The sequence below is a fragment of the Zootoca vivipara genome, chromosome 2, assembly GCF_965207765.1.
Source record: "Zootoca vivipara chromosome 2, rZooViv2.hap1.1, whole genome shotgun sequence".
Taxonomy (NCBI): Eukaryota; Metazoa; Chordata; class Lepidosauria; order Squamata; family Lacertidae; genus Zootoca; species Zootoca vivipara.
Genome location: NC_142584.1, coordinates 3627411 through 3728986, shown reverse-complemented (window position 1 = coordinate 3728986; position 101576 = coordinate 3627411). Strand labels below are relative to the sequence as shown.

General features: G+C 46.5%; 2 protein-coding genes across 7 annotated transcripts; one reads left to right on the top strand and one right to left on the bottom strand.

Moving 5' to 3' along the window:
- Window positions 1-3425: 3425 nt before the first annotated feature.
- On the top strand, window positions 3426-7210 carry SPMIP11 (sperm microtubule inner protein 11). Its single transcript, XM_035101168.3, has 4 exons — window positions 3426-3570; window positions 4366-4503; window positions 5886-6030; window positions 7038-7210. The coding sequence occupies exons 1-4, from the start codon at window positions 3486-3488 to the stop codon at window positions 7084-7086; spliced, it is 417 nt and encodes a 138-aa protein (XP_034957059.1). The 5' UTR covers window positions 3426-3485; the 3' UTR covers window positions 7087-7210.
- Window positions 7211-18384: 11174 nt separating this feature from the next.
- ADCY6 (adenylate cyclase 6) lies at window positions 18385-66740 on the bottom strand. Of its 6 annotated transcripts, none has more exons than XM_060272144.2 (24): window positions 66602-66740; window positions 62017-62120; window positions 60829-61651; window positions 54607-54756; window positions 54158-54279; window positions 53739-53850; window positions 53186-53313; window positions 51047-51205; window positions 48289-48430; window positions 47436-47564; window positions 40075-40100; window positions 39714-39861; window positions 39478-39575; window positions 38750-38905; window positions 37888-37975; window positions 37041-37157; window positions 36407-36568; window positions 35707-35882; window positions 33263-33298; window positions 31946-32075; window positions 26839-27102; window positions 25183-25387; window positions 24926-25050; window positions 18385-21439 (listed from the first exon to the last, which is right to left on the bottom strand). In XM_060272144.2, exons 3-24 carry the CDS (start codon window positions 61648-61650, stop codon window positions 21314-21316), a joined length of 3621 nt encoding a protein of 1206 aa, XP_060128127.1. In that variant the 5' UTR covers window position 61651; window positions 62017-62120; window positions 66602-66740; the 3' UTR covers window positions 18385-21313. The 6 variants fall into 6 exon arrangements, with proteins under 6 accessions (XP_060128127.1, XP_060128126.1, XP_060128130.1 ...); XM_060272143.2 differs by lacking the exon at window positions 66602-66740 and adding an exon at window positions 65716-66254; XM_060272147.2 differs by lacking the exon at window positions 66602-66740 and adding an exon at window positions 64983-65024.
- Window positions 66741-101576: the final 34836 nt, after the last annotated feature.

The window sequence follows — 101576 nt, the reverse complement described above, 5'->3', positions numbered from 1 at the left end:
TATATCTCAGTCCACTTAAAATGAGCTGTCTTTTTAAATTCTTCCTCTGGTGTCACTATTTCAAGTCACAATCGGTCTTAAGCTCTCTCTTAAATCACTTCTCCTTGTCTTTAATCTCCCCCTACTTCCGGCTTCTTCTCTCAGCTTTTTTGCTCAATCATCTTTTCAGTGAGGCATCCGCCATCTTAATATGCAATCCCTCTTGCTGTTCAGTCTCTCTCTCCACTCACACTGTAGCCTGTCAGAATCCCACACTTTCTCAGACGTTGTCTTCCCTTTTATCCTTCCAATCGCTCAACTCTCAAGCAGTTATCTCTCTCCTGACCCTTTCTTTTCAGGCGCAGTTCAGTTGCATGCATTTATTTTATCTCAACATATGGAAGACTTCATTAGTAAACTTCTTAAAATTTAAAATCTTTGTCTTAATTCAATTTTAATCCGGCAGCGTTCCTTGGATATTTGGCACTGCTTTCCCCTCGCGTTCCTTCGTCTCCCTCTCACCCCCTCCTTGGTGCCTTCAATTTTTGCCTTAAACACCGTCTTTGTTTTAAACTCAGTCCATTGGGGGGAGGGAATCCTCCTTACAGTTCCTTATCAATCCCACGCTCCGGTGCAAGGTAAGAAGAGAAAAAAGAAATTTTGCCGTCCTGGTCGCGTCGCTCTTGCAGGCTTTGTACTAGAGAAGTTGATCTCTGCGCCTCCATGCCCAGGTCTCCCCCTCTCCTCAGCCTTCTGGCGAGGGATGCCAAGAGCTCCTTTTAGGCACAACTGGCTCCTTCAGTTGGGGATCACCTCCCCAACCTTACTTTGGGGAGCGGATTGCCGCTGTCTCCCCCTTTTACCTAGTTAAATATTACCGAGGCTGCGGAGCTCTCGGCAAGAGCGTGTTGCGCGTCCCGTGGTAAAACAGGAAGTCTATTTATTTATTTAGAAGTGGACCAAGGGCTCCTCGAGGGAGAACTAGAGGATAGTGTTGCTCTCCTAGTGAGAGAGGGAAGACAATGTACACTTTGGGAAAGTGGAGGGTAGATGGAGGACGTTGGGGAACAGGTGGAAAAGGGAAGAAACAGCAAAGCTGTCTTTAAAAAGTCAGATTTCAGGAAAGGGTAGGAGTGGGTTAAAACATTTAAATGCTTGATGTTAGGATGGATTGATTGGAAAGGTCCAATACTGGAATGAATTACGGAATTTGCTGAGCTACCTGGGAAACCTAGATCCAGAAGAGGGGGGATGAAATTGTTTTTAGTTTGTTTAAAGGTATTATGAGAGAAGTTGTAATATTATAAATTGTGAATCATTGTTGGTAAAAATTATAAGCTAAGGGGAGAAATAATAGCAAGATTAGATATTGGAAATTTTTTTAGAGATATAAATTGTTTGAATGTTAATAATATAAATTGTGGGTTTATAGATTGATATTGAATTGAAAGGTATAGAGAGAATTGTAATAAGAGGTTTAAAATAATGTGAAAACTGCTTAAAGGCTAATTTTAATAGGGACCCAATGAGGGGAGATCTGAGGAAGTCCATAATGTAATGAAAAAGTTAAGAGTAATATTTTTTTTCCTTTTCCTTTTGTCTTTTTTGTATTTTTGCTGTTGTTGTTTGTTTTTGTGCTTTTGTATGTGTTGGTGAACTATTTTGTATGGGTGGATTATTAATGTGAATTGATTGCTTTTGTTCCTTTTATAAAATTAATTTCAAAATAAATAAATAAATCCAAGGTGCTAGTGCTGGTGAATAAAGCTCTGTACAGTTTGGGACTAGGACAGCTAAACTTAATCTCCTCTCTCATACACACCAAACTAGTCACTGCATGCTGTAGGAGAGGGCATCCAGCACATCGTTGCCCAGTTGGGAGGTTTGGTCTACACAATGTCAGAATTTAGTGTGGAGACATCTGCTATTTGGAACTTGTGTTAAATAACAGGTGCTGTCTGTATTCTGTATCTTTAATAGGCTTTTCTTTTCCAACAAGTCATTTAAGTGGATAGCGTGGTGCTGTAGTCTAAGCCACTGAACCTCTTGGGTTTGCCAATCAGAATGTTGGCGGTTTGAATCCCTGCGATGGGGTGAGCTCCCGTTGCTCTGTCCCAGCTCCTGTCAACTTAGCAGTTCAAAAGTATGCCAGTGCAAGTAGATACCGCTGTGGGCGGGAAGCTAAACGGTTGTTTCTGTGCGCTCTGGTTTCCATTATGGTGTTCCATTGAGCCAGAAGCAGTTTAGTCATGCTGGCCACATGACCCAGAAAGCTGTCTGTGGACAAATGCCACCTCCCTCGGCCTGAAAGTGAGATGAGCGCCGCAACCCCTTAGTCGCCTTTGACTGGACTTAACCGTCCAGGGATTCTTTACCTTTAAGTGGGTAATTCTTTTATTCCAGACTGTACTAGATTGGAAATTGCTTTTAAATATGCTTTTGTTGTTGATGTTTTTTATTGTTAAATTGCTTCAGTGTGTTTTATGCAGAAAGATACATAAATTGAATGAAAAAAAATCTGTATATAAACTTATTTTTAATTGTTCTGCTGTCTGAATGTTTTACTTGTTAGAATTGCAGTGCAGGTCAGGAGAGCGTTGTTGTGACAATGTATTGCACCAATAAAATGTTGGTTCAACTGGAAATAATAAACACAACAAACTAAAATAAAATAGCTGAGAGTAGATTATAAAACTAACTTCAGACAGACTATACCTCTTCAGTACAAAAGCTTAGCAAAAAAGGTAGCTTCTTCACCTTCTGCCTAAAATAGTATAAGATGAGATAAGAAACACCTCAGTGGGACGATCATGCCTGAGTTTTGGAGGTGCCAAATATTTGCCTATTAGAGTCAGAAACAAGGCTGACACACAGCACACAGTATCTGAAGAAGTGTGCATGCACACGAAAGCTCATACCTATGACAAACTTAGTTGGTCTCTAAGGTGCTACTGGAAGGAATTTTTTTTTTGTTTCGACTACGTCAGACCAACACGGCTACCTACCAACACAGCACACACTTATGTATCTTTACTCAGAACACTCTACTCAGTGAACCACTCTTCGTGGCTGGCATTTCAAGAAGGCTGTTTGGCTCACATCTACTAGAGACAATGCTAAAAGCTGCTGTGAGTGCCAGATCTCCCTAGAGGAGAAAATACAGCCATCTGGTTAAATACTTATTTCACCACTGGCAATCACATGCAAATAAATACAAGTTAATGAAGTCATAAAGCTGGGAAAAAAAACGCAAGGTGAAGGGTCACTTCTCCCCTTTTCCTTTCTAGATACCTCCTCAATCCAAACCTCAGTACATTTTTCTCAAGGTATCACAATTGCCCTTTCACACACTCAAGATTTCATTGCTTCAGAAACTCCCCTGAGACAGGGCCGAGCTGTGCATCTCCATGGCAACATAGCAAACATGCTTTAGAAGGCTGAAGGCAGAAGGCTGCAGTTGGGAAATTGTGGAGTCAGTTGAACCTACAGCAAATTAGGTGCAGGAAATGTCTTTCTTTGGATTAACTTTTATGGGATATCAAGACCCCTTTCGGGACAGAAAACTAGAATTACTCAAGTATGAAGTGCCAGGTAAGGAAACTATCCAAGAACACTTCACTGGAAAACAAAGCTCTTCCTGGGATTCACCAGTGGGGATTGCTCTGTACGGGTCCCGACACACAACAGTCTTAACTGTCATTCCCTCATCTCAGAACCCTGGGAACTGCAGTGCTCTGAGGAAGGCTGTGGATCTGTAATGGAATTCCCACCACTGTTACTAAATTACTATTGCCAGGATTCCTGCAGGGAAACCATGATTGAAGATGGTAGAAAACTGATACAGAGCAGTTGCATAGATATGTTCTTTGTGTGCTGTTCACACACATCAACCCTACTGTACAGGAGGTTCCTGGTTTTGTCTAATCAATCCCCTTCTGAAATTGAAGGGTTGATAGCCATCCCACAGTCTTTCAAAGGAGGGAATCATGCACTGGTCCACATCAGGGAGAAGCGTTTAAGCCTTTCTCCCTCAGTGTGCTATATGCCTAGACACTGTGTGCATATTAGTGAGAGAGTTTTCAACCATGTTGTCTGCCAGCTGCAATCTGAAGTGGTACACCTGGGATCTTGATTGGACTTAATTCCCTGGACATGAAATTATCCTGTCTCCAACAATTTGTCCCTAATTTCATTACTTCTTTACAGCTTGACTGAGGCCCAATTGCTCAACACATTTCAAGCAGCACCATGCCACTTTAAACAGTCATTGCTTCACCCAAATAATTTTGGGAACTCTATTCCTCTAATCCTCTTGTTCCAATTGATTTCCATTTTGCTATATTTCAGAATTGCATTAGTTTTCTTTCTTCTTCTGTCCATCTTCAGTGGGAACACCAACCCCTAAACTGGAACATTTCTACCCAAAGCTGCCACCCATAGGACCAAGTGGGTATGATGGTACAGTACACAGGGGAAGCTGCAGGAAATATCAAGAGGCTATCAGACAGATGAAGCTCAAAAAATGTAGGTACATAATTACCAGAGGCAGGGTTTAAATTGTGGTTTCAGCAAAAGCACAAGGAGCCTTTAGGATTCTGTAGAGGGACATCCATACTCAACGAGTCAGAGCACTGGGACCAGGACTAGGAGCAATGACCTCTGGGTTAGCAGAAGCGGTGTGTGTGCATACACAATGCATACACAATGCTAAATCTAAGAGCGTTCTGGAGGCAGGTTTGGAGGAAGGAGGAGGATTGAAGGCCCCTGGGTTCTTTGAAGAGGACGCTGATGTCATGTCCTTGCAGGATTTCCTGTACATATCTGGTTGGCCAGTCTGAGGACTGGATCCTGGTCTAGCTGGCCCTTTGGTCTGATGCAGCAGAGCTCTGCTTATTCTTACGATATTGGGCTCCAGGCAGGTGCACCACCTTCATACTCACTGCACCAGCATGACAGCTGGCCCTTCCAGACAGCAGGGAAAGACAGGGAGGAAACCTTTGGCCACATAAAAAGGAAGTTTGTTGTTAAGAAATTTTAGTGAACATGCAAACCAATTTGCAATACTGTACTGTGTATACAACCAGGTGGAAATGTGATGTTCAAGAATGCTCGAGGAAGAACAGTAATTTGAAATGTGTTGGGATTAATTATCAAAAGCAATTTTTCTTGTGTACCTGGGGTTTTGATCTTTTTTCTCTGATTTCTTTCCTCCTCCTGGACAGCAGGCAGCTCTAGGCAACTGATAATGAGGAACCAGTCACCTCCCACTGCCTCCTAAAAGGCTCACAACATCTTGGGAAGCCACTTGTCTCCTAAGTGCCTGTGTCAGCTGTCATTGGAGCTTGGTTTCCAGCTTCTCTTGCCTGCTTCTCTGTGAGCACATTTTGTGCTGACCTAGGGTTGTGGCCCTCCAGGTGTTGTTGGACTTATAACTCCATTCATCCCTAGCCAGCAAGCCCAATAGTTGAGGATGTAATCTGAAGTCCAACAACATCTAGACCTGCATTGCTGAAACCAGGACACCAAGCAGATTCAGGAGCATTAAGGACACAGTAGTTATTGGTTCTCTGGGGAAGGGAGGAAAAGACAAGGAGGAAATATGATGATTCTAGAAGGGAAGGGGCCATAGGTCAAAAGTAGCAGATCCCATCTTTGTTTAGGGCTGATGCATGTATGGGGACATGACCGTTGAGCTTCTGAACTCAAAATGTACAGCGGTAATTTAAACCCACAGATTATTAGCTTTCTTCTCAAGCCTCCATTGTTGCTCAAGCTCCTGCTCAAGTCAGTGGATTTTTAGCAAGTGTTGATGGCCAGCCCAAAGCCAAGATCCTTCTCTTCCACACCTCCAGACAGCTTTTGGTTTCTCCTATCTAACAGCCCAAGCTCTTTGTCTCTTTTTCTAGACCCAAATGAAGAGTACAGGGAACCAATGACCTGTGCACAAGAGATTGGCTGGTGGCTGCCGAAGAATCGGTCAGTCAAGCCAGAAGATGCCATCCCTTGGATAAGGGTGCAAAGGCATCCCCAGCTACGGAGCTCTATGACCAAGTGAGCCTACAATGGGAAGCACCACTTTACCTAGACAGGGATGGAGGATCTAACTCTCGTCATTTAATTGTTGTTGGTACAGCAGACATCATGGCCAAATCCACCCAATACAAATTACATTTAAGCACATAGCTTCACCCAAAGAATCGGCAGAACTGTAATGCTCAGCACCTTAACAAACTACAGTTCCCAGGGTTCTTTGGAGAAAGTCACGTGCTTTAAATGCATGGTCTGGATATGCACCAAGAGAGTTGTAGGATTGCTGCCGCCTTCCAAAAGCAGCCGCCCAACATCTCCTTTTACTCGCAAAAGACAATGCCATTGCAGTTGGGAGTTTCCCCAGCACCATTTCATTGACTGCTGTTTGTGGAGGGGTTTTGTGTGTGTGTGTTTAGGGGTGGGGTGGGGTGTAATTCTGAATGCCATGACACAACAGCTTGCACCTCCTCCCTGTAGAGAGAAGATGCTGGGAGGCTGCTTTAACTGGATCCATGTCTATAAGAGATCCATGCTCTTGCTTGCCTGGAGGGCAGATAGAGGGAGGGCTGTGGGTGTGTGGCTGGAATATAGGCTACTGTACAAAGGTTAAGAGTCATATGTGTTGCTGTGCCAGCTTTGCCTGTTACCCATTCACTCTGCCCACCGGCCCCCCCATAAGGCAATGTGGCCCCTGGCTGGAAAAAGGTCCTCCCTGAACCTTTCTCCCCAAGGAACTGGGTGCTGTTTGCTCCCCACAGAGTTACAGTTTCCAGAACCCTTAACAAAGGACATTTCCTGGGATTCCTCTGTGTGTGCTTTGAAGACCTTCCTCTTTCAACAAGCCTTTTAAAGTTGAGGTCTGCACCTATTTCGAAATGGCTTTCAAGATGTTTGTTTTTATAGCTTTGTCAATTTGGGAGGAAGGGTAGGGATATAAATTTTACAATAGATAAGGTCCTGGCAGCTGAAACAGTACCCCTATGAGACAATGGAACAGCAATGAAAAATGTTTTATTTGTTTATTGTAGATTTGTTGACAGCATGATAGCGAGCGACCGCCTCTTCAGCATGTTTTGAGAACCGCTTGGAACTGAGGCGCATGGCAGCACCACTGTCTCAATGACAGCTCATTGGCAAGAACCGGCTCCCATGTTTAAGACCTAGCACACTTGTTCTACAAATAAATAGGAAATCAGTACAACCATCTGTTTGGGGGTTTCTTTGCCCGCAAAAGAATGGGAAAAGAAAGTGGGTGGATATAAATTACAAGTGAGATACCTGTGAGTTAATATATTCAATGGTCAAGGATGATGTGAGTCGCGGTCCAGAACATCTGCGAAGTCCACAGCTGGTGAAGGCTGGTCTATGGCCTTTTATCTTGTACCACATCTATGCACTTCCTGCTTCTTCTTTTAAGAATTATTACAGGAATAAGGATTGTTCCTGACATTTCAATAACAAGGCTCGCTGTGATTTAAGTAGATGCTGGCAAATGTGTGCACCTGAGCATGTGTTATGTCTATGTTTGACCAATACATGTTTCATCCAGGGACAAATGGATGACATGTCATACAGGCATGGGCAAACTCGGCCCTCCAGATGTTTTGGGACTGCAACTCCCATCATCCCTAGCTAACAGGACCAGTGGTCAGGGATGATGGGAATTGTAGTCCCAAAACATCTGGAGGGTTGAGTTTGCCCATGCCTGATGTTCTAAAGCAGAAAAAATGCTTATGGGCAGCATTATTGAACTTCAAAATAAATTATCTCCACCCCATTTTCCCACATGCAGACCCCTTGCATTTTCCATTACAATAATGTTGACCTGTCACTATAGCAGTGCTTCAAGAAAGGGAAGGAAGATCAATGCTAGAAGAACCCAAATTGATAAAGGCAGGGCCTGCAGGCAGACTAGTGCTGTACTCTCAAACCACCACCTTAACAGAGAAATGGAACAACTCTGTTTTTTGTAAATTTCCTGCTTCCCAATCCACTTCCCTCTAGGAAACTTAAAAGCAGGCTTTACATATGCTTGCACACAACCACCAAACCAATCCATCTTTCTGTGCTCAAGCAAGGGACTAAGCCTTCAGGTTTTACTACAGGTTTTACTTACTTGTCCAACTCTATGATTCTATGAGGAAGAACTTCCTGACAGTAAGAGCTGTTCGACAGCGGAATTTGCTGCCAAGAAGTGTGGTGGAGTCTCCTTCTTTGGAGGTCTTTAAGCAGAGGCGTGACAGCCATCTGTCAGGAATGCTTTGCTGCTGTTTCCTGCTTGGCAGGGGGTTGGACTGCATGGCCCTTGTGGTCTCTTCCAACTCTATGATTCTATTCTATGATTCTGCTGTTTGACAGTGTTAGCTTAAAGTTTCAATCAAGTATTATTAGTACAAAAAGAAAACAATAAGAGAACCATATACAGATGCTGACACAGAAGCCAAAACCAAAGGTCAAGCAGATAGCATATACAAATAAATACCGAAAGGCAAACCAGTCTTTATGGTCTTTGAGGCTGTGTAGCGGTCAGCAAAGTGGCAGCAGGTCGAATGAAGTGTCAATAATAGACAGGCTGCCGGCATTTTTCACCTGTTTCGCCCATATGACGGGCTTCTTCAGTAGTTTCTCCTTCTGCTTTCTGTTATGTTTAATACATTCAAATTCGTATGAAACCACTTATCTTGGCTTAGGCCTCAATGCTCAAGTTCTTATTTCAAAAGGTTCTCTCATGCAGCTTTGATACATTTACATATTCAATTTCTTATGTTCAGAGTTTTCTTAGTTTGAGCATGTATTGATTGGCTTAGTCAGTTTTTGTTTTCACTTTTCTATAACGGCTTGTTGTTTAGTCATTCAGTCGTGTCCGACTCTTCGTGACCCCCTGGACCATAGCACACCAGGCACTCCTGTCTTCCACTGCCTCCTGCAGTTTGGACAGACTCACGTTGGTGGCTTCGAGAATACTGTCCAACCATCTGGTCCTCTGTCGTCCCCTTCTCCTAGTGCCCTCCATCTTTCCCAACATCAGGGTCTTTTCCAGGGAGTCTTCTCTTCTCATGAGGTGGCCAAAGTCTTGGAGCCTCAGCTTCAGGATCTGTCCTTCTAGTGAGCACTCAGGGCTGATTTCCTTCAGAATGGATAGGTTTGATCTTCTTGCAGTCCATGGGACTCTCAAGAGTCTCCTCCAGCACCATAATTCAAAAGCATCAATTCTTCGGCGATCAGCCTTCTTTATGGTCCAGCTCTCACTTCTATACATCACTACTGGGAAAACCATAGCTTTAACTATACGGACCTTTGTCGGCAAGGTGATGTCTCTGCTTTTTAAGATGCTGTCTAGGTTTGTCATTGTTTTTCTCCCAAGAAGCAGGCGTCTTTTAATTTCGTGACTGCTGTCACCATCTGCAGTGATCAAGGAGCCCAAGAAAGTAAAATCTCTCACTGCCTCCATTTCTTCCCCTTTTATTTGCCAGGAGGTGATGGGACCAGTGATCTTAGTTTTTTTGATGTTAAGCTTCAGACCATATTGGGGGTTGTGCGCATGCTCTAGCTCGAGCCGGTCATCTGCCTCGGAACTCCCCTGCCACGCTAAACAATTTATGGCCTAAAGGAATGTAAGATAAACCGAAAAAAAGAAAATAAAGATTAAAGAAAAAGTGTGAAGCCTTGGAGAATCTGGGGGCGCCAAATTCAGGGCTGCAAACTTAGTAAGCAAGTTACTAAATTAGCTTTAAGCTTAACGGACGCCCAGCAGCTCCCTCCTACCTATGGCCTTACTTAACAGTTTAAAGATGGCTAAATCAATCAAAGATTTGTCTGCTCAGCTAGCAACTTTTCAGGACTTAATGCTCACCTCCCAAAACAACATTAGAGACGATATTAAGTTGGTGAAGGAGGATGTCCTACAGATAGCAGTCGAAATCAAGGGGGTGTAGCAATTAGCAATTCAAGCTAAAGAGCTAGCCCAGGAAAATGAAAAAAAGAAGTAACTACTCTAACCAGACAGGTGGCAGAATTGTCGGATCGCTAGAGAAGAGCTAATATGATTCTGTGTGGAATCCCGGAGGAAATACTGGCTAAAGAATTGGAAGAAACATTGAGAACCTGGTTAGGCACCCAAGGAGTTAGTTTGAAGCCAGAAGATGTGGAACGTGCGAGGGCCCAAGGGGAGAAAATCCCCCAGGGATGTAATAATCAAATTTTCAAGAGAGAAGTTGCAACAGCAGGCCTTCCAAACCTTGAAGAAAATTAAAGAGTTGAGCTTCCAAGGAAAAAAGAGTATGGGTGAAGTGAGACTTCTGCCAGGCTACTTTAAGGCAAAAAAGCCCAGGGCCGGCCCTACGTATAGGCTGGGTGGCGCAGGGCACCATGGCGCCGGCCTGCCAGGAGGGCGCCGCGAGCTGCGCCCGCCCGCTGGCCGGCCGGTCCGCCGCGCAGCTGCACACTGCGCCCACCCGCCCACCGCGCTGGGAAACGGGGCGGGAGGGTGCCGGAGAGATCGCGCTGTGCCTGCCCACCCGCCGTTCAGCGCCCACCCGCCCACCGCGCTGGGAAACGGGGCAGGAGGGCGCCAGAGAGATCGCGCTGTGCCTGCCCGCCCGCTCACCGCGCTGGTAAACGGGGCGGGAGGGCGCAGGAGAGATCCGGCACACCACAGCGCGAGGGGCGCTTAAGACGGCCCTGAAAAAGCCAAATGAAACCTTATGCACAAAAACTGCATAATAACGAAATAAGGTTTACCTGGGTATAACCTGCCTCTATACTGATTTTTAAAGATGGAAAGAGGCTTATAGCTAAGAACCCAACAGAGGCTGGGACTTTGCTGACTCAGCTGGGAATCAAAGTGGATGTGTTGCTGATACAGGAAATGGAGGAAGAGGAGATGGAAGAGGCGGACCCAGGAGAAGGACCCTCCAACACGACCAGAGAAAAGATCAAGAACACACCTGCAGGATGATACGCCCTAAAGGAAAGTAAAGAGGCCATTTAACTAAGTGTATCATTGAAATGTTATGGTTAAGGGGAGGGAGGGGATGCGTGCATTCTCGGAAGTGGAGAGAGGGGATGGAATTTCTTTCCCAATATATTTTCTCTTCCGGGGGGGGGGGGGGGGAGGCTAAAGAGTAGTAAGAAAAAAATTCCTCAGCTAAACGGTCACAAAAATCAAAACAACAAAGAATATAGTTAACTCAATTAAAATTATCTCACTGAATGTCAATGGTCTTACATCCAACCTAAAACACTATAGGTTATCTAGGTTCGCTAGAGCTGATATAATGTCAAGAAACCCACAAACCAAACCACCATTTATTGACCCAGCCTGGGAGGTATTAGCAGAAGCAAGGAGTAAAGCGAGAGCAAGAGGGGTGGCAGTCCTGGTAAATAGGAGAATAGACATTAAGATAACAGAAATGGTGCTAGACAGGGAAGGTAGATTTATGCTGGTCAAAGCTAAAATGGAAAATAAAGTGCTAACAATTGTTAATATATATGCTCCAAACAAAAGGCAGAATAAATTCCTAATTAAAATACTAAAAAAAAAATCACCAGTTCTCAGAGGGTGAAATTATTATAGCAGGTGATTTGAATATGGATATCACAAAAAATAAAACAATTATATTGAGTAAATGGGGATTGCAAGAAGCACATGAAACCCTAGGTTTAAAACCCAAATTTACCCATATCTCTAGCAGACACAAAACAGTATCCTGCATAGACTTTTTTATCCTGGGAAAGGCTAGTAATTGGATAGTTAAAGGAATTACAACACACCCAATAATAATCTCAGATCATGCCCCTTTAAGTATTGAGTTAGAACTAAGAATGAGTAAGGACAAGAGACCCTGGAGATATAATAATTTAATAATGGCTAAAGTTCAGGACAGAGATTATAAGGAAAATCAGATCAGGTTATTTCCCCAGATAATAAAGGATCAGTAACTCCAGATATTCTCTGGGGTGCAGCAAAATGTGTTTTGAGGGGGCACTGTATAATGAAAGAAAAATTAATAAAAAAGAATGGTACTCTAAAAGACAATTAAACATTCAGGAACTAGAAATATTACAGAAGAAACAAATTATTAGATATTGTTCCAGAACCCAAAATCAAATTAAGGAGATTAAAAAACAATTAGAGGAATTAGATCTGACTTTGCTGTGGAAAAGGGAAGTAATGGTCAGAAATGATTTTCAGAGGAACAATATAAATTCAGTAAAAAGACTTGCTAATTATCTTAAAATAAGGAAAGAGATACAAAAAGTTAAAAGTATAAAAATAAACAGTATTAAAATGCAAGACCCAAAGGAAATTAAAGAGGCCTTTGCAAGCTTTATAAAAATCTATATAAAAAAAATGAGGTAGCAAAATTTCAGGAGAATATAAATTTAACACTGGATCAGTCTGAGAAAAGTAAACTAGATAGCAAAATTACAATAAAAGAAATAAAGGACATAATCAAGGAATTGAAAAATGGCAAATCGCCAGGACTAGATGGCTTTACACCGAATTCTACAAGGAAATGGTAGAAATTCTGGCCCCTGAATTACAACAACTTTTTAATAGCATACTAGAAGGGATTTTCCCCCCAGAAAAATCCAGAAACATGGAGAAAGGCAGAAATAACGGTAATCCTAAAACCAAACAGAGACCCTAAAGAAGTAGGTTCATATAGACCCATTAGTCTATTAAACCAAAATTATCAAATCTTCGCCAAAATCATGGCAAACAGGTTAAAAAATGTCATCCCCAAAATGATAAAAGAAGACCAATATGGATTTGTTAAGGGCAGAAATGCCCACCCGATTAGAAATATTATTAATGTATTGCATAATAGACAATCAAAAAAGCTCGGGTTATTGAAATTAGACATCTTTAAAGCATTCAATACACTCTCACAGGAATTCTTATGTGAAATAATGACTAAATATGGAATAGGAGAGGCTTATCGGTTTGTGATACAAGAACTATATAAAGATGGAACAGCAGTGGTAAGAGTCAATGGAGAACACTCCCAACCCTTCCCAATACGCAGAGGTGTTCGGCAGGGGTGCCCTCTCTCGCCATTCCTATTTATAATGGCTATAGAACAACTAGCAGAAAGAATAAGAAACTGTGGAAGGATAGAGGGTTATAAGATTGGGAAAGAGGAGATGAAAATTAACTTGTTTGCAGATGATATTATTGTAATCATAACAAATCCCAAGGAAGGGATAAAAGAAATAAAGATAATATTAGAAGATTTAGAGGAATGCTCCGGATTAGGGGTAAGTATAACTAAATCAGAAATAATGTACTTTAATGTGAATCTAGCTGTAATGTAATGTAAATAGCATAACAGGTATGGGCCTGGGTTCTAAAAGAATAAAATACCTGGGTATTGAACTCTATAGGAATATTAACAAGACCACAGACTTCAACTATAAGAAGATATGGAATAAAATACTAAAGGATATGAAAAGATGGAGAAACAAAACTTTAAGCATTACAGCTAGAGTCAAGGCTACTAAAATGTTCTGGGTCCCTAAGCTAAGTTATCTTTTCCAAGCTATCCCACTAGAGATGAAAAAACAGCAATTGGAACAATGGAATGGTGAGATAAGACAATGGATATTCGGAAGTAAAAAATCAAGGACACAAAAGAGGTTTGTGTATAACCACAAATCAGAATTAGGGTGGGGCCTCCCCAACATTTATAATTACTATCAAGCCGTCCAATTAAAAACTTTACTAGAAATTGGAGCAAAAAATAAACAAAAGTGGATCAGATTTGAGGATGAGGCCAACAACGGTGCAGGAAGATATGGAATCTTCACAAATAATGTAAAGGAAGATCTGAAATATGCAATAGGACCCAGGAAATTGGCATTAGGCATATGGAGGAGATGGCAACCTATATTGTTAAAAAGGATCTCTCTGTGGGCACCCTTAGAAAGCATATATGAGGCAATAGACGACCCCAAATGGTGGAAAATTCTTAATGCAAAGGGATATCACATAGTCCAAGATATGTATAGAGGAGAGTCCTTAAAGTCATTGCAGGAAGTAACAGAGAACATAGGTAACCAATACTGGTTAAAAATTGGAGGGTTATATAATAAAATTCTTAAAGCCCAAGAGATAGGAAATATGAGAGTAGAAGAGCCAATAGAGGAACTATATAAACAAATGGAAAAAAACTAAACAAGGATTGATAGGTAAAATCTATAAGAGGATGATTACAAATAAAGAACTGACAACCCAACTTATTCAAAAGATGTGGAGTAAGGAAGAACAAATTAGCGAATCAAAGGTCAAAAGGATAATGAAAGGAATAGATGAGATTAAAGTAAGCAAATTTAGGGAGCTCGAACTAAAATTCTTTCTAAAACGGTATAGAACTCTGGCCCAGGTAGCTAATATGATACCAGGATTGAACCCTAACTGCTGGCACTGTGAACAAGCCAAGGGATGGTTCTCTCATATGCCCAGAGGTAAGGGGATTTTGGAATAAAATCCTTAAGGTAATTAATGAAGCTTTTAAAGTGAAGTTACCTATAGACTTCAAGCTCATGTCAATGGGTATACTAGGAAACACGGCCATAGAGAAAGGTGACCAGCACACCTTCAAAGCAATGATACTAGTGGGAAAGGCAACAATAGCTTTAGGTTGGAAAAAAATTAAAAAAATCCTTCCAGCAGCACCTTAAAGACCTACTAAGTTTTTATTTTGGTATGAGCTTTCGTGTGCATGCACACTTCTTCAGATACACTGCTTTGAAGTCCCCAGACGCTTATATGTAGAGAAAGGGTGGGGAGGGTGGACAGTAGAGGTCTGGGCTAATTATTTGTTTGAATTTATTCAGTCAGACATTGTGGCAGTAACGTCACAGGAAATAACATAGAGGGCCAAGTCTACTATTATAAGGACCAGATGGAACCCCCATCTTCAATGGATAACAACTATTGGATCAGAAGACATTCAGTGGAAATTAAAGACATTGTGCCTGTGGCTGAGGACAACTGTTTGAACCCTTCCAATGGATTATGGGTGGGGGAGGGGGTGGGGAGGGAAAGGAAAAATAGTACGGGAAATTAAAAATTGGAAGGAGAGAATATAATGTATGTAAAAATTCTCGTACTTCAATAAAAATCTTTTTTTAAAAAAAGCTTCAGACCATATTTTGCACTCTCCTCTTTCACCCTCATTAAAAGGTTCTTTAATTCCTCCTCACTTTCTGCCATCAAGGTTGTGTCATCTGCATATCTGAGGTTGTTGATATTTCTTCCGGCAATCTTAATTCTGGCTTGGGATTCATCCAGTCCAGCCTTTTGCATGATGAATTCTGCATATAAGTTAAATAAGCAGGGAGACAATATACAACCTTGTCGTACTCCTTTCCCAATTTTGAACCAATCAGTTATTCCATGTCCAGTTCTAACTGTAGCTTCTTGTCCCACATAGAGGTTTCTCAGGAGACAGATGAGATGACCAGGCACTCCCATTTCTTTAAGAACTTGCCATAGTTTGCTGTGGTCGACACAGTCAAATGCTTTTGCATAGTCAATGAAGCAGAAGTAGATGTTTTTCTGGAACTCTCTAGCTTTCTCCATAATCCAGCGCATGTTTGCAATTTGGTCTCTGGTTCCTCTGCCCCTTCAAAATCCAGCTTGCACTTCTGGGAGTTCTCGGTCCACATACTGCTTAAGCCTGCCTTGTAGAAATTTAAGCATAACCTTGCTAGCGTGTGAAATGAGCGCAATTGTGCGGTAGTTGGGGCATTCTTTGGCACTGCCCTTCGTTGGGATTGGGATGTAGACTGATCTTCTCCAATTCTCTGGCCACTGTTGAGTTTTCCAAACTTGCTGGCATATTGAGTGTAGCACCTTAACAGCACCATCTTTTAAAATTTTAAATAGTTCAGCTGGAATATCATCACTTCCACTGGCCTTGTTATTAGTAGTGCTTTCTAAGGCCCATTTGACTTCACTCTCCAGGATGTCTGGCTCAAGGTCAGCAACCACACTACCTGGGGTGTACGAGACCTCCATATCTTTCTGGTATAATTCCTCTGTGTATTCTTGCCACCTCTTCTTGATGTCTTCTGCTTCTGTTAGGTCCTTTCCACTTTTGTCCTTGATTATGGTAATCTTTGTACGAAATGTTCCTTTCATATCTCCAATTTTCTTGAACAGATCTCTGGTTTTTCCCATTCTGTTGTTTCCCTGTATTTCTTTGCATTGCTCGTTTAAGAAGGGCCTCTTGTCTCTCCTTGCTATTTTTTGGAAATCTGCATTCAATTTAATGTATCTTTCACTATCTCCCTCTCATTTTGCCTGCTTTCTCCCCCTTGCTATTTGTAAGGCCTCATTGGACAGCCACTTTGCTTTCTTGCATTTCCTTTTCATTGGGATGGTTTTCATTGCTGCCTCCTGTATAATGTTATGAGTCTCCATCCATAGTTCTTCTGGCACTCTGTCCACCAAATCTAAATCCTTAAACCTATTCCTCATAAGGGATTTTATTTAGATTGTGTCTCACTGGCCCAGTGGTTTTTCCTACTTTCTTCAGTTTAAGCTGGAATTTTGCTATAAGAAGCTGATGATCTGAGCCACAGTCAGCTCCAGGTCTTGTTTTTGTTGACTGTATAGAGCTTCTCCATCTTTGGCTGCAGATAATATAATCAATCTGATTTCGATGCTGCCCATCTGGTGATGTCCATGTGTAGAGTCGTCTCTTGTCTTATTGGAAAAGAGTGTTTGTGATGACCAGCTTGTTCTCTTGACAGAACTCTATTATCCTTTGCCCTGCTTTGTTTTGAAGTCAAAGGCCAAACTTGCCAGTTGTTCCTTTTATCTCTTGATTCCCTACTTTAGAATTCCAATCCCCTATAATGAGGAGAACATCCTTCTTTGGTGTCATTTCTAGAAGGTGTTGTAAGTCTTCATAGAATTGGTCAATTTCACTTTCTTCAGCACCGGTAGTTGGATTACTGTGATGTTAAAAGGTCTGCCTTGGATTCGTATCGAGATCATTCTATCATTTTTGAGATTGCATCCCAGTACAGCTTTCGCCACTCTTTTGTTGACTATGAGGGCTACTCCATTTCTACTACGGGATTCTTGCCCACAGTAGTAGATAAGATGGTCGTCCGAACTGAATTCACCCATTCCCGTCCATTTTAGTTCACTGATGCCCAGGATGTCAATATTTATTCTTGCCATCTCATTTTTGACCACATCCAGCTTACCAAGGTACATGGTTTTTACATTCCAGGTTCCTATGCAATATTTTTTTTCTTTACAGCATTGGACTTTCCTTTCGCTTCCAGGCATATCCGCAACTGAGCGACCTTTCGGCTTTGGCCCAGCCGCTTCATCAGCCCTGAATCTATAATGGTTAGATGATTCCAATACCTTGGGCATTATCCTATACAGTATACTGTTGGCAGTGATGTGTCTAAAATATGTAACATGTGTTTTTGAATTCTCCTGGACGGTGGCTGTCATGATGTGGTGCTATGTCAAAATTACCATTACACTTTAGTTCTAGATTCAGGTAGGTCGCCATGTTGGTCTGATGCAGTAGAAATATATATAAAGATTAAAAAAATTGTCAAGTAGCACCTTAGAGACCAACTAAGTTTGTTCTGGGTATAAGCTTTCGTGTGCATGCACACTTCTCTAGATACCTGAAGAAGTGTGCATGCACACGAAAGCTTATACCAAGAACATTACACTTTGAGTTCTTCACAGTGATGGTTGTTCCTTAATGCCTGAAATAATGTAAGGAGGATTAATCAGGGATGTACAAGCTTTAGTACATTAATGATAAACCCTGCAAAATACGAATGCATAGGCGTGTAAGTGTACACAAATTGGTTTGGGCTGCGATGATTACAGTCAAATTGACTCAACAAATGTCTTTAGCCTGAATCAATCAGGTGCTGATATCTATCTATCTATATATCAGATTTAAAAATTCAAGAACTGCTGTTAACAGGTACCATCTTGGGAGGTACATCATCTAAAAATTAGTGAGGTGTTTTCTTCAAAAGCATCTTTATTCATACACAGATGGCATGCAGATTTAAATCAATTAAAAACCCATGTGATTAATTGTACAATAGTGAAATCTCATGCAAGTGTGCTCAGTGGTCAAGTCTCACTGGGTTCAATGGGGCTTACACCCAGGTTTGCAGATTGAGGATTGCAGAATAGAATTTCCTAACTGTATGACAGCCCTAACATTCACAGTTCTCACAAGTTTCCATCTCCTTATTCCATGTATGCGTGCACTGAGCAACTGGGGGTGGGAGGAAGTTGCCCAAGGAAGAAGAGAGGTAGGTATATTCAAGTTTATGGCACTGGGAAGGGAGAAGAGAAAGAAGGAAACAATGTAATAGAAAGTGATCTTTAATATATAATTTATATATACACACACACAAAAAGAAAAAAAGTACCAAATAAGTGCCATATTGCCCACTCTGCTCATACACCTTGCCCAAGGAACACAACTGAGCCATTTTCGCAGTAGCCCTAGAGGGAGTGGGTTTTTTAAAGCTCCCTCTCTTCTCCTACATAGTCCATAGCTGCCAAGTTTTCCCTTTTCTCGCGAGGAAGCCTATTCAGCATAAGGGAAAATCCCTTAAAAAAAGGGATAACTTGGCAGCTATGACATAGTCTTCCCCATGGTGAGCATCAATAACTCATAGGCTATGCACAATGACAGTTGTTGTCCATTAAAAATAATCTTTTCTTTTTTAAAAAATTAAAGGAATACAAGAGCTTTTAAAACCATTAAGTAAACTTAAAAATCATAATCTTCAACTTCTTTCCCTCCTTCTTTAAAAGACTCATTTTTTCAATTAAAAATAGTTGTTTTCCGCTTTATCCATCCCCTTCAATGGAATAGAGATTTCACACAGCTACCTTGCTTCCCCATGGCTTAGATCAGGCATCCCCAAACTTTGGCCCTCCAGATGTTTTGGACTACAATTCCTATCTTCCCCAACCACTGGTCCTATTAGCTAGGGATCATGGGAGTTGTAGGCCAAAACATCTGGAGGGCCGCAGTTTGGGGATGCCTGGCTTAGATGTTCCCCAATTTAGGTGTCACTTGTGACAAAGAGTTGAGCAAAATAAACCTTGTTTCCAAGGAATCTGGTTTAGTCCTGGAATCCTATGTAACAAAAGGTGAAAAAGGGGGCTGTAACTTGCCAACATCATATTTGAGAGGGACAAGACCCAAACTATGGTAGTGGGTGGGACATATCCATACACATGCTTATCCATGTGTATGTTTATCCATACACACATATCCACAGCTGCAGATAAAAGACTCCTTGGAACAGGGTCAAGTGAAAATAGGCCGAAGGTGGTTCCTTCAAAGGGGGAATTGTACCCACTGCATAAAATGGGAAAATTAAAGAGGAAACAGGCAGAATGAAAGCAGGCTGCAAGCCTGCACTATCCAAGGTGCCCCCTTGCCCCTACAGGGGCTACAGAAGTAGATGGGGCATTTCAAAATGGCAGCCACAACCCCATTAATCTGGGAAACAGCAAGCGCTCTATAACTGTGCCATTAGCCAGTTGCCCCAGCTACTGACCACATGGACCTGCCCTTCTACACCAAACGGACACACTTTCAGCACACTTTCACCACTCAGCAATGAGCTCTCTTTCAAATCTTTTTTACACATGGTTTCTGGAGTTCCTACGACCAGTTAGTACTTTGGTGCAAATAGATCCCCTTTTCCACCCACCGTGGCTAATAAAAATAAAAGGAGTCAAGGGTCTTCTCCTCCTCCACCTCAGGGCCATGTTCTCGCCAACTTAAATCCAGCAATTAACACAGAGCTCTCACTTTGCTGATTTTGTCATCTACTGTGTTTCCTCCCAATCAGGAGGGCCACAGCAAACGTTCACTAGGGCAGCCAGACGCCAAATTTGTGGAAGTCCACTTTGCTTAGGATAAGCACACCCACCCACCCTCAACCCTTCAAACATCTGGGAAAAGGAGCAGAAGTGGGATACATTATTATTTTTCTGGAGCTACATATATAATATGTATGAGAAAGACGGGAAAATACCCTCACACACCCCAAAATCAAGGTCAGCAGAACCAACTTGACCAAACCTAAAAGATGGATAAAACCGGGGGGGGGGGGGAGTGGAGAAGAGACATGGCACTTAATAGCAAAAGATCCATGAGAGTGGGCTGCAAGGAAGGAGCTTGCTTTGTCTGCCAATTCCAGCTCCTGTTAAATAATTTCTACTTTTTTATTTTGGGGTCCCAAGTGAGTAGGGGAGAAGCTCCTGTCTGCAGTAAGGTGGGAGAGGAGGGCTGCACACAAAACAATCCGTCCCCTTTACTTCAGGCACCTATGGCAGGTTTGCATCTCCACAGGGCAGCAAAACCTCTTTCCCTGGCTATTAGAGGAGATGGAGTGGCAGGGGAGGCAGGGGAAAGAAGGCCTGTTTCCTTCCCTCTCTTTGGCATCAAAACCACAACCCCCAGACACTGTCCCATTTCCCCCCTCTCAAAGCACCCCAAGTGCTTGTCATCACTCCACTTCATTCCAACCAGACATAGCAATCACAGCAATTTGGCAAATGAGAACCGTACCCCAAATGACAATCTCTCAGAGAGAGAGAGAGAGAGAGAGAGAGAGAGAGAGAGAGAGATTCCCAAACATCACAGTGATTTTGTGAGAGCTTGTTATGTGTGTGAAAGAAACACACACAGAGAGAAACAAAAAGACAGAGTGGGTGTTTGCTGAGAGATGTGATCAACAAAATGCACTGGGGGGAAGTCACCTCCCTCAAGAGAAAAGTGCCGTCGCTGCGCTTCTGGAAAGTCTCAGCAAAATGGCGCCATAAGAGAAATGGAGCCCCTCTCAAAAAATATCCGAGCAATGCTTCAGGGTATGTCAGCTTTCTAGATCCACAGATAGACATGTGTGGGGTCTTCTGACCCCTGCTGCCACCTCCCTTCACCAGGTCCTTTGGTTGATCCCAAGAGCGGCAGAAGGTTCACAACAACTTTACCCCACAATAGCACCCACACGGGCCCAAAAGGAGGCACTCCAAGTTAGGCTTTGCTCCAAATAAATAAAAAATAAGTCTTGTATGGGGTAAAGCGACCCCCTGACATCTCCAACACTATCAAGGATCCCATTTCAGAAGCTGTAGGGGTTTTTCCCTTTTTAAGAGGGTGTGTTCCAAAATCCAGAGCAAAGAAAGAAAGACAGAGAACCAATCAACCCCATGCTGCCTGACGGAGCCCAGCTTAATAGGTCCCTTTGTTAAGCAAAGGCTCTTTTCTTGCTAACTGGTGGGGCCTCCATTCAGGAAATAGGTGGTCATCTCGCCTTTGCCCTTGACCTTGATGACCCCACGACACTCCAGCTGATAACCTTTGGCTGCCAATACCTGATATAGGTCAGTTGTCACCTAGAGAAGGGGAACAACACAAAGTGTTAGGAGGAAAAGGGAACATGCAGTTCTGGGCAGGTGGAATTACGAGTTTCCAATTTTGTCCCTCTGCTCACAGAAAGCCTGTTGCTCCAGAAAAGGATTCTGTACATGGAAGTGGGAGGCAATTTCCACAAATTCTCCCTTTTATCCTGCAGTCATATCTCCCCGTCCCCCAGCACTGTTCCAAAGGGTCCCCAAATCCTCTGGAGCAAAATTTGGATGGTAAAAGGAGGCTACAGAGGGAAGTTGCAATCAGCAAAAATTGCCTTCTTGCCTTGCCTTGGTGAGAGGGGGAAAGCCAGACAGGTGGTGTGAATCCCACTGCTTTTGACAGCAAGCAGTTTGTGACTGAGGACAGCAAGGAGGCCAATGCAGCCCCCCCCCCCCGCCCAAGCCTTGCATAATTAGTGCACATTAAAGCAATGCAATGATCCAGCCAATTCACTGGAACTGGCACAGAGGTAATATAGAAACAAATCTTTTGCCACATCATCCAGGGTTTAAATCACCCAGAAAAACCATAGCAGCCCCTCTGAAATACCTGCCGTGGAATACAGTATCTCAGGTTGGGCTAATAAGTCATGTAGGATTGCCATACATCAAGAATTCCCTGGACATTGCTGGGATTCGGCCATTGGAAATGGCCTGAAAAGCTCAACAACTTTGCTAAGAAAAGCTCAACAACTTTTGTGTCCGGATGTTCACTTTTTGAAATATGGCAACCCTAAATCATGGGATTTGGGTTTTTTTTGAGCATTTGTCTCCATTTCAGTTATTTGGCTTACAAGAGACGTAGTCCCAAAGTACTGAGGTTCAGGGCTTTAGTAGACTTTCTGTGTCCCCGGGAAAGGACCATAAGAAAGGAAGGTGGCCTTGCTTTTGGTGTAGCCACTAGGTCTACAAGCAAGGGCTCAGCCAATTGACACTAATTCATCCTGTCTTCAGACTATTTCCCTTGGTGAATACAACCCCATGAATTCATTATCTCAAGATTCTGTGATGGCCACCCACTTGGAGGATGGATCTACCCGTGACTATTAGTGGCAACAAGTAAGTGGAACATCCTGAGGCAATATACACCCAGATGCCACAAGGGGGTGCTGCTGCTTTTAGGTGCTGCACATGAAATCTCTGGAAAGCATCTCATAGACCATGCTGCAAACTGGATGCTGGCCTAGGTGGGACTTTTGGCTTGGTCTGGCAAATGAGTTCTTACTCTCATATAGTAAACAGAACTATTCAGAAGTGGTCAGCAGAGGGAGCCTTACTGACACAATGCTCCCGTAATATTATTTAATAGAAATGTGGATATCCTACCCCTCCCACTCCCATGGTCTCTGAGGCAGCTCACAACAAAGCCTGAATTGCTCCTCTTCTCACTAAAGTCTTCTCTGGACAGGATTTCCAGCTTTCCCCACCATCCCCAATAGTGTCCCCCCCCAAAAAAAAATTGCCAGGAAAAACTGGCAGCAAGGAACAATTTCAAAGCGGTGGGTGGAAAGCTTTTCCTCCACCAGAAATAACTCCCAACAATTGGCAAAAATAAAAATAAAAAATGGTGATGGTGGCACAGGAATGAGTCAGCAACAATCCTCACTCCAATCCAGGTGTTCCAGCTGCTGGGTCTTAAAAATATCCCACCATCTCCTTGTTGGCTGAGTCACAGCTGCCCCCACCTTGAGAAAATGCTAGCTATCAACAGCAGGGCTATTAATAGAACTCCTTTTTATTCTTAAATGGCTACCCAGAAATTCAGCAGCTGTTCAAAGTGCTGGCACCGTGTTATTAAGGTTCAAATGACCCGAGGAGCAGGATAGATGGGCCTGCCTCCTTCGAAACATTTGTCCCTTATCCTTAAGGAGAATCTTAAAAGATCAGGGGTCAGCAAACTTTTTCAGGAAGGGGCCGGTCTACTGTCCCTCAGACCTTGTGGGGGGCTGGACCCACCCTCTCCCGAAAGCACCTCCACTCCTGAAAGCATCCCCCCTCCCAAAAGGACTCCCCCGCCGCCGCCACTCACGCCGTAGCTGCCACAGCCGCCTTATCTTCAGCACTGCCGGCGTCGTCCTTTGTCTCAGCAGGGCGCAGAGCCCAAGCCGCTGGCCTGGGCGGCGGAGACAGCCTCCGCGCCGCAGCCGCTTCCTCCCCCTCAGCTGAGGCGGCCGAGCAGGAGGAAGAGGCTGAGTGGGAAGAGCCGAGTGGGAGGAAGTGGTTGTGGTGCAGAGGCTGCGCCAGCATCGCCGCCAACCCAGCATCGTCCCCAGCTTCTGATTGGCTGCAGGAGTTTCCTGCAGCCAATCAGAAGCTGCGTCGTGTCACGGAAGTCAATCTCCACGCGGCGAGGCCTCCATGCCGCGCCGGTTTAGCATAGGGACTGACCGAGCTGGCGGCAGGGTCCGCAGGTTTGCGGGTGGATTAACGAGCCCAGCGGGCCGCATCCAGCCCGCAGGCCTTAGTTTGCCGCCCCTTGTTCAAGATGGTCCTAGTCAGGGTGTCCTTACATTGGAAGCTCAGCAGGAGGCTCTCAGATCAGGTGGCTTCCCCCCTAGCGGAACTCTTTCTGAAGGAAGGCTTGTTTGGACAACTACTCCCTTCCAACTTTTAAGAAGATTTGGGTGTAAAAACAAACGAACCCCCAAACATCATCTCTTTTTAGTGGGGCTTTTGGATGCAGAAACGATGGGAGCTAGGCTGGTGGTGTGAATCTTGCTGTTCAATGTTGCTGTTTGTAAGATTTGCTGTTTTGTTGATTTTTAACAGTTTAACTTTGCATAGGATATTTTTTTTTGTCAGAACTCCTGTGACTAAGCCGCTCGGCATAGATTATATTATTACAGACCTATTGAACCTCTCCTAAGGAAGTAGACTTCCAAGGTTACTGTATATTCTGGCGTATAAGATGGCTTCTGAACCCAGGAAAATCTTTTCAAAAGTTGGGGGGCCGTCTTATACGCCGGGTACAAGAATCTGCGGGCGCTGCATACCGTGGGGGGAGCTCAAAAACGGCCGTGGCCGCATCCCCACTCTCCTCTCTATGGCTTTTCCCTTTTCGCTGGCTCTCCCAGCCTCGATTCTCTGCCTCTCTCTCTCTCTCCTCTCTATGGCTTCTTTCCCCCTCTCAATAACTAAAAAAACCAAAATCCACCATTTCCCCTGCTGCAGACTTGAGTGCTGGAGAAGACTCCCCTCCCTAGCGAGTATATCCTAAACTCTATATTTTAACTTGAAAATTAGGGGGTCGTCTTATACGCCCAGTCGCCTTATACGCTGGAATATACGGTAAATCCTGGCAACCATGAGGCCTGGGATGGGGTGCCTTGTGTTCTTCGCATTACGGGGTCCCCGGCCAGCTTATCCCCCTAAGGCTGGTGGCAAGCATGCAGGTTGCACCCTCGACCTCTGCATGGGCCTGCCAGCAACCTTAACCATAGTCAAAACAGGTCATGCCATTGCTGCTCTCACCTGAATACGGTCAGGGACACCAGTGCTGTCCATACGGCTAGAGACATTCACCGTGTTGCCCCAAATGTCATACTGTGGCTTTCGGGCTCCAATCACCCCAGCCACTACTGGCCCAATATTTAGCCCTGTGGAAGAAATGGGAAGGGAAGAAGGGATGTGAAAAGGAAAACCAGTCAAAGCTGAGCAGCCAACCCACTTGCCTTAAGGACACCCAATCTCTCTCCCCAATGTGGAGCACCCACCCCGCCTCCACTGACCAATTTTCATTTGGAAGTTGTTGAATGAGTGTTCGTTGATATATTTCATCTGCTCCATGAGCCGCATCGCATAGTCTGCCAGCGCTGTAATATGGGAGCGCCCTTCGCGGTCATAGGTGCTGTCATTCAGCCCTGAGGCCGCCATGTAGGTACTGCCAATTGTCTTTATCTTCTCCAGCTGCCTGAATGGCTCATCACTGATAATCTACAGAAACAAGCAATGGAAGGTAATTTTTACTAATGCTGAGAGAGTCTCCTTTCATCAAAATTGCACATCTTTTTTAAAACACATGCAGCTCCCAAGCTAAAACAGTTCAATGCATCATCAGACATTTAGAACCTCTCCTAGACAATGACAGTTGTCTCTTTCCCAAGCCCTTTCTCAACCTCTGAGATGAAGACCTTTCATTGCCTACAGACAGCCACCCAATCTTAAACAACTCCTCACCCACAATAATACAACCACCAGACTTAACATGGACACTGGTACCAGAGCCTGCAATAAACCCAGATGCTAACTTTGCTGCCACATACACCCAGACAACACTATCACTGGCCCCAACAACATCCAACATACCATCTCAGGACTATTTATTTGCTCATCTTCTAATATTGTGTATGCTATCAAATGCCAACGGTGCCCTTCAGCCCTCTATATTGAACAAACAGGCCAAACCCTACGCCAAAGGATAAATGGACATAAATCTGACATCAGGAATCACAAGACAGAGAAACCAGTAGGAGACACTTCAATCTCCCAGGACATTCTATACAAGATCTCAAAGTAGCTGTCTTACTACAAAAGAATTTCAGAAATAGACTGGAAAGAGAAGTTGCTGAACTGCAACTTATCACCAAACTTAAAACCATGGAGAGACCTGGTCTGAATAAAGACATTGGATTCTTATCTCATTACACATGATAAAGCTATTTTTGGCCATCTCATCCCTTGCTTTTTCCTGTAAGACCAATTGCAGTCGTTAACAGTCCTCAACAGGTTTACCACTCCTATCAGCCATTCCCACCACCCTTCTGAGTAATACCCCTCCCCACCCTCTCACTATATATAAGGGTCTGGTGACTTCTGTTTCAGTGTATTTGAAGAAGTGTGCATGCACGCGAAAGCTCATACTAAGAACAAACTTAGTTGGTCTCTAAGGTGCTACTGGACAGTTTTATATATATCTACTGTTTGAAAACTTTCCACGGCCACTGCCGCACTTCTCCTGAACAGCAGAGATTTTGTCTTGGTTCTCAAAAGTCTCTCTTACTTCTGCTCTGTACTCGTGCAAATGCCTGGCACTAGGTGAGAGCCTCCCTCAGAAGAATGCCACACAGAGAGCACCAACCTCACCCTGGTACAGGGCCCCCTAGTGGGCACAGAGCCAGATCTGGATTAAGACCCCTAGAGGCCCTAAGCACAGAAAAGATTATGGTGACGTCCCCTGAGTAATTCACAATAAAAACAATACTAAACCATAAAACAGTAAGGAAGACTATATCAAATATTTATTCACGTGACACTTTCAAAACTGAAGTCAAAAACTATAAACATGTCCTCTTCCAGCATCATTTTTTTGGGGGGGAGGGGGAACCTACTCGTCTTTCAACCTCTCCCTTTTTCCAATCCAATGCAGACAAAAGACAAGCGGTTACCTCATCGAAGTCAGCAATTATCTCATTGAGCAGCCGCAGACATTCAACGCCTTCATTGTTGGCTTCCAGCTCCACGTAGAACTCTGAGAAGTTACTGATCGAGGCAAACATGACGGCGACACATTCACACGACTGGTGGTACAACTCGTCATTGAGGCGCTCGCGGGCCAGGAAGTGAGCGGCCACATCTTTGGGCAAGATGTTGTGCAACAGTCGACGATTGTAGGCCTGAAGTTCCTCCATCTCCTCTTTCTCACCTGTAGCCTGGGAGAGTCGCAAAGGGAGGAAATGAGGAGGATAACAATTATCCAAGCCATGTGATTTCATTAAGCCTCTTGAGCTTCCGCTGTTGAAGATACTGGCCCTCCAGATGTTCTTGGGATTCCAACTCCCAGCAGCCTTAGCAAACAAGGCTGGTGGTCAGGGATGACAGGCGTTGGGAGTCCCAACATCTGGAGGGCCACAGTTTTGCCCAGCCTGCACCACACATACTAGACACAAATTCTGCAACCTGTAGTAGAAGTTCTGTATACAGTGGTACCTCTACTTACGAATAACTCTACTTATGAATGTTTCTACTTACAAATGGAGCTCCGTCCGCCATCTTGGATGCGGTTTAGATAGGATTTTTTCTACTTACGATTTTTTTCTCCCAATGCATTCCTATGGGATTCGACTTACAATTTTTTTCGACTTACAAATGTGCGTTCGGAACGCATTAAATTCGTAAGTAGAGGTACCACTGCATTCAGCAGGATTACACACATCTGCATAATTTATTCTTTCCTGCTAGTCACAGAGAGGGGAAAAGAGCAATGTTTGGGACTAAAACTCACCACCACTAACAAAAGATTTTGCTCAATTCACTCTTCAGCTTCAGGTTTCATCACTTGTTGCACTGTCAGCAGCCATAATCTTGAACCACAGAAGCTTACACCCCCAGTCAAGAGACGCCGTACCAGTCATTCTCCTTCCTACCATTTATTTATTTAACTTGTATATGCTTTATGTTTCAATGAATCTCAGAGACATTTTCATCATCATTCAACACAAAAATACAACAAAATACACAACAAAATTCAACATAATGTGTGTGTGTGTATGTGTGTGTGTACACGTGCATTTTTATATAATCACATTAATATTACATAAAAGGATCCTCACATGAAATAATACAATTCAGGAATTGAAGAACCATGTTGTTGTCGTTACACTTCCCTTGCACCCATCACATCACTCCATCCTCTCAATTCTCACTTCAGTGAAACCCTCAACAACCCATAATCATGTATGAATCCAACAGGTGAAAGCCAACCCTCCCCCAATCATTTCATCTCTCTCTCTCACCTTTGGGGCAATACGGACACCTTCTCCCTATATCTCCCCTGAGGAGATCAAGCTCTTCCTCTCACTCTGGGGTAGAAGGGTAGAAGACACAGCCACCCATAAGCTTGACTCTCACACCCTCAGAGGGAGCATCCCAGTCAATCAAATAAAAATAAAGCAAATGTCCCTTAAAATAACTTTGAATTTATAAAAGCACCAAACTAAGTGGCGCTGTGGGTTAAACCACTGAGCCTAGAGCTTGCCGATCAGAAGGTCGGCGGTTCAAATCCCCGTGACGGAGCGAGCTCCCGTTGCTCGGTCTCAGCTCCTGCCAACCTAGCAGTTCGAAAGCACATCAATGTGCAAGTAGATAAATGGTACCCCTACAGTGGGAAGGTAAACGGCGTTTCCATGTGCTGCTCTGGTTCGCCAGAAGCGGCTTTGTCATGCTGGCCACATGACCTGGAAGCTGTACGCTGGCTCCCTCGGCCAATAACGTGAGGAGATGATGATGATGATAATAATAATAATAATAATTTATTATTTATACCCCGCCCATCTGGCTGGGTTTCCCCAGCCACTCTGGGCGGCTTCCAACAGAAAAATGAAATAAAGTAATCTCTTAAACTTTAAAAGCCTCCCTAAACAGGGCTGCCTTCAGATGTCTTCTAAAAATCTGGTAGCTGTTTTTCTCTTTGACATCTGATGGGAGGGCGTTCCACAGGGCGGGCGCCACCACCGAGAAGGCCCTCTGCCTGCTTCCTTGCAACTTTGCTTCTCGCAACGAGGGAACCGCCAGAAGGCCCTCGGTACTGGACCTCCGTACGATAGGGGTGGAGACGCTCCTTCAGGTATACTAGACCAAGGCCATTTAGGGCTTTAAAGGTTAGCACCAACACTTTGAACTGTGCTCGGAAACGTACTGGGAGCCAATGTAGATCTTTCAAGACCGGTGTTATGTGGTCTCGGCGGCCGCTCGCAGTCACCAGTCCAGCTGCCGCATTCTGGATTTGTTGTAGTTTCCGGGTCACCTTCAAAGGTAGCCCCACGTAGAGCGCATTGCAGTAGTCCAAGCAGGAGATAACTAGAGCATGCACCACTCTGGCGAGACAGTCTGCAGGCAGGTAGGGTCTCAGCCTGCGTACCAGATGGAGCTGATAGACAGCTGCCCTGGACACAGAATTGACCTGCGCCTCCATGGACAGCTGTGAGTCCAGAATGACTCACAAACTGTGGACCTGGTCCTTCAGGGGCACAGTTACCCCATTCAGGACCAGGGAGTCCTCCACACCTGCCCGCCTCCTGTCCCCCACAAACAGTACTTCTGTCTTGTCAGGATTCAACCTCGATCTGTTATCCATCCTCCAACCACCTCCAGGCACTCACACAGGACCTTCACCGCCTTCACTGGTTCTGATTTGAAAGAGAGGTAGAGCTGGATATCATCCGCATACTGATGAACACCCAGCCCAAACCCCCTGATGATCTCTCCCAGCGGCTGCATGTAGATATTAAAAAAGCATGGGGGAGAGGACAGAGCCCTGAGGCACCCCACAAGTGAGAGCCCAGGGGTCCGAAAACTCATCCCCCACCACCACATTCTGAACACTGCCCAGGAGGAAGGAGCGGAACCACTGTATGACAGTGCCCCCAGCTCCCAACCCCTCTAGACGGTCCAGAAGGATGTTATGGTTGATGGTGTGAAAAGCCGCTGAGAGATCCAGCAGAACTAGGAAACAGCTCTCACCTTTGTCCCTAGCCCGCCGGAGATCATCGACCAGTGCGACCAGGGCAGTTTCAGTCCCATGATGAGGCTTAGAATCATAGAATCCTAGAGTTGGAAGAGACCACAAGGGCCATCCAGTCCAACCCCCTGCCAAGCAGGAAACACCATCAAAGCATTCTTGACATATGGCTGTCAAGCTTCTACTTAAAGACCTCCAAAGAAGGAGACTCCACCACACTTCTTGGCAGCAAATTCCACTGTCGAACAGCTCTTACTGTCAGGAAGTTCTTCCTAATGTTTGGGTGGAATCTTCTTTCTTTGAATCCATTGCTTCCTGTCCGCTTCTCTGGAGCAGCAGAAAACAACCTTTCACCCTCTTCTATATGACAGCCTTTTATATATTTGAACATGGCTATCATATCACCCCTTAACCTTCTCTTCTTCAGGCTAAACATACCCAGCTCCCTAAGCCGTTCCTCATAAGGCATTGTTTCCAGGCCTTTGACCATTTTGGTTGCCCTCCTCGGGACACATTCCAGCTTGTCAGTATCCTTCTTGAACTGTGGTGCCCAGAACTGGACACAGTACTCCAGGTGAGGTCTGACCAGAGCAGAATACAGTGGTACTATTACTTCCCTTGATCTAGATGCTATACTCCTATTGATGCAGCCCAGAATTGCATTGGCTTTTTTAGCTGCTGCATCACACTGCTGACTCATGTCAAGTTTGTGGTCTACCAAGACTCCTAGATCCTTTTCACATGTACTGCTCTCAAGCCACGTGTCTCCCAACCTGTATTTGTGCCTTTCTTTCTTTCTTTTTGCCCAAGTGTAGTACTTTACATTTCTCCTTGTTAAAATTCATCTTGTTTGCTTTGGCCCAGTTGTCTAATCTATTAAGGTCATTTTGAAGTGTGATTCTGTCCTCTGGCGTATTAGCCACCCCTCCTAATTTGGTGTCATCTGCAAACTTGCTCAGGATGCCCTCAAGCCCATCATCCAAGTCATTGATAAAGATGTTGAATAAGACTGGGACCAAGACAGAACCCCCGACTGGAAGGGATCCAAATGGTCTGCTTGAATCCCGACTGGAAGGGATCCAAATGGTCCGCTTCTTCCAGGCGTGCCTGGAGTTGTTCAGCAACCACTCGCTCAATCACCTTGCCCAAGAATGGAAGATTTGAGACTGGGTGATAGATGGCCATATTGGCCGCATCTAAATATGTTTTTTTAAGAAGCGGTTTAATAACTGCCTCTTTCAGTGGGTCTGGGAAGGCTCCCTCACAGAGAGAAGCATTCACCAACCCGCGAAGCCCATCGCCCAGCCCTTCCCGGCTAGCTTTTATAAGCTAGGATGGGCAAGGATCAAGGAGACAGGTGGTTGGTTTCACTCATACAAGCAGCCTGTCCACATCCTCGGAGGTAACAGATTGGAATTGATCCCACGCAACTGGACTAGACAGGACTCTAGCATTCTCCCGCCCCGGCCCTGCTCCCACGGTGGATCTGAGCAACTTTATCGGCAAAAAACTTTGCAAAATCGTTGCAGGAGATCATGCGGCCCGTACTGGGCCCCGATGGAGCAGGTGGTTCCACTAAACTGTGAACCACCTGAAAGAGTCTCCTGCTGCTGTTTTCTGCAGATGCAATAGAGGCAGTGAAGAAAGTCTTCTTCGCCGTCGCTACCGCCACTTGGTAGGCTCGACATTGAGCTCTAACCCGTGTCCGGTCAGCTTCAGAATGAGTTATCCGCCACCAGTGCTCTAGCCGTCTCAGCGATTGTTTCATTACCCTCAGATCCGTGGAGAACCAGGGGGCTGTCCAGGCTCCACGCAATCGGAGAGGGCGCTTCGGAGCCAAACAGTCAAGATGAGCGCCGCAACCCCAGAGTCGGTCATGACTGGACCTAATGGTCAGGGGTCCCTTTACCTTTACCGAAGTCCTTTAGCTCAGAGCCGATTAAAGAAGGCATGCCAAAGTGCTGAGTAAACAGCAAGAACTAACAGCATCCTTTGGAATTCACTGGCATCATGAGATCTCCAGACTCATCCACTACCTGTTGTTTCCAGAGAAAGTCCAGCCGGGCTGTAGACTCCACCTGCTGGGCATGCAGGTAGAGTGCCAAAGCAAAGAGCAGCAGGATGACAGGTGTCATGTACTGTAGGGCCACTTTCCCCTCTGCAGAACTAGGAGAAGAGAGAGTAAAGGCAAGCTGTTATCTTTCTGCGCTCCTGCGCCCAATACAGCCCTGACACAACCCCTTTGCTCTGCCCGCTCCCCCAGCCTAAGGAAGCCCCCTGCTCTTTAAAAACCAACCTCAGCCCATTCTCTCTCTCTCTGTCCCTTATGCTTGGAGTAGCTTCCTGCCATGACACCAAGGTGACAACCCAAATGCACTGGTTGTTATCTGGCTTGGGTGCTAACATGCAGAAGGTGGAATATAAACCGAAATAGGGGAAAATTCAACCACCGTTGTTACTCCATAAAGTCCATCGCTTCCACAAAGCATTTGGCATTTCCCTTTAGCTGTCATTCCAAGCTGAAATAAAAGCTGTTATTTGTGATTCCATCATCATCATCATCATTATTATTTGTGGTTCACAGTTATGTGTTGTTTTTATCTAGCTTTCCTTAGGAAGCTTTCGGTTGCAGCCAAGTTATTCCTACTCAGAGCAGACTTGACTACCTTGGGTCCATTAATTTCAACGGGTCTACTCCATGTATAAGTTAGATAAAACCTTTCATTGAATAATGCATTTTCATTCAAATCACTCAGAGATTGTTATATTAAGTGGTACACAAATTCCATATATAATTTGCTTAAATTTCATTTCATCTCAACGATTTATGTATATATACCACTTAACTGCATTTGCTTATATTTGTCCCTTGCTATAATTGCTTCACCATTGCTCGGTTCTTTCCCCTCCCCTCACATCTAAACTTGGACTGTAAGCTCCTTAGGGCAGGTACCTATATAGTGCTTCTGTCACATTGTTTGTTACTGATATAGCATCACAATATATAAACGAAACATGCTTGCAAATCATGATGCTTGAGGCTTGCAAATCCAAAAGACTTCAGAAAACCTGAATCTACCACTCTCCAAACCCTTAAAAACAGCCTTGGGACAGTTTTCTCCAAACTAGTACCCTCCAGATATTGTTGGACTGCAACTTCCATCAGCATGGCTTATAGTCAGGAAAGGTGGGAATTGTAGTCCAACAACATCTGGAGAGGTCACCGGTACCCCCTTGCTGTACACTTAACTTTTCCAAACACCTTCACCAAACCTCTAGGTAGCCTTTATAACCACCACCCTCCATTCCCCACAACCACATCAAAATTGGCTCCCTTTCTGGTTCCAACTCACCAATCTTGACTACTGTGGGTCTCATTGAAGGCTGGCCTGTTATGAGAAGGGGGAGAGAAGAATTTTTTATAGAGAGAGGCCCAAGTCGCCCAAAAGCAACACCCCAAGCCACCTCCCACAATGCAAGGCAAATGAGGCTGAGGGTTGGTTAGAAGTGGGGAAATGGTCTGGGAGACAATGAAGAATCTGGTAGTAGATGATGCACCTGAATTCTGCCCCAAGTATCTTGCAATGGGAAGAGACTGAGTAGCCTTCTCCTTAGCTTAACAGCCATGTCCAGATAGAATGGATCACAATTAGAGGTTTCTGAAGCTTCACAAAACACCCTGGGCTCAGCAGGGTTTCCTTTTTCTCTGCTCCCCAAATCTAGTTGCTTACAAATCATGTTATCGCTCCATAAATAACCAATGTGAAAAATCTAGCCCTCCAGATGTTATCACCCCCAGCCAGCACAACTATGCTGACTCAGGCTGATGGAAATTGTAGTTCAAAACATATGCAAGGCACCAAGTTGGTTGAAGCTGCACTAGGTAGTCAAACTAACGTCTTGCTGTGTCCAAACCCAACCCTTTTCACAGATCAGTTCTCTAATTCCCTCCCCCTCAAAAAACCACCAATGTCTGTAAAACTGATTACTGTACTTTCTGCTGCTTAGACCACACAACAGCTCTCCCTAAACCTACACACCAAATTCCTATTGCTTTCCACATGCAACACAAACTCCTTGCCCTTACTACGAACGTTCTCTGTGGCTTAATCCTTTACCATCTCTATCGATCTGCCACTTGCTGACTTTAGATCTGCAAGCACTATCACCACAGAGTCAGACGTCTGTGGGGCTGCATCAGCCTGGTTTCTGAGAGGAGGGAGTCAGTATATAACACCCCTGCAACAGTTGCAGATTTGTGTACAGCTTGGAACCAGTTTGCTGGTTCCTCTCTACATGTATTATAAAAATGTATCACAGCCGTTTGCAACAATATAAAAACACAAAACCAGATACTACCGGTAAAATCATTAAAATTTAAAAACAAGTTAAAAGAAATTAGAAATGATAGGCTGACATGATTGCTTCGCTGTGTGGAACTGCCACTGCTCCGGGTGCTACATCATATTCAATCTGCACTTGTAAGAAACTGGTTGTTGTTTTTTAGAGTGGCAGCACCTGCCCTCTGCCTCTAGCAGGTGACCTTGCTGTTCTCCTTTTGACACTGCCTGCTAAATATATTTTTGTTCAGGCAACCCTATTTAGACATGTAGAAGTTGAGATGAAAACACATGTCTTTTTAGCCTATTGTTGATTTTCATTATCTTCTGAATATTTTCGCATCTGTTTGTAAAGGACTTTTGCTGATAATTATAATGGCTTATTTTTTGTAAACCACTTCAAAGTTTTACTACAATCCAGAGGTATATAAATTTTGTTTAATAAAAATATGCAACATTAAGTTACAGTTGTTTCCTTTCTTTCACTTCTTAGCTAATAGAGCTGCTTCCGTATATAATTTGAAGCAAATTATTTTCTCAGAGGAAGGGATGTTCTTACTCCTTTCACCCATAAACAGATTTTTCTGCTTAAAAACACCCCCCCTCCTGAGGAAGCTGCCCTCTCCTCTTCCGGGGGGGGGGGAGATGTAGGCCCTCGTGGGGGGAGGTGGGCACAGTGATGGCTTGTGGGATTGTTTTTCCACTCATGGTAGAAATATGAACAAGCCAAGAAATATTCAGGAAGAATGAGTTCAAGTTCATTTCAAAAGAACCACTGCATCCATATTCTTGCTGGATTATTTAGAAGGGTCAGTGAAGGAAGAACATAAGGATATGCTTTACTACTCGCTAGCAGCTGCTAATATCTTACATGCAGCTAAATGGAGAATGGTTACAACTCCCGATGATTAAAGAACAGCACAATAAGATGCAGGATTATGCAGTAGTGGCAAAATGATCTTCTATAACATCTAAGGATTGTAACTGTAGACAACATGTCAATTATTGTAGGGCATATTGTTTTATCTTCCAGTGCCAATTATGGATTTTCTATGTTGTGAGCTGGCTGGGTTTTTGTTTTGTTTTTAAGTGGGAAAAGTGCCAAAGGAATAAGAAGCCCCTCTCATGAGATAATGCATGAATGAGAACCTTTGGGAGTCCACGATTCAGCTGATATCTGAAGGGCCACAAAACCACCACCTCTGATGTAAAGTGATGGTGCTATATCATCATTGTTTCTGATGTTGCTTGCTATTGTGGTGGTTTGTAGCTGGGCCCATTTTCTCTCGGTTATCATGGCTGTTTGGAGAAGTTAAATTTGAGGGTAACATAGGAGAAAACAAGCCCAGGGTGAAAGCTAGAAGACCCTCACCACCTCAAGTCACCCAGACAACTTCAGGGCCCAGGGCTTAAGGTCTGAGATTTTTCCAATGCCAGAGGGGAGGGGGCATTCTTACAGGGCATTAGCAGCCACCAGCAGGTCGTAGTTGTTAAACAACACCCCCTGGGGGCCCTCGGCCACCGCCAGGTACACCGCCTCCATCCCCATCAGCAACGCCAGCTTCCCAAGGCTATTGATGTGCAGGAAAACAGAGGAAGCCAGTAGACTCAGCAACACCGAGTAAGTGAAGTACTGCAGGGAGGAAAGGATAGAGGTGTCAGAACGCCCCTTACAACAGCTGGACGAGCTCCCCAAAGCCCACACACATTCCTTTGAGACAAGTGTGACCTCTCCTTCTCCCCACTCTTAATTTGGATAGTGTTTGCTGCCACAAGATTTTTTTAAAGGAGAGATTAGAGAAGTTCACGAAGGATGGTTCTACCAACGGCCACTATCCACGGACAAGCAGCCGGGAGAGATTGCCACGCTTGTGCCTTGCTTGTGGAGTTCCCTGTGTGAAACAGGATAGTCAATTAGGCAGACCTATTATGCTACATTCTCCTCCTGTCTTCACAGATATGCCACCCGCCTCAGCTTTCACACCTGAGCAACCTCCAAGACCCAGACAGAGCCACAAACCCACAAGGAAGGGAGGAGAGACCAGCCTTGGAGTGACAGGTAAATGCTGACCCCAGGCCCAGGGACTGAACCCCCAAGTTCTACCCACAACTCTTCACACCTCACGCAACCCCCCGATCTTTCTGAAATACACGTACCTCAGGGAAGCTGCAGCTAGATGCACCATTTCCCTGGCAGGGCAGAGTTTCTGATGCCAATGAGTAGTTGAGGGCACGTAGGTGGCAGGGCCCCACGGTGGATGGGGTAATGTTGAGAAAGCTGGCAGCGCAGTCTTGGAGGCGGAGCCGGCTGCAAGCAAACTGGGTTGAGAGGGGAAAAATGGCCGACTATGTAGGGCTGACAGGGAGCGCAATGCTGCTCTTGTTTGCTCTGGACTTGCCCGATCCCACCCAATGCCAGAGACTTATGGCAACCGAGATAATGCAGAGCCTGGCCTCTGGGGCTGGAGACAGACAAAGGGTTCTTCAGAGAGTTGAAGGTTCAGAGAGGCTTGGAAGTGGGACTGCTGCTCATAATGTATACAGTACTTACTTCCCACTTTTGCCCACTGGTAAATACGATTTTGTACTGTTCCAAACACCTGCTTGACTCAGGGAAGCATGTGCATAACTCCCTCAAACCACTTTAGTTCCCCCCCCCTCTCGTGTGTATCTCCAGCCTAAAGCAACCTTTGTGTTCTTTCCTGACTCCCATATTGCCTCGGTTCTCGACTGTCCCCACACCAGTCAAGACCTCACTGCAAGACCTGCCCACCTCTCCCAACCCTCATACCATGTTAACAAAAGCAGAGATGAAGACCAGCAGGATGACAGCAACACCAGCAATCGTGCTGTTCATTCGCGACTGGATAATCTTGCGGGAGACACGCTGCAAGGCGGCTGGAAAAGGCTGTAGGGAGTCATGAGAGGTCTTATGAGATGGGGGGGGCACCACACACCCCGTTATGCCCAAGAGGCTAGAACAAGGGGCGGCTCCAGGAAAGTGGAAGCCTTGACTGCCCCCTCACCAGAATCAGGTGTTAGCATTCAAACCCACAGCAGGTTCTGAACCCAGGTGATAACAGGTGGGGATTTAGCTTGCACACTCAAGTGGCAGAGCTCCTGCTTGGTATGCAGAAGGTTCCAGGCCCATTTCCTGGCATGACCAGTTGAACAGAGCAGGTTTGAGAGACCTTAGAGAACAGTTGCCAGCCAGGGCAGCACCAGGAGAACCAATAGTCTGGCTTGGTATAGAAGTTAGCTTCCTGTGTTCTGACTGGTCTGAAGAGGAAACTGCAGGGAGATTAGCCAGAAAGCCTCTTAGCTACAGTACAGTCAGAAGATTCTCTCAGATCCATGTAAAACCTTCCCGACCCAGCTTGTCCATTGGCCTGAGCAACTCAGGGGCTGCGGACTTGCTTTGCCTTTCCTCACCCTTCAATGGACAGGAGCCCAATCTGACAACAGGACAGCATATCCAGGGCTGAAGGGGCTGGGGGTGACGCTGTGGCATAGAACCAGACTGCACCCTCCAAAGGAATAAGGGGTGTTTCCAGGTAGGGTCCAAGGGCTGGCGGAGGGAAGATAGTCCTTAAGGAGTCACAAAGACATGGGGCCCCAATGAAGAGAAAATCACTCACGCCAAGGCAGGAGTAGATGGCACAGACAAAAAGGATGGTGGCCAGGATGACAAAGATGCTGATGTAGGCGCCAAGCATCAGAGGGGAGCTGCGGGGAGACAAGGCAGAATAAGCCCCACCAGTCAGGAGAACACCATAATGCGTGTGGCTTTCCACCACTCATCAAATGTTGGTGGACTCCAACTCCCATCAGTCCCTGTCAGTATGGCCAATGGTCAGGGATGATAGAATTGTGGTCCCAACAAGATCCAGGCCCCAGGTGTGGGGAAGGCAGAAGTACTGTGTAAGTTAATAATATTGTGGCTATTGTTGCAAGACAGAATGTTAAATTTTAAAATAGTGTATTGTGTGGGTTTTCCACTTGTTGTGACCCCTGACTCCCAAGACCAGTTTGGCTGTGTTGGTAAGTAACTTCTCCTCCTCTTTTTGCTTAAAAATCAGCCTGGAAGCAAAAACCTCCACAACCACAGACTGTGCTCTCCCCTCTTCCTCATTTACCCCTCCTTCGCTCAGGGATATCCCCAAATTAGACATTTAATCAGTCTAGCATATCGCCTTTTCTCACAATGTTGTCCCGTGGCATTTGCCAACCCCTTCTGTATCAGTGTGTAACACGGGTGAGAGTGGGAACTTGGGTGTCATGGTTCAAAGTGTAAATAGGCTCACAGATAGACAGCACATCTATGCTCCCTAATAACAGCAACTGAAATTCTTCCCTCCTCTTCCCCTAAAACATTTGTGGCCGGAATCCAGGCCACAATGTGACTGGAATCCAGGCAGAGTTGGCTAAATATATGAGGGATATCTTGGGTTATCCAATTGGAAACTGAAACCCAATGGTTCAAGCAGCATTTCTCCACACCTGTGGACAGGGAGATGGAGTTGAGAGAAGGCCTGCGGTTTAGTGGTACGACACCTGCTTTGCATGCAGGAAGTCCCGTGCTCAATCCCGGGTGTCTCCAGGCAGGGATCGGAAAGACTCCCGTCTGAAATCTTGGAGAGCTTCCACCAGCTGGTGCTGACAATAATGAGCAAGAAGGGGTCTAGAGTTGGAATTAGTAGAAAGCAGCTTCCTATGACTTTGAGGTTCCCTTGGCCCAATTCCTTCCAATGTCAGGGTGTGCCTGGATTGGGAATCAGCGGCTTGAGGGTCCTGTGCATCTGCTGGTGGCACATTATGGCAAGTAGTTCATAATAAGCCTTTATGAGAACTAGGGGTGCTTAGGACTATGCATCTGTACATGCCACCTTACCTCGCCTATGGCTACCATATGCAGCCAGGGCCGGCTCTAGGTAGAGTCCTGGTGGCGCAGGGCGCTGGGCCGGTAGGTGGGGCGCTGCGCGGCAAAGCCACGTGGAAGCCATGCTGCGCCCTGCAAGGGCGGGGCCGCCAGAGCGATTTCTGCCCCTCAGCGCCAGGGCGCCCGACCTGCTAGAGACTGCCCTGTATGCAGCAATGGAGAAGCGTAGGATGCAGACCCATTGCACATACAGTACTGGGATCCTGTGAACATGCACACATGGGCATGAATGTACCACGTTTGCAGAAAGAGTACATGACGAACGTACTCTTGCAGATGTGTCACTCACTGCGGGAAGATGACAATCTGGATGCAGCAAACGAAGCAGAAGACAAGCACGGTGCAAGCCACGTAGCCGCCAAAGCGGGTATCCACCTTTTTGGAATACTGCAAGGGGGAAGGAAAAGAGAAAGGGAAGTTACCAGTGGGGAGTGGGGGTGGCTCTGCCTGAACTGGAGCAGAGGGGTGTGGGATTCCCATGTCCAGACTGAAAGCTGAAGACTCCAGAAGCAAATGGGAAGATACCTTCTTCTCCAACTCTGGCTTCTGGAAAGTGAGCAGGAAGCGTTTGACATGGTCCTTGCGCAGCTGGTCAATGCTTCGAGCATCAATGGCTCTGCCCAGAAACTCATCAACTTCATCTTCAGGGTTCAGGGCCTCCTGTGTGCTTCGGCTGCAAGAGGCAGATGTCCCAGTTTTATGACTAGTTGTGGGGGCATCAAGGGGCAGCAAAGCAAGCCTTGCCAGTGAAGTCCTTCCCCCCACATTCATCTCGCCACTCGTTGCAGAATCAGCTCCCAGACCGTCACAACACAGGCAAAGGGCTCTAACTGGCACAGCCTCCCTACCTGCTGCTAGGGTCCCAAGAGCCAGGCAAGATACTCACTTGTCTTTGCTGGAATCATCAATACCCTGAGAAAGGAGAGGGAGACACAGAGAGGAAACAGATACTTATATTTATTCATAAAAGCATTTTTGTACCACCTTATCTTTAAATACAAGGGTGGTTTGCAACACCAAGATATTAAGCGCCATTAAAAACAATTCAAAAAATCATCCAAGTGACTGGCTAATTAAATAGCTGCAAAAGCCTGTTGGCCTAAAAACAGTATTCAAGAGACACCAGAAGGTCAAAAGCATGGATGCCCATCAGATCTTTGCTAGAAGACTTCTCCACAGTGTGGCTATCATTCAAGTGTTCACAGCAGATTTTAAGAAAATTGTATACACATGCACAAAAAATGTAGAACTTGTGATCTTTTTAGAACATTAAAATATAATCACACAATCTTTACTGTGAATGTCTAAAGTGCAGAGATGGCTAACAACTGTGAGGGAATGCTATTAGTCATGCAATACCTGCAATATTTATTTATTTATTTTTGAGGGGGGTGGGGAATCTCCAGCGCCTTGGTCCATTAGGGTGTCCAATTAGGCCTCTGGGGTCATATCCCCCAAACCACACACACACACACACACACACACACACACACACACACCTGTCAATCAGTTGGTGGGTTGGGAATTGTTTAAAATCCTGCTAAGTATTGCTTCACCAAAATACTGTACTGCTAATGTGGTATAGTGGTTAGAGTGCTGGACTAGGACCTGGGAGACCAAATCCCCACTCAGCCATGAAACCTACTGGCTGACCTTGGGCTAGTCACCACCTCTCAACCTAAACTGGGGAGGGGGAGAACCATGAATACCAACTTGATTTCCTTGGAGAAAAGGTGGGATAAAAATAAAATATGAATAGTAGTAGTAGTAGTAGTAGTAATAATAATAATAATAATAAATAGCTATGTAAAATATTAAAACAGCAGAGCATAACATACAGCTATTAAAACCACATAAGATCAGGACACAACAGTAGCAAAAAGACCTGGGGGGGGGGAATGGTATTTACCTGCTGCTGAGAAGATAAACCAAGTCAGTGCAAGGCAAATCTCTTTTGGGGAACACATTTCAAAGACAGGGTGCAAACAGAGAGAGAGTTCCATCTTAGCTCCCCTCCCACCTCTCCTTAGATGGAGAGAGCACTTGAAAATGGGCTTCCAAAGTCACCCTCATCCCAAGTAATTTAGAGACCTGAAGGTCAAAACCAGAACTTTGAATCGTGCCTAAAAGCAGACAGGAAGCCAGCACAGTTCTTTTCAAAACTGGTGAGAGACAATCAAAACCCCAAATTCCCAGCAACAATCTTCAGTATTTTAAACCACCTGAAGCTTCTAAGGGGGCTCCTCAAATAGCTCACTAAATACAGTAATCAAAATGGGATGTTATCAGTGCATACTAAATTACAGCTTGGAATCTCGGCCAAGGAGAAATCACATCTGGTGTACCACCCAAGGTGGTAAAAAGGATCTCGAAGCCAAGAAAGCCACTGGGTTCCCCACCAAAAGATAACGTCAATCCTAATAGCATACCAAGACAGATCTAATCCTTACCCGCAGCCAGAACAGGCTGAACCACCCTTTCTTGGACAGATAAGCCATGCATAGTAGCTCCATCCCGTCTGGACTGAGTTTCAGTTCAAGAACCTTGCCCCAAAATGCCTGGGGGGGGAATCTTTGGATGCCCCTTACCAAGAATGGTCATAGAATCATAAAACTGTAAAGTTGGAAGGAACCCCAAGGGTTATCTAGTCCAATCCTCTGCAATGCAGGAAAATGGTTCTATCTCAATTTTCTTTAAAAGGTACAGTAGTCTTATCTCAGAAAGAGACATTTATAGCCCCTAGACGCAGCTGATGAAACTGCCCCAGGCAGATGTAAGGAGACAGGAAGGGCAAGGATTGAGCTGCCCCCATCCCTCAGAGCAGCCTCAGGCCTCAGCGACAAAATGTGACTCAGTGCCTGTTCTGAACATGATCACAGATACTGCAGTAAAGAAGGCATTCCAGTCAGTGCAGATATGAGGAATTCTGTCTTTGAAATGATTAGCAAATAAGTCGTAGCTGGCCTCTGGGGAGTCTAGGGGCTCAGATGGAGAAGGTGACATACCCTCCACTGGGTGGCATTGTGAGGTTACAATGGTGAGGTGGAAGTGTTGATCCTTCACTGAATCTACTCTGTGTCAATAATGGCAATCATAAGCAGTTACCTGTGTTTGGTTGGATTCGCTACTGCCAACACCATGCTAGCCGGTGCAGCAAATGGACTCTTTCTAGTGGAAGTGATTATTTCACTTGCCTGAGTCACCTCCATGTTCCACAGAGCAAAACACTAGCCCCAAACTGCCCAAGGCCTCTCGGGAATCCAACAGCCTCTGAAAGCAGGTTCCTCTTCAACAGGATAGCCGTAAGTCTAAAGTCCTTTTCAGGTGCTTGAGCCAAACTCATAAGGGCTAGGCTGTGTATGGAAGAAGCACTGGCCCCGCCTTGCCACATGCCCAACATGCAGAGAGTTCCTGGTCATCATCCAGCTGAATGCACTTTTAATCTCTTTCCAGACCTGAATGTGAGAAATCTGGGAGCAGGTATGGGGGGCATTGGGGGGGGAAGGGTGTTGCTGGTGCCCTCCCACCTTTGGCCAAGTAGGGCTTAATCTGAGGAGGAAGTGATCCAACCATAATTAGAAGAAAAGGTAAGTAACTCAGAAATTCATGCAGGGCTGAAGTGACCCCAAACTGCTTCACTCCTAGGCCCCGAGCACAAGTGAGGCACCAGAACCACCAACAAAAACCATTCCACTGCATTGAATTAGCTAAACCACAACCACAACAGATGCTGGGAGCAAAGGGCACTGCCAGATCATGCAACAGCCACCAGGATCGTGGCAACCAATCAGCCACTACCAAACCATGTCAGACAATGGGCTGCCACCACTGGCAGAGTAGCTCCTCCTACCGTGCTAATGAAGCTCCTCCCAAGATGCAAAGAATGCCATGGCAACAGATGCCAACCCACAAAGTCCACTGAGCAACCAGTGCCATAGCAACAACCTGCAATCAAGCAATCAACAAATTAACAGCAACCCTTCACAGGGAATGACACAAGACCACGGGTCGTCCCTTAGCAACCAGCAAACTGTGACAATATGATGAAGAGCAGCACATTAAGTGGTAGTGGTAGGTTTTTAAAACTCGGGAATTATGCAAATTGGCTTTAAATCTTGCTCAATTCACACTTTACACTGCAGAAATCAGGGTAGCAGCTACAAGGTTCTGCATACAAGTTTTCTATTGCCAGAAACTGAGATAGTCTAAGAAATGATAGGTCATAGTGACTAAGAAGTCTGGATAGATATTGCATTAAAGAAACAACCTCCATGGGGAGCTGACAGTGTTTAAAATCCCTAGACAGCCATGTTTTATTTATGCAGGGCAAATGGGATTTTTCCAGAAAAAGGACGGTGCAGTGAGAACAAACAACTGTTGCAATGCACAAAGTCTCACTTAAAACCCCCCAACACTCTTTGGTTTTGAAACCAGGGAAAGACAGCTTCAGTATCGGTGGATCTGCCCTCTATTCTCGAGAAACATGTCTGTGGGCTGGGAGTATATTTTGTGGCACAATTGGACCCCTTCAGATGTGGTCAGGCTCTGTGACAAACTTATCAACATCTAACAATGAGGGCCCTCATAGCCGTGGAACATGTGTGTAGAGGCACAGCCAAGGTCATTCTGCAGATACTCAGAATTAAAATGTCACACAGTTTGCTTAAGCATTGGTAAGACCTCTGGTGATCAGCTTAAAGGGTCTTGTGGGTCACACACTGGCCATGAGAGCTGAAAATTTAGCCATCTGTATTTTCTCATTCACACAAGGGCTGTGGGGACTACAAACTTGCTTTTTGTTGTGTTTAAAATAAAAGCCAAGTCTCTCAGGATTGTGCAGAAGCTGGTAGATTTCATGCTAAGGCCTCACTCAATTCATAGAGTCATAGAACCACAAGGTTCCAACCCCCTGCAATGCAGGAATATTTTGCCCAACATGGGACTCGAACCCACACCCCTGAGACTAAGTCTCTTATGCTCTACTGACTGAGCTATCCCTATCCCAGCTATTTAAATAGGTTGTTACCTTGGCTTTTTGTGAGAATCTCACAAAGCAAACAACATGTAGTAACAGGTAGGTAGCCATGTTGGTCTGCCGTAGTCGAAACAAAATAATTTTTTTTTAAAAAAATCCTTCCAGTAGCACCTTGGAGACCAACTAAGTTTGTCACTGGTATGAGAATGTAGTAACTTATTTTTTATTTTTAAATGCTTCCAAAGTCTTAAAGTTAGCCAGTACATCAAGATAATGGTCATAGCCATGTTAGTTTCTAAATCTCCCCCTCCCAGTCACACACAAACTGGGAACAGTACCTGCCCCCGTGTGGAACAACTGTTGCTGTAACAATGCTGCATGCAATTGATAAAGCAAAATAGGGCTGGGAGGAGGGAGACTTAGAAAAGCAAGTGCATTGTGCTGAGGTCACAGGAAGGAAGTAGGAAAGACTCCGGGGAAAGAAGATTCCAGGGCGAGGGGCTGGCGGGTGGGAAGAAAAGGGTGGGAGAGAGAGAGCTGTTGGCTGTGGTGGTTGATAGCAGGAGAAGGACTGATGCCAGGAACCATCTGCATGCAGCATATTTGCTCTACCAATGTTGTCCTACTTTAATCCCAATTCCTTCCAAAACTTTTCTTTCCAAAAAAAGGCAAAAAAATAATTTTGTTCTCTTGTTTGTAGGATATTTGACACCTCCTTTGACCAACTAGCTTGTCTCTCAGGATGATTATCTCAAGGGAAAACACAACACATCAGATCACACAACACACAACACATCAGATCTCCCCTATCTGCATGGTATCAATAGATTTCCTTTTAACATTGGTCATCTAGCCTCCAAAAGGTTGACAGGGTGAATAGCTGGATCTGTGCTGGTGGTGTAGTCTACTTATCTGCCTTTCTGCTGTCCTCATGGAGGATACTCCTAGATAGAAAGACAGCAGGCTTCATTCCACACACATATTCAAAAACACACATTGAGGAGATTCCCTATGCTTCTTGGTGTCTGCTGCAGCACCCAAGCAGACTCTTGGACATCTGGTGCGCCGGCATCTCATTTCAAAAGCCAGTTCCTCTCCAAAGTTAAAAAGCGGTGCTACTCAATATCTCCATATGGATCTAGGCTTTTATTTATTAGAAAATTTATATCCTGCCTTTTTGAGCCAAAGCATCTACACAGTAGGGACGCGGGTGGGACTGTGGGTTAAACCACTGAGCCTAGGGCTTGCCGATCAGAAGGTCGGCGGTTCGAATCCCCGTGACGGGGTGAGGTCTCGTTGCTCGATCCCAGCTACTGCCAACCTAGCAGTTTGAAAGCACGTCAAAGTGCAAGTAGATAAATAGGTAAACGGCAGGAAGGTAAATGGTGTTTCTGTGTGCTGCTCTGGTTCGCCAGAAGCGGCTTTGTCATGCTGGCCACATGACCTGGAAGCTATACGCCGTTCCCTCGGCCAATAACGCGAGATGAGCGCCGCAATCCCCGAGTCGGTCACGACTGGACCTTTACCCTTACCTTTATCTACACAGTGGTTAACAATAAGAACCCATATAAATATAATTGGAGGGGGCACTTAATGTTTTTTTTTAAAAAATAATAATAATCAAGAACTAATCAATCAATCAAGTTACCAGCAATAAACAATGACCAAAAGCTAGCAGAAGGTGGGAGATTCTCTTCCAGCTTTGAGGGCATCCTGGGATGGCACAGCCTAGGTCAATAACAGCAGCAAAAATTAACAGAGATCAGGGAAAGCGTGAATATCCCTTGGGAGGGACTTCCAGAGTTTGGATTCCACCACCAAGGAGTCGTACCCCAAGTAACTCTGCCCTCAATTCACTTCAAATGGCAAAAGGGTTCAGGAAGAACAGAGTCTCCAAGGAAGTTCTTGAAACATGGGTAGGTTCATGCTGAGCTGGGAGGGAGGTAGAGGAGGACCTTCCACTATATATATATATATATATATATATATATATATATATATATATATGCCATCCACATGATCTTAGAAAAATTACTTGAGCAGATTCAGCCCAAAGCCTCCAACTGGCCCATGCCACAAGGAAAGAGAAAAACAGCCTGCTTGTTGAGCATCAAATATATTACAGTATCTGTACATCACATAAAGGGTGGGGACATTATTTGCTTTCTCAGCTGCTGGGATCAGGAACAGCCTGGTTCTCATGGGTGCAATTTGCTGCAAGTGGGATAAAACTGTAACTCTGGCATGTGACACCTTCAGTTTTATGGCCGGTAATCCAACTGCACTGGAAGTCACTTTATGGTTATGGCCTATGGCCTTCAAGAGCTACTCCCACCCTATCACCCCCCCCCCTCATTCTGGGCCAGCTCCTTTGGCACAAGGCTCACTATTGTCTCTTTGGCACAAGTCAAGGTGCTGCTCTGACCTATAAACAGCCTCAATGCACAGAAGCCCCAGAGAAATCCTCTACCTTAATTCCACATACTTTCTCCTTTGCTCCACCGCAAGTTGCAGAATCAAGCAAGATGGATTTCTTCACTGCGCCACCCATGCCACCAAAGAGGGAAGCTATTGGTGGCTCCCTTCTAAAGCACTCTGAGGATGTTTTAAGGCATTTGGACTGGCATTGAAGAGCCCGTGTGGAGGAGCCCAAATGGTAGCAGAGAGAGGCTCTGGGTGTGTAGATTTCACCATGCTCCCCAGCCTCTCCGGTAAAAGGAGCTCACATAAGCGGCGCTTGGAAAGATCCCCACCCAAAGCCCTTTTGCCAATCAAGTTGGGCAAAGTAGATTAATACTGGACTCAGTAAGAGACATCCGTTTCATCTGCGCCAATAATGAGAATCAAAGAGACCAGTTCCTGCACATGCTGCCATGTGAACACCTTGCCACACAGTCAGAAAAGCCAACACAGGCAAGGCTTTTGCCATGGTCACTATGGGTTGTAGCCAATGCTAGCCTGGCTCAGAGCAGACCCATTGAAATTAAGACATGGCTTAATCTAGGTCCATGAATTTCAACAGGTCTACTCTTAAGCTGGCTACAACCCTCTGTGCTTAAACATTCGTGAGAGCAGGCGCTTGTGGGGGCTTCCGTCTCTTTCGCTAAGGATAATAAATGCATAGTGTAAAATGAACACAACAGACCATTACCCACCTGGGACCTGCAAGCAGACGTGTAACGTGATCAAAGCCCAGTTGCCTTTTGCTTCCACCCCCTTGGCTGGATGTGCGCTCAAAGCAAGCCCTCCCTCCATCCCTCACTGGCACTCACCATCTGTCGGAAGGCCTTAGAGTCCTTTGTCCTGGGGAAGGAGCGCTCAGGCACCCAGCGAGGCACCAGTCCTTCGGTAGAATTGGCCTGAGCCCTCTGCAGCTTGGCTAAGATGGCCTTCTCCTCTTTCTGTTGGAGAGAAAAACAGGCCATGGAGGTGCAAACAAAGAAGCTGGGGGGGGCATGGGGAGAGAGGGAAGGCCCTTTCCAATACCCTCCTTGGAATAAGCCTGCTCATCTTGGCCGGCCAGAGTTGCAGCTTCCACAACTCCAGCTTCGGATAGCAGAGTGCTCACCTTCCCCATGAACAAGCAGCGCCCTGCTGGCTGGCAGGGAGGTTTTCTAACCCTCCACACCTTAGAGGGGGGGGGCAACTTTTTTGGGCCATGGGACACATATCAAATGTTGAGAATATGCTGGGAGTGCCAGTCACAAAATTGCTACCACTGGGGTGGCATTGCATAACACACAATGGCTGCTGTGGGGAATGTGGCATAACACAACTTTAGAGACTCCCACCCCCGACCACCTCAGACTTACTATTGGAAGAGAGGTATGTCCTGCTGTGATTCTGAGGGATCACACAGTATTGGTTCTACCTACATACACAAACATTTGCAGTCTAAAAGCAACAGGGAACATATCTCAGCACCAGGAAAAATATATCTCAGAAGGTATATTCACATTTTGCTCCATAACTTTTTTCTAGGAGGGCTAGAGACTTCCCTTTAAAAAGTCAGAGAAAACGGGGGCACCTGCCCAAGAGCCATGGTGGGAAAGCCTTTCATGACCCCTGCACAAGAGCAAATTACTGTGATATTCTTCCCCAGTCCCCAACCCCTCCAGGACTCACTCGTTTCTGGCTGCAGCCCACGATGAAGAAGGTGTCGATGTTGTGCTCCTTAAGGTATGCATTGCGCTCGCCCCCGTGCCCTGGCTCCACTTCGTAGTCCTCATTCAGGTACTGCAGCGTAGCTCGCGTAATATGGATCCGCCTATCACAGAACTTTTGTCACTCAGCCAAGTCATCTGGTGGAGCCCCCCCCCTCCTACTCCCTCTGAGCCACACCTACAACTGCCATTACTATTCACGAGAGGAAGAAGATACCATTCAACAGGTAAGTGGTTTGGTCTCTGCCCACGAAGCTGGAGAGCAAGAGGCCAGAATCATGGAACCATAGAACTGCAGAGTTGGAAGGTACCCCCTGGGATCATCTAGTCCAACCCCCTGCAATGCAGGAATCTCAACTAGATCATCCATGATAGATGGCCATCCAACCTCTGCTTTAAAACCCCCAAGGAAGGAGAATCTCCCACCTCTCATGGGAGGTTCAATGAGCAATTGAACAGAAAGGGCAAGTAAGTGGGTAGTAAAATTAGAGGAGGTAGCAATAGGACTTCAGGGAAGACAAAAGTGGACTAAGCTGAATATCAGGGGAAAGCCTCGAAGGTGTGTCTTCAGGAACTAAGGAAGAAACAGGGAGCAGCATGGCTGAAAGCCACAGAGACAGGACTGGGGAAGGCAATGATAGATGGCTTTTTGTGGGTTAAGAAGTGCAAGAAGGGGAGATGAGAAGGGAGAGAGTTGGGGTCAAGAGTGCTGAATGAAGGGACTAGAAGTGTGAAGAGGCTGCAGGTGGCAACTGGGAAAAGCCACTGGAGAAGCTCCAAGGGAAGAGATGAAAGCCTTCCCAGTCTTTGGTCACCTTCACCACACCTGGCCCATGCAGTAGTGGAGAAACTCCAGCCCACAGGCCCTCATTTGTGGTCTGCAAGGCCACTTCAAGCAGTGGGGACAGGGCTTTGCAAGAGTGCCAGGGATGAACAGATGGCAGTGACTTTGCCTGCAAGGATTGACTTCAAACCATGAGGGCCAAATTGGGCCACTTGCTATCAGGTGCTTGTCAGGGTGGTCCACCCCACTCACCTGTCAAGCTTGGCCTGCAAGCTGAGATCCAGTTCCCCACCATTGAGTCAAGACCATGACCACCAAAACTAGAGAGCCCGGTTTTGCTCATGCTACCAGCAAGCTGAAGTCCTGGCCAAACCAAGCAGCTTGTTTATGCAAAACTATGGGGCCTCTCTAGGCACAGAGGTGGGCAGAGCCATGTGGAGGTGGCTGAGATGGTCAGACAACTTTGCCCCAGTAAAAATGCATCTTTGTGGCAGCGGGACAATGGCTGCTGTTTAAAAATAATCACATCTCTTGCCTCATTTTTTGGATAACAGCAACCCCCACTTCCAAGCCTCAAGGATAGGGCAGGCCTTTGGGACAGGGAAGGTGGCATCTATTGGACACTGCTTGTGACATCAGCCAAATTCTCCCCCTGCCTCCACAAATACATGTACAAGCTGTTCACCTTCATATGATCTGTCCCAGGCAACAGACACAACCCTACAGTTCCAGTTCCAGCTATCAACTCATTCCTCTTTATGGAGCCACCTCTTACTAATTCCGCCAACCCAACTTTCCCCTCCTTTTACTCCAAAGACAGAGACTTTGTGGCTCTCCAGTCACAAGTTCCAGGACTCCCTACTGCTATCATGGGCGTACCCAGGGCGCCGTCATGGAGGGGTGCTGCCAGCCTGCCCGCTACCCGCCGCATGGCCAGGACCCTGGCGGAGTGCGCAGCCGTGGCCGAGAGCGGCGCTGCCGGCGGGGCTGGTGGGCAGAGGTGGAGCGCGAGTTCGGCGTTCCCACCCACCGTGCTGCGCCCTCCCTCCAGCTCCCCGTCGCGCTCTCCGGCAAGGCCAAGCGCGGCGGGGACCAGAGAGCGTGACGGGAAGCTGGAGGGCAGGAACGGCGAACTCGCGCTCTGCTGGGCTGTACTCCGCCTCCCGCCTCTGCGAATACAGGCCAGGGCCTCTCCCTACCCCTTGCGCACTTGTTTCCTGGATCGCTCCAGCCCCGGAGCACCTGACGGCCGGGCGACCCTGATGCGATGCAGCAGCGATGGCCGGGACGGGGTGGAGGTGGCAACGGCAGTGCGGTCGGAGATCTCCCTCTCCCCCTCTGGAGCACCGGCGCTCCGCGAGGCGGGCTGCCCCAGGCCTTGGGGCCCTTGGAGCTCCGACCGGCCAATGGCTGGGCGCCTTTGTCTTCGGTCTGCCGCGATCGTGGGGGGGGGGGAACGGTTTTCCGGCCGATTCTCCAGAGTCCCCCAGCACCTGTGCGGCGGCGGCCTGGGGCAGCCCTGGGCCCCTTGCCCATACCAGTGCCTGGCATACTGTTTGAATGGGCAACTCAAGGAGGGAAGGAAGGAGGGAGGAGTGGGCATCTGGGCCACCTGGGCTTGGGCTGTCTAACTGTCGAAGTGCATAGCTGCCAAGTTTTCCCTTTTCTCACGAGGAAGCCTATTCAGCATAAGGGAATTTCCCTTAAAAAAAGGGATAACTTGGCAGCTATGCGAAGTGTGAGCGGAGTCAGTTTCACCTGGGCTCCGTAGCCCCGCCCACAATCCCACTTTGTGGCCCCTCCCCTCCCGTGCCTTGGCCCTGGCCCTTGCCCCCCCCCCAGTTTTGATCCTGGGTATGCCCCTGACTGCTATCATGCCTGACCATTGGCCATTACTGCCCCTGCCTTTATTCAGGCCTATGGGGACTGGACTTACCCAGCTTTGCCACCAGCCTCCATGTGGTTGGCCAGAGTGACATCATTGGACCAGACATCGAACTGCCACTTGCGTAGCCCCAGCACTCCACAATGTACACGCCCACTGTGGATCCCAACACGCATGTTCACATTCACTCCCGTCACCTCACGCACCAGCCTGAAAAGCATGAGGAAAGGAAGTGTCAAAGCACCCCTCTCCCTCTTTATACACCCATTAATTCATTTGCATGAAGAAATGCAGCCTGTGTCATGCTTACAGTACTATCAACAAAGTGTCATACTGATGCAGGGTACAAGAAAAGAGGTCACTGCCCTTAAGGGTGACGACTGATGTTAAAATGGGGAACGAAACTTCCTGCAAGCAAGTTGCCAGGGTGGGGAATGGAGGTATGAGAACAAAATAATCTAAGATCAATAGACAAGTTTCACTATACAATATACGGAATATGGAACCTCAAATACCTGTAGATTAATTTGCCACCATATCCATACCTGAAGCACATCTTTAGACCCTTTTTTAGTGGTTTTGTTGGTCAAGTTAAGATTTACCTGTGAAAGAAGACTTCATATGCTTCTTTTTATTTTCTGTGTTTTTGTTCAGATTAGTTTTTGTGTGTGTGGGGGGGGGGGGGTAATGTGTCTACACATACATATAGCAACTACTTGGGACTGGAGTGAGTCCTCACAGAAGTGGGACGCCATTATAAGCCGCTGGGTTGTATTCAATGGTGCCATTCTGCTTGTGCAACAGACTTCCTGTTCCAGAGGGTCGAGGGACCAAAAAGTATCTTGCGGCTTTGACCCCAGCTGCCGCTTTTGGATGGTGCAGTGTGGGGTACAGAATACATCCACACATGACTTCAGATGCAAGGACAAAGCTGGTGGCATTGCTGGCTTTTATCATGTACCTCTTCACCTTGCAGATGCTTCTGGCTTACAAAAAATGGGCCTATAGATAAAGCATTTTGATCCTCCGGAAGGGGCTCCAGTTTCACAGCTGTCCATCGATAACCCCATGAGATTCTCCTTTCTCATTTCCTCCAGAGACACTGCATAAGCGCAGGGCTTGGCACAGAGAACTGACACCCTGAGAGGACTTTGGCTTTTAGGGGGGCTGGGGGTGTTGCAAAAAGGAAGTTTCTAGATCATATGACTGTAAAGATAATCCTGACATTACATAGGCAATGCCTGGTGAAGTATGAAGATTCTGAGGCTGAGGAGGAGGGGTGTTGAGGAATGGTCAGGAAGCAAAGGCAGGGCAAGGCAAGGCACCTCCCTCCCTGCTTAGCAACACTAAGAACATTATGGGAGAACAACAGAAGTTTCCCCAACATGTATGATTTATTCAGTTCCACAATTTTGCATTTCTAGGAACTGAGATTAGATATTTCTGCTTCATAGCCCTGGTGATGCTATCTCAAATAAGCTATTATCAAGCCAGCATCCAACTGAATGCTGCAAGTGTGAGAGAGAGAGATACTAAGTTTTTTAAACCATTCAGTGATCTGTATAAATGGAGAAGCAACGAATTTGGCTCTCTGTATTGTGACCTGCGGTAAAGAAGGATGTTGCCACCTGTATGTTGTGCGTCAAGCATATGCGCAAACTGCCACAGTCATGGCTGCTGTATCTCACACGCACGCTGTGACGCTGATTCAGATATCCTGATAAAACGGCTGATCATGATGGGAGCAAACGGCATCTGTGAGGGTCACACAATCTCCATTCCTCCTCCAGAGTGACCATGAGGAGGTGACTGGAAGATGATTATTATTATTAACAAGCTTGACATTCCATCCAAAAGTTATTAGCAAGCTTGACATTCCATCCAAACTTGACAATTAATTTTAACCAGAGTTTATTTGAAATAAGCCAACTCTAAACCATGGTTTATGAAGTGGGCTTACTTCATGGGTTATGAAGTGGCCACATGACCCGGAAAAATATCTGTGGAAGCGGACAAACACTGGCTCCCTTGGCCTTTAAAGCGAGATGAGCGCCGCAACCCCAGAGTCTTTCGCAACTGGACTTAATTGTCAAGGGTCCCTTTACCTTTAGCTGATGAAAGCTTATGCCATAACAAATGTATTAGTCTTTAAAAATTGCCCCAAAGACTGCTTTCCCCTCTCACACTCACGAAATAGCCTCGATCATGTCAACGCCCATCTCCACGCAGCAATGGGCATGGTCCGCCCGTGGTTCTGGAAGTCCAGAGACACAGTAGTAGCAGTCCCCCAGGATCTTGATGCGGAGGCAATGATTCTCCTGCCCAAGGGAGTAGGAGGAAGTCAGTAATACCACCACCGCAAACTCCAACATGCCCCTTCCAAGGATATCTCACCTCAGTTCAATACCTCTGCCCCTGCTCCACAAAAAGACCCCCCAGTAGCCAAAACCTGTACTTCTATAGGGGAAGTAAACTTGGGGTGTGCCTTAAAGGGACTTGCTTTGTTCACAAACATAGGGAAGGAGGTGGTACCAGAGCTGCACATTTACGGGGATTTCTTAAAACGGCAACTGTGTTTGCTACACCTGTAATAAGCATAAAGCTCAAGGAGGTGTGTATGCTTAAAACATGCAGACATTTGCAGGAACCCCGACTGGGCCATATTCCTCCAATGAGCACAGGCAGATCATCATTCCCACACAGGTCAGCTCTTCCACTGGTCGATCCTGCTAGACACACTTACCGCAGCCAGCTTGTCGAAACGGGCAAAAAGCTCGTTCAGTGTCATGACCAGTTCCTGAGCTGTGCACTGGGACGCCAGGCTAGTGAAACCCTCAATGTCAGCAAACAGAATGCTGTTGGGGTGAGAAGAGACAGGACATGAGCATAGGAACCTTCAAGCAGCTAACAGCCTGGGGGTCTCTTTCTTACTTGGCTTAATGAGCCCACCCAGAACCCAGCCAACATTTTCTCGCCTCGCACACTGAGCGACCTACCCGCTCACATCTTGTCGAAAAGCAAGTGCTCTGCAGTTTAAGTTTTTCATGTTTACAGTAGAATGGCCTTTGTTTCACTGACGTCCTTGCCACTCCTAGGCCTTGTCACTCACAGGCATGGGTGCATGCATGCAAACACACACCCCATATCCCAATAGCTTGGTACCTGACATTGTCATGTTTCTGGATGTAGATCTTGTGGAACATCATGTCCTCCTTCTTGGTGTTGATGTCCTCCTTCATCTCCATGGCAACATGCTGGGGCAGCACTGATAGCAAGAGCCGCTCCTGCCCCAGAGAGAAAGCCCCCAAAATACTCCCCTCAGAGCAAGAATGTTGACACAACGCACCAAAGTTAAAGGCACCAGTTTCAACCTTGTTACAGATAATCCTCGCTTCATCCTTCTCTTCCAACTTTAACATTCCTTCTGTCCCAATTCACAATCCCCCCAACATTATCAAAATTCTAGCACTCTCTCGTCCCCAAGCAGCCTAATGCCAGCCAAACAAGATCAGGAACTGAATGGCAAAGCTGGCCCTTTAACTGGCAGCCCTGCCCACCACAACTCCCGCTCAAGGCTGCAGCCCAATCCTGGCCCCACAATGGCTCCTCACCTGCTGACGGTTTTCACGTTGCAGGTGTAGCCGTGCCTGAATGTAGCCTCGGGTCTCTTGGAAGGCCTGGCGCTGCGACACCTCAGCCGGGTAGTGGGTGCAGATGCCAATGATGTTGGTACACAGGAAGATCAAAATGTTGGCTCCAAGCTGCAAGCAAGAGAGGTTTCCCAATTGAAACACATACTGGAGCAGGGAAAGAAGTTACCTGCTTCAAGCAGTTTTCTTTCCCAGCAAGCTTTCACCAGGAAACCTAGACCTACTGAAAAGCCCATTCATCTTCAACTCCAGTTCCTGACGTTTGTGAGGTGCCGTTACGCTCTGCTCCCTTCCCTAAAGAACGGATTCGGAGCTTTGTGCAAGCCAAGGAGACCCTCTTGGCCCATAATGGAGTCTCATCCTCCATTGCTGCCAGGATACAAAAGGGGTCCCAATGTTGTGCCTTCGGGAGACAGAGGGTGGGAAGTGAAACAAGCAAAACACAGTTCCCTAAGGTTTAAGGCAGGGCTAGGGAACCGAATCTGACCACTGGGCCAAACTCTTACACCCCTCACAGGCAGTGCTTGGGCAGCACTTTGAAAGGAGCTTTTGGATATTAGACCATTGGCTGATTGTCAGTTCCTAGAAGCCCATTTGAGAGCACCATCTTGTCCAGCGCTTTGCAGGCACTGTTGATCGGCTGACCAGCAATACCTGCTAATCCCCTTTCGGCAGGGTCAGGTGTTCACCTGCCTCACACCTGACAGGTGGCTGCTGCTGGGGGGGGTAAGATAGGCACCAGCAACACCCCCTTGGCCTTTCCCCTCTGTTGCAGGAGAGCTGTGGGTGCTGCAGAGCCTGTCCTGCCTAAGCTGAGCCTGCTCTTCTGTTGCCATAATCAAAGGAAGATTAATCTAGTAGGCAGCTTGGTTTCTGTTATGTGCAACAGGGAGGCAGAGTCTTGTCTTTTGCCTCAGGCAATGACACATCTTGGACCTGACCTGCCTCCAGGACTCACCTGCTGCTGAGAGAATATGGTGCCGTGATATGGGTGAGCTGCAGGCCTGGAGGTTGCCAGCTGAAATCTCACTTCAGCTCTTTAACTTGATATCAATTAATTGATTAATTAATTAATGTTTTCTGGGTACTGCACAAATATTAAGAAAACACCCTAGCCTCTCCCCACCAGCTTACAGTCCAGCTGACATGACGGAGAAAGAGGTTGGGAGGGAATGGGCAAACAAGCAGACAGAGGCACAGATTTATTCAGAAAAGTCGAGGGCATGGCCCAGGGGCACATGAGGCAGCCGCCATGTTGAAGCCAAGCAGGCCTGGGCAGCACCTGGATGGGAGTGTGTTTTATGTTTTGCTTCAAACTTCCCAGAGAGGCTGGATCAATGATGATGATCTCCACAGGCCACCCCCAGCTCCTCCAGTTAACAGATCTCTAGTTGGTCTTGGAATGATGGGGAAGGCCTAAGATTAGGCGACAGGGCTGGGAAGCAGCTTTCTTTCCCAGCAAGCTTTCAACTTGAAATCTGTGTGCAATTGCTGCCATACCGAGTAGGTGGATGTCTGGCTAGAAAAAGAAATTGTCAGACCTGGTCTACGGCCGACGTCTATTCTCAGGGCAACAACCCCAATTAGAGACATTTCAACTGATTCATCAACTGAAACTCTTATTTGATTAAGCTGTTAATTAAGTTTGTGTGATCAATTATGTCTGCATGCACATTTGCAAACTGTTATGTATTAGTGTATATAGTTTTCCCTCAGGTCCTTGGCAGTTGTTTTAGGAGGGAACTTTAGGAGGGAACTTTGAATTATGTTTGATACATTGTTTGAGCCAGTCTCTATAAAAGCAGGCCAGCTCGGCAATGCAGTTCAGTTCTGTTCCAGCTTCCAAATAAAGGGCTGCTTTGGAGAGATTGCTGTGTCGTCTGCTATGCTTACCCACAACTTAACACAAACAGTGGCATTTAGGGGAAAACAATGTTTCTGAAGCAAGATGCATTTTTTGGTAGATAACAAAGCAAGTGCTATTTTAGAAGAGGCATTTCCTTGAGTGTGCACACATGGTTATGTGGACGGGAGAGACGACTCCTCCTCTTTTACAAACATAACACAGAAAGCTGCCTTATAATAACAGGAAGGACTACTTCTCCATTGCCTACTCAGAGTAGCAGCATTTTTCCATGAAAAATAGAGATGCCAAAGATTAAACCTGAATCCTTTTGCATGCAAAGCCTGTGGACACTCCATCTATTGCACTTCCTACCTGCATTTTTTGGTAAGAAGCTGCATTAATATACAACATGAAATACAACTTTAAAGTCTGCTGCCTTGTTAAATCTGTGGCACTTTTGCGCGCAAGCACGCACATGCACACGCGCGCACACACACACGTAGCTGCACCTGCTGTCCCTTAGTCACTCTGGACTTTTTTTGTAGCTCATGCTCTCTCTCCATGCAATGTTTGGCACAGTGACGGGTACTCAGTATCCTTGTAAGCTTCCTGGGCAGCTTGGGTGAATTCGTTCTGACTTTAATGCAGTCAATAGGTGACACCAATATGTAATCTGCCCTAAGCCATTGAGATAGCATGGGGGGAGTCTAAATAATATCTATGTAAACAATGCACAAGCTAAGGCTTCTTCCCTGGTCACCCAATAGTGCTATGATAACTGGAAACAGGATTTAACACATCTGCTTGGGGGTCAGCTGTGGGAGGAGGAGGCGGCAGGTGAAACCTCCACTCTATAAATGCTGGAACGCTCACAGGTAAAGGTGTGCTTATTACTGCAGGGCACTGATGGTAGGTTCTAGGGATGCTGCCAGCATGATGAGAGTCTTGGAGCACAAACATCAACAGCGGGATCTTTCCCACAATGCCACTACGGTCTGATGGTTCTGATCTCATCTCACCAAGGTCATCCAATCCTCAAGGACTGCCTCTCCCCATATGAAGTGACCCGGACCCTGCAATCATCATCTGTGCCTCCTCCATGAGAGGTCTGGAGGGCAGCAACACGAGAACAGGCCTTTTCTGCTGTGGCTCCTCACCTGTGAAATGCTCTCCCCAGGGAGGCTTGCCTGGCACCTTGGCTGCCTTGTTGTTGGTTTTTCCCCTGTATTTTTGTTGGAAGCCACCCAGAGTGGCTGAGGCAACCCAGCCAGATGTGTGGGGTATAAGAAATGTATTAGCATTATTGTTAATCTTTAGGCACCGGCAAAGCATTCCTCCCAGGCTTTTGGCTAATAAATAATCTATGGGCTTTTAAACTGTGAAGGGGGAGCATTGAATTTTTGTGTTTTTATATTGTAAACTTTGGTTTCTGATCTTTGTATGAAGGGTGGTATGGACATGTAATAATAATAAATAATAATAATAATAATAATAAATCCTGACCAGAATTTTGAAAGGTAGGAGAAATGAATGCCCACTAGGATGTCACCAAGTTGTGGCAGACAGTGACTGGGCCACTTTTAGACACCTCCAGACCGCAGGCTCCAAGCTAACTCCCCAATTGCTGCTGCCAGCACTGGATAATTCAGGGTTAACTCTAATTTAGTTTACGAGTTGAAGATACAGCAATAATTCCAAGCATCATAGGGGAGCTGTTTGTTTGTGTTAAAAAAGAGAGAAAAAAATCCACAGCAACCCAAAGCTTTAAAGTAGCTATTTCTTTCTTCCTGAACAGAAAAGGCTGATGTGAGCAGCTGTATCCTTGATCCTTTTTTGGAAAGGAGCACTGGAAGGCTGAACCGATGAGGAAGGGGAACCAAATGGAGGCGTGGATGAAACCCAAGCAGGCAGTGAGGCTACACTAACAGCAGAAGCAGCTGCAAACTGACCACCAATTTGCCTCTCCGTCGCCAGTGGCAGCGACCATCAATTGGATAACTTTGCAGATGCATATTCTTCTAGTTAATCCCAGAAGAGAAACGCGGAAAATTGGGCTAACCAAGGCTAACAGACAGTGTAAGAACAGGAGAGATCTGGGGAGCGGGGGGGGGGGGGGAGAACAACCAGTGAACTTGCGGATTTGAGTGTTTTTAAGACCCGTTTCTAAAACCATGTCAATAAAGGGGCACAGATATGAATCATGGAGGGAGCCTGCAAGCTGCCAGATCATTCTTCTATGTAGGCCACCCTCTTGTGGCCTCTTTCCTTTCCTCCCATTTTCTCCCTCTCCACACACAAACATTACACATTTAGAATTATGCCTCATTGCCACTGTAGGATTCAGCACCACAATTTTAATGATCCGTGTTTAAGAGGTATGTTACGTAGTAGTTCAAAAACCTAATTGCAGTGCAATTATGTAAGTTTTAGACACATTGAATTTGACGGATTTCAAAAGGATAAAAATACAAAAGAAATGGGTAAATTATGCTGCTCCTTCCTAGGGCCAAAGAAATAGAAGCACAAAAAGAGGTGATGGAACTGACTATTAACATTATGGTTAGCTGAACTTCTGCATTTACCAGCTGAATAAATGTGGACATTTAAATTACACATTTGCCTTCATCTCTGCAGCAAACAGAGCATCAGGGAAGTAAACTCAAGGCTTGCAATGTAAAGTAAGCATATAAAAACAGCTTTATCCAGCCAGATGTTTTAAGACTGCAGCTCCCACAAGCCCCAACCAGCATGACCAATAGCAAAGAATGATGGTAGTCTACAACACCTGGAAGGTAACAAGTTGGGGAAGGCCAATAAAAAAGGTCACCATAAATCTGGATGCTACCCAGCACTGACTCTGGAGCGCAAATGATACAGTGATGGCAGCAGGTAGGTAGAGATGCTTAGGACTAATGTGTAGATATGGTTCTCTGTGGAGTGCAGACCATAATCAGCACATCACTCTCTAAGGTACAAAATAGGTAAGACTTTGTCTTTCATGGCACTGATTTATAATAGGCAACTGCAGGACAGCAGGGAACTCTTTATCATACAAATTGTTCTAATTCACTTCCAAATGCCTGATTTCCTAATTCATTCAGAGAAAAGGGGCAACCAAAATTATAATATTACATAATTGATAATTTATATTATATAATTGATAATTGATAATTTATATTATATAATTGATAATTTATTAATTATACCCCGCCCATCTGGCTGGGTTTCCCCAGCCACTCTGGGTGGCTTTCAACTGAATATTAAAAACAATACATCAAACATTAAAAACTTCCCTAAACAGGGAAACATTATCAAGAGCTGAAGCAACTCCTATATGAGAAAAGGGAACAGCATGCCAGACTTGTTAGTTTAGGGGATTAAAAAAAAGGCAAGTGAGGCCAGGGAAGGGCAAGGAGAGACCACCAGACAGGTATATAAAATTATGCAGGTGGGGAGAAAGAGGACAGGGGTTTCTCTCTCATTGTCCTTGAGCCACGAGGTCATCCAATGGCTTTTGGGAGATTCAGGATAGACAAGGCAGAAACCTTCTTCACCCAGCGATATTTAAGCTGTGGAAACTGCTGTCATGGCTGTGGCCACCACCTTGGATAGCTTTAAAAGGGGGTTAGATAAACTCATGATGGAAAAAGGGGCTACTAGTCATGTAGCAACAAGAGGGAGGATACTGAGGAGTTCAAGTGGGCAGCTTAATACTGCCCCAAAATATTCAACCATCCCACCACAAAGAACGTTCCTGTGTTCAGTGGAGGATCCTGTGGACGTGCCATCAGATTCTGTGCTGGGAAAAGATGTTCAGTGCTCGTTCTGGCCAAACAAGATCCCCAGGCATTGCTCTGTCACCACCAAGCAATGAAAAGCGGGCAAGAACCAAACAGGTACGAAGTTTTCACACACAAGGCTTTAGCGCCAAAAGCCAAGTTTACTGTGTTATTTGGGGAACTCAGGAAAAGAAATACCCCAATCCCTTCCCAAAACTGGGCCAATCCCACAGCATGGGGAGGAGCCACAGGCAGGCTCCTCCTATACTACCCTACCAGCTTAGGAAGGGGCCACAGATTCATGGTTCCCACGCAGCTCGACAGGAGAAGTCTGCTGCCGGCCGCTTGTCTGCTCCCCCAAGAAAAGCCTGAAGCAATTACCATATGAGTCCCCGGCTTGGCAGCCTTTTTGTTTCACACCCAAGGCCTTTGCTCAATGAGTGTATGGTTGAGAAAGGAAGTGTGCCTTTCCTCACAGCTTCCAAGGCTTTTCTTTGTCCCCAAGGGACTAATCAATCCCAGGCCTCCTCCGCCCTCACTCCCTGCTTCCCCCCGTACCTGCTTCCAAAGGAAGGAGTCCACCCTGTTCTGGTGCCAGGAGATTACCAGGTGCAGCACAGAGAGCAAGACTCCACCCAGGACTGCCACCCGCATGCGGACGGGCAGGAGGGTGTAGATGATGTAGATGAAGAAGACACTCCACCAGACGCCCTCAGAGGCACTGCGTGGCGAGACCAGGAGAGTGCCCAGAGCCTGCACCCCGCACAGCGCCCCAATGACCAGGTAGCTCACGGCCCACATGCAGTCCTGGTGGAAGCCAGTCCGGTTGCAGAGGACCATGAGCGAGAGGAACAGGGCGGCCGCCACGGCCAGGGCAGCAGCATAGGGCACACGGGGGGCGCCAGGCACGCAGTGGAACAGCAGCATGATGCCACAAGCCAGCACCAAGACTCCCATGAGCACCGTCAACGAACTCTGGTTCATCTGGAAGAAGTAGCGCTGGTAGAGCCGCTCCAGCTTGGCCGAACGGAAGCGCTTGGAGCGGAACACTTGCAGCAGGCGCCGGCTGCAGTCGCTGGCCGAGAGCCCCTTGACCTCTCCACCCCCGTCCTCGAAGCCCAGGTCCACAGCTTTGAGTCCCAGGTCCCCAGTGCCAGGCGGTGGTGGCGGCAGCGGCTTCTTGCCATAGTGGTCCTCCTGCCACGAACAGTTCAGGCCCAGTCCCCCGCTGCCTCCACGCTCCAGCTCCGGGTCCTGCAGGCAACTCATGTAGCGTGGGCCACAGAGTGCTGGGCGGTGGCGCTTGGGCCCATTGCGCTCCCCCCAAGCAGTCTTTCGCTCGTCCACTTTGGGCACCAGGATGCCGCTAAACCAGGACATACTGTGGGGGAGGGGGAAAGGGCATTAGAAATAAGAACAGGCAGAGCAAGGGAGAAAGTCAACTGGGCTTGCCTCTCTGAGAGGACCAACCCCAAGTCCTTCCCCAAACAGCCCAGTAAGAGGAGCAGTTCCTGCCATGGGTCCCTACAACCTAGAAGGAGGTGCTTTCTTTCCATGCATGACAAAAGCAAGGGCAAGGGAAGAATGAAATCCTGATCGTTAGCAGACCCCAGGCAAGGAGGGCTCCACCTGGGCAAAGCTATTCCCCTCTCTGGGGGGGGGGGGGGCTGGGGCACAGAGGCAAAGCGCACAGGGCACTGGGACACCTCCAGTTTAGGTAACAAGGATGGTGGGGAGATTCAATACCTGGAAGGTCGCTGGGAACTGGACACGAGGAGGCGACATGGATCCCTGTAGGGAAGGCAAAGAAGCAGCAGTCTCTTATTTCCTCTTCAGCGTTGAGCGGCAACCTGTTCAAAGAAAAGAAAGCAGTCAAGCTTGCCGTACATCCTCGATGCTCTTCGAAGGCAGAAGCCCTCATTCCATCCCATTCTCCTGCTCTCTGGAACTTGAGACTGGATATTTCTCTACTTGCCAATCTGTGGTTACCTCCACACATTCTCTTTCTACCTCAAGTTCTATTACAGACACTTCCCCTGAGATGCAACTAGATTCCCACCAGGGTATGACACTCCCTCCCCCTGCGCATACTTTATGCTGAGTGACAGAGGATATCTATCCCTTTCCCCCCTTCCAGCAAGGATGACAGTATGAGTGTGATGCTCTAACTAACAGCACACAAACACAATACATAACTGCTTTGTTTGAGTCAAAAGGTCAGCTCAAACAAGTCGCTTTGTAACCTCAGGTTGCGTGGCGCTGACACAGGGAGTCTTGCAGGAACTTGGCCACTGAACCATCTGCTGCTGATACTGGGAATCAAATACTGGTATGTGCATGTTGTTTCCCCCCAGACCTGCACAAAAAGCAGCTAACAGAGTCTCTGGGGTGGCTTGCTTCAATTTAGCATCCCTGGTGCAGCAAAGTGGAGGACAGGCAGCAACAGTTGTCTTTCCAAAAGAACAGTGATCAATATGCTAATCTCTCTTTCCTTCTTTAAAGGCAGCCCTGTTCAGGGAAGTTTTTAATGTGTGACATTTTAATGTATTTTAATTTTTTGTTGGAAGACGCCCAGAGTGGCTGGGAAAACCCAGCCAGATGGGCAGGGTACAAATAATAAATTATTATTATTATTATTATTAATAATAATAAAGCCAGTTCCTAACATTCCATCCCACTTGAGAAGGACTAAGGGGGGGGACCCGAAAGGATGGTGTTATGTGGATGAGGAGGGGTTTGTTGCAGAAGGGAAAACTTGCTTGATTCTTAATCCCCAAGATCAAAGAAGGGAGCAAGGAATGGGATTAGCCCCACCCCAAGAGTGTAGTTGCACACTTTCCCTACCGTAGAGGGCGGCTGTCAGTAATTCCTCCAGAGAGAAAGTGAAAGTGATGCACCTGGAGAACTAGTGGCTGCCTGAAGCCTGTGCGTTGCTCTCACCAACATAGATCCCATGGGGAGGGGGTACTATACACAGGCCCCCTCTCTATACACATCCTGCCCACTGTGACAATAAGGGGACAGAGGGGTTGTTAGCATTTATCAAGGCCTTACAGAATGCTGTTGGAGGGCGTCGGGCGGAGCTAGGCCAGCCTCCCTATTTAACTGGCAGGTTGAGAAGGCATGTGGCATGTGGGTGGCAAGGCGACTGTGCCCTGCCCCCCCCCTCTCGCCAGAAGTGGGAAGAGTCTTTAGCAAGTGTCAGCCTGGCAGCAAAACCTGGTTCCTAACATTTCATCACACTCTTAAGAGTGACCAAGAAACAGAAGCAAAGGTGGAGTTATGCAGATGAAGGGACGGAATTATTCAGAGACATCTCAAGGCAACGCCACACTCCTTGGCTGTCGCTAGAGGCAAAGGGAGAGGACACAGAGAACGTTCACACGCACAGCAACCTACCGACCTCCACCAAAGCCCTTGCAAAACACAAGTCCTTTTCCCACACTGCCCATCAAAACGGTATCTCTGCGCAGCGAATACACACACACACACACAAATACACACACAAGCATAAACATACAAAAGTTTAAAATGTACAGTGAACACAGCCTACAATATGCGGCCTTCCTTACAAAGTCCAGAAAACTCCAGAAGTTCAGATCAGACCCCACTCGTCTCCAACACCTGATCCACGCATCAAAGATCCAGAACACAAGGTGAAAGGAACTATATGGGGACAGCTCAGTCCAAACTCAGTTTACTTGTCCACTAATTCCAGCTTGCCATTCTGCTGCTCCTCTTCTCCAAACGGTGTGGAGTTTTGCCTAGGGTGCAACAGGATAGATTTCGGAGGCCAGGGAAAGTTTGGGGCAGGAGGGGCAGCGGTGCTAGTTTCTGGCAGTTGGGTCCTTCCTCTCGCTTAGCTCGCCCATTCACTGCAAAACCAAAGTGGAATAGTTTTCCCCTTTCAAACTCTATTTGTCTTGAGTGCCAGCCAAACCAGGGCCTGTTTTAGCTCCAACCCCTTCGGAGAGCAATTCCAGTGCCCTCCCACAAGGTTCTTATCTGCATCCATCCAGGGAGATGGCGTCAACGTCATGACATCATTGCCCTTTACTGTAGGAACACACAGGCAGGCTTCAGAAGCTGGACCCCCTCTTCCCCTCCCCTCCAATCCCCACCCAACACACACACACACCAGGAATGGCCTCACACACACCAGCAGCACTGTGACGCAGCCTCCTGGGCTGTGGGAAGCAGCAGCCAACAGCACATGAGGACAGCTTTGTGGCAAACGGAGGAGGTCAAGGGGTGCAGGACATAACCCATCCAGGGAGAAGCTCAAGCATGCGGGGAGGGGGAAGGACTTTGGCTTAATAGCAAGGTTTATTACAGCTCAGCGCCCCCAGCATGGATTTTTTTTCCTTTCAGCTATGTATCCTAGGAAGAACACATGCCCCCTAGCATAGTCACTTTTACCCTACTCCCTGCAGCCCCACACCCTCACTCAAGAGCCTGTTCCCTATAGCACAGCACCCTCTGCGTTGCACCAGGTTATAGGTCAACATCCTTTCTCTTTCCATCCCCTCCCCCGGGTTCTCTTAAGGGGCTTGGGAGAGGTGGTTCCAAAGTTCAGTGGGAGAAGAGCCCAGGGCCCCACAGAGACTCTCTGCCCAGAGACCCCCTTCCCTCTGCCTGCTTTAAAGGGGAGACACGGCAAAAGAATAAGTCAGTCCACAGATCACAATACAGAGGCTTTAGGGGAAACCCACCTGCTCCTCCTCCAGGTATGTAACCTGACCAGGCTGAGAAGAAGCAAAGCTGCCCAGGCCAGCCCACATTCGGGAGCCAACCAATCCCTGCAGAGGGATCCCAGAAAACCAATCCTGGGGGAAGCAGAAAGGGGGGGGGAAATCCTACCACGTTCAGCCCTTGCGAACACAAGGAAGGTGAAATCTTTCAACTCTGGGAGTTGCATTATCATTAGCCTTTTCTCCTGCGCTCCCCGAGCACCCCATTTCCTCCCTATCGAATTCAATAACCAACGTTCCCAAGGGCCCCGCATCGGCCCGCCGCTGTGCGCACCTGTCCCCCCGCCCCTTCCCCCCGCACGGCCCGACCCCGCGCCGTCTTGCATTCCCCGCAGTCGCCGCGGATCTTGGGGCCCAAAGAGCGCCCCCAGCAGGCGCGCTTTGACCCAAACGCGTCCCCTCTCCTCCCGTCCTCTAAGTCGCCGTGGGGACGGCCTAACTGCTCCCACCCCTTTCTGCTCGTGGCCCGGCCATCCCTCTCGGGACCACCTCCCCAGCCAGCTAGCTACTCCCCGCCGCGCCCCCGGCAGGCCCGGCCTTTCTGGACGCGGCGGTTCCCAGAGCCAGCCTCCAAGTGCCCCGCCGCCGCCGCCGCCGCCCAGCTCCATGCGTTCCCCCCTCGGAGAGATCTTCCTTGCTCCCTGCGCTCTCCGGCTTGCCCCCGTTCACCACCACCTCCGCCACTACCACTCACCTCCGGGTGCTGGGCCGCCTCTGGGCACGGCAGGGCCCTCCTCTCCGGGTAGGGCGGGGGAGTGTAGCAAGCAGCGATCTCTGGCAAGCAGATCCTTCGGCAGCCCCTTGCTATATGTTTACACCATGCGCCCCCCTCTCCGTTTTCGCCTCCTCTCCATGCCTGCCTGCCTGCCTGCCTCTCCTGCCCGCTCTGGGCCCGTCCCCTCCTCCCCGCGTTGTCCAGAGTAAACGCCCTCTAGCCCGGATCCACAAGGCTCGCCCCGCTCCGTGCGCTCCTGACCGGGATCGCCAAGCAGGAGGCCTTAAAGGCACAAGGTCCCTTTTATCGCCTTCCCGTCGCCTGTTGCGCGGGGTGCGGGGGAAGCAGAGATGCAGAGGGAGAGAGGAGCTGGGATTGCAGGCAGTGGGGGCGCCTGGCAACGAGAGGCGGCGGAGGCTGCCCAAAGCATGGGCACCTGCTGCTGCAAGCAGGCAGAGCAAGGAGGCGGGGGGGAGAGAGAGCAGCAGCAGCTGGGCCCAGTGGTGCAACCCGCTCCCCACTCTGCGGTAGATGGATTCGCTCGGCTCACACGCGTGCCCGCCCGCCCGCCCGCCCGCCGGGAGATACACGCAACACCTACCGCCCGTGGGTGGCGACAGTCCCCGGTGTCTGAGGCTCTCTCCTCTTCGTACGCACATTCCCCCCGCCCCAGCATTAAAAAATCTCCCAATCCCAGGACACTAGCGGATCCCAAACTATTGTCGCCTAGAGAGGGAATCCCTTAATGCCCTTTGGATTTTGCTCAGGATTCGGAACCACCTGTTGTTGCCATCTCTTAAACCAGGACAATCCCCCTCTCCTCTGTTTTTTGCTTATATAAGGCTGAAAGTCTGTGCGGACTTACCTGGGGAGCCAACTCCGCTGAAAACAACGGCACTTACTTCTGAGTAGGCATGCCTCTGCCAGCCGTATAAGCGTCCACCCGTTTGGATGCCCACGGCTTCAGTCATCAGATACACTCCAGCCATCAACAAGTGGCTTGCATGCCAGCCTGTTTGCCCAACTTGGAGGCCGCTCCGCTCCGCTCCAGATCCCAGGCAATCTCTTAGGGCTGCTTTGAGTCTCTCTCTCCATAGCTGCCAAGTTATCCCTTTTTTAAAGGGATTTTCCCTTATGCTGAATAGGCTTCCTCGCGAGAAAAGGGAAAACTTGGCAGCTATGCTCTCTCTCTCTCTCCACCGCCCGCCCCCCACCGCCCCCAAGCTTGATAGCAGCATACAAGCAGAGGAAGGGAAATGGTTAGTTAGCAGCTTGCCCTTGGCATGGGGACATGTACCAGGCAGAGGACAAGCCCTAAATCTTTCTGTTCGTGCCACTCCCTTAGTTTGTGCCAGCGAAGGAGAAAGAGGAAGGCAGGCCTCCCCGTGGCACACTTCTCCAAAGAGGTAAGCTTAATTGTTCATTAACCGTGAGTCCCACGGGGCCAGGGAAAGTGGCCGCAGTGGCAAGGATGGCATTTTGCTAAGGGCACAGGGGAGCAGTTCTTCCAGGGCACCTGCACCCGTGGCCCTGTGCTGCTGGGTGTGTGCAAAACCTCCACTCCCTCCCTGCTTTGTAGATTGGCTTGGCTATGGAATAATGCCACCAAATCTCCTTAACAGAGTGACTTATTAAAGCGCTGTTTGGGGAGTGATTATCCCCCGGGCTTCCCCTGGGCCTTCTTGGTTGGCTTCTCCCCAGGCAAGGAAGCGGGGAAGGAAGGGGGTGTGAAAGGCATTAATTGATTCCGAAGCCTTTCTCCTGAATGTTCCATTGCATCATAGTTGATGGCAGGGGGATTAGGACTGGGTGTCATGTGATGGCCTTAACCCTTCCCAGACTGTAACTGGACAGACACAGAGTGAAACAAAGAGCCTGAAAATATATCAGAAACTCGTCACATCAACATATCTTTGGTGCCTCTTTTCTTTTCTTTGGCTGTGTACACATCATGCATTTAAAGCACATTGTTTCCCTATGTCTCCTAGGAACTAGCTTACCCCTCACAGAGCTACAATTCAGAGCACCCTTAGCAAACTACAGTTCCCATGATTCTTTGTGTGAAGTCATGCACTCTCAACTTGTATGTACACAGCCATTGTCTTTGTCATCTCAATTCTTCCTGGCGGAGGTCTAACATGGCTACTCTAAATTAGGGTTACCTACCAGATGTCCCCAGTTCCTGGGGACAGTCCCCAGATTTGCAAATCTGTCCCCAGACAAATTCCGTCCCCGGAATGTCCCTGAATTTGCAAATCTGTCCCTGGGAAATGTGGCAGTGGCAGTCTCAGCAGCCCAGAGCCAGCTTGGTAGCGCTGTTGGCTCTGGCTGGCTTCAGGAGTTGCTCACTGCTGTGGCGCCCACCATTTTCCCTCTCCGGAAGTTCCCATATGATGTGTCTTGTGCTGCCACTGCCAAAGGGGAACCGGGGATGTCCAGCGGTACAGATCTCCTTCCCCCTTCCCCCTTTGTTTTGACTGATCGGGGGAGGCTCAGGAGTCGTGGGCAGGTGGCCATTGCCTAGTTGTTGGTTTTTTTAAAAAAAAAACCATGCACATTTATGTTTCACAGGGTGCGAAAGAAGGGCTTTGCATCTTGCCTGGCAGAGAAACCATGCGCATTGCGCCCCTCCTGGGCAATGGCCACCCGCCTACGACTCCCGAGCCTCCCCCAATCTGTCAAAACAAAGGGGAAAGGGGGCAGGAGATCAGGGAAGGCCTGGGAGTCACAGGCAGGCAGCAAGCCGTTGCCCAGTTTTAAAAAAACTCTGTGCATTTATGTTTCACAGGGTGCAGAAGAAGGGCTTTGCACCTTTATACAATATGCATGTGTGCTTGGGCCCAGGGTCTTTTGCCTCACCATCCCCACTACTGACTCCCTGTTGCTACTCAGCTTCCAAAAAAAAAAGTGTCCCCAGATTCATTGAAAAAAATCTGGTAACCATACTCTAAATATATGGATGCATTTTAACTCCTTTTCAAATAACCGAGTATGGAAGAAAATTCACTGGATTGTGAATATGATGTGGTGTTTTCTTTGCACGTTCCCTTTTGACCTGGCTGGTGGCAGTTATTTGGAGTCAAGCTTTCTAACTCCTGCCCCAATGAGTGTCACAGGAGAGTGTTTTCAAGCAGGGTTTTATGAAACGCTTAAGGTTCATGAGTGTCTGCTTACACAGGTTCTGCAAACATTATGATTGTCCCACTTCAAGGACATCACTTTCCTGTGCTGGCCAGTCACCTCCCTATTCTAAAAGTGGGATTATTCCTGAGTAACACATGTCCCAGTATAATCTCATGATGGTGCTTAAATGTTCAAAACCAGTCTTTATTTGAATTTTGAAATGGTTAAACAGCACGTGCTTCCAGACAGGTTTTTGTTTTCTTTTGTTTTTTGTCATGAACAGGTAATTCAGATCTGATTTTTGTGCGTACGTGATTGGCATGCAACCATCTACACACTCCATTTTTAGTTATAGATTTTCCATAGCTATCCAGCTGTTTCCCATCTTGATGAAATGTTTCCATGCTATAGTTTTTGGTTCCTCCTCTCAACTGCCCACCCCCACCCCAATGCCACCTTATCCTGTTCTGGGCATGTGCACAGGTATTTCTGTACCTGTCCACAGACACCTTTTAAAAAATCACAGGTAGAGGAGCACTTCAGCTAATAGCTGCTCTTGTGGGATGCATAGCTATCAACCCTCCCTTTTTTGCGGGAAACTCCATTATTCCAAGCCACAGTTGTCAACTTTCCCTTTTTTTGCTGGAAATTCCCTTATTCCAGCGTTGTTTCCCGCTGCTATCCTGGATTGTTAGATAAACCTGTCCCCGAGACAGGTGAGGCTGCTGATCCCTTATTTTCAAATCCGAAAGTGGACAGCTATGGTGGGGTGGGAGGGTTTGCATCAGGGAACGGATATGGGGAAAAGGGTTAAACCTCTCCAGGTTGGTTCCTTGATCCAAAGCTCTCTCTTCTCTCTCATGTGTACACACACAAAGAGCAGCTGTTTTTTCAAAAGAGAAAGAGATTTTGGAGGTGCACTCCTGCTCCTGGCTCTCCACCATCATGTGTAGTTTGGGTACGTTTCCCTGGTCCAGGGAGAAGAGTGCTGGGGTCAGTCGCCAGCAGTTGCACTATGCCTCTGTATAATAGTAGCTGGTAATCCCAAGAGTGCTGTTTCACTCTTGTGCTGCTTGTGGGTTTCCCACAGGCATCTGAGAGACAGCAGATCCAATGGTTAATGTATAGAGATTTTCTGACAGAGCAAGACAATGAGCTAAAGATGAAACCATATGAAGAACTTAAAGAACATCTACAGGGGTGGTGGGAATACCAACAAATATACAGTGTGTTCACAAAGGATAGGAAATCAAAAGGATTTGAGCATTCTAAGACAATATTAGAAAAAACAGTATTATCAAGTGAGGAGAAAAACATATCAAAAATGTATGATTTCCTACTGGAATGGAACACTAAAGATGAAGAAACAAAGAGTGTGATGATTAAATGGGCGATGGATCTGGGACATAATATAGAATATGCAGAGTGGTTTAAACTATGGAATGTAGGAATGAAATTTACGGCCTGCACAATCCTAAAAGAAAATATGTACAAAATTATATACAGGTGGTACCTTACACCAACTAAGCTATACAAAATGTACAAGTCAGGAGATACGAAATGTTGGAAATGTAAATCTAAGGAAGGCGACTTCATACACATGTGGTGGTCCTGTGAAAGAGTCAATAAATATTGGGAGGATATATATAATGAGATCAAAAAGATTCTTAAATATACAATAAAAAAGAAGCTGGAGGCATTCCTGTTGGGAATGGTGGGGAAAGATGTTGCGAAGGATGATATGAAATGGTTCCTATATGCGACTGCAGGAGCGAGGGTAATTCTAGCTCAGGTCTGGAAACAAGAGTTAATTCCATCAGTAGAAGACTGGAAAAGGAAAATGGTGGAATATATGGAAATTGCTAAACTAACATCGAGAATAAGACAGCAAGGCAGTGGGGTGTACATGAAAGAATGGGGAAAATTTATAGCATATATAGATAAGATAGTTGAAACAAAAGAACACCTTAAATAAGAAATTACTCGCAGAAGGAAATAAACCCACAACAACAAATTAGAGATCTTTATTGGACATACAGATAGAAAATACAAGTACAATGTATAGTAAAAAATAAAATAAAAATTAAATACGCATATATATATACAAAAAGAGGATTAAACAAGAAAATATAAGGACAAAAGAAAGAGGATGAAGGTTTAAAAACGATATGAAGAATGTTGAAAATAGACCGAAACAATAAGGAATGATATACTGCGCAACCAAACATATGAATCTAAAAAGAGCAGAAGAAAGTAGTGTGGCAGTCGATCATCGGGAAGTTTTTTAACTTTAGGTTTGAACCTTAAGAGTTGTTGTTATTATTACTATACTAAGTTGAATTTTTATTTGAGAATTATAGAGAATTTGTAAAGATAATGAATGTAATGAGCCCAAATGCTTGATAATGGAATATGTTGTATGCGAAAATTAATTTTTTTAAAAAAATTATTTTTTAAAAAAGAGAGAGAGAGAGCAGATCCAGGCAGGCTCTTGTTACATTCAGTCCCCATAGCACAAGCAATCAGGATCTACCACCAGAGCCGCCTTTCCCATTGGGCTTACTGGCACCTTGCGCAAGGGCACTGGCCTCTCGGGGCGCCCCAGCGAGTGGGGGAGCTACACGGCTTTGCCGGCAGCCTCCCCTTTCCCTCCTACACACCCACCAGCTGCACCCCATCAACCATATGGCTGGTGTGCGTGCAGCTTCCTTCCCAAGCCCTGTGGGAGGAGAGCAATCCCTGCAGAGGCTTGGGAAAAGGTCAACAACTCTGGGAAGGGGGGGGGGGGCTGGAGGGATCTTTGCACCAGATATGCTTAAGCCGGCCCTGTCTGCCACCTGAGGGACCCTCTTTCTTTGGAATCTTTCCTTGCCATGCATAGCGACACAGGGCTCCCCATCTTCTGTTGCCTTTTCTTCCAAACAGTGGCGCAGCTCTGTTGCATTACGCAGCTACTGCATCTCCCCGCTCCTCTGTAGAGAGGCCTGTGTCCCACTCCTGAGCATCACGGCCATGTACAATTTGCCAGCTCAGTTTGCAGAGATTGGTGAGGTTAATTATTACATCAGCTCCCCCCCCTTTACGTTTCTTTCTTTTTGCTGGGAGATTCCAGAGCAGCGATAAGAAGAACCCGGCCAACACATCTCAGGGGGCTTAACGTTCATTAACTGAACACCACAGTCTGCCATGATGAAGCAAGCCGAACCAATTCTCCTGTGTCAAGGGAGACTGAGGCTGGGAAAACGGGGTGGGAGGCTTAGCCAAGGTCACAGAGTGATTCATCAGGCAAGACAAGAACAGACAGGTTTGCCAGAATCACCATGTTTTTAAAGGGACTGTCCCTATTACCCCAGAACATCGCAACTTGATGGAACATTTCAGAACGCTACAGCACCAGAGAACAGACACCACAACTTATTTTTAATGCTCCCCACCCCACCCCATCCTCATTCCCTTAGCAGCACTTAGGTCCTGGCCTCCAGCCATCTGTTTTTCTTCCTTGTAATTTAGGTCTTCCGACATGGGATTCTCCACACTGAGACTCAATTCTGGAATCTGGAGTTAAATGAATGTGTCACATCACATGTAAACATTGCTGTGTAGCTGTGGAACAATCCTCCGTGCTTCCCCTTTTACAGTTCTACAATGCAGTGGTGCTCCAGAATAAGAGAATAATGGACAGCTGAAGCAAAGTCCTGGGCTTCTATCTGCACCACAGACATAAACCGGTTCCATAGCCCTTCCCTCTTCCTAGGAACTGTTAATTCTGAGGCAGTGAAAAATGGATCAATTCAAATGCAGACAACAATCTGGTGTGCAAAAGAAGTTAGCCATCCCTGTACTAGATGTAAAAACATTATATTGTGGTGTTGGAACAGGATTGTGCACATGCAGTAGGTTGATAAGGTTGTGATAAAGGTGGCAGTCCTAAACACTCCCCTCTTTTTAAAAATAGGTCTCCCCCAATGTGATTCTGTGATGCACCAAGAAGTGGGGTGGGTTGTGAGCCCCCCAAATGTACATAGGAGAAGAAGATAAGGTCCCGTCACACACTGAGTCAACAGTGTGATGCAGCAGCTAAAAAAGCCAATGCAATTCTGGGCTGCATCAATAGGAGTATAGCATCTTCTAGATCAAGGGAAGTAATAGTACCACTGTATTCTGCTCTGGTCAGACCTCACCTGGAGAACTGTGTCCAGTTCTGGGCACCACAGTTCAAGAAGGATACTGACGAGCTGGAACGTGTCCAGAAGAGGGCAACCAAAATGGTCAAAGGCCTGGAAACAATGCCTTATGAGGAACGGCTTAGGGAGCTGGGTATGTTTAGCCTGGAGAAGAGAAGGTTAAGGGGTGATATGATAGCCATGTTCAAATATATAAAAGGATGTCATATAGAGGAGGGTTGTTTTCTGCTGCTCCAGAGAAGCGGACACAGAGCAATAGATTCAAACTACAAGAAAGAAGATTCCACCTGAACATTAGGAAGAACTTCCTGACAGTAAGAGCTGTTCGGCAGTGGAATTTGCTACCAAGGAGTGTGGCGGAGTCTCCTTCTTTGGAGGTCTTTAAGCAGAGGCTTGACAGGCATATGTCAGGAATGCTTTGATGCTTTGATGGTGTTTCCTGCTTGGCAGGGGGTTGGACTGGATGGCCCTTGTGGTCTCTTCCCCTCCCAATTTGTTGTCATCTGCAAACTTGCTCAGGATGCCCTCAGGCCCATCATCCAAGTCATTGATAAAGATGTTGAATAAGACTGGGCCCAAGACAGAACCCTGTGGCACCCCACTAGTCACTACCCTCCAGGATGAAGAGGAGCCATTGATGAGCACCCTTTGAGTTCAGTCAGCCAGCCAGTTACAAATCCACTGAATGGTAGCATTGTCTAGCCCACATTTTACCAGCTTCTTTACAAGAATATCATGGGGCACCTTGTCAAAGGCCTTGCTGAAATCAAGATAGGCTATATCCACAGCGTTCCCTTCATCTACCAGGCTTGTAATTCTGTAAAAAAAAAATGAGATCAGATTAGTCTGACATGAGTTATTTTTCAGAAACCCATGCTGACTTTTAGTGATCACAGCGTTCCTTTCTAGGTGCTCACAGACCGTTTGCTTAATGATCTGCTCTAGAATCTTTCCTGGTATTGATGTCAGGCTGACTGGGCGGTAATTGTTTGGGTCCTCTCTTTCCCCCTTTTTGAAAATAGGGACAACATTTGCCCTCCTCCAGTCTGCTGGAACTTTTCCTGTTCTCCAGGAATTTTCAAAGATTATTGCAAGTGGTTCTGAAATCACCTCTGCCAGTTCTTTTAATACTCTTGGATGTAATTCATCTGGCCCTGGAGACTTGAATACATCTAAAGTAGCCAAGTATTCTTGTACTACCTCCTTACTTATTCTGGGCTGTGTTTCCCCTGCTGAATCATCTGCTCCATATTCTTCAGATCGGGCATTGTTTTCTTTTTTGGAGAAGACTGAGGCAAAGAAGGCATTGAGGAGTTCTGCCCTTCCTCTGTCCACTGTTCGCATTTCACCATCTTCTCCTCTAAGTGACCCCACTGTTTCCTTGTTCTTCCTTTTGCTACGGATATACCCATAAAAGCCCTTTTTGTTGCTTTTAACCTCTCTAGCAAGCCTGAGTTCATTCTGTGCTTTAGCTTTTCTGACTTTGTCTCTACATGTGCTGGCTATATGTTTGAATTCCTCTCTGGTGATTTCCCCCTTTTTCCATTTTCTGTACATATCCCTTTTAAATCTTAACTCAGTTAAAAGTTCTTTAGATAGCCACCCTGGCTTCTTTAGGCACCTTCCATGTTTCCGTCTCATTGGTATTGCCTGAAGTTGTGCTTTTAATATCTCCCTTTTAACAAACTCCCAACCATCATGAACTCCCTTCCCTTTTAGTATTTCTGTCAATGGGATCTCACCCAGCGTTTCCCTAAGTTTTCTGAAGTCGGCTTTCTTAAAGTCTAGGATTTGAGTCTTAGTATGCTTGGTTGCTCCTTTCCGCTGAATAATAAACTCCAGAAGAGCATGATCACTCCCACCTAATGATCCTGCCACTTCTACCCCACTAACCAGGTCATCACTATTGGTTAGGACCAGATCTAAAATGGCTGATCCTCTTGTTGCTTCTCCCACTTTCTGGACAATGAAATTGTCTGCAACGCCAGTGAGGAATCTGTTCGACCTTATGCTCTTGGCTGAGTTTGACATCCAACAAATATCAGGATAGTTGAAATCCCCCATTACTACTATCTCACTTCCTTTTGAATGCCTGGTCATCTGTTCCAGGAAGGCATCATCTGTGTCCTCAGTTTGGCTTGGGGGTCTATAGTAAACTCCCACAATGAGATCACTGTGTATCTGATGAAGTGTATCTGATGAAGCAGTGTATCTGATGAAGTGTGCATGCACACAAAAGCTCATACCAAAATAAAAACTTAGTTGGTCTTTAAGGTGCTACTGAAGGAATTTTTTTATTTTGTTTCGACTCAGACCAACACGGCTACCTACCTGTAATGAGATCACTGTTATTTTTCTCTCCCTTAATTTTGACCCAGATACTCTCAATTTGGCTTTGAAGTTTTAAATCCTGGATCTCTTCACAGGTATACACATCCCTGACATGTAACGCTACTCCTCCTCCTTTCCTGTTTGGTCTATTTATCTGAAATAGATTGTATCCCTCTATTTCTACATTCCAATCATGAGACTCATCCCACCAGGTTTCAGTGATGCCTATTATGTCGTATTTAGTTTGCTGTACCAAGGGCTCAAGTTCATCTTGTTTATTTCCCATGGTCTGTGCATTGGTATACAGACATTGAAGACCATTGATCATTCCCCCATGTCTCTTATTTAAGGATATTTTCCTCCCACCACTAGGTCTGTGTGCTGTTTGCTCCATTTGGTCCTTGACATTTGGATGATCATCTTCAGAACTTGATAGACTCCTACCTTCAGGACCACTGTCTCCCTCCCCCACATAGGTCAGTTTAAAGCCCTCCTGATGAGGTTTTTGAGTTTCATGGCAAAAACATTCATCCCAACTTTTGTGAGGTGCAGCCCATCACTTGGCAGAAGTCCATCTTCAAGAAACTGCAGGCCGTGATCTAAGAATCCAAACCGTTCCTGTTTGCACCATTTGCGAAGCCAGTTGTTCACTTCCCCTATTTTTCCCTCTCTCCCTGGGACATGTCGTTCAACTGGGAGGACAGATGAGATGACAATTTGTGCATTTAATTGCTTCAACTTCCTGCCCAGAGCCTCATAATCACTTTTGATCTTCTGTAGGCTATGGCTTGCAGTGTCATTGGTTCCCACATGGACCAAAAGGAAGGGGTATTTGTCCGTGGGTTTTATGATTCCTTGCAGCCGTTCTGTTACATCTTTGATCTTGGCCCCGGGGAGACAGCACACCTCTCAAGACATCTTGTCAGGCCCACAGATCACTGCTTCTGTACCCCTCAGTAGGGAATCCCCTATCACTACTACACGCCTCTTCATAGGCTTGGTCGGGATTCTTCCATGTGCTGTCCCTTCCAAGGTTACCTGCATATTCCCAGAGGACTGACTTTGCTGCTCGTCTTCATATTTCTGATCAACTGTGATGAGGGAGTGATCTTCAAATGGAGTCTGTTCCTCGTCTTCCATGTTAAGGGAGAGCACTTCAAATCGATTGTGTAGTTCTAAACACTCAGAGTGATCCCTGGGCCTTCTGCTTCTATGAGTCATGTTCCTCCATACATCTGGGTCCTGTGTTGGGGAACTGACCTCCTCCTCAGGGATGTCCCCTGTCTCCTCCTTGGTGCAGACAGTGCGCTCTGCTGCATCCAGGAAAAGCTCCAGCAGGGCAACCAACTTGCAATTGCTCCAGGTGTAGCTGCCTACATCCTTTGGCAAGAATACAAACATTGTGCAGGAATTGCAGGTGACTACAGTTGTTCCCTCCCCCTCCATCCTGAAAAACTTGAAGTCAGGGGGGAAAGAAGAAGAGGCCTAGGTCTCCCCCAATAAACGTGTGAGACTTGCTGCCCTAAATCTAAAAGATGGGTCAAATTGCGCACACCGTTAGGTGCGCACCGCTGCACTCCAAACACTGACTAGCTCCGCCCACAGCTAATCACCTGAGTCCCCTGACTCACCAGAAGGTCACTGCAAGGTCACCGGCCAGAAACAAACACACACACAAGCCTGGACAGTCACCCAAATCCAAGAGGCAGAAGCCCTTGTGCTCCCTCCTCAGTCACTGCACTCCCAAACATCTGGAGGGCCAGAGTTTGCCTATGCCTGCTTCAGAATATATATTAGAATATATATTATTCAATTTATCCATTCAGTTTCCTCCCAAAGGCGCCCAGGGTGGAAAACCTATTAAGTGTGTGTGTGTGTGTGTGTGTGTGTGTGTGTGTGTGTGTGTGTATACACTTAGAAACATTCTAAAAACAGTTGAATGTATTCTCAGCCAGTGATTTCAGGTTGCCAGAAACTGTATCTTTCAGCCATCAAATGCTGGGTCAACCAAGAAAGCCTCATTTCACAGGGTCTGAAATGGTTTGTTTAATCTAACAATGTGTTATGGGATAACTGCAATTCAAACACATCAGCAACATGCTGTGAGTGGTGGTGGTGAATGGGCAGCTAGGACAAGCCTGAAGATGCTGCAAACATTTTGAAAAAGGCTTCCCACAAAGGCGTGTGACTTACTTGGGACATGTACCAGAAAAGACAGGCTGTTCCTGGTAAATAGAAACAAACAGGGAGCGTATGTGAATGTTGGGTGCTGGGGACACACAGAAGGGGAAGGAGTGTTGTCCTTGTGCTCTGCTCATAAGTTTCCCAGAGGCAAATCTGGCTTGGCTGCTGTGGGAACAGAATGCTGGATGAGGGGGACCTTTCATCTAATCCAGCAAGACTTTATACCATAAAGCCTTTCGTTTGAGGATCTTGGAAGAGTTGGTGTTAGGAGAGCTGCCATGATTAGGCAGTACCCATCTTGGACTTGGTTTTTGCAAATTTCTGATGGCAGAGGGCAACTCTGAATTCTCCCCCCTAATGAGCGGAGGTCACAGCCTTCTGGCTAGTCTCTCATTCCATTAGAGAGAATTAGAGGGAGACCAAAAGTCATGGAATGCAGCTTTGACCCTGGGCTGGCCTGCGTTGCACTCCCACCCTGAACGATCTGATCTGAGGGGGCTTCTGACTTCCCTGAATGGCTTTTGTGTATAGGAGCAGAGGTCAGAAGGGACTTCTTCCCAACTCCCATTTGCAGTGCATTTGTGCCAAGCTTTAAAACAGCAGCAGCTGAAGCAGGAAATGGGCTGCTTGAACAATAGCCCTTTGCAAATCCATGTCCCCAAGGGTTTCAATCAGAGATGGAGCCAACCCGGAACTCTCCAGGCTTAAGCCATGGGGACTTCAGGGGAGGGAGGAGAGTGGGAGAGAGAATCCAACCCTGATTGGAAACTTGAAAGATGAATCATTTTAAGATTTTGAAGAAACTTTCTCTTCTCCACTCCTCCCACGCCATACGCTTTCCTATGTTTTACTGAAAGGAGGATTCATGGTCTCTCCTCTCACCCCCAAGTGACTGCTGGTGTAGTTTACTCCTCTTGTGCTCACGTCCTTGTAAATTCATGCCGTGAGAAGCCCACGGAAACAGTGATGAAGTGGCACCACTGAGGAACGGAAGGGAGATGTCGGTACATAAGAATAAGAACCAAAATATGCAGGGAATCAAAAATCAAATCAAATCTGCCCAACGGCCCAGTGAGCTAAGCATGGAGAGCAGAAGAATCTCCGTTAGAAAGCTGAAATGGAAAACAAGGTTTCTCTATAAGGGAAAAGGCAGGCTGGAAGCCTGGACCATAAGTGCTCCTTTCAGGTGAGAAGGATACACAGCATCGTTTAGTGTACGGTAGAAAACATATTAGCTGTATCTTCAGAAGAAAGCATATGCACGTGTGGCTCCCAGGAAAATGACCTTCCAGGTTGCCTAAACAGCAGACAGATTATCTTTATGTTTCTTCTAAAGCTGTAGGCAGATTGGAAAAGGGATTGTGCTCCTGGTGCATGTACCACTTGCCTACAAGAAAGTATATTTTTGTACATAGCTCTCAAGTTTTCCCTTTTCTCGTGAGGAAGCCTATTCAGCATAAGGGAATTTCCCTTAAAAAAGGGGAGGACTTGACAGCTATGTTTTTGTACCTTCTCAACAATATGCAAATACACAAAACCTGTTCAGCCAAAGGAAGCAAAATGCATGAGGGCAAAGCATACTGTGGAAAGTGAGGAGTTTCTGTGTTCACCACAGTGCCCCCCCATCAGGATTGACTAATATAATTCCGTCCCTTGTGGCACCCACCAGCTCAAGTACTGTACTTGGGGAAACGCTTCCTGGTTTCTCTTGCAAAGTCACCATGCTGGAAGGGGCTAACCCTGCTCCCAAAGCAAACCTCCCCAAATCCTTTGAAGGTGGAGGACAGGGAAGACCCAACACCAAGGAGCCACAGGCATCCAGGGCTTCTTGTCACCTAGCAACCAGCCCCTTGGCTGCTCAGCTTGGGATTCCATTGATTCAAATTACGCTGTCAAAAAAGTTGCTGTGGCAACTGGCAGCTGAGGGGGTGAAAGTTGGTGGACGACATCTTGTTTCAAGAAGGGCTGGAGGCCCCCCAGCACAGGGGGAGAAAGAATGGAAATGCAGATCACCCTGAGATCTATGAATGAAGGGCAGTATACAAATTCAATCAATAATAATAATAGTCCGTGGAAGCCATCTGACCCTCAGGGTCAACAAAGCCTCTCGTGTTCTCCATTGCCTTTTGCACATTTGCATCTATCACTCCATGGGAAAGGGGTCCATGAGGGTGATGATGATGGAGAGAATTCTTTGGTTGCCATTTGAATGGACTATGGCAGGATTATATCTAACCCACATATGGGTTCAGGAGGTGATGGGAGTGAAGGTAAAAGAGGCTAGCCTTGGTCTAATCCAGGGGTGGAGAACCTATAAATGAAGAATCAGGATGAATGGTTCAGGGACCAGGAAGAGAGGCTGTGGAGTGTAGCCGTACTGCTGCTGAAATTCCATGCTCTTACTGCTCAGATAGACTGCTCTTGCTCAGAAAGCTGTTGGGTGGAAAAACCTGCTAGCTGATACAAGGTCTCTCACCATTTCTCCAAACAATGGCTGGATGTCTTTTTATGGGCTAGACTGCATGCACATGGCCAATGGAATGATGGAAACATGCCAATCAGTCTGGTCTGTTGCCCTCACTAAGCCTCTGAGAAAGAGAACACTGCATTATTTAGTATTCATTTAATAAATGTCAATATATTGTATTATCTTGGATGCTCAATATGGCCCATCATCATATTGGGTTGTACCCAGGGCAGGTGTGGCTATTGCTCTAACCAAATGCTTTAGTTAATTATGGAATCCTGCTGTGGGTGTTTGCAAGTGTGTATATATGAATGTTTGGTTGTGTGGGAGTGCCTACATGTTTGTAGGTGGATTTGTACATTTGCACATCAAATACCAAAAGTGGTCCAGCCCAAGTAAGGTTCAGCTCAGTAATCTACATTTTATTTATTCATTTATTGCATTTTCATCCCATTTTTCCTTAAAGATTTCCAATCTTCCTTACTTAATCTTGTATTTCATTAATTTCACTATCACTTTTAATAATCTTTAACAAATTATCCTTTTCCTAAATTTTCTCTATAATATTTCATATAATCCTCCTTACAAAACTTCTCGCTGAGTGGGGATTCAAACCCTGGTTTCCCAGGTCACAGTCCAGCACTCTAACCACTACACCATGCCCTTTGCCATGTAATGTTGCCAACTTTCGCCCTGGGCACCGCAGCTGTGTTTGCAAAAGCAGCTTGATGCACAAACATTAGCTTCACCTGTTTATTTCTTCCCATTGAGGTGTCTTTTCTTTTTCAGGCACAAGAGCGGGCCTGTCAGGATTATTTTCTGATCAGTTGGCAACCTGATTACCAGGGAACCTTTGCATGAACATTGTGTTGAGTCAGAAACTCCAGCCCTGAGCCCATCTATTAAGTTGCCTATAAAATGGAGGTATTGTTCGTTTCCAAGGGAAATTCTTTCCACTGAGCGTAGCCATGCACTGTGGGAACAATCACACACAGGAAAGCTTGATCCCAAAATTAACATGTGCAGTCATCACATTACTGGATGCCATAAAAACAAATAAGCTAATGATTTATATATGCTTTCTTCCCAGCTATTGTGGGTCTATTTCAGTAAATGACAAGCAGGGTTGAGCATGCAGCAAGTAGGTAGGACTCCATGGCTGAGTTTGTTAAAAGTCACAAGGGAACTTCCTTGCCATTGAATAACCATTGTGTACAGCCGGTACACAAGGACTTAGATGTTTACACTAGATTTGAAAACAATCCCTTTACCTGTGTACTCTGGCTTAGACATTCCTCAAACACATTTTTTCAGAAGGCTTCCAGGTCCTTCTGAAAAGCTTCTCAAGCTTTGCCAGTTAAGTTGCACAATCAGATAAACTCAATGATAGCAAAACTCCTAGAGCCTCTAAACTCAGGCTGCCATTTTTTAAAACCACTGTTGCTTTTGGCTATAAGAGTTTGCCTAGTGGTAGAGCAGGTGCTGTTAGTGCAGAAGGTCCCAGGTTCAATTGCCAGCATCTCCAGGTTGGGGGTGGGGGTGGGGAGACCCCTGCTTGAAACCCTGAAGAGCGCTAGATGAGCCAATGGTCTGACTCAGTGCAAGGCAGTTCCCTATGTTCCTGTGACCCTGATCCAGCCCCCTCTGCAGACAATGGTCAACTGCTGAAGCTTCATGGAATGTGTAGGAGCATTTTGATTGCTCAGAAGTGTGAAATGCAGCCAACACCCAAGGCCTGGGGACAGGTGCAGCTCGGTGCTTCTGGTAAAAACTGGACCAGTAGAGAAGATTCAAATAGGCAGCATTTTTGTATGTAGTCCAGGCTAGGCAGATGCAGTAGCCACAAGTGTCCTGCTCGACTGTCCTGCTTTGCCACACTCCCCACCCCCCACCCCGAGAAGAGTCAATAGCCAAGTCCCCAACAAGAGTCCAAAAGTGTAGGCAGCTGTGTCGATCCGTTATGATCATGCCTAGACAAACGAAACACACACCAAAGAGCACAATGCCCATTTAATAGGTTCATCATGACTGCAATCCTATGCATGGTTTCCTGGGAGTTCTTGGACTTCTGCCCGTCTTGAGAGACAATGGACAGCCCTTCCGAGGATGAAGACAAACGTGGCATTCGCAGTGGCATAGTGACCTCCCTGGGACACAATTCTGGGCAGTGTGTATAGAGGTCCTGGGCTGTCCAGACAAGAAGACCCCCCCCCACCTTGGCCTTGCTGAGGTGGTCCAAAGGAAAGCAGAGCAATATGTTTGGCACCAGCTTGGCTGCGGGAGTTTCTGGAAGGAGGCATACAAGGCACCATCCAATTGTCTTAGGAACTCCGCTCTGGATTTGTGTAGACTTTGCTCCTTCGCCTTTTCTTCTCCTGAAGATCTCCTGCAAGGCAGTGGAGGTTTAGGATCAGAGTTCTCCTTCTTCCTGATGGGATACCTTCCCAGGTGGATGAGCTCCATTTGCCCCTCACAGCATGTGCAGAAACTGCCTTCTTGACAGTTGGCCCCACTACTGATCTCATCCACTCCATCTGCCAGAGCCTGTCTTCACATGCAGGGGAATAAGCTCCATTAAATCCAGTGGTGTTTACTACTGACTGTGTAGTTTCAACTCACACAAAACACATTTGAGAAGGGGTGGGGAAATGGTGTCCCTCCAGGTGTTCGTGGAATTCCTATCAGACAGGCTGACCAGTGGTCAAGGTTGATGGGGGCTGAGGTCTAGCCACCTCTGAAAGGCCACAGGTTCCCCACCCCAGCATTTAACAAAATACACTTCTTCTTCCAAATGCAGCCTCTAGCTTTCAATCCAGCGAATAGGTATTACGGCTTAAATTTTCTGTCTTCCTCTATGCTGCTCAGTCACAAACAAACTTCAAAGCCACATTATCACCTTATTCACTTTCCAGGGCAAATAGGGTCCATCAATGGCCCTGCCACTCCTTCTGATGACATCAACATTCCTGTTCTGAAAAATAGTCCTGGAGATGTGCTCTCTTGCATTCACCTTCCTCTGTACCTCTGGGAAAGCTAAGACTAGGACCTGGGACAGTTCCTGATGCAACTCACATTGAGCTCAACTGAAAGCCAGGGGGGTTGTAGTAGTGGGAGTGTCAGGCTAGTGGAGAAGATGTGCTCTGGCCCTGCTTGCAGTGGTTGCCCACTGTGAGAACAAGATGTTGGAGTAGATGGACAGTTGGCCTGATCCAGTAGAGCTCTCTTCTCGGGTTCTTATGACACTAGTCACATCTGGTTGGCCGGCCTGCTATTACAGCCTCTGGAAAGCTGCCCAAGAGGGAATGTGATCCATGGACTCAAAGAACTTCACCCATCCCCATCTCTGCTGTGCCCACAAGTGCTAGAGCGGGTGCCCTTCAGCAATGCAAGCACCCTTCTAGCAGGAGGAAGGAACTGAGCCACAAGGAAAGAAACAGTTTTGGTGTGAAGATCTCAACTGTATGGGTCATAGTTCCGATAACCACAACAAAACGCTGCTCTTGGGAAATAAAAAAAATCCTTCAGTAGCACCTTAAAGACCAACTAAGTTTTTATTTTGGTATGAGCTTTCGTGTGCATGCACACTTCATCAGCTGCTCTTGGGATTTCATCTCAAGTTGTGCAGATGAGATCAAAGGTATGGAAATATGTTACTGTGGTATGAAATTGCCCAGGAACCGTTGCCAGGCTACCTTGGTGTTACTCTTGGTAGAACGCCTACCTCTCCACAGCACATTAAGCAGGTGAGCAATGCAATCAACTCCTGTGTGAAAGTGATCCATGGGCTGATAGGTGAAAGGAAAACTGGGAACATCTATGAAGTTGCCTTTATACCGAGTCAGACCATTGGGCCTCCAGCTCAGTGTTCTCTACAATGACTAGCAGTGGCTCTCCACTGTAGTGGTTAAGAGCAGTAGACTCGTAATCTGGGGAACCGTTCAAATATATAAAAGGATGCCTTATAGAGGAGGGAGAAAGGTTGTTTTCTGCTGTTCCAGAGAAGCGGACACAGAGCAATGGATTCAAACTACAAGAAAGAAGATTCCACCTAAACATTAGGAAGAACTTCCTGACAGTAAGAGCTGTTCGGCAGTGGAATTTGCTACCAAGGAGTGTGGTGGAGACTGGAGTCTCCTTCTTTGGAGGTCTTTAAATGGAGGCTTGACAGCCATCTGTCAGGAATGCTTTGATGGTGTTTCCTGCTTGGCAGGGGGTTGGACTGGATGGCCCTTGTGGTCTCTTCCAACTCTATGATTCTATGATTCTAACTACCAGACTTTTAGAAGACATCTGAAGGCAGCCCTGTTTAGGGAAGCTTTTAATGTTTAACAGACTATTGTATTTTAATATTTTGTTGGAAGCTGCCCAGAGTGGTTGGGGAAACCCTGTGTAATATGGTGCACATGAATGTCCTATCAGAAGCTGTGGAAATTTCTGCTCACAGCAAATAGGGTTGCCAACTTTTTTAAAGATTGTCCCTCTCCACTCCTGTGCCTCTTCCAACTACGGTAGGTGTGCAGTCATTTGTACAGGGTGTACTGACCTCCTCAGACTTGTGGGCACCAACCTCTTTGGTTAATTTCCCCCCTGGATCAATGCTCTCCTCCTGCCCCCGCAAAGACAGAAAGCATGTGCACACAAATTTTGCTTCTCTGTTTGATGCAGTTGGAACCAGATGCACACTTAATCTGAGTCTTATCAAGCATCTAGAGCTGAAAAAGGAAGTGGGAAAGAGCATCACTCTTTCAACTTCCCTCTTTGGCTTGATGTACATTTCAAGAGAAAGAAAGGACACCATCCTTACCACCTGATGACCAAAAGGGAGGTGGTACTGGTGAGCTCAGAAATTTAGTGAGTGAAGAGGGAAAGCTCTCAAGGGCACCATTGCACCCACTGGGACCACATTAACAGCTAGTAACGTTTATTTCTATGCTGCAAAACAAAACCTTCACCAGCTTACTGCTGCATAGCAATATTCAGAGCACCAGAGCAGGGCATGCTGTCTTGTCTTTTGAGAGCAATTGGCCTCCTGCCCATTATGGCTTCCATGGGAGGAGGCGCACTCTCCTTCTTGGAGGTTTTTAAGCAGAGTTTGGATGGCCACCTGTTCTGTATGATCCAGATCAGATTGCAGGGGGTGGACCTGATGACCCCTGGGGTCCCTTTCAACTCTACAATTCTGTGATTCTATATTGTTCATTACCCGTCCTTCTGGAGGCCCCTGCCACCACTTCCCTCCTGCCTCAGGTCAGGTGATCTGAGGTAAGCGATGAAAGGAACCCTGCTATCAAAAGGCACTTGGGCTAAGTGCTAGCTTTTTTAGTTAGATCTTAGGGGACAATTTGCCCGGTTGGGATCAAAGCAGCAACTGCCTTTTTACACTTTTAAGGCAGCAGCGCCCCCTCGTGGAATAGTTGTGTATTGACTCAGTGCTTCATAAAATCACGGGAGCCGGGGCTGTAAAAGGCTTGAGCCCAAGCCAGTGTCAGCGATTGATGGACCGCATCGGTTACATCAGGAAGGAAACACCCTGTTTTCTGTGTGTGTGGGCCTATGTGTGTGTTGTGTAGTGGGTATTCAGTGATTTCAGCCTGGTGCAGATAAGAAGCTGGAGGTGAGGATCTGGTACAACATATCTCTACTTCAAAGAACAGGTAAGAGCCAGAACACAGGAATGGGGGAAACTGGGGCTTATATAATAACAGAGGACTAGCAGGAGGACTAGCAGGGAAAAGATACATTTTGGTGGGAACCAATGGCACGGATTCCCCCCGCAGAAACCAATCTGGCAGAGGATCCAAATCCTGCACCCTGAACCAGCGAATGATAGACGTTCCCGCTGGAACTTGTACATTCAAATAAACTCTGTAATACAATACAATAAACACTATATTACAATACATACCTGGCTGTGCTATTACTTTAATACACAACACCCCCCCACACACTTAGTGAGAATTACACACGAAGTCTTTCAGGGACTGTGGCTTCCTGCGACTTCTACTAGATCGTCTCACTTCCGGCGTTGTGACACTGGGGGTTGGAGGCTGAGGAGTCTCCTCGGGAGTATCGGCTACAGCTGTCCCTCCTAATGACCTCCCCAGCTCATTATATTCTGCCAGCTCCGTATTCCCAGCGGGGAGCTCACCTTCCAACTGCCCTGGTGGGTCATTAATCAGTGCAGGTGTCTCCACCTGACTCAGGGGCGGCAACTCTTCATTTAATGCGGGGGTGTTTGGTCCCTCATCATCACTCCTGCTGGGTAACCTGCGTCTCAGCTGATCCACATGCCTACGCCAGTCCTGACCCTGTGACAACGTGACATAATATGACACGGGATCGCTGGCCTGCGAAATGACCCCCAGAACCCAAGTTGGACCCCTGGCATAATTCCTCACCCAAACGAGATCCTCCGGATTAAGGTATCTCGTTCTGTCTCCTTCGGGTTGGGTGGCTCCCGTGCCGAACGGGAGGGCATCCTATCTGGATGCACAAAGTCCAGGGCTGTTACCAGCCTGCGACCTAACAGTAGCTTGGCTGGTGACTTTCCTATGGCTGTACATGGTGTGGCGTGTTGTAAGAACAGCATACAAGCTATTCGGGCTACCCAGTCACCTTCCAGTAGACGTGAAATAGCACCCTTTGCAGTTCTCACCATTCGTTCTGCTTGACCATTAGACGAGGGATGAAAAGGGGCAGAGGTCACTCCTCGTATGAAATTGTCAGTGAGGAAACCTCTGAACTCACTTGACATGAATGCTGCCCCATTGTCTGACACCAATGTTTCTGGCAGACCATGCGTGGCAAATGCCCATTTCGAGTATGCATCGACCACAACCAAAAACGTTTTCCCTTGGTAAAGGAGGCCCCTGACCATCAGGTCCAGTCGTGTCCGACTCTGGGGTTGCGGCGCTCATCTCGCTCTATAGGCCGAGGGAGCCGGCGTTTGTCGCAGACAGCTTCCGGGTCATGTTGCCAGCATGACAAACCTGCTTCTGGCGAACCAGAGCAGCGCACGGAAACGCCATTTAGACTCTGTGGTTTAACCCACAGCGCCACCTGGGTCCCTTTTTCCCTTGGTAGGGCCCCGCAAAGTCTATGTGAAGACGGTTCCATGGTGCTCTGGACTGTTCCCAACAATGAATAGGTGCCCGGGGAACCTCAGTTCAAACCTCTTGGCATGCCTTGCATGTGTGTACCCCCATTTCTATCTCCCTATCCATCCCTGGCATAACACATAACAACGGGCCAGGGGTTTCATTCTGACCATTCCCGGGTGCCCCATATGCAAGGTTTATAGAATGCGGTTCCTAAGTGGTTTAGGGATGACTACCCTGTCCCCCCCAGAGTACGCACCCCTTATGAAGGGATAGCTCATGATGCCGAATTAAAAATGGGCGGAACTTCTCTTCTTGGTCCCCACTGGGCCACCCTCTCCAGGCAAGGACACGGGAGAGTGTGGTGTCCTTTTTGAGTCCTGGCCGCAACTTCTTCCACGGTCACAGGAGCACCTGGCAGTGTCTCTAACATCATAACCTGTTCGGCTGGTGCCGGATCACAATCACTAGCCCCCTGGAGTGGAAGCTGGCTGAGGGTGTCTGCGTGACAAAGCACTTTCCCTTTCACATGGCATATATTATATTGGAACCCGTTTTAAAAATCGACTACCTGAGCATTCTAGGGGACAGGATTTGAGGGGTTTGTTTATGGGGGATGAACAGACCCAGCAATGGCTTGTGGTCCGTTTTGATTAAGAACGATCGTCCATACACATAGTCATGGGTTCTGTCTTGGGCCCAGTCTTATTCAACATCTTTATCAATGACTTGGATGATGGGCTTGAAGGCATCCTGAGCAAGTTTGCAGACGACACCAAATTGGGAGCGGTGGCTAATACCCCAGAGGACAGGATCACACTTCAAAATGACCTTAACAGATTAGACAACTGGGCCAAAGCAAACAAGATGAATTTTAACAAGGAGAAATGTAAGGTACTACACTTGGGCAAAAAAAATGAAAGGCACAAATACAGGATGGGTGACACCTGGCTTGAGAGCAGTACATGTGAAAAGGATCTAGGAGTCTTGGTAGACCACAAACTTGACATGAGTCAGCAGTGTGATGCAGCAGCTAAAAAAGCCAATGCAATTCTGGGCTGCATCAATAGGAGTATAGCATCTAGATCTAGGGAAGTAATAGTACCACTGTATTCTGCTCTGGTCAGACCTCACCTGGAGTACTGTGTCCAGTTCTGGGCACCACAGTTCAAGAAGGATACTGACAAGCTGGAACGTGTCCAGAAGAGGGCAACCAAAATGGTCAAAGGCCTGGAAACGATGCCTTATGAGGAACGACTTAGGGAGCTGGGTATGTTTAGCCTGGAGAAGAGAAGGTTACGGGGTGATATGATAGCCATGTTCAAATATATGAAAGGATGTCATATGGAGGAGGGAGAAAGATTGTTTTCTGCTGCTCCAGAGAAGCGGACACGGAGCAATGGATTCAAACTTCAAGAAAGAAGATTCCACCTAAACATTAGGAAGAACTTCCTGACAGTAAGAGCTGTTCGGCAGTGGAATTTGCTACCAAGGAGTGTGGTGGAGTCTCCTTCTTTGGAGGTCTTTAAGCAGAGGCTTGACAGGCATATGTCAAGAATGCTTTGATGGTGTTTCTTGCTTGGCAGGGGGTTGGACTGGATGGCCCTTGTGGTCTCTTTTAACTCTATGATTCTATGATTCTATTCTATGGAATTTCTTTACCCCCGCTACCACAGCCAATGCCTTTTTGTCGATCTGCACGCAGTTCCTCTCGGTGGAAGTAAGAGTCCTCAAATAGAACGAAATGGGTCTGTCTGACCCATCCGCCTCTCTGTGACTAAGCACAGCTCCCAGTCCATATTGAGATGCGTCGCAAGCGAGTACAAGGGGTGTCGTCTCATCATAATGGGCAAAAACACTCTCAGCAGACAACATTCCCCTAATGGTTTCGAAAGCCTTTTGTTGCGACTTTTCCCAATGCCAGACGCACTTCTTCTGCAGAAGCCTGTGCAAAGGCTCTGCCACTGCCGCTTTGTGCGGTAAAAACGCATGGTAAAAATTCCCCAGACCCAAGAACAATTGGAGTTCAGTTTTGTTGTTGGGCCTGGGGGCATTGGTGATGGCCTTAACCTTGCTTTCCATGGGGTGCACTCCCGCAGCATCAATGGTATAACCGAGGAACTACAAAGCTACACTTTTCCTTTTTTAGATGGAGCCCAGCTTCCTGGAACTTTTTGAGCACCAGTCTGATGGGGCTTTCCAGCTCATGGGGGTTCCTCCCCGATATTAAAACATCATCAAAATACACGAGGGTGCCAGGCACCCCCCTTAATAACCTCTCCATAATAATAAAATACAATAAACTCTATATTATAATGCATACTTGGCTGTGCTATTACTTTAATACACCACAGCGTGCATGTTTGGGTGGGCATACTGCAGTTGCAGCAGTGGGTCTGAGACGACAAGAGAGCCTGGAGCCCGGCTTGTGTTCTGGATGAAGTGACGCATTTTTACCACACGGGGGCACCTTTCACCCTCCTTTTCCTGGCTGATGAACTCCAGCTGGGGAATCTTCCCCCGAACAGAGATCCTACAGGGCTTTAACAAAATTGGTTGCTCAGCACAAGTATAAGGCAGTGCCCAGAAGTTGTGTTGTATTAAGACAAAGTGGTTGTGGGGCTACTGTAAGCAGTCTTCTAGCATCGCTGGGCAGGAGTCTTGCTGCTGCCTGTCCTGGGCTCCCCTTTACATCCCCAGCCCCACCTGTAGTCTGAGTAAGGCTGACTGGCTGGCTCTGGTCACCATTTAAACTTCCCAAAATGCCACTGTGGTGAGATACACCGGTAAAGGGTCCCCGGACGTTTGACGGTCTATTGACCCAATACCTCCCTCGCCTATTTCTTCCCCTTGCTGCCACCAACCAGTAAATCTGTGTACTGGTACACAATTGATTTGAACCCAGTCAGATGAACAGTGAACAAAACAATTAAGTTTATTTAATGTGAAGATCTTACAAGCATATCAATTCTTATTGGTTTCTCAAATATGTTTACTTTAAACTTAACCTTTAGTCTTAGTTCCCCCCTTGTCCTCCCTGACTGAAGTTCTCTTCTTTACTCCTATAGATTCTGCACCACCGCTCACCTCACTAGCTTCTCTAACCCTCTATTTCGAAATCCTCCACCTCTCTCATCAAATCCCCTCAACTCCACTCCTTTATCTCCCCCTCCTGTCTGCCTGCTTCTCCTTATATACCCCTGCTTCTGCCTGGAGAGCTCCTATTGGCTGTTTCCCTCCCTAGCAACTTAACTCTTGCTAGACTCTCTAGAGGTGAAACACCACAGCCACCGACAAAGCACACACAGTCCCACATACTCTCCAACGATTCTTCAGTGAAAATAAAAAGGTAAATGACCCCCTGACAGTTAAGTCCAGTCACGAACGACTCTGGGGTTTCGGCACTCATCTCACTTTACTGGCCAAGGGAGCCGGCGTTTGTCTGCAGACAGTTTTTCTGGGTCATACGGCCGGCATGACAAAGCCACTTCTGGCAAACCAGAGCAGCGCATGGAAACACCGTTTACCTTCCCGCCGGAGCAGTACCTATTTATCTACTTGCACTTTGACGTGCTTTTGAACTGCTAGGTGGGCAGGAGCAGGGACTGAGCAGTGGAAGCTCACCCCGTTGTGGGAATTCGAACTGCCGACCTTCCGATTGGCAAGCCCTAGGCTCAGTGGTTTACACCACAGTGAAAATAGGGACGTCCTATTCCATAATAATAATAATTTATTATTTACACCCCACTGTGTTGCCCCAGCCACTCTACCCTGTTTCTCCTATTTTAAGACATAGTCATAAAATAAGCCATAGCAGGATTTTTAAGCATTCAAGGAATATAAGCCATACCCTGAAAATAAGCCATAGTAGTTTTGTTTGTTTGTTTGTTTGTTTTGAGGAAAAATAAATATAAGACCGTGTCTTATTTTTGGAGAAACACGGGTAGGCGTCTTTCAACATATATAAAAACAATAAAACATTAAACATGAACAAAACTTCCCTCTACAGGGCTGGCTTCAGATGTCTTCTAAAGGTTGTATAGTTACTTATCTCCTTGGCTCAGGGGTTGCATAACTCCATTCCCTCCAACATTTCTCCAATGAAAATAGGGACGTCCTAAGGAAAAACAGGACATTATGGGATCAAATTGGAAACTGGGACGGCTTCTGTAAATCCGGGACTGTCCCTGGAAAATAGGGACACTGGGAGGGGCTGTTCCTGTCCACTCCCAGTGTATTCCTGCTGGTGGTTTGTGTATGCACAACTTTTGCCAAACATATCTCCTGCTGTTTCTCCACTCTCTCCTAAGAGGCTTTTCATTCTGAAAAGGGGCCATCATGTTGCAGTTATTTGTGCATTTGTGTACCCTGTGTGGTTTGGCTCCCAATGGAGTCCCCTCTCTTGGGTATTTGTACACCTGGAGCTGGAGGAGGAGAGAAGAGAGGGTTAAGACACAGCTGGGAGTGGAGCCCTTTTCTCATCCTCTGGACCACCTGGGAAACTCAGCAAACCTGCTTCACCTGCCACAGCCTGAGGAACTGCTCTCCACCTTGGCCCTGTCAATCCAAAGGGAGTCTGGAACGAGAGACTAGGGTGATCCTCTTCTTATTGTGAGACTTCTGTGGGTGAGTTGAGGGTTTGTTTGGACCCTGGGGGAAAACCTGGTGGCTGGGAGGGAGGGAGGGTGTGTCAGAAGAAAAACTCTATATGCATGCTTTGTATTAATGTAACATTTTTACATGCAACTGTGTGTTTTTGTAATATTTTGTTTCAGTTGTCTGTTGTTGCTTCTTTTTTGTACACTGCTTAGAGATATTTTTAATATATTAAGCCTTATATAAATTAAATAATCAATCAATAATCAACCAATGTAGTCACAGAAAGGGTGTTTGGCTTTATTGAACTGTAGGGACACTCCACTTCTGGCTGCTACTGCAACTGTGGTTGTTGTGCTGGCCACCTTGGATTCCTTCAGGAGGAAGGGTTGGATATACTGTAAATTCTAATAATAATAATAATAATAATAAATTTTGTTTCAGGTTTCACTACTTCCTTCTGTTAGCGTGCTAAGTGGCCTGATGTCAATCAGTGAAATGGGTGACTACCCTCAAAAAAACAAAATGAAAAAGGCAGGGGTGGGTGGTAATTCTATATTTACAGCAATCTGCTGTAAACGGTTGCAAATTGTGGCAATGGCTACAATTCCTAAAAAATTCAGAAAAAAGAAAAATAATAATAAGGGGGAAGGAGGAGACCTGGGGCCCAATTCTCCCCCCTGCACCCACTTCAATAACTGCTCTGCAGCCATCAGGAGGAGTGGCAGGAGCAGCCAGGGGCCTCTCCATTGTTCCTGGATTCGGCTCCAGCTGAGAACCTCCCTCAGCTGCATATTGTGTTGGATAATTGCTGAGAGTTGCTTGGGGAGCCAATTTTTGGCTGAAAAGCAGGATAAAAATATAACAAACGGGGGGGGAGGCAGGGGCTGGGAGGAACTCTCTCAGACATAGTGGGGTACAGGACCAGGAGGCGGTGGCAACCCACCCTGAAACCCCCCCACCTCTCATCCCCTCCCCTCCTATATGGCTCAATTTGGGGGTTGGCTATCAGGCCTCCTCTGTTCTAACACAGCTCAGGAGGGTCAGGGCTGGTGGCTCCATGCTGAACCTTGTAAGTGGGTGGGGGCTGCCCCTCTGCTGCTCTCCCCCCTCCCTCCCCATTATTGCTTTGGGAAAGCAGGAAAGTGAGTTTGCTGCTCTGAGAGCCATTGTTTTTACTCCTATGCAAATTTAAATAAGAGTTTAATTAACTGCATCAATGGGGGAAGGGACCCCATTGTGCAATTCATTGGCTAAGATCTCTTTTAATGGGGTGTCAGACCTCACTTGAGCCCATGGGAAGCAATCCTTGGAAAGGTTCTAGCAGATCCTCCACCATATAGATCTAGTCTGCACAGCGAATTGCCAACTGCTCCTCAGGTCTCTTTAACAGAGGTTTTGAACTGCAGGAATCAGAAGGGGAAGCTTTTCTCAGCACACAACAATTTGAAGCCCCATGATACAATCACACGGGTTGAATGCAAGGCCCCCATTAATCAGCGTGGCCACACATCCTCCTTTACAGGGGACACTCCTCTGTTTGAAGGCATGTCTGGCCAAGAAGCAGGAGGGAGCATGGAAGGGGGCCATGAAGCTGCCCGCCAGCAGTGAGCACCTAAGCAGAAGCCTGAGCAGCTTCACCCAGGGGGTCACCCAGGTCACAGCCTCCCACCCCCAACACCCCTATGGGCAGATGTATCGTCTTCCTATTTAAACTACAGTCATTATTTCTAAATTTACATCTGTACAGAAAAACTAACACCTGCAAGTTTCAGCAGTGTGTTGCCTTTTTTTCATAGAATCATAGAGTTGGGGGTCTAAGGGTCATCTAGTCCAACCCACTGCAATGCAGGAATCTCAACTAGATCATACATGTTAGGTGACCATCCAATCTCTGCTTAAAAACCTCCAAGGAAGCAGGTTTAGTTAGTTATTTAGTTATTTATTTTGGATGAAGCTTAAGTGTGACCACCCTCCTTTAAACAGGAAGCCTAGATACAGTACACTCAATGCTCCTCTGCAGCTACAGATTCTAGGTAATAGTTAGCGATAGTGAAAATTGTGTCAGCCCTTGCAGTGATCATGACAAAGAAGCCTCTACGAAAGTCCTGAGGAACACCTGAGTTCACCTGACACAAAGTGTGAAAAACCACTTGTTGGCAGTTAGTATCTGTATTTCACGGAAGCCTTCTCTCCTTCCCTCAAGGCTGGCCTCCCATGGTATGTGTGATCCAATTTTATCCTTGTGATGGTCCTTGTGAGGTAGGTTGCTTTGAGAGAAAAAGAAATTCACTCAAGGAACTTCATGGCTGGGCAGAGATTTGAACCCAGGTCTCCCAGTCCTATCCAATACTCTGTCTGAGGCAGCAGACACCATATTAGTTCTAGCTGCCTTGTGGCACAAGCCAGTTGAAGCCTGGCACTCGGATGCCCTGGGGACGGCAATGGCAGTAGGGGGACTTTGTGCTCCTGGAGCAATGAGCCAGCTAGTCTCTGTTGCCACAACATGTTAAAGGCAGTTGCTCTTTCTTAGCTGCCCATGGGAAGAAGGTGTCGTCTGAGTGAATGCTGAAGCCCAAATGGGTGATTCTGTCCATATCCGTTTCTCACTTTTCCAATTTCTAAGTTCACTTACTCACTTTTCCATGTTAGTTGGTTGTGGTTTGTTTGTTTTTAAAGACCTCATGAAAAGTAGTCAGCAATTTTTGTACAGGTTTTTCCTCTATAGACACATTTTTGAATGCAATTTTGCCAAATATGCACATTTTTACAAAGCACTGTTCCCTAATATAATGCATCTTATAGGTTATGTTCACAAATTGATGCATCTCTGTGCACATTTTACCTTAGCAGACACATTTTTGTACCGGAGAACTGCATTGTAAAATTCAGAGTCATGTGAATCTCAAAGGAAGGTTGTGTGTCTGCTTGCAAATTGTTTCAGAAAGTGAAAGTCAGTAGATTCGCCTTTAAATTGCAAACTGAAATGAAATTCTCCCCCATCCCATCCTGACTGGATACCCAGTCCAGGAAGGAAGCAAACCATCCGGATCTAACATGTGGAGCAGTTGCACAAATTGGCCCCAACATGGCCAGTCTTCTGGAATTCGCCTCTGGGCTTGCCAGCCAACAAGCAGCTCGTCTGCCTCCATTTCTTGAGGGCCAGCTGCTTCTGGTTCTCAATAAGGCCTCAGCTCAATGGCAAAGCACATGATGAGAAAAGTCTTTCTCTGCCGAGACCCTGCAAAGCCGCTGCTTGCCAACTGGCTGCACTCGGCGGCTAGATGAACAAATAGCCTTCCCTGGTATCTGTGTTCTGTGTGTGTGTTCAGATTGTGGCTCTTTTCTGGGGAGATTCACCCACATGCCGACAAACTCAGGTTGCAAGGTTAGAGTTGTTGGGGTGGGTGGGTGTGTCATGCGCAACAAATCCACTTTCCTAACAGATCTGACTTTTGCGATAAGGAAAAATGGCAGCAAAGATTCGTGGGAGGGTGTGGGCTAACACATGCTTTGACCCAACGTCCTCTGGCCTACCCACAAGCAAATCATAGAATCATAGAATCATAGAGTTGGAAGAGACCACAAGGGCCATCCAGTCCAACCCCCTGCCAAGCAGGAAACACCATCAAAGCATTCCTGACAGATGGCTGTCAAGCCTCTGCTTAAAGACCTCCAAAGAAGGAGACTCCACCACACTCCTTGGCAGCAAATTCCACTGCCGAACAGCTCTTACTGTCAGGAAGTTCTTCCTAATGTTTAGGTGGAATTTTCTTTCTTGTAGTTTGAATCCGTTGCTCCGTGTCCGCTTCTCTGGAGCAGCAGAAAACAACCTTTCTCCCTCCTCTATATGACATCCTTTTATATATTTGAACATGGTTATCATATCACCCCTTAACCTTCTCTTCTCCAGGCTAAACATACCCAGCTCCCTAAGCCGTTCCTCATAAGGCATCGTTTCCAGGCCTTTGACCATTTTGGTTGCCCTCTTCTGGACACGTTCCAGCTTATCAGTATCCTTCTTGAACTGTGGTGCCCAGAACTGGACACAGTACTCCAGGTGAGGTCTGACCAGAGCAGAATACAGTGGTACTATTACTTCCCTAGATCTAGATGCTATACTCCTATTGATGCAGCCCAGAATTGAATTGGCTTTTTTAGCTGCTGCATCACACTGCTGACTCATGTCAATGAGAATAAATGCTCAGTAAACTGGCCATCCAGAAGCAATCTACATTACAGAACTCACCTGAATGGATTGAGCAGGCCTGGCATGCCATTAAAAGTCACAGCGCCCCCTACAGTCTCTCTGTAGCATCTCGATATCCCAAAAATGTCACTGTGATGTCACCGTACTCTGGCTTTTCCAGCTCCATGTTTCATTCAGCTGACTGCAGGGAAACTCGTCGTGCGATGACATCACCATCCCATCTCGCAGCTGCTGTCGCTTTGTTACAAGATGGTACTGTGAGAATAGAGGGGAAGATGCAGGTGTCCTGCTGCTTTTGGCACAAGCCAAAAATTAGGGCCTGATGGGAGTTGTAGTCCAATGTAGTTCAATGACCTTGGTAGGGCACAACATTGGCTATCCCTGTAAGCGGACCACAAATGAGCTGGACAAGCCACATGCTGTGAGTTCCTGAAGAGCTACTGCACTGCTACCGGTAGAGACAGGTCTTCTTTCCCTCTCTGTGGTCACTTCTGCCAAAATCTGTGTGGCCGCTAGTCCACAGGACTAATCTTCTCTGGACTTTGGGTTTTCAGGTCCAGTTTCCAGCTACAATACTTCTCAAGTACTGCTTGCTCTCTCCACCACTACCCAAAATGCCCATCTTATGACACACTCAACCAGCTCCCACCCATCCTTTCTCTAGAACAGACAGTCTGGAGCCGGGGCTAGCTCAAGCTATTTTGCTGACGTTGGCAAAAATTGATTGATTGATTTTTTAATTGCTGCTCCGCACCTGCATCTAGTTTTATCTAGCAAAGGGTGGGAGGAGGTGGGAAGGTAATTCTGTTTCTTCTACAAGGGTCTTCCTGACGGCAGTTCCCATAATTTCATTTAGGAATTGCTGCTTAGGAAGCACTGCAAAGCAATTTCACTACACCATAAAAACACATACAAATCGCCTCTATAACGTCAATTAAACCGACTGCATCCATAAAAGCAAATTAAAATAAGTGAACAGATATATGAACTTCAGATCAAAAATAGAAAAAATTGCTTCCAAATGGGAGGGCCTTTTCTCACAACCATCCCTACACACCTCAGACTGGATTGTTCCAAAGGCCAGGATTTGTGGGAGCAGGGTGGAGCGGAGCAGAACTTTTCCAGATTATCTTAGTCTCTCTGGAATTCTGCCACCAAGAGAGCTGCTTGGAAGGACTGATGTGGTCAGGCCACAGAGGGCCCTGCACCTTGGGGCTCTTCTCAGCCCTGCCAGCTGCATTTAGATCGAACACTCCCTACCCATCCTATTCTGCCCAGATTCTCTCCCCAGCTCCACCCGGCCCCACTGTGCAACCCCCTAGCCTGCCTGCTTCCGCCTGCATTCTTTCCCAAACCACCTGGCAGACTTCTTTTTCTCTACAGTCCTCAATAATTCATATGCTGCCGAAGCTGTTTTGCAAGATGTCCTAATTTTTGAGACTATCTTGGCTTGGGGAGCTGCTCCTCCCCACTCCTTCCCTTTCTAGAATCTCTCTCTCTCCCCCACCCCCCCTCACCACAGAGAGAATTCAGGAGACTGTGGAATGCAATGAAATATAGGGAGACTAGAAGGGGAATGATACCACACACACACACACACACACACACACACACACACACACACACACACGGCTTGTCATTTCTACATTGGGCTTTGGTGCCTTGGGGCAAAAGTTAGACATGGGCTTGATTGTGTGTTTATTGCATGGGCCTTAAACCAGAACATTTAACTCTACAGTGTGAAGGATGTCTAATTAAATATATTTCACCCCAGATGTCCAATTAGTCAGTGGCCTACTGAAAGTGGAAGGAAAGCAAAAGAAGGGATTTATTTTGGAATGTGAGGAAGCTCTCTTATTGGCCTGTTGAAGCTGAGCTAGGAGTTTAAACTAGGGTTGCCAACTTTGCAACTGGTCATTGATGGTCAGGACTGTAGTTCAGTGGCAGAGCTTGTGCCTTGCAGGCAGAAGGCCCCGGGTTTAATCCCTGGCTTTTCCAAGTATGGCAGGGAGAAAACCCCTGGAGAGCTGCTGCCAGTCAGTGTGGATGATATTGAAGTAGATGTTACATTGTTGTTTCCTATGTTCTGCTAGCTAAGATCCTCACAAAACTACAGTTCCAATAGTCCCTTGCAGAGAGGGATTGACTATTAAAACCTGATGCACAGTGCAAGCCCATATAGCTCTTCTACTAAAAAATTAGCCTCATTGAATTCCAAAGGATTTGCTTTCAAGTGAGTCTAGGATTGCAGATGAGTAAGTAAATCTTTAGTGCAGATATTCCTGTGTCTACTCCATTTAGATGCTAGTATCCAATCTGGAACCCATCTTCTCAGCAAATTCCCCCCACCTTTCTTTCCTAAAGCATATTCTGTTTGGAGATGCAGGAGGTGCCATCTAGAATGGATAGTGTGCTTTCATCGCAATTTTTCTTTAGTTATTTACTGTATTGCATTTACAGCCCACCTTTTTCTCTAAGGAACTCAAGGAGGCATACATGGTTCTCTTCCTCCTCATTGAGTCCCCACAACAACCCTGTGAGGTAGGTTAGGCTGAGAGGTAGTGATTTGCCTAAGCTTCATGGCCAAGTGTGGATTTGAACCCTAGTCTGTAGCTCTTAGTCTGACACTCCGACCACTAAACCACACTGGCCCTCCTTGTTTACCCTGGAATCCCCTGATCATTAATATTGGCTGCACATGCTGTCACCTAGCGAAGATTTGCTATTATTTTATTTTTTCGAATAATTTTATTCATTTTCCAATATTCACAAAAATAAAATCACAAAAAATAAAACAAACAAAAAACAAACAAAAAGAAAACATGAAAAAAAACATAAAAGTTCTTACATTTTTTACTTAACATTGTTGACCTCCTCATTTCCCCCCACACTGGGTCCATTTTAAAATCTCAATTAAACAATTTTCATTTTGTATCTTAAATCATTCTAACACATTTTATCATTATCTCTCAACTATTCTATTCTGAAAAACGTCCACTATCCCCCACCAATAATTAATCAATTAATCCAAATCAAAAATTATTTTCCCATCCTCTATCTTTTATTTCTCCCCTTAGCCTAAAATTTATTACCAAAAACTTTCCATGAATTCAAAGATTAATTTTTCTAACATAATAACATTTAATCACTTAACACTAAATCCACCCCCCTTCCCCTGGATTCAGGGTCTCCCAGATGATTCAGCGAGTTCCATAGGTCATTCCAGTTTCGGACAATCTAAAGCAATCAAAAAGTAACATCCAATATTGCTCCTCACCCCACTCCCACCCTGTCCCTTCCTATCCACCCTTCTTCCTTGGTCATCCCCGGCTGCCTCCCCAATTCTTTAAATATTACAAAACACCATCCAACTGCTTTCCCACTTTTTAGCCCTTTCACAATTTTTCTTTCCCTTAAACTCTGGCCCCAGTATGGATTCTGCCCACCCTCTCTCACTGGGATGGCATTATTCCATACTGGTTCTTCTTTAAAAGCTCTTAAAATAAAACATGAATCTTGTTTCCCCCCCCCCTCATTAGGGGAACAATGTTCCCTTAGGCTTCCTTTTCTTCTTTTAATTCTGCATTGTCTAGGACTACTGGTTGTAAGTCTTTCTTGTCTAAATTCTCAGTTGGGAATAATCCTTCTTCATTTTCCACACAGTTCTGATTTTTTTTTTCCATTTTTGCAATCTGTATTGTGTTCTGATACACGTCACATCTTAAATCTTCAATAAGTTCCAGAAGTTGTTTTTGAAGGTCCAAGTCAGATGATGTTGTGTCTACTGACATCCTGCTGGTCTCAAATTTCCTGGGAAAGCAGAGATTACTAGACAGGAAATGGCGTAGTTCTTATTTCCAAAGTTCAGAAACAAAAGTTATGTCCGATCCGGTTACACTCATTTTTAATTCTTCCTTATATCTTTAAAATCTTGTTTCTATTTATGAAAAGAGCATTGTCCAACTTCATATACACAGCCTTATATTTTGTGCTCTCTTCACTGCTGACAGTTTCCAGCCTCAAAGAGGCAAGCAAATTCCTTTCTATTATGATGTCATAATGGCGGCTCGCTGATCCCTCCAGGGACACAACTCCAGCTTCAGGGGGACTTTCCCCTGATAAAAATCTTTACAGGGGTTTTGCTCGGTTCAATCCTTCTCCCCTTTACCCTGCCCTAGAGGGAAGGTTTTAGCTCCAATTTTTGATAATTGAATGCTTCCTATCAGTCTTCCCGGCTTCAGGCAAATTAACTGTGTCTCGATTCACTCAATGGGGGAGATTGACTTCCTGTTTAAATCTCCTCCCGTATCCAATTAAAAACATTTAAAAGTCTTTTTCTTTACTCACGGTGTCCAATGTTCTCAAATCCAGCTAGTTTAGAAGAATCCACCACTCCAGGCTGCTGGCACGGAGCTTCACATTGCGAGGGTAGCAGTTTAACTCAAGCACCCCGTCTCCACTCCGCTCATTCTCAGCGCCCTTATTAGGGCTACCAGGGGGCGGAGGAGACCAAAACGGTGCAGCTGAGTCCCCATGTCCCCAGAACGCTCAATCTGGGGCTCTTTTGGGGGTCTGCGTCACTCTCACGGCTGCCCCCTCCCTCTCAATGCTAGGGAATCCTGGAGCTCAGGATTCTCTCGCCAGTCAGCAATGGCGGCAGACCGGAAGTCGTCGAAAATTTGCTTTTATAACTCAAATGGTAATGCAGTTTTTAATTATTTTTATTGCTATGCTTTGTTTTGTTTTCAAAAGGTTGTGGACCACTTTGGATACCTTGTACATAAATCTGTATAACGTTTCTATAAAAACAAATAGGTAGACATTGTGAATTTGCAGCAGTTCTTGCTTTTGGGATCACAGGGAATATTGGGCCATGATCCAAACTGGCAGCAACTCTCCCCCCACAAAAAAACCCACACCTTTATTTTCTTCCTAACCTTGCTCTGCAGGATGATGATGAAACATCAGAAGTTGCTGGAGTCTCCAGAGGCATAAAACTCTGTCTGTGGTGTCCTCCCATCACTTGCTGTTCTTACATGCACTCTTTAATTCCTAGCTGCCCTCCATATCCAGTATGCTAGGGCATGGGGGGGGACCCTCCAGATGCTGTGCTTGGACTCCCATCAGCCAGCATGGCTCTATAGCCAGGGATCATGGGAGCTGTAATCCAGCAACTTCTGGAAGCAAAAGCAACCTCTTAGCTCCCACTCATCTCTTTTTAACTTGCTAAAGCTGTTTGGAGTCAAACACCCCCAAAATACACTCCTCCATGAAGACTCCATTGTGATGGTGACACTGAAGGAGACCACGGTGAGGCCTCCGGAATATCAGCCAGGAAGGGGCCAGTGTTGACTTTGCTGAGCACATGGCGGGACTATGGAGGACTTTTGTGGCATCCGTCAAAGCTTGTGAGAGTCAGCAGGAAGCATGCCGGCCAGATAGCGCTGCCTGGATCTGTCTTGCTATTTTTATATCTAGCAAATGCTGTGTCAGAGGACAGCATCCGGAGCTGCCGAGCTTCTGAAATACCAGCTGGCAGGGTGACAAGGTGGGCAATTGCTCTCAGCCCAGCAGCAGACAAAGGAGGGGGGTGGTGCATGTGGAGCCCAGGCTGAACCTCCGAGTTAACAATCCAAATGCCGCCATTT

Coding starts and splice junctions, on each gene's coding strand:
- SPMIP11 (XM_035101168.3), top strand. CDS start 3,486: ATGTCTTTCTTTGGATTAACTTTTATGGGATATCAAGACCCCTTTCGG. Junction 3,571..4,365: donor ACTCAAGTATGAAGTGCCAG/GTAAGGAAACTA, acceptor GTCCATCTTCAG/TGGGAACACCAACCCCTAAA. Junction 6,031..7,037: donor CTACGGAGCTCTATGACCAA/GTGAGCCTACAA, acceptor TGTTTATTGTAG/ATTTGTTGACAGCATGATAG.
- ADCY6 (XM_060272144.2), bottom strand. CDS start 61,650: ATGTCCTGGTTTAGCGGCATCCTGGTGCCCAAAGTGGACGAGCGAAAG. Junction 53,851..54,157: donor CAGAAACATGACAATGTCAG/GTACCAAGCTAT, acceptor TCACCCCAACAG/CATTCTGTTTGCTGACATTG. Junction 27,103..31,945: donor ACTTTCTCTGGAAACAACAG/GTAGTGGATGAG, acceptor CGACTCTCCCAG/GCTACAGGTGAGAAAGAGGA.